General features: G+C 54.7%; 3 protein-coding genes across 6 annotated transcripts; 1 reads left to right on the top strand and 2 right to left on the bottom strand.

Moving 5' to 3' along the window:
- Positions 1-45,534: 45,534 nt before the first annotated feature.
- On the bottom strand, positions 45,535-59,578 carry LOC142923894 (uncharacterized). Its single transcript, XM_076064881.1, has 10 exons — positions 59,539-59,578; positions 57,612-57,944; positions 57,105-57,317; positions 56,167-56,446; positions 54,232-54,491; positions 51,728-51,863; positions 51,081-51,211; positions 50,171-50,292; positions 49,199-49,353; positions 45,535-46,713 (listed from the first exon to the last, which is right to left on the bottom strand). The coding sequence occupies exons 1-10, from the start codon at positions 59,576-59,578 to the stop codon at positions 46,527-46,529; spliced, it is 1,857 nt and encodes a 618-aa protein (XP_075920996.1). The 3' UTR covers positions 45,535-46,526.
- An 18,919-nt stretch (positions 59,579-78,497) lies between these two features.
- LOC142923895 (uncharacterized) lies at positions 78,498-83,797 on the top strand. Its single transcript, XM_076064882.1, has 2 exons — positions 78,498-78,616; positions 81,523-83,797. Exon 2 carries the CDS (start codon positions 82,388-82,390, stop codon positions 83,795-83,797), a length of 1,410 nt encoding a protein of 469 aa, XP_075920997.1. The 5' UTR covers positions 78,498-78,616; positions 81,523-82,387.
- Positions 83,798-84,840: 1,043 nt separating this feature from the next.
- On the bottom strand, positions 84,841-121,276 carry LOC142905257 (LHFPL tetraspan subfamily member 3 protein-like). Of its 4 annotated transcripts, XR_012941000.1 has the most exons (5): positions 103,794-105,327; positions 95,911-96,094; positions 92,430-92,666; positions 92,014-92,028; positions 84,841-90,917 (listed from the first exon to the last, which is right to left on the bottom strand). XR_012941000.1 is itself a non-coding variant. In XM_076064872.1 (4 exons), exons 2-4 carry the CDS (start codon positions 104,218-104,220, stop codon positions 90,883-90,885), a joined length of 699 nt encoding a protein of 232 aa, XP_075920987.1. In that variant the 5' UTR covers positions 104,221-104,553; positions 120,946-121,276; the 3' UTR covers positions 84,841-90,882. The 4 variants fall into 4 exon arrangements, 3 of the variants coding, with proteins under 3 accessions (XP_075920987.1, XP_075920988.1, XP_075920989.1); XM_076064872.1 differs by lacking the exons at positions 92,014-92,028; positions 95,911-96,094 and adding an exon at positions 120,946-121,276 and having other exon boundaries at positions 103,794-104,553; XM_076064873.1 differs by lacking the exons at positions 92,014-92,028; positions 95,911-96,094 and having other exon boundaries at positions 103,794-104,229; positions 104,429-105,322.
- Between the last annotated feature and the right edge of the window lie 6,941 nt (positions 121,277-128,217).

Raw genomic sequence — 128,217 nt, forward strand, 5'->3', positions numbered from 1 at the left:
GGGAGTGTAGATGTGAGGGGTGTAGGTGTGAGGGGAGTGTAAGTGTGAGGGAGTGTAGGTGTGAGGGAGTGTAGGTGTTAGGGAGTGTAGTTGTGAGGGAGTGTAGGTGTGAGGGAGTGTAGGTGTGAGTGTGTGAGGAAGTGTAAGTGTGAGGGAGTGTAGGTGTGAGGAGTTTAAGTGTGAGAGAGTGTAGGTGTGAGGGGTGTGAGTGTGAGGGAGTGTAGGTGAGGGAGTGTAAGTGTGAGGGAGTGTAGGTGTGAGGAGTGTAAGTGTGAGGAGTGTAGGTGTGAGGGCGTGTAGGTGTGAGGGAGTGTAGGTGTGTGTGAGGAAGTGTAAGTGTGAGGGAGTGTAGGTGTGAGGGAGTTTAAGTGTGAGGGAGTGTAGGTGTGAGGGAGTGTAGGTGTGAGGGAGTGTAAGTGTATGGGAGTGTAGGTGTGAGGCAGTGTAGGTGTGAGGGAGTTTAAGTGTGAGGAAGTGTAGGTGTGAGGTAGTGTAAGTGGGAGGGAGTGTAAGTGTGAGGTAGTGTAAGTGGGAGGGAGTGTAAGTGTGAGGGAGTGTAAGTTGTGAAGGAGTGTAGGTGTGCGCAAGTGTAGGTGTGAGGAGTGTAAGTGTGAGGGAGTGTAGATGTGAGGGAGTGTAAGTGTGAGGGGAGTGTACGTCTGAGGGAGTGTGTGAGGGAGTGTAGGTGTGAGGGAGTGTAGGTGTGAGGGAGTTGTTGGTGTGAGGGAGTGTAAGTGGGAGGGAGTGTAGGTGTGAGAGAGTGTAGGTGTGAGGGAGTGTAGGTGTGAGGGAGCGTAAGTGGGAGGGAGTGTAGGTGTGAGGGAGTGTAAGTGGGGGGAGTGTAGGTGTGAGAGAGTGTAGGTGTGAGGGAGTGTAGGTGTGAGGGAGTTTAGGTGTGAGGGAGTGTAGGTGTGAGGGAGTGTAGGTGTGAGGGAGTGTGTGAGGGAGTGTAAGTGTGAGGGAGTGTTGGTGTGAGGGAGGTAGGTGTGAGGGAGTGTAGGTGTGAGGTAGTGTAGGTTTGAGGGATTGTAAGTGTGAGGGAGTGTAGGTGTGAGGGAGTGTAAGTGTGAGGGAGTGTTGGTTTGAGGGAGTGTAGGTGTGAGGGAGTGTAGGTGTGAGAGAGTGTAAGTGTGAGGAGTGTAGGTGTGAGGGAGTGTAAGTGTGAGGAGTGTAAGTGTGAGCGAGTGTAGGTGTGAGGGAGTGTAGGTGTGAGGTAGTGTAGCTGTGAGGGAGTGTAGGTTTGACGTAATGTAGGTGTGAGGGAGTGTAGGTGTGAGGGAGTGTAGGTGTGAGGGAGTGTAGGTGAGGTAGTGTAAGCGTGAGGGAGTGTAGGTGCGAGGGAGTGTTAGTGGAAGGTGTGTAGGTGTGAGGGAGTGTAGGTGTGAGGGAGTGTAGGTGTGAGTGTGTGAGGGAGTGTAAGTGTGAGGGAGTGTAGGTGTGAGGGAGTTTAAGTGTGAGGGAGTGTAGGCTGAGGGAGAGTAAGTGTGAGGGAGTGTAGGTGTGAGGGAGTGTAGGTGTGAGGGAGTGTAGGTGTGAGGGAGTGTAAGTGTGAGGAGTGTAGGTGTGAGGGAGTGTAGATGTGAGGAGTGTAAGTGTGAGGGAGTGTAGGTGTGAGGGAGTGTAGGTGTGACGGAGTGTAGGTGTGAGGGAGTGTGTGAGGGAGTGTAGGTGTGAGGGAGTGTAGGTGTGTGCAAGGTGTAGGCGTGAGGAAGTGTAAGGGAGTGTAGGTGTGAGGGAGTGTAAGTGTGAGGGAGTGTAAGTGTGTTGGAGTGTAGGTGTGTGAGGGAGTGTAAGTGTGAGGGAGTGTAAGTGTGAGGGAGTGTAAGTGTGAGGGCGTGTAGGTGGAGGGAGTGTAAGTGTGAGGGAGTGTAGGTGTGAGGAAGTGTAATTGTGAGGGAGGGTAAGTGTGAGGGCGTGTAGGTGTGAGGAGTGTAGGTGTGAGGGAGTGTAAGTGTGAGGGAGTGTAAGTGTGAGGGAGTGTAAGTGTGGGGGAGTGTAGGTGTGAGGGAGGGTAAGTGTGAGGGCGTGTAGGTGAGGGACTGGAAGTGTGAGGGAGTGTAGGTGTGAGGGAGTGTAGGTGTGAGGAGTGTAGGTGTCAGTGTGTGAGGGAGTGTAAGTGTGAGGGAGTGTAGGTGTGAGGGAGTTTAAGTGTGAGAGAGTGTAGGTGTGAGGGAGTGTAGGTGTGAGGGAGTGTAATTGTGAGGGAGTGTAGGTGTGAGGGGCTGTAGGTGTGAGTGTGTGAGGGAGTGTAAGTGTGAGTGAGTGTAGGTGTGAGGAGTGTAGGTGTGAGTGTGTGAGGGAGTGTAAATGTGAGAGAGTGTAAGTGTGATGGAGTGTAAGTGTGAGGGAGTGTAGGTGTGAGGGAGTGTAAGTGTGAGGGCGTGTAGGTGAGGGAGTGTAAGTGTGAGGGAGTGTAGGTGTGAGGGAGTGTAGGTGTGAGGGAGTGTAGGTGTGAGGGAGTGTAAGTTTGAGGGAGTGTAAGTGTGAGGGACGTGTAGGTGTGAGGGAGTGTAGTGTGAGGAAGTGTAGGTGTGAGGGAGTGTAAGTGTGAGGGAGTGCAGGTGTGAGGGAGTGTAAGTGTGAGGGAGTGTAAGTGTGAGGGAGTGTAGGTGTGAGGGAGTGTAGGGTGAGGTAGTGTAGCTGTGAGGGAGTGTAGGTTTGAGGTAGTGTAGGTGTGAGGGAGTGTAGGTGTGAGGGAGTGTAGGTGTGAGGGAGTGTAGGTGTGAGGGAGTGTAGGTGAGGTAGTGTAAGCGTGAGTGAGTGTAGGTGCGAGGGAGTGTAAGTGTGAAGGTGTGTAGGTGTGAGGGAGTGTAGGTGTTGAGGGAGTGTAGGTGTGAGTGTGTGAGGGAGTGTAAGTGTGAGGGAGTGTAGGTGTGAGGGAGTTTAAGTGTGAGGGAGTGTAGGCGTGAGGGAGTGTAAGTGTGAGGGAGTGTAGGTGTGAGGGAGTGTAGGTGTGAGGGAGTGTAAGTGTGAGGGAGTGTAAGGGAGAGTGTGAGGAGTGTAGGTGTGAGGGAGTGTGGTGTGAGGGAGTGTGTGAGGGAGTGTAAGTGTGAGGGAGTGTGTGTGAGGGAGTGTTGGTGTTGAAGGAGTGTAGGTGTGAGGTAGTGTAGGTTTGAGGGATTGTAAGTGTGAGGGAATGTAGGTGTGAGGGAGTGTGTGGGGAGTGTTGGTTTGAGGGAGTGTAGGTGTGAGGAGTGTAGGTGTGAGAGAGTGTAAGTGTGAGGGAGTGTAGGTGTGAGGGAGTGTAAGTGTGAGGGAGTATAAGTGTGAGCGAGTGTAGGTGTGTGGGAGTGTAGGTGTGAGGTAGTGTAGCTGTGAGGGAGTGTAGGTTTGACGTAATGTAGGTGTGAGGGAGTGTAGGTGTGAGGGAGTGTAGGTGTGAGGGAGTGTAGGTGAGGTAGTGTAAGCGTGAGGAGTGTAAGTGTGAGGGAGTGTAAGTGTGAGGGCGTGTAGGTGAGGGAGTGTAAGTGTGAGGGAGTGTAGGTGTGAGGAAGTGTAATTGTGAGGGAGGGTTAGTGTGAGGGCGTGTAGGTGTGAGGGGAGTGTAGGTGTGAGGGAGTGTAGGTGTGAGGGAGTGTAGGTGTGAGGGAGCGGTAGTGTGGGGAGTGTAAGTGTGAGGGAGTGTAGGTGTGAGGGAGGGTAAGTGTGAGGGCGTGTAGGTGAGGGACTGGAAGTGTGAGGGAGTGTAGGTGTGAGGGAGTGTAGGTGTGAGGGAGTGTAGGTGTCAGTGTGTGAGGGTGTGTAAGTGTGAGGGAGTGTAGGTGTGAGGGAGTTTAAGTGTGAGAGAGTGTAGGTGGTGAGGAGTGTAGGTGTGAGGGAGTGTAATTGTGAGGGAGTGTAGGTGTGAGGGGGTGTAGGTGTGAGTGTGTGGGAGTGTAAGGGTGAGTGAGGTAGGTGTGAGGGAGTGTAGGTGTGAGTGTGAGAGGGAGTGTAGGCTGGTGAGGGAGTGTAAATGTGAGAGAGTGTAAGTGTGATGGAGTGTAAGTGTGAGGGAGTGTAGGTGTGAGGGAGTGTAAGTGTGAGGGCGTGTAGGTGAGGGAGTGTAAGTGTGAGGGAGTGTAGGTGTGAGGGAGTGTAGGTGTGAGGGAGTGTAGGTGTGAGGGAGTGTAAGTTTGAGGGAGTGTAGGTGTGAGGGAGTGTAGGTGTGAGGGAGTGTAGGTGTGAGGGAGTGTAAGTGTGAGGGAGTGCAGGTGTGAGGGGAGTGTAAGTGTGGGAGTGTAAGTGTGAGGGAGTGTAGGTGTGAGGGAGTGTAGGTGTGAGGTAGTGTAGCTGTGAGGGAGTGTAGGTTTGAGGTAGTGTAGGTGTGAGGGGAGTGTAGGTGTGAGGGAGTGTAGGTGTGAGGGAGTGTAGGTGAGGTAGTGTAAGCGTGAGGGAGTGTAGGTGCGAGGGAAGTGTAAGTGTGAAGGTGTGTAGGGTGAGGGAGTGTAAGTGTGAGGGAGTGTAGGTGTGAGTGTGTGAGGGAGTGTAAGTGTGAGGGAGTGTAGGTGTGAGGGAGTTTAAGTGTGAGGGAGTGTAGGCGTGAGGGAGTGTAAGTGTGAGGGAGTGTAGGTGTGAGGGAGTGTAGGTGTGAGGGAGTGTAAGTGTGAGGGAGTGTAGGTGTGAGGGAGTGTAAGTGTGAGGGAGTGTAGGTGTGAGGGAGTGTAGGTGTGAGGGAGAGTGTGTGAGGGAGTGTAAGTGTGAGGGATTGTTGGTGTGAGGGAGTGTAGGTGTGAGGGAGTGTAGGTGTGAGGTAGTGTAGGTTTGAGGGATTGTAAGTGTGAGGGAGTGTAGGTGATGGGAGTGTAAGTGTGAGGGAGTGTTGGGGTTGAGGGAGGTAGGTGTGAGGGAGTGTAGGTGTGAGAGAGTGTAAGTGTGAGGGAGTGTAGGGTGAGGGAGTGTAAGTGTGAGGGAGTGTAAGTGTGAGCGAGTGTAGGTGTGAGGGAGTGTAGGTGTGAGTAGTTGTAGCTGTGAGGGAGTGTAGGTTTGACGTAATGTAGGTGTGAGGGAGTGTAGGTGTGAGGGAGTGTAGGTGAGAGGGAGTGTAGGTGAGGTAGTGTAAGCGTGAGGAGTGTAGGTGCGAGGGAGTGTAAGTGTGAAGGTGATGTAGGTGTGAGGGAGTGTAGGTGTGAGGGAGTGTAGGTGTGAGGGAGTGTAGGTGTGAGGGAGTGTAGGTGTGAGGGGTGTAAGTGTGAGGGAGTGTAAGGGTGAGGGAGTGTAGATGTGAGGGAGTGTAAGTGTGAGGGAGTGTAGGTGTGAGGAGTGTAGGTGTGACGGAGTGTAGGTGTGAGGGAGTGTGTGAGGGAGTGTAGGTGGTGAGTGAGGGGGTAGGTGTGAGGGAGTGTAGGTGTGTGCAAGTGTAGGCGTGAGGAAGTGTAAGGGAGTGTAGGTGTGAGGGAGTGTAAGTGTGAGGGAGTGTAAGTGTGAGGGAGTGTAGGTGTGAGGGAGTGTAAGTGTGAGGGAGTGTAAGTGTGAGGGAGTGTAAGTGAGAGGGCGTGTAGGTGAGGGAGTGTAAGTATGAGGGAGTGTAGGTGTGAGGAAGTGTAATTGTGAGGGAGGGTAAGTGTGAGGGCGTGTAGGTGTGAGGGAGTGTAGGTGTGAGGGAGTGTAGGTGTGAGGGAGTGTAGGTGTGAGGGAGTGTAAGTGTGAGGGAGTGTAAGTGTGAGGGAGTGTAGGTGTGAGGGAGGGTAAGTGTGAGGGCGTGTAGGTGAGGGAGTGTAAGTGTGAGGGAGTGTAGGTGTCAGTGTGTGAGGGAGTGTAAGTGTGAGGGAGTGTAGGTGTGAGGGAGTTTAAGTGTGAGAGAGTGTAGGTGTGAGGGAGTGTAGGTGTGAGGGAGTGTAATTGTGAGGGAGTGTAGGTGTGAGGGGGTGTAGGTGTGAGTGTGTGAGGGAGTGTAAGTGTGAGTGAGTGTAGGTGTGAGGGAGTGTAGGTGTGAGTGTGTGAGGGAGTGTAGGTGTGAGGGAGTGTAAATGTGAGAGAGTGTAAGTGTGATGGAGTGTAAGTGTGAGGGAGTGTAGGTGAGAGGAGTGTAGTGTGAGGGCGTGTAGGTGAGGGAGTGTAACGTGTGAGGGAGTGTAGGTGTGAGGGAGTGTAGGTGTGAGGGAGTGTAGGTGTGAGGGAGTGTAAGTTTGAGGGAGTGTAAGTGTGGGGAGTGTAGGTGTGAGGGAGTGTAGGTGTGAGGGAGTGTAGGTGTGAGGGAGTGTAAGTGTGAGAGAGTGCAGGTGTGAGGGAGTGTAAGTGTGAGGGAGTGTAGGTGTGAGGGAGTGTAGGTGTGGGTAGTGTAGCTGTGAGGGAGTGTAGGTTTGAGGTAGTGTAGGTGTGAGGAGTGTAGGTGTGAGGGACGTGTACGTGTGAGGGAGTGTAGGCTGTGAGGGAGTGTAGGTGAGGTAGTGTAAGCGTGAGGGAGTGTAGGTGCGAGGGAGTGTAAGTGTGAAGGTGTGTAGGTGTGAGGGAGTGTAGGTGTGAGGGAGTGTAGGTGTGAGTGTGTGAGGGAGTGTAAGTGTGAGGGAGTGTAGGTGGTGAGGGAGTTTAAGTGTGAGGGAGTGGTAGGCGTGAGGGAGTGTAAGTGTGAGGGAGTGTAGGTGTGAGGAGTGTAGGTGTGAGGGAGTGTAAGTGTGAGGGAGTGTAGGTGTGAGGGAGTGTAAGTGTGAGGAGTGTAGGTGTGTGGGAGTGTAGGTGTGAGGGAGTGTAAGTGTGAGGGAGTGTAGATGTGAGGGAGTGTGTGAGGGAGTGTAGGTGTGAGGGAGTGTAGGTTTGACGGAGTGTAGGTGTGAGAGTGTGTGAGGGAGTGTAGGTGTGAGGGAGTGTAGGTGTGAGGGAGTGTAAGTGTGAGGAAGTGTAGGCTGTGAGCAAGTGTAGGTGTGAGGAAGTGTAAGTGTGAGGGAGTGTAGGTGTGAGGGAGTGTAAGTTTGAGGGAGTGTAAGTGTGAGGGAGTGTAGGTGTGAGGGAGTGTAAGTGTGAGGAGAGTGTAGGTGTGAGGGAGTGTAAGTGTGAGGGAGTGTAGGTGTGAGGGAGTGTAGGTTCCAGTGTGCAGGTTCCCTGTGTACAGGTTCCAGTGTGGCAGGTTCCAGTGTGCAGGTTCCAGTGTACAAGGTTGAGTTCCGAATGGCAATGTCATGCATCAACATCACGCCGCAATCAGCACACAGAACACGAGGCGAGATGAACACAATATGTAAGTAAATAACTTAAAGTGTTGCAAAGAAGAGCACGTACACTTGAAGGGATTGGAGGTCCAAAAGTGATTTAGAGTAGGACAAGTGTGGTAAAGTGTTGTTCCCAAACGTTGCTCGGCTATTTCAAAGATCATGGGTTGCCCTACGGAACAGGGGGTGGGAGGGGGGGGACTGAGCACGAAGAGCGAGGAGCTGCTACGGAAGCGTGCACGGGGATTGTGGTCCTCGTGCATGGAGATTGTGGTCCTCGTGCATGGGGATTGTGGTCCCCGTGCACGGGGATTGTGGTCCCCGCTGTCAAAGGGACCAGCCACTGGTCTGGACAACAACGGCCATTGCTTAGAAACAGACGCCTAATGTTTACATTCCATTGAAGACGGTGTCATTGACGATTGTGTTGAGTCGTGTTTGTCGTTAGTTGTCCTTCCTCTCCACTGTCAACGCAGCACGTTCAAATAATCTGTTGGAACAGATTTGTGAACAAGAAGGCATCATGTGCAGCTGTACTGCATTGTAACATCAACAGGGTCAGGTGTTGAGCCATGGCACTGCTGCATGGAGTTTTGCACTCAACTCGGACCCATATCTGACAGAGTGGGGCCTTGCTTGTAACATCTGGCAGTTTACAAGCATTGATACAAGCGATGAGACATTGAGGGGTCGAAACCTGTCCAGAGTATTGCTTGTTGTTCAACCAATGCTGCTGATAGAATGCACTCTTAGAAGGTTGTGTGGCTGATGGGATGCGTAAAGCACTTGCATCGTTTATGTGCAGATACAAATATGTAGCGGCTCGTGTCTGCTTCGGTACATCGTTATTTTATTAATGTATCTGTTGTAGCTTTGTATTTGTCCTGAAGTGGGCGTCACGTGACCGTGTACCGTGCAGTACTACACAGGGACTCCAAAGATGTCCCCCAGAGGGCGACTTATAGCCAAACCACTCATCTCTAACCTTCACCTCTAAACCCTTAACCCTAATGACTGTAACTCTTGACCCTAAACCCGAACGATGACCACTAAACGGTGAGTATATAAGAGAGTACTGAATATGTCCACGAGAGGGTGACAGGTAACCACAGCGAACTCCGACCCCTCACCACCGTCATATAAACTTACTCGTTGGTAACTCAACCACAACCACACCACTACCCACCCAGACACCTGACCCTAACACCCCTGATATAAACGTTACTCGTGGGCTTGTGGCCACATCTGCGTCATTACATGGTGTTGCCTGCTGCCGGTCTTGTTTGATTCTCCGCTTTAATTTCCCTAAGTCGACACAAGTATACGGTTGAAGCATCACTCTCCTCTCTAGGCCCTCCTCGTCAATGCACGATAATAATTTACTTATTTATCTATCCAGGAGAGCCACACTGAGAGGGTCCTCCTACATTGGGTTCATATTTTGAAGTTTTATTTTAATAATCCTTACATGAATCATACATTATTATCCCCACTTTTAATTATATTCGTCGGTTTCGCGACTAATATTATTCATCATAAATATTTTTTGACTTAGATCCTATAAATATATCGTTAACCCACCACTACCCGACACACCCATAATTATGGCAAATCACCTGATGAAGCTGGTTATAATCACCAGCGAAACATCGTACTCAAATTGTCAATGTTGTGTGTTTACTCTCCAACACACAACCGGTTAGTGATGTCGTAATAACGAATTGGCACGTTTTGTGGAAGGTTGACAAACCTCAGTAATTGGCTGTGTCGAGTGCTGGTGGGTTAACGACGCATTTATATTTACATTATCTTACCCTGAACAACCTTTTCTCAGAACACGTGTATTAGTTTATTCGTGCCGACACGTGGTACACCATGCTCCGTGTAACCCGGCTGAAGCGACCTCCACCCACTCTCCCAAAGCCGAGTTATTTCTAAGCCATCGCGCCACGATTCCACTCGCGAAGGATGGAGATCGATGTCGAGCAGTGGGGGTGGCCGTGTACGGCGGTCACGCTCAGCGCGAGCCACCAACACAGCACGAGCGGGCGCAGTTGCGATCCGTTACGGTGGTCGCACGAGTTCATGAAGTTTGTGATGCTGGTAGCTTTGGACATTCTGGGTCCGTTGCCAACATCCGCGATGGGGATACAGTAAGTATATCCAAGTAGCAATAGAATCACTTGACGAGGTGGCCCATAACTTGCCTCCTGTCAGATCAAATAGCCAAAACGAATGCAGATGCATCCATCAAGGGCTATGTTTTTTTTTTAATGTAACTGCCGCAGCAGCTTCTAACCGATCGTGGCACAAACCTTCAATGTGCATTACTTAATGAGAGAGACGACCATTGCCCGATGGGGATGGCGAGCCCCCCCACGCCTCTGCTGACAACCCCCTTCTCCTGGTCGAGAAGAAGGGAGCCAGCGAGGAGGAGGAGGAGGCGAAGCGACGAGCTGGAAGTCAGGTAGGGAGGAGGGGACTGCGAGATGCAGCAGCAGCGGTGGTGGTGGTGGTGGACACTGTGGTCTGGTCAGGGAGCACGGGTCGTCTGGACAGGCAGTTAGACAATTACTGTAGGTGTGAGGGAGTGTAAGTGTGAGGGAGTGTAAGTGTGAGGGAGTGTAAGTGTGAGGGAGTGTAGGTGTGAGGGAGTGTAGGTGTGAGAGAGTGTAGGTGTGAGTGAGTGTAAGTGTGAGTGAGTGTAGGTGTGAGGGAGTGTAGATGTGAGGGAGTGTAGGTGTGAGGGACTGTAGGTGTGAGGGAGTGTAGGTGTGAGTGAGTGTAGGTGTGAGGGAGTGTAGGTGTGAGGGAGTGTAGGTGTGAGGCAGTTTAAGTGTGAGGGAGTGTAGGTGTGAGGGAGGGTAAGTGTGAGGGCGTGTAGGTGAGGGACTGGAAGTGTGAGGGAGTGTAGGTGTGAGGGAGTGTAGGTGTGAGGGAGTGTAGGTGTCAGTGTGTGAGGGAGTGTAAGTGTGAGGGAGTGTAGGTGTGAGGGAGTTTAAGTGTGAGAGAGTGTAGGTGTGAGGGAGTGTAGGTGTGAGGGAGTGTAATTGTGAGGGAGTGTAGGTGTGAGGGGGTGTAGGTGTGAGTGTGTGAGGGAGTGTAAGTGTGAGTGAGTGTAGGTGTGAGGGAGTGTAGGTGTGAGTGTGTGAGGGAGTGTAGGTGTGAGGGAGTGTAAATGTGAGAGAGTGTAAGTGTGATGGAGTGTAAGTGTGAGGGAGTGTAGGTGTGAGGGAGTGTAAGTGTGAGGGCGTGTAGGTGAGGGAGTGTAAGTGTGAGGGAGTGTAGGTGTGAGGGAGTGTAGGTGTGAGGGAGTGTAGGTGTGAGGGAGTGTAAGTTTTGAGGGAGTGTAGGTGTGAGGGAGTGTAGGTGTGAGGGAGTGTAGGTGTGAGGGAGTGTAAGTGTGAGGGAGTGCAGGTGTGAGGGAGTGTAAGTGTGAGGGAGTGTAAGTGTGAGGGAGTGTAGGTGTGAGGGAGTGTAGGTGTGAGGTAGTGTAGCTGTGAGGGAGTGTAGGTTTGAGGTAGTGTAGGTGTGAGGGAGTGTAGGTGTGAGGGAGTGTAGGTGTGAGGGAGTGTAGGTGAGGTAGTGTAAGCGTGAGGGAGTGTAGGTGCGAGGGAGTGTAAGTGTGAAGGTGTGTAGGTGTGAGGGAGTGTAAGTGTGAGGGAGTGTAGGTGTGAGTGTGTGAGGGAGTGTAAGTGTGAGGGAGTGTAGGTGTGAGGGAGTTTAAGTGTGAGGGAGTGTAGGCGTGAGGGAGTGTAAGTGTGAGGGAGTGTAGGTGTGAGGGAGTGTAGGTGTGAGGGAGTGTAAGTGTGAGGGAGTGTAGGTGTGAGGGAGTGTAAGTGTGAGGGAGTGTAGGTGTGAGGGAGTGTAGGTGTGAGGGAGTGTGTGAGGGAGTGTAAGTGTGAGGGAGTGTTGGTGTGAGGGAGTGTAGGTGTGAGGGAGTGTAGGTGTGAGGTAGTGTAGGTTTGAGGGATTGTAAGTGTGAGGGAGTGTAGGTGTGAGGGAGTGTAAGTGTGAGGGAGTGTTGGGTTGAGGGAGTGTAGGTGTGAGGGAGTGTAGGTGTGAGAGAGTGTAAGTGTGAGGGAGTGTAGGTGTGAGGGAGTGTAAGTGTGAGGGAGTGTAAGTGTGAGCGAGTGTAGGTGTGAGGGAGTGTAGGTGTGAGGTAGTGTAGCTGTGAGGGAGTGTAGGTTTGACGTAATGTAGGTGTGAGGGAGTGTAGGTGTGAGGGAGTGTAGGTGTGAGGGAGTGTAGGTGAGGTAGTGTAAGCGTGAGGGAGTGTAGGTGCGAGGGAGTGTAAGTGTGAAGGTGTGTAGGTGTGAGGGAGTGTAGGTGTGAGGGAGTGTAGGTGTGAGGGAGTGTAGGTGTGAGGGAGTGTAGGTGTGAGGGAGTGTAAGTGTGAGGGAGTGTAGGTGTGAGGGAGTGTAGATGTGAGGGAGTGTAAGTGTGAGGGAGTGTAGGTGTGAGGGAGTGTAGGTGTGACGGAGTGTAGGTGTGAGGGAGTGTGTGAGGGAGTGTAGGTGTGAGGGAGTGTAGGTGTGAGGGAGTGTAGGTGTGTGCAAGTGTAGGCGTGAGGAAGTGTAAGGGAGTGTAGGTGTGAGGGAGTGTAAGTGTGAGGGAGTGTAAGTGTGAGGGAGTGTAGGTGTGAGGGAGTGTAAGTGTGAGGGAGTGTAAGTGTGAGGGAGTGTAAGTGTGAGGGCGTGTAGGTGAGGGAGTGTAAGTGTGAGGGAGTGTAGGTGTGAGGAAGTGTAATTGTGAGGGAGGGTAAGTGTGAGGGCGTGTAGGTGTGAGGGAGTGTAGGTGTGAGGGAGTGTAGGTGTGAGGGAGTGTAGGTGTGAGGGAGTGTAAGTGTGAGGGAGTGTAAGTGTGAGGGAGTGTAGGTGTGAGGGAGGGTAAGTGTGAGGGCGTGTAGGTGAGGGAGTGTAAGTGTGAGGGAGTGTAGGTGTCAGTGTGTGAGGGAGTGTAAGTGTGAGGGAGTGTAGGTGTGAGGGAGTTTAAGTGTGAGAGAGTGTAGGTGTGAGGGAGTGTAGGTGTGAGGGAGTGTAATTGTGAGGGAGTGTAGGTGTGAGGGGGTGTAGGTGTGAGTGTGTGAGGGAGTGTAAGTGTGAGTGAGTGTAGGTGTGAGGGAGTGTAGGTGTGAGTGTGTGAGGGAGTGTAGGTGTGAGGGAGTGTAAATGTGAGAGAGTGTAAGTGTGATGGAGTGTAAGTGTGAGGGAGTGTAGGTGTGAGGGAGTGTAAGTGTGAGGGCGTGTAGGTGAGGGAGTGTAAGTGTGAGGGAGTGTAGGTGTGAGGGAGTGTAGGTGTGAGGGAGTGTAGGTGTGAGGGAGTGTAAGTTTGAGGGAGTGTAAGTGTGAGGGAGTGTAGGTGTGAGGGAGTGTAGGTGTGAGGGAGTGTAGGTGTGAGGGAGTGTAAGTGTGAGAGAGTGCAGGTGTGAGGGAGTGTAAGTGTGAGGGAGTGTAGGTGTGAGGGAGTGTAGGTGTGAGGTAGTGTAGCTGTGAGGGAGTGTAGGTTTGAGGTAGTGTAGGTGTGAGGGAGTGTAGGTGTGAGGGAGTGTAGGTGTGAGGGAGTGTAGGTGTGAGGGAGTGTAGGTGAGGTAGTGTAAGCGTGAGGGAGTGTAGGTGCGAGGGAGTGTAAGTGTGAAGGTGTGTAGGTGTGAGGGAGTGTAGGTGTGAGGGAGTGTAGGTGTGAGTGTGTGAGGGAGTGTAAGTGTGAGGGAGTGTAGGTGTGAGGGAGTTTAAGTGTGAGGGAGTGTAGGCGTGAGGGAGTGTAAGTGTGAGGGAGTGTAGGTGTGAGGGAGTGTAGGTGTGAGGGAGTGTAAGTGTGAGGGAGTGTAGGTGTGAGGGAGTGTAAGTGTGAGGGAGTGTAGGTGTGAGGGAGTGTAGGTGTGAGGGAGTGTAAGTGTGAGGGAGTGTAGATGTGAGGGAGTGTGTGAGGGAGTGTAGGTGTGAGGGAGTGTAGGTTTGACGGAGTGTAGGTGTGAGGGAGTGTGTGAGGGAGTGTAGGTGTGAGGGAGTGTAGGTGTGAGGGAGTGTAAGTGTGAGGAAGTGTAGGTGTGCGCAAGTGTAGGTGTGAGGAAGTGTAAGTGTGAGGGAGTGTAGGTGTGAGGGAGTGTAAGTTTGAGGGAGTGTAAGTGTGAGGGAGTGTAGGTGTGAGGGAGTGTAAGTGTGAGGGAGTGTAGGTGTGAGGGAGTGTAAGTGTGAGGGAGTGTAGGTGTGAGGGAGTGTAGGTTCCAGTGTGCAGGTTCCAGTGTACAGGTTCCAGTGTGCAGGTTCCAGTGTGCAGGTTCCAGTGTACAAGGTTGAGTTCCGAATGGCAATGTCATGCATCAACATCACGCGCAATCAGCACACAGAACACGAGGCGAGATGAACACAATATGTAAGTAAATAACTTAAAGTGTGCAAAGAAGAGCACGTACACTTGAAGGGATTGGAGGTCCAAAAGTGATTTAGAGTAGGACAAGTGTGGTAAAGTGTTGTTCCCAAACGTTGCTCGGCTATTTCAAAGATCATGGGTTGCCCTACGGAACAGGGGGTGGGAGGGGGGGGACTGAGCACGAAGAGCGAGGAGCTGCTACGGAAGCGTGCACGGGGATTGTGGTCCTCGTGCATGGAGATTGTGGTCCTCGTGCATGGGGATTGTGGTCCCCGTGCACGGGGATTGTGGTCCCCGCTGTCAAAGGGACCAGCCACTGGTCTGGACAACAACGGCCATTGCTTAGAAACAGACGCCTAATGTTTACATTCCATTGAAGACGGTGTCATTGACGATTGTGTTGAGTCGTGTTTGTCGTTAGTTGTCCTTCCTCTCCACTGTCAACGCAGCACGTTCAAATAATCTGTTGGAACAGATTTGTGAACAAGAAGGCATCATGTGCAGCTGTACTGCATTGTAACATCAACAGGGTCAGGTGTTGAGCCATGGCACTGCTGCATGGAGTTTTGCACTCAACTCGGACCCATATCTGACAGAGTGGGGCCTTGCTTGTAACATCTGGCAGTTTACAAGCATTGATACAAGCGATGAGACATTGAGGGTCGAAACCTGTCCAGAGTATTGCTTGTTGTTCAACCAATGCTGCTGATAGAATGCACTCTTAGAAGGTTGTGTGGCTGATGGGATGCGTAAAGCACTTGCATCGTTTATGTGCAGATACAAATATGTAGCGGCTCGTGTCTGCTTCGGTACATCGTTATTTTATTAATGTATCTGTTGTAGCTTTGTATTTGTCCTGAAGTGGGCGTCACGTGACCGTGTACCGTGCAGTACTACACAGGGACTCCAAAGATGTCCCCCAGAGGGCGACTTATAGCCAAACCACTCATCTCTAACCTTCACCTCTAAACCCTTAACCCTAATGACTGTAACTCTTGACCCTAAACCCGAACGATGACCACTAAACGGTGAGTATATAAGAGAGTACTGAATATGTCCACGAGAGGGTGACAGGTAACCACAGCGAACTCCGACCCCTCACCACCGTCATATAAACTTACTCGTTGGTAACTCAACCACAACCACACCACTACCCACCCAGACACCTGACCCTAACACCCCTGATATAAACGTTACTCGTGGGCTTGTGGCCACATCTGCGTCATTACATGGTGTTGCCTGCTGCCGGTCTTGTTTGATTCTCCGCTTTAATTTCCCTAAGTCGACACAAGTATACGGTTGAAGCATCACTCTCCTCTCTAGGCCCCTCCTCGTCAATGCACGATAATAATTTACTTATTTATCTATCCAGGAGAGCCACACTGAGAGGGTCCTCCTACATTGGGTTCATATTTTGAAGTTTTATTTTAATAATCCTTACATGAATCATACATTATTATCCCCACTTTTAATTATATTCGTCGGTTTCGCGACTAATATTATTCATCATAAATATTTTTTGACTTAGATCCTATAAATATATCGTTAACCCACCACTACCCGACACACCCATAATTATGGCAAATCACCTGATGAAGCTGGTTATAATCACCAGCGAAACATCGTACTCAAATTGTCAATGTTGTGTGTTTACTCTCCAACACACAACCGGTTAGTGATGTCGTAATAACGAATTGGCACGTTTTGTGGAAGGTTGACAAACCTCAGTAATTGGCTGTGTCGAGTGCTGGTGGGTTAACGACGCATTTATATTTACATTATCTTACCCTGAACAACCTTTTCTCAGAACACGTGTATTAGTTTATTCGTGCCGACACGTGGTACACCATGCTCCGTGTAACCCGGCTGAAGCGACCTCCACCCACTCTCCCAAAGCCGAGTTATTTCTAAGCCATCGCGCCACGATTCCACTCGCGAAGGATGGAGATCGATGTCGAGCAGTGGGGGTGGCCGTGTACGGCGGTCACGCTCAGCGCGAGCCACCAACACAGCACGAGCGGGCGCAGTTGCGATCCGTTACGGTGGTCGCACGAGTTCATGAAGTTTGTGATGCTGGTAGCTTTGGACATTCTGGGTCCGTTGCCAACATCCGCGATGGGGATACAGTAAGTATATCCAAGTAGCAATAGAATCACTTGACGAGGTGGCCCATAACTTGCCTCCTGTCAGATCAAATAGCCAAAACGAATGCAGATGCATCCATCAAGGGCTATGTTTTTTTTTTAATGTAACTGCCGCAGCAGCTTCTAACCGATCGTGGCACAAACCTTCAATGTGCATTACTTAATGAGAGAGACGACCATTGCCCGATGGGGATGGCGAGCCCCCCCACGCCTCTGCTGACAACCCCCTTCTCCTGGTCGAGAAGAAGGGAGCCAGCGAGGAGGAGGAGGAGGCGAAGCGACGAGCTGGAAGTCAGGTAGGGAGGAGGGGACTGCGAGATGCAGCAGCAGCGGTGGTGGTGGTGGTGGACACTGTGGTCTGGTCAGGGAGCACGGGTCGTCTGGACAGGCAGTTAGACAATTACTGTAGGTGTGAGGGAGTGTAAGTGTGAGGGAGTGTAAGTGTGAGGGAGTGTAAGTGTGAGGGAGTGTAGGTGTGAGGGAGTGTAGGTGTGAGAGAGTGTAGGTGTGAGTGAGTGTAAGTGTGAGTGAGTGTAGGTGTGAGGGAGTGTAGATGTGAGGGAGTGTAGGTGTGAGGGACTGTAGGTGTGAGGGAGTGTAGGTGTGAGTGAGTGTAGGTGTGAGGGAGTGTAGGTGTGAGGGAGTGTAGGTGTGAGGCAGTTTAAGTGTGAGGGAGTGTAGTTGTGAGGGAGTGTAGGTGTGAGGGAGTGTAGGTGTGAGTGTGTGAGGGAGTGTAAGTGTGAGTGAGTGTAGGTGTAAGGGAGTGTAAGTGTGAGGGAGTGTAGGTGTGAGGGAGTGTGAGTGAGTGTAAGTGTGAGGGAGTGTAGGTGTGAGGGAGTGTAGGTGTGAGGGAGTGTAGGTGTGAGGGAGTGTAAGTGTGAGGGAGTGTAAGTGTGAGGGAGTGTAGGTGTGAGGGAGTGTAAGTGTGAGGGCGTGTAGGTGAGGGAGTGTAAGTGTGAGGGAGTGTAGGTGTGAGGGAGTGTAGGTGTGAGGGAGTGTAGGTGTGAGGGAGTGTAAGTTTGAGGGAGTGTAGGTGTGAGGGAGTGTAGGTGTGAGTGTGTGAGGGAGTGTAAGTGTGAGGGATTGTAGGTGTGAGGGAGTGTAGGTGTGAGGGAGTGTAGGTGTGAGGGAGTGCAGGTGTGAGGGAGTGTAAGTGTGAGGGAGTGTAGGTGTCAGGGAGTGTAGGTGTGAGGGAGTGTAGGTGTGAGGGAGTGTAAGTTTGAGGGAGTGTAGGTGTGAGGGAGTGTAGGTGTGAGTGTGTGAGGGAGTGTAAGTGTGAGGGATTGTAGGTGTGAGGGAGTGTAGGTGTGAGGGAGTGTAGGTGTGAGGGAGTGCAGGTGTGAGGGAGTGTAAGTGTGAGGGAGTGTAAGTGAGGGCGTGTGAGTGAGTGTAGGTGTGAGGGAGTGTAAGTGTGAGGGAGTGTAGGTGTGAGGGAGTGTAAGTGTGAGGGAGTGTAAGTGTGAGGGAGTGTAGGTGTGAGGGAGTGTAGGTGTGAAGGAGTGTAGGTGTGAGGGAGTGTAGGTGTGAGGGAGTGTAAGTGTGAGGGAGTGTAGGTGTGAAGGAGTGTATGTGTGAGGGAGTGTAGGTGTGAGGGAGTGTGAGTATTAGTGAGTGTAAGTGTGAGGGAGTGTAAGTGTGAGTGAGTGTAGGTGTGAGGAAGTGTAAGTGTGAGGGAGTGTAGGTGTGAGGGAGTGTAAGTGTGAGGGAGTGTAGGTGTGAGGGAGTGTAAGTGTGAGGGCGTGTAGGTGAGGGAGTGTAAGTGTGAGGGAGTGTAGGTGTGAGGGAGTGTAGGTGTGAGTCTGTGAGGAAGTGTAAGTGTGAGGGAGTGTAGGTGTGAGGGAGTGTAGGTGTGAGGGAATGTGAGTGTGAGTGAGTGTAAGTGTGAGGGAGTGTAGGTGTGAGGGAGTGTAGGTGTGAGGGAGTGTAAGTGTGAGTGAGTGTAGGTGTGAGGAAGTGTAAGTGTGAGGGAGCGCAGGTGTGAGGGAGTGTAGGTGTGAGGAAGTGTAAGTGTGAGGGAGTGTAAGTGTGAGGGAGTGTAGGTGTGAGGGAGTGTAAGTGTGAGGGAGTGTAAGTGTGAGGGAGTGTAGGTGTGAGGGAGTGTAAGTGTGAGGGCGTGTGAGTGTAAGTGTGAGGGAGTGTAGTTGTGAGGGAGTGTAAGTGTGAGGGAGTTTAGGTGTGAGGGAGTGTAAGTGTGAGGGAGTGTAAGTGTGAGGGAGTGTAGGTGTGAGGGAGTGTATGTGTGAGGGCGTGTAGGTCAGGGAGTGTAAGTGTGAGGGAGTGTAGGTGTGAAGGAGTGTAGGTGTGAGGGAGTGTAGGTGTGAGGGAGTGTGAGTGAGTGTAAGTGTGAGGGAGTGTAGGTGTGAGGGAGTGTAGGTGTGAGGGAGTGTATGTGTGAGTGAGTGTAGGTGTGAGGAAGTGTAAGTGTGAGGGAGTGTAGGTGTGAGGGAGTGTAAGTGTGAGGGAGTGTAAGTGTGAGGGAGTGTAGGTGTGAGGGAGTGTAAATGTGAGAGAGTGTAAGTGCGAGGAAGTGTAGGTGTGAGGGAGTGTAGGTGTGAGGGAGTGTAGGTGTGAGGGAGTGCAAGTGTTAGGGATTGTAGGTGTGAGGGAGTGTAAGTGTGAGGGAGTGTAAGTGTGAGGGAGTGTAGGTGTGAGGGAGTGTAAGTGTGAGGGCATGTATGTGAGGGAGTGTAAGTGTGAGGGAGTGTAGGTGTGAGGGAGTGTAAGTTTGAGGGAGTGTAGGTGTGAGAGAGCGTAAGGGTGAGGGCGTGTAGGTGAGGGAGTGTGAGTGTGAGGGAGTGTAGGTGTGAGGGAGTGTAAGTTTGAGGGAGTGTAAGTGTGAGGGAGTGTAGGTGTGAGGGAGTGTAGGTGTGAGGGAGTGTAAGTTTGAGGAAGTGTAGGTGTGAGGGAGTGTAGGTGTGAGTGTGTGAGGGAGTGTAAGTGTGAGGGAGTGTAGGTGTGAGGGAGTGTAGGTGTGCGGGAGTGTAGGTGTGAGGGAGTGCAGGTGTGAGGGAGTGTAAGTGTGAGGGAGTGTAAGTGTGAGGAAGTATAGGTGTGAGGAAGTGTAAGTGTGAGGGAGTGCAGGTGTGAGGGAGTGTAAGTGTGAGGGAGTGTAAGTGTGAGGGTGTGTGAGTGAGTGTAGGTGTGAGGGAGTGTAAGTGTGAGGGAGTGTAGGTGTGAGGGAGTGTAAGTGTGAGGGAGTGTAAGTGTGAGGGAGTGTAGGTGTGAGGGAGTGTAGGTGTGAAGGAGTGTAGGTGTGAGGGAATGTAGGTGTGAGGGAGTGTAAGTGTGAGGGAGTGTAAGTGTGAGGGAGTGTAGGTGTGAGGGAGTGTAAGTGTGAGGGCGTGTAGGTCAGGAGTGTAAGTGTGAGGGAGTGTAGGTGTGAAGGAGTGTATGTGTGAGGGAGTGTAGGTGTGAGGGATTGTGAGTATGAGTGAGTGTAAGTGTGAGGGAGTGTAAGTGTGAGTGAGTGTAGGTGTGAGGAAGTGTAAGTGTGAGGGAGTGTAGGTGTGAGGGAGTGTAAGTGTGAGAGCGTGTAGGTGTGAGGGAGTGTAAGTGTGAGTGAGTGTAGGTGTGAGGAAGTGTAAGTGTGAGGGAGTGTAGGTGTGAGGGAGTGTAAGTTTGAGGGAGTGTAAGTGTGAGGGAGTGTAGGTGTGAGGGAGTGTAAGTGTGAGGGAGTGTAGGTGTGAGGGAGTGTAAGTGTGAGGGAGTGTAGGTGTGAGGGAGTGTAAGTGTGAGGGAGTGTAGGTGTGAGGGAGTGTAGGTTCCAGTGTGCAGGTTCCAGTGTACAGGTTCCAGTGTGCAGGTTCCAGTGTGCAGGTTCCAGTGTACAAGGTTGAGTTCCGAATGGCAATGTCATGCATCAACATCACGCGCAATCAGCACACAGAACACGAGGCGAGATGAACACAATATGTAAGTAAATAACTTAAAGTGTGCAAAGAAGAGCACGTACACTTGAAGGGATTGGAGGTCCAAAAGTGATTTAGAGTAGGACAAGTGTGGTAAAGTGTTGTTCCCAAACGTTGCTCGGCTATTTCAAAGATCATGGGTTGCCCTACGGAACAGGGGGTGGGAGGGGGGGGGGGGGGGGACTGAGCACGAAGAGCGAGGAGCTGCTACGGAAGCGTGCACGGGGATTATGGTCCTCGTGCATGGAGATTGTGGTCCTCGTGCATGGGGATTGTGGTCCCCGTGCACGGGGATTGTGGTCCCCGCTGTCAAAGGGACCAGCCACTGGTCTGGACAACAACGGCCATTGCTTAGAAACAGACGCCTAATGTTTACATTCCATTGAAGACGGTGTCATTGACGATTGTGTTGAGTCGTGTTTGTCGTTAGTTGTCCTTCCTCTCCACTGTCAACGCAGCACGTTCAAATAATCTGTTGGAACAGATTTGTGAACAAGAAGGCATCATGTGCAGGTGTACTGCATTGTAACATCAACAGGGTCAGGTGTTGAGCCATGGCACTGCTGCATGGAGTTTTGCACTCAACTCGGACCCATATCTGACAGAGTGGGGCCTTGCTTGTAACATCTGGCAGTTTACAAGCATTGATACAAGCGATGAGACATTGAGGGTCGAAACCTGTCCAGAGTATTGCTTGTTGTTCAACCAATGCTGCTGATAGAATGCACTCTTAGAAGGTTGTGTGGCTGATGGGATGCGTAAAGCACTTGCATCGTTTATGTGCAGATACAAATATGTAGCGGCTCGTGTCTGCTTCGGTACATCGTTATTTTATTAATGTATCTGTTGTAGCTTTGTATTTGTCCTGAAGTGGGCGTCACGTGACCGTGTACCGTGCAGTACTGCACAGGGACTCCAAAGATGTCCCCCAGAGGGCGACTTATAGCCAAACCACTCATCTCTAACCTTCACCTCTAAACACTTAACCCTAATGACTGTAACTCTTGACCCTAAACCCGAACGATGACCACTAAACGGTGAGTATATAAGAGAGTACTGAATATGTCCACGAGAGGGTGACAGGTAACCACAGCGAACTCCGACCCCTCACCACCGTCATATAAACTTACTCGTTGGTAACTCAACCACAACCACACCACTACCCACCCAGACACCTGACCCTAACACCCCTGATATAAACGTTACTCGTGGGCTTGTGGCCACATCTGCGTCATTACATGGTGTTGCCTGCTGCCGGTCTTGTTTGATTCTCCGCTTTAATTTCCCTAAGTCGACACAAGTATACGGTTGAAGCATCACTCTCCTCTCTAGGCCCCTCCTCGTCAATGCACGATAATAATTTACTTATTTATCTATCCAGGAGAGCCACACTGAGAGGGTCCTCCTACATTGGGTTCATATTTTGAAGTTTTATTTTAATAATCCTTACATGAATCATACATTATTATCCCCACTTTTAATTATATTCGTCGGTTTCGCGACTAATATTATTCATCATAAATATTTTTTGACTTAGATCCTATAAATATATCGTTAACCCACCACTACCCGACACACCCATAATTATGGCAAATCACCTGATGAAGCTGGTTATAATCACCAGCGAAACATCGTACTCAAATTGTCAATGTTGTGTGTTTACTCTCCAACACACAACCGGTTAGTGATGTCGTAATAACGAATTGGCACGTTTTGTGGAAGGTTGACAAACCTCAGTAATTGGCTGTGTCGAGTGCTGGTGGGTTAACGACGCATTTATATTTACATTATCTTACCCCGAACAACCTTTTCTCAGAACACGTGTATTAGTTTATTCGTGCCGACACGTGGTACACCATGCTCCGTGTAACCCGGCTGAAGCGACCTCCACCCACTCTCCCAAAGCCGAGTTATTTCTAAGCCATCGCGCCACGATTCCACTCGCGAAGGATGGAGATCGATGTCGAGCAGTGGGGGTGGCCGTGTACGGCGGTCACGCTCAGCGCGAGCCACCAACACAGCACGAGCGGGCGCAGTTGCGATCCGTTACGGTGGTCGCACGAGTTCATGAAGTTTGTGATGCTGGTAGCTTTGGACATTCTGGGTCCGTTGCCAACATCCGCGATGGGGATACAGTAAGTACATCCAAGTAACAGTGGAATCACTTGACGAGGTGGCCCATAACTTGCCTCCTGTCAGATCAAATAGCCAAAACGAATGCAGATGCATCCATCAAGCGCTATGTTTTTTTTATGTAAATGCCGCAGCAGCTTCTAACCGATCGTGGCACAAACCTTAAATGTGCATTACTTAATGAGAGAGACGACCATTGCCCGATGGGGATGGCGAGCCCCCCCACGCCTCTGCTGACAACCCCCTTCTCCTGGTCGAGAAGAAGGGAGCCAGCGAGGAGGAGGAGGCGAAGCGACGAGCTGGAAGTCAGGTAGGGAGGAGGGGACTGCGAGATGCAGCAGCAGCGGTGGTGGTGGTGGACACTGTGGTCTGGTCAGGGAGCACCGGTCGTCTGGACGGGCAGTTAGACAATTACTGTAGGTGTGAGGGAGTGTAAGGGTGAGGGAGTGTAAGGGTGAGGGAGTGTAGGTGTGAGGGAGTGTAAGTGTGAGGGAGTGTAGGTGTGAGGGAGTGTAGGTGTGAGGGAGTGTAGGTGTGAGTGAGTGTAGGTGTGAGGGAGTGTAGGTGTGAGGGAGTGTAGGTGTGAGGGACTGTAGGTGTGAGTGAGTGTAGGTGTGAGGGAGTGTAGGTGTGAGGGAGTGTAGGTGTGAGGCAGTTTAAGTGTGAGGGAGTGTAGTTGTGAGGGAGTGTAGGTGTGAGGGAGTGTAGGTGTGAGTGTGTGAGGGAGTGTAAGTGTGAGTGAGTGTAGGTGTAAGGGAGTGTAAGTGTGAGGGAGTGTAGGTGTGAGGGAGTGTGAGTGAGTGTAAGTGTGAGGGAGTGTAGGTGTGAGGGAGTGTAGGTGTGAGGGAGTGTAGGTGTGAGGGAGTGTAAGTGTGAGGGAGTGTAAGTGTGAGGGAGTGTAGGTGTGAGGGAGTGTAAGTGTGAGGGCGTGTAGGTGAGGGAGTGTAAGTGTGAGGGAGTGTAGGTGTGAGGGAGTGTAGGTGTGAGGGAGTGTAGGTGTGAGGGAGTGTAGGTGTGAGGGAGTGTAAGTTTGAGGGAGTGTAGGTGTGAGGGAGTGTAGGTGTGAGTGTGTGAGGGAGTGTAAGTGTGAGGGATTGTAGGTGTGAGGGAGTGTAGGTGTGAGGGAGTGTAGGTGTGAGGGAGTGCAGGTGTGAGGGAGTGTAAGTGTGAGGGAGTGTAGGTGTGAGGGAGTGTAGGTGTGAGGGAGTGTAAGTTTGAGGGAGTGTAGGTGTGAGGGAGTGTAGGTGTGAGGGAGTGTAGGTGTGAGGGAGTGTAAGTTTGAGGGAGTGTAGGTGTGAGGGAGTGTAGGTGTGAGTGTGTGAGGGAGTGTAAGTGTGAGGGATTGTAGGTGTGAGGGAGTGTAGGTGTGAGGGAGTGTAGGTGTGAGGGAGTGCAGGTGTGATTGAGTGTAAGTGTGAGGGAGTGTAAGTGAGGGCGTGTGAGTGAGTGTAGGTGAGGGAGTGTAAGTGTGAGGGAGTGTAGGTGTGAGGGAGTGTAAGTGTGAGGGAGTGTAAGTGTGAGGGAGTGTAGGTGTGAGGGAGTGTAGGTGTGAAGGAGTGTAGGTGTGAGGGAGTGTAGGTGTGAGGGAGTGTAAGTGTGAGGGAGTGTAGGTGTGAAGGAGTGTATGTGTGAGGGAGTGTAGGTGTGAGGGAGTGTGAGTATTAGTGAGTGTAAGTGTGAGGGAGTGTAAGTGTGAGTGAGTGTAGGTGTGAGGAAGTGTAAGTGTGAGGGAGTGTAGGTGTGAGGGAGTGTAAGTGTGAGGGAGTGTAGGTGTGAGGGAGTGTAAGTGTGAGGGCGTGTAGGTGAGGGAGTGTAAGTGTGAGGGAGTGTAGGTGTGAGGGAGTGTAGGTGTGAGTCTGTGAGGAAGTGTAAGTGTGAGGGAGTGTAGGTGTGAGGGAGTGTAGGTGTGAGGGAATGTGAGTGTGAGTGAGTGTAAGTGTGAGGGAGTGTAGGTGTGAGGGAGTGTAGGTGTGAGGGAGTGTAAGTGTGAGTGAGTGTAGGTGTGAGGAAGTGTAAGTGTGAGGGAGCGCAGGTGTGAGGGAGTGTAGGTGTGAGGAAGTGTAAGTGTGAGGGAGTGTAAGTGTGAGGGAGTGTAGGTGTGAGGGAGTGTAAGTGTGAGGGAGTGTAAGTGTGAGGGAGTGTAGGTGTGAGGGAGTGTAAGTGTGAGGGCGTGTGAGTGTGAGTGTAAGTGTGAGGGAGTGTAGTTGTGAGGGAGTGTAAGTGTGAGGGAGTTTAGGTGTGAGGGAGTGTAAGTGTGAGGGAGTGTAAGTGTGAGGGAGTGTAGGTGTGAGGGAGTGTATGTGTGAGGGCGTGTAGATCAGGGAGTGTAAGTGTGAGGGAGTGTAGGTGTGAAGGAGTGTAGGTGTGAGGGAGTGTAGGTGTGAGGGAGTGTGAGTGAGTGTAAGTGTGAGGGAGTGTAGGTGTGAGGGAGTGTAGGTGTGAGGGAGTGTATGTGTGAGTGAGTGTAGGTGTGAGGAAGTGTAAGTGTGAGGGAGTGTAGGTGTGAGGGAGTGTAAAGGTGAGGGAGTGTAAGTGTGAGGGAGTGTAGGTGTGAGGGAGTGTAAATGTGAGAGAGTGTAAGTGCGAGGAAGTGTAGGTGTGAGGGAGTGTAGGTGTGAGGGAGTGTAGGTGTGAGGGAGTGTAAGTGTTAGGGATTGTAGGTGTGAGGGAGTGTAAGTGTGAGGGAGTGTAAGTGTGAGGGAGTGTAGGTGTGAGGGAGTGTAAGTGTGAGGGCATGTATGTGAGGGAGTGTAAGTGTGAGGGAGTGTAGGTGTGAGGGAGTGTAGGTGTGAGGGAGTGTAAGTTTGAGGGAGTGTAGGTGTGAGAGAGCGTAAGTGTGAGGGCGTGTAGGTGAGGGAGTGTGAGTGTGAGGGAGTGTAGGTGTGAGGGAGTGTAAGTTTGAGGGAGTGTAAGTGTGAGGGAGTGTAGGTGTGAGGGAGTGTAGGTGTGAGGGAGTGTAAGTTTGAGGGAGTGTAGGTGTGAGGGAGTGTAGGTGTGAGTGTGTGAGGGAGTGTAAGTGTGAGGGAGTGTAGGTTTGAGGGAGTGTAGGTGTGCGGGAGTGTAGGTGTGAGGGAGTGCAGGTGTGAGGGAGTGTAAGTGTGAGGGAGTGTAAGTGTGAGGAAGTATAGGTGTGAGGAAGTGTAAGTGTGAGGGAGTGCAGGTGTGAGGGAGTGTAAGTGTGAGGGATTGTAAGTGTGAGGGTGTGTGAGTGAGTGTAGGTGTGAGGGAGTGTAAGTGTGAGGGAGTGTAGGTGTGAGGGAGTGTAAGTGTGAGGGAGTGTAAGTGTGAGGGAGTGTAGGTGTGAGGGAGTGTAGGTGTGAAGGAGTGTAGGTGTGAGGGAGTGTAGGTGTGAGGGAGTGTAAGTGTGAGGGAGTGTAAGTGTGAGGGAGTGTAGGTGTGAGGGAGTGTAAGTGTGAGGGCGTGTAGGTCAGGAGTGTAAGTGTGAGGGAGTGTAGGTGTGAAGGAGTGTATGTGTGAGGGAGTGTAGGTGTGAGGGATTGTGAGTATGAGTGAGTGTAAGTGTGAGGGAGTGTAAGTGTGAGTGAGTGTAGGTGTGAGGAAGTGTAAGTGTGAGGGAGTGTAGGTGTGAGGGAGTGTAAGTGTGAGAGCGTGTAGGTGTGAGAGAGTGTAAGTGTGAGTGAGTGTAGGTGTGAGGAAGTGTAAGTGTGAGGGAGTGTAGGTGTGAGGGAGTGTAAGTTTGAGGGAGTGTAAGTGTGAGGGAGTGTAGGTGTGAGGGAGTGTAAGTGTGAGGGAGTGTAGGTGTGAGGGAGTGTAAGTGTGAGGGAGTGTAGGTGTAAGGGAGTGTAGGTTCCAGTGTGCAGGTTCCAGTGTACAGGTTCCAGTGTGCAGGTTCCAGTGTGCAGGTTCCAGTGTACAAGGTTGAGTTCCGAATGGCAATGTCATGCATCAACATCACGCGCAATCAGCACACAGAACACGAGGCGAGATGAACACAATATGTAAGTAAATAACTTAAAGTGTGCAAAGAAGAGCACGTACACTTGAAGGGATTGGAGGTCCAAAAGTGATTTAGAGTAGGACAAGTGTGGTAAAGTGTTGTTCCCAAACGTTGCTCGGCTATTTCAAAGATCATGGGTTGCCCTACGGAACAGGGGGTGGGAGGGGGGGGGACTGAGCACGAAGAGCGAGGAGCTGCTACGGAAGCGTGCACGGGGATTATGGTCCTCGTGCATGGAGATTGTGGTCCTCGTGCATGGGGATTGTGGTCCCCGTGCACGGGGATTGTGGTCCCCGCTGTCAAAGGGACCAGCCACTGGTCTGGACAACAACGGCCATTGCTTAGAAACAGACGCCTAATGTTTACATTCCATTGAAGACGGTGTCATTGACGATTGTGTTGAGTCGTGTTTGTCGTTAGTTGTCCTTCCTCTCCACTGTCAACGCAGCACGTTCAAATAATCTGTTGGAACAGATTTGTGAACAAGAAGGCATCATGTGCAGGTGTACTGCATTGTAACATCAACAGGGTCAGGTGTTGAGCCATGGCACTGCTGCATGGAGTTTTGCACTCAACTCGGACCCATATCTGACAGAGTGGGGCCTTGCTTGTAACATCTGGCAGTTTACAAGCATTGATACAAGCGATGAGACATTGAGGGTCGAAACCTGTCCAGAGTATTGCTTGTTGTTCAACCAATGCTGCTGATAGAATGCACTCTTAGAAGGTTGTGTGGCTGATGGGATGCGTAAAGCACTTGCATCGTTTATGTGCAGATACAAATATGTAGCGGCTCGTGTCTGCTTCGGTACATCGTTATTTTATTAATGTATCTGTTGTAGCTTTGTATTTGTCCTGAAGTGGGCGTCACGTGACCGTGTACCGTGCAGTACTGCACAGGGACTCCAAAGATGTCCCCCAGAGGGCGACTTATAGCCAAACCACTCATCTCTAACCTTCACCTCTAAACACTTAACCCTAATGACTGTAACTCTTGACCCTAAACCCGAACGATGACCACTAAACGGTGAGTATATAAGAGAGTACTGAATATGTCCACGAGAGGGTGACAGGTAACCACAGCGAACTCCGACCCCTCACCACCGTCATATAAACTTACTCGTTGGTAACTCAACCACAACCACACCACTACCCACCCAGACACCTGACCCTAACACCCCTGATATAAACGTTACTCGTGGGCTTGTGGCCACATCTGCGTCATTACATGGTGTTGCCTGCTGCCGGTCTTGTTTGATTCTCCGCTTTAATTTCCCTAAGTCGACACAAGTATACGGTTGAAGCATCACTCTCCTCTCTAGGCCCCTCCTCGTCAATGCACGATAATAATTTACTTATTTATCTATCCAGGAGAGCCACACTGAGAGGGTCCTCCTACATTGGGTTCATATTTTGAAGTTTTATTTTAATAATCCTTACATGAATCATACATTATTATCCCCACTTTTAATTATATTCGTCGGTTTCGCGACTAATATTATTCATCATAAATATTTTTTGACTTAGATCCTATAAATATATCGTTAACCCACCACTACCCGACACACCCATAATTATGGCAAATCACCTGATGAAGCTGGTTATAATCACCAGCGAAACATCGTACTCAAATTGTCAATGTTGTGTGTTTACTCTCCAACACACAACCGGTTAGTGATGTCGTAATAACGAATTGGCACGTTTTGTGGAAGGTTGACAAACCTCAGTAATTGGCTGTGTCGAGTGCTGGTGGGTTAACGACGCATTTATATTTACATTATCTTACCCCGAACAACCTTTTCTCAGAACACGTGTATTAGTTTATTCGTGCCGACACGTGGTACACCATGCTCCGTGTAACCCGGCTGAAGCGACCTCCACCCACTCTCCCAAAGCCGAGTTATTTCTAAGCCATCGCGCCACGATTCCACTCGCGAAGGATGGAGATCGATGTCGAGCAGTGGGGGTGGCCGTGTACGGCGGTCACGCTCAGCGCGAGCCACCAACACAGCACGAGCGGGCGCAGTTGCGATCCGTTACGGTGGTCGCACGAGTTCATGAAGTTTGTGATGCTGGTAGCTTTGGACATTCTGGGTCCGTTGCCAACATCCGCGATGGGGATACAGTAAGTACATCCAAGTAACAGTGGAATCACTTGACGAGGTGGCCCATAACTTGCCTCCTGTCAGATCAAATAGCCAAAACGAATGCAGATGCATCCATCAAGCGCTATGTTTTTTTTATGTAAATGCCGCAGCAGCTTCTAACCGATCGTGGCACAAACCTTAAATGTGCATTACTTAATGAGAGAGACGACCATTGCCCGATGGGGATGGCGAGCCCCCCCACGCCTCTGCTGACAACCCCCTTCTCCTGGTCGAGAAGAAGGGAGCCAGCGAGGAGGAGGAGGCGAAGCGACGAGCTGGAAGTCAGGTAGGGAGGAGGGGACTGCGAGATGCAGCAGCAGCGGTGGTGGTGGTGGACACTGTGGTCTGGTCAGGGAGCACCGGTCGTCTGGACGGGCAGTTAGACAATTACTGTAGGTGTGAGGGAGTGTAAGGGTGAGGGAGTGTAGGTGTGAGGGAGTGTAAAGGTGAGGGAGTGTAAGTGTGAGGGAGTGTAGGTGTGAGGGAGTGTAAATGTGAGAGAGTGTAAGTGCGAGGAAGTGTAGGTGTGAGGGAGTGTAGGTGTGAGGGAGTGTAGGTGTGAGGGAGTGTAAGTGTTAGGGATTGTAGGTGTGAGGGAGTGTAAGTGTGAGGGAGTGTAAGTGTGAGGGAGTGTAGGTGTGAGGGAGTGTAAGTGTGAGGGCATGTATGTGAGGGAGTGTAAGTGTGAGGGAGTGTAGGTGTGAGGGAGTGTAGGTGTGAGGGAGTGTAAGTTTGAGGGAGTGTAGGTGTGAGAGAGCGTAAGTGTGAGGGCGTGTAGGTGAGGGAGTGTGAGTGTGAGGGAGTGTAGGTGTGAGGGAGTGTAAGTTTGAGGGAGTGTAAGTGTGAGGGAGTGTAGGTGTGAGGGAGTGTAGGTGTGAGGGAGTGTAAGTTTGAGGGAGTGTAGGTGTGAGGGAGTGTAGGTGTGAGTGTGTGAGGGAGTGTAAGTGTGAGGGAGTGTAGGTTTGAGGGAGTGTAGGTGTGCGGGAGTGTAGGTGTGAGGGAGTGCAGGTGTGAGGGAGTGTAAGTGTGAGGGAGTGTAAGTGTGAGGAAGTATAGGTGTGAGGAAGTGTAAGTGTGAGGGAGTGCAGGTGTGAGGGAGTGTAAGTGTGAGGGATTGTAAGTGTGAGGGTGTGTGAGTGAGTGTAGGTGTGAGGGAGTGTAAGTGTGAGGGAGTGTAGGTGTGAGGGAGTGTAAGTGTGAGGGAGTGTAAGTGTGAGGGAGTGTAGGTGTGAGGGAGTGTAGGTGTGAAGGAGTGTAGGTGTGAGGGAGTGTAGGTGTGAGGGAGTGTAAGTGTGAGGGAGTGTAAGTGTGAGGGAGTGTAGGTGTGAGGGAGTGTAAGTGTGAGGGCGTGTAGGTCAGGAGTGTAAGTGTGAGGGAGTGTAGGTGTGAAGGAGTGTATGTGTGAGGGAGTGTAGGTGTGAGGGATTGTGAGTATGAGTGAGTGTAAGTGTGAGGGAGTGTAAGTGTGAGTGAGTGTAGGTGTGAGGAAGTGTAAGTGTGAGGGAGTGTAGGTGTGAGGGAGTGTAAGTGTGAGAGCGTGTAGGTGTGAGAGAGTGTAAGTGTGAGTGAGTGTAGGTGTGAGGAAGTGTAAGTGTGAGGGAGTGTAGGTGTGAGGGAGTGTAAGTTTGAGGGAGTGTAAGTGTGAGGGAGTGTAGGTGTGAGGGAGTGTAAGTGTGAGGGAGTGTAGGTGTGAGGGAGTGTAAGTGTGAGGGAGTGTAGGTGTAAGGGAGTGTAGGTTCCAGTGTGCAGGTTCCAGTGTACAGGTTCCAGTGTGCAGGTTCCAGTGTGCAGGTTCCAGTGTACAAGGTTGAGTTCCGAATGGCAATGTCATGCATCAACATCACGCGCAATCAGCACACAGAACACGAGGCGAGATGAACACAATATGTAAGTAAATAACTTAAAGTGTGCAAAGAAGAGCACGTACACTTGAAGGGATTGGAGGTCCAAAAGTGATTTAGAGTAGGACAAGTGTGGTAAAGTGTTGTTCCCAAACGTTGCTCGGCTATTTCAAAGATCATGGGTTGCCCTACGGAACAGGGGGTGGGAGGGGGGGGGACTGAGCACGAAGAGCGAGGAGCTGCTACGGAAGCGTGCACGGGGATTATGGTCCTCGTGCATGGAGATTGTGGTCCTCGTGCATGGGGATTGTGGTCCCCGTGCACGGGGATTGTGGTCCCCGCTGTCAAAGGGACCAGCCACTGGTCTGGACAACAACGGCCATTGCTTAGAAACAGACGCCTAATGTTTACATTCCATTGAAGACGGTGTCATTGACGATTGTGTTGAGTCGTGTTTGTCGTTAGTTGTCCTTCCTCTCCACTGTCAACGCAGCACGTTCAAATAATCTGTTGGAACAGATTTGTGAACAAGAAGGCATCATGTGCAGGTGTACTGCATTGTAACATCAACAGGGTCAGGTGTTGAGCCATGGCACTGCTGCATGGAGTTTTGCACTCAACTCGGACCCATATCTGACAGAGTGGGGCCTTGCTTGTAACATCTGGCAGTTTACAAGCATTGATACAAGCGATGAGACATTGAGGGTCGAAACCTGTCCAGAGTATTGCTTGTTGTTCAACCAATGCTGCTGATAGAATGCACTCTTAGAAGGTTGTGTGGCTGATGGGATGCGTAAAGCACTTGCATCGTTTATGTGCAGATACAAATATGTAGCGGCTCGTGTCTGCTTCGGTACATCGTTATTTTATTAATGTATCTGTTGTAGCTTTGTATTTGTCCTGAAGTGGGCGTCACGTGACCGTGTACCGTGCAGTACTGCACAGGGACTCCAAAGATGTCCCCCAGAGGGCGACTTATAGCCAAACCACTCATCTCTAACCTTCACCTCTAAACCCTTAACCCTAATGACTGTAACTCTTGACCCTAAACCCGAACGATGACCACTAAACGGTGAGTATATAAGAGAGTACTGAATATGTCCACGAGAGGGTGACAGGTAACCACAGCGAACTCCGACCCCTCACCACCGTCATATAAACTTACTCGTTGGTAACTTAACCACAACCACACCACTACCCACCCAGACACCTGACCCTAACACCCCTGATATAAACGTTACTCGTGGGCTTGTGGCCACATCTGCGTCATTACATGGTGTTGCCTGCTGCCGGTCTTGTTTGATTCTCCGCTTTAATTTCCCTAAGTCGACACAAGTATACGGTTGAAGCATCACTCTCCTCTCTAGGCCCCTCCTCGTCAATGCACGATAATAATTTACTTATTTATCTATCCAGGAGAGCCACACTGAGAGGGTCCTCCTACATTGGGTTCATATTTTGAAGTTTTATTTTAATAATCCTTACATGAATCATACATTATTATCCCCACTTTTAATTATATTCGTCGGTTTCGCGACTAATATTATTCATCATAAATATTTTTTGACTTAGATCCTATAAATATATCGTTAACCCACCACTACCCGACACACCCATAATTATGGCAAATCACCTGATGAAGCTGGTTATAATCACCAGCGAAACATCGTACTCAAATTGTCAATGTTGTGTGTTTACTCTCCAACACACAACCGGTTAGTGATGTCGTAATAACGAATTGGCACGTTTTGTGGAAGGTTGACAAACCTCAGTAATTGGCTGTGTCGAGTGCTGGTGGGTTAACGACGCATTTATATTTACATTATCTTACCCCGAACAACCTTTTCTCAGAACACGTGTATTAGTTTATTCGTGCCGACACGTGGTACACCATGCTCCGTGTAACCCGGCTGAAGCGACCTCCACCCACTCTCCCAAAGCCGAGTTATTTCTAAGCCATCGCGCCACGATTCCACTCGCGAAGGATGGAGATCGATGTCGAGCAGTGGGGGTGGCCGTGTACGGCGGTCACGCTCAGCGCGAGCCACCAACACAGCACGAGCGGGCGCAGTTGATCCGTTACGGTGGTCGCACGAGTTCATGAAGTTTGTGATGCTGGTAGCTTTGGACATTCTGGGTCCGTTGCCAACATCCGCGATGGGGATACAGTAAGTACATCCAAGTAGCAATGAAATCACTTGACGAGGTGGCCCGTAACTTATGTCCTGTCAGATCAAATAGCCAAAACGATTGCAGATGCATCCATCAAGGGCCATGTTTTTTTTTGTTTTAACCGATCGTGGCACAAACCTTCAATGTGCATTACTCAATGAGAGAGACGACCATTGCCCGATGGGGATGGCGAGCCCCCCCCCACGCCTCTACTGACAACCCCCTTCTCCTGGTCGAGAAGAAGGGAGCCAGCGAGGAGGAGGAGGAGGCGAAGCGACGAGCTGGAAGTCAGGTAGGGAGGAGGGGACTGCGAGATGCAGCAGCAGCGGTGGTGGTGGTGGACACTGTGGTCTGGTCAGGGAGCACCGGTCGTCTGGACGGGCAGTTAGACAATTACTGTAGGTGTGAGGGAGTGTAAGTGTGAGGGAGTGTAAGTGTGAGGGAGTGTAGGTGTGAGGGAGTGTAAGTGTGAGGGAGTGTAGGTGTGAGCGAGTGTAGGTGTGAGGGAGTGTAGGTGTGAGGGAGTGTAGGTGTGAGTGTGTGAGGGAGTGTAGGTGTGAGTGAGTGTAAGTGTGAGGGAGTGTACGTGCGAGGGAGTGTAGGTGTGAGGGAGTGTAAGTGTGAGGGAGTGTAGGTGTGAGGGAGTGTAAGTGTGAGGGAGTGTAGGTGTGAGGGAGTGTAGGTGTGAGGGAGTGTAAGTGTGAGGAAGTGTAGGTGTGAGGGAGTTGTAGGTGTGAGGGAGTGTAAGTGTGAGGGAGTGTAAGTGTGAGGGAGTGTAAGTGTGAGGGAGTGTAAGTGTGAGGGAGTGTAGGTGTGAGGGGTGTAAGTTTGAGGGAGTGTAAGTGTGAGGGAGTGTAGGTGTGAGGGAGTGTAGGTGTGAGGGAGTGTAGGGTGTGAGGGAGTGTAGGTGAGGGAGTGTAAGTGTGAGGGAGTGTAAGTGTGAGGGCGTGTAGGTGAGGGAGTGTAAGTGTGAGGGAGTGTAGGTGTGAGGGAGTGTAGGTGTGAGGGAGTGTAGGTGTGAGTGTGTGAGGAAGTGTAAGTGTGAGGGAGTGTAGGTGTGAGGGAGTTTAAGTGTGAGGGAGTGTAGGTGTGAGGGCGTGTAGGTGTGAGTGTGTGAGGGAGTGTAAGTGTGAGGGAGTGTAGGTGTGAGGGAGTGTAGGTGTGAGGTAGTGTAAGTGGGAGAGAGTGTAAGTGTGAGGTAGTGTACGTGGGAGGGAGTATAAGTGTGAGGGAGTGTAAGTGTGAGGGAGTGTAGGTGTGCACAAGTGTAGGTGTGAGGGAGTGTAAGTGTGAGGGAGTGTAAGTGTGAGGGAGTGTAGGTGTGAGGGAGTGTGTGAGGGAGTGTAGGTGTGAGGGAGTGTAGGTGTGAGGGAGTGTAGGTGTGAGGGAGTGTAGGGTGTGAGTGTGTGAGGGAGTGTAGGTGTGAGTGAGTGTAAGTGTGAGGGAGTGTAGGTGCGAGGGAGTGTAGGTGTGAGGGAGTGTAAGTGTGAGGGAGTGTAGGTGTGAGGGAGTGTTAAGTGTGAGGGAGTGTAGGTGTGAGGGAGTGTAATTGTGAGGGAGTGTAAGTGTGAGGGAGTGTAAATGTGAGGGAGTGTAGGTGTGAGGGAGTGGAAGTTTGAGGGAGTGTAAATGTGAGGGAGTGTAGGTGTGAGGGAGTGTAGGTGTGAGGGAGTGTAAGTGTGAGGGAGTGTAGGTGAGGGAGGTGTAAGTGTGAGGGAGTGTAAGTGTGAGGGCGTGTAGGTGAGGGAGTGTAAGTGTGAGGGAGTGTAGGTGTGAGGGAGTGTAGGTGTGAGGGAGTGTAGGTGTGAGTGTGTGAGGAAGTGTAAGTTTGAGGGAGTGTAGGTGTGAGGGAGTTTAAGTGTGAGGGAGTGTAGGTGTGAGGTAGGGTAAGTGGGAGAGAGTGTAAGTGTGAGGTAGTGTAAGTGGGAGGGAGTATAAGTGTGAGGAGTGTAAGTGTGAGGGAGTGTAGGTGTGCACAAGTGTAGGTGTGAGGGAGTGTAAGTGTGAGAGAGTGTAGATGTGAGGGAGTGTAAGTGTGAGGGAGTGTAGGTGTGAGGGAGTGTGTGAGGGAGGTGTAGGTGTGAGGGAGTGTAGGTGTGAGGGAGTGTAGGTGTGAGGGAGTGTAAGTGGGAGGGAGTGTAGGTGTGAGAGAGTGTAGGTGTGAGCGAGTGTAGGTGTGAGGGAGTGTAAGTGTGAGGGAGTGTAAGTGTGAGGGGAGTGTAGGTGTGAGGGAGTGTAAGTGTGAGGGAGTGTAGGTGTGAGGGAGTGTAGGTGTGAGGGAGTGTAAGTTTGAGGGAGTGTAGGTGTGAGGGAGTGTAGGTGTGAGTGTGTGAGGGGAGTGTAAGTGTGAGGGAGCGTAAGTGTGAGGGCGTGTAGGTGAGGGAGTGTAAGTGTGAGGGAGTGTAGGTGTAAGGGAGTGTAGGTGTGAGGGAGTGTAGGTGTGAGGGAGTGTAAGTGTGAGGGAGTGTAGGTGTGAGGGAGTGTAGGTGTGAGGGAGTGTAAGTGTGAGGGCGTGTAGGTGAGGGAGTGTAAGTCTGAGGGAGTGTAGGTGTGAGGGAGTGTAGGTGTGAGGGAGTGTAGTTGTGAGGGAGTGTAGGTGTGAGTGTGTGAGGGAGTGTAAATGTGAGGGAGTGTAGGTGTGAGGGAGTGTAAGTGTGAGGGAGTGTAGGTGTGAGGGAGTGAAAATGTGTGAGGGAGTGTAGGTGTGAGGGAGTGTAGGTGTGAGTGAGTGTAAGAGTGAGTGTAGTGTGAGGGAGTGTAGGTGTGAGGGAGTGTAAGTGTGTGTGAGGAAGTGTGAGGGAGTGTAGGTGTGAGGGAGCGTAGGTGTGTGTGAGGGAGTGTAAGTGTGAGGGAGTGTAGGTGTGAGGGAGTGTAAGTGTGAGGGAGTGTAGGTGTGAGAGATTGGAGGTGTGAGGGAGTGTAAGTGTGAGGGAGTGTAGTGTGTGAGGGAGTGTAAGTGTGAGGGAGTGTAGGTGTGAGGGAGTGTAGGTGTGAGGTAGTGTAAGTGGGAGGGAGTGTAAGTGTGAGGGAGTGTAAGTGTGAAGGAGTGTAGGTGTGCGCAATTGTAGGTGTGAGGGAGTTTAAGTGTGAGGGAGTGTAGATGTGAGGGAGTGTATGTGTGAGGGAGTGTGTGAGGGAGTGTAGGTGTGAGGGAGTGTAGGTGTGAGGGAGTGTAAGTGTGAGGGAGTGTAAGTGTGAGGGAGTGTAGGTGAGGGAGTGTAAGTGTGAGGGAGTGTAAGTGTGAGGGCGTGTAGGTGAGGGAGTGTAAAGTGTGAGGGAGTGTAGGTGTGAGTGTGTGAGGGAGTGTAAGTGTGAGGGAGTGTAGGTGTGAGGGAGTGTAAGTGTGAGGGAGTGTAGGTGTGAGGTGTAAGTGTGAGAGAGTGTAAGTGTGAGGTAGTGTAAGTGGGAGGGAGTATAAGTGTGAGGGAGTGTAAGTGTGAGGGAGTGTAGGTGTGCACAAGTGTAGGTGTGAGGGAGTGTAAGTGTGAGGGAGTGTAGATGTGAGGGAGTGTAAGTGTGAGGGAGTGTAGGTGTGAGGGAGTGTGTGAGGGAGTGTAGGTGTGAGGGAGTGTAGGTGTGAGGGAGTGTAGGTGTGAGGGAGTGTAGGTGTGAGTGTGTGAGGGAGTGTAGGTGTGAGTGAGTGTAAGTGTGAGGGAGTGTAGGTGTGAGGGAGTGTAAGTGTGAGGGAGTGTAGGTGTGAGGGAGTGTAGGTGTGAGGGAGTGTAAGTGTGAGGAAGTGTAGGTGTGAGGGAGTGTAGGTGGAGGGAGTGTAAGTGTGAGGGAGTGTAAGTGTGAGGGAGTGTAAGTTTGAGGGAGTGTAAGTGAGTGTAGGTGTGAGGGAGTGTAGGAGTGAGGGAGTGTAGGTGTGAGTGTGTGAGGAAGTGTAAGTTTGAGGGAGTGTAGGTGTGAGGGAGTTTAAGTGTGAGGGAGTGTAGGTGTGAGGAAGTGTAAGTTTGAGGGAGTGTAGGTGTGAGGGAGTTTAAGTGTGAGGGAGTGTAGGTGTGAGGTAGTGTAAGTGGGAGAGAGTGTAAGTGTGAGGTAGTGTAAGTGGGAGGGAGTATAAGTGTGAGGGAGTGTAAGTCTGAGGGAGTGTAGGTGTGCACAAGTGTAGGTGTGAGGGAGTGTAAGTGTGAGGGAGTGTAGATGTGAGGGAGTGTAAGTGTGAGGGAGTGTAGGTGTGAGGGAGTGTAAATGTGAGGGAGTGTAGGTGTGAGGGAGTGTAGGTGTGAGGGGAGTGTAAGTGGGAGGGAGTGTAGGTGTGAGAGAGTGTAGGTGTGAGGGAGTGTAGGTGTGAGGGAGTGTAAGTGTGAGGGAGTGTAGGTGTGAGGGAGTGTAAGTGTGAGGGAGTGTAGGTGTGAGGGAGTGTAGGTGTGAGGGAGTGTAAGTTTGAGGGAGTGTAGGTGTGAGGGAGTGTAGGTGTGAGTGTGTGAGGGAGTGTAAGTGTGAGGGAGCGTAAGTGTGAGGGCGTGTAGGTCAGGGAGTGTAAGTGTGAGGGAGTGTAGGTGTAAGGGAGTGTAGGTGTGAGGGAGTGTAGGTGTGAGGGAGTGTAAGTGTGAGGGAGTGTAGGTGTGAGGGAGTGTAGGTGTGAGGGAGTGTAAGTGTGAGGGCGTGTAGGTGAGCGAGTGTAAGTCTGAGGGAGTGTAGGTGTGAGGGAGTGTAGGTGTGAGGGAGTGTAGTTGTGAGGGAGTGTAGGTGTGAGTGTGTGAGGGAGTGTAAGTGTGAGGGAGTGTAGGTGTGAGGGAGTGTAAGTGTGAGGGAGTGTAGGTGTGAGGGAGTGTAAGTGTGAGGGAGTGTAGGTGTGAGGGAGTGTAGGTGTGAGTGAGTGTAAGTGTGAGTGAGTGTAGTGTGAGGGAGTGTAGGTGTGAGGGAGTGTAAGTGTGTGTGAGGAAGTGTGAGGGAGTGTAGGTGTGAGGGAGTTTAAGTGTGAGGGAGTGTAGGTGTGAGGGAGCGTAGGTGTGTGTGAGGGAGTGTAAGTGTGAGGGAGTGTAGGTGTGAGGGAGTGTAAGTGTGAGGGAGTGTAGGTGTGAGAGATTGGAGGTGTGAGGGAGTGTAAGTGTGAGGGAGTGTAGGTGTGAGGGAGTGTAAGTGTGAGGGAGTGTAGGTGTGAGGGAGTGTAGGTGTGACGGAGTGTAGGTGTGAGGTAGTGTAAGTGGGAGGGAGTGTAAGTGTGAGTGAGTGTAAGTGTGAAGGAGTGTAGGTGTGCGCAATTGTAGGTGTGAGGGATTTTAAGTGTGAGGGAGTGTAGATGTGAGGGAGTGTAAGTGTGAGGGAGTGTAGGTGTGAGGGAGTGTGTGAGGGAGTGTAGGTGTGAGGGAGTGTAGGTGTGAGGGAGTGTAAGTGTGAGGGAGTGTAGTGTGAGGGAGTGTAGGTGAGGGAGTGTAAGTGTGAGGGAGTGTAAGTGTGAGGGCGTGTAGGTGAGGGAGTGTAAGTGTGAGGGAGTGTAGGTGTGAGGGAGTGTAGGTGTGAGTGTGTGAGGAAGTGTAAGTGTGAGGGAGTGTAGGTGTGAGGGAGTTTAAGTGTGAGGGAGTGTAGGTGTGAGGGCGTGGTAGGTGTGAGTGTGTGAGGGAGTGTAAGTGTGAGGGAGTGTAGGTGTGAGGGAGTGTAAGTGTTAGGGAGTGTAGGTGTGAGGTAGTGTAAGTGGGAGAGAGTGTAAGTGTGAGGTAGTGTAAGTGGGAGGGAGTATAAGTGTGAGGGAGTGTAAGTGTGAGGGAGTGTAGGTGTGCACAAGTGTAGGTGTGAGGGAGTGTAAGTGTGAGGGAGTGTAGATGGGAGGGAGTGTAAGTGTGAGGGAGTGTAGGTGTGAGGGAGTGTGTGAGGGAGTGTAGGTGTGAGGGAGTGTAGGTGTGAGGGAGTGTAGGTGTGAGTGTGTGAGGGAGTGTAGGTGTGAGTGAGTGTAAGTGTGAGGGAGTGTAGGTGCGAGGGAGTGTAGGTGTGAGGGAGTGTAAGTGTGACGGAGTGTAGGTGTGAGGAAGTGTAGGTGTGAAGGAGTGTAGGTGTGAGGGAGTGTAGGTGTGAGGGAGTGTAAGTGTGAGGGAGTGTAAGTGTGAGGGAGTGTAAATGTGAGGAAGTGTAGGTGTGAGGGAGTGTAAGTTTGAGGGAGTGTAAATGTGAGGGAGTGTAGGTGTGAGGGAGTGTAGGTGTGAGGGAGTGTAAGTGTGAGGGAGTGTAGGTGAGGGAGTGTAAGTGTGAGGGAGTGTAAGTGTGAGGGCGTGTAGGTGAGGGAGTGTAAGTGTGAGGGAGTGTAGGTGTGAGGGAGTGTAGGTGTGAGGGAGTGTAGGTGTGAGTGTGTGAGGAAGTGTAAGTTTGAGGGAGTGTAGGTGTGAGGGAGTTTAAGTGTGAGGGCGTGTAGGTGAGGGAGTGTAAATGTGAGGGAGTGTAGGTGTGAGGGAGTGTAGGTGTGAAGGAGTGTAAGTTTGAGGGAGTGTAAGTGTGAGGGAGTGTAAGCGTGAGGGAGTGTAGGTGTGAGGGAGTGTAAGTGTGAGGTAGTGTAAGTGTGAGGGAGTGTAGGTGTGAGGGAGTGTAAGTGTGAGAGAGTGTAGGTGTGAGGGAGTGTAGGTGTGAGGGAGTGTAAGTGTGAGGGAGTGTAGGTGTGAGGGAGTGTAAGTGTGAGGGAGTGTAGGTGTGAGGGAGTGTAGGTGTGAGGGAGTGTAAGTTTGAGGGAGTGTAGGTGTGAGGGAGTGTAGGTGTGAGTGTGTGAGGGAGTGTAAGTGTGAGGGAGCGTAAGTGTGAGGGCGTGTAGGTCAGGGAGTGTAAGTGTGAGGGAGTGTAGGTGTAAGGGAGTGTAGGTGTGAGGGAGTGTAGGTGTGAGGGAGTGTAAGTGTGAGGGAGTGTAGGTGTGAGGGAGTGTAGGTGTGAGGGAGTGTAAGTGTGAGGGCGTGTAGGTGAGCGAGTGTAAGTCTGAGGGAGTGTAGGTGTGAGGGAGTGTAGGTGTGAGGGAGTGTAGTTGTGAGGGAGTGTAGGTGTGAGTGTGTGAGGGAGTGTAAGTGTGAGGGAGTGTAGGTGTGAGGGAGTGTAAGTGTGAGGGAGTGTAGGTGTGAGGGAGTGTAAGTGTGAGGGAGTGTAGGTGTGAGGGAGTGTAGGTGTGAGTGAGTGTAAGTGTGAGTGAGTGTAGTGTGAGGGAGTGTAGGTGTGAGGGAGTGTAAGTGTGTGTGAGGAAGTGTGAGGGAGTGTAGGTGTGAGGGAGTTTAAGTGTGAGGGAGTGTAGGTGTGAGGGAGCGTAGGTGTGTGTGAGGGAGTGTAAGTGTGAGGGAGTGTAGGTGTGAGGGAGTGTAAGTGTGAGGGAGTGTAGGTGTGAGAGATTGGAGGTGTGAGGGAGTGTAAGTGTGAGGGAGTGTAGGTGTGAGGGAGTGTAAGTGTGAGGGAGTGTAGGTGTGAGGGAGTGTAGGTGTGAGGGAGTGTAGGTGTGACGGAGTGTAGGTGTGAGGTAGTGTAAGTGGGAGGGAGTGTAAGTGTGAAGGAGTGTAGGTGTGCGCAATTGTAGGTGTGAGGGATTTTAAGTGTGAGGGAGTGTAGATGTGAGGGAGTGTAAGTGTGAGGGAGTGTAGGTGTGAGGGAGTGTGTGAGGGAGTGTAGGTGTGAGGGAGTGTAGGTGTGAGGGAGTGTAAGTGTGAGGGAGTGTAAGTGTGAGGGAGTGTAGGTGAGGGAGTGTAAGTGTGAGGGAGTGTAAGTGTGAGGGCGTGTAGGTGAGGGAGTGTAAGTGTGAGGGAGTGTAGGTGTGAGGGAGTGTAGGTGTGAGTGTGTGAGGAAGTGTAAGTGTGAGGGAGTGTAGGTGTGAGGGAGTTTAAGTGTGAGGGAGTGTAGGTGTGAGGGCGTGTAGGTGTGAGTGTGTGAGGGAGTGTAAGTGTGAGGGAGTGTAGGTGTGAGGGAGTGTAAGTGTTAGGGAGTGTAGGTGTGAGGTAGTGTAAGTGGGAGAGAGTGTAAGTGTGAGGTAGTGTAAGTGTGAGGGAGTGTAGGTGTGCACAAGTGTAGGTGTGAGGGAGTGTAAGTGTGAGGGAGTGTAGATGTGAGGGAGTGTAAGTGTGAGGGAGTGTAGGTGTGAGGGAGTGTGTGAGGGAGTGTAGGTGTGAGGGAGTGTAGGTGTGAGGGAGTGTAGGTGTGAGTGTGTGAGGGAGTGTAGGTGTGAGTGAGTGTAAGTGTGAGGGAGTGTAGGTGCGAGGGAGTGTAGGTGTGAGGGAGTGTAAGTGTGACGGAGTGTAGGTGTGAGGAAGTGTAGGTGTGAAGGAGTGTAGGTGTGAGGGAGTGTAGGTGTGAGGGAGTGTAAGTGTGAGGGAGTGTAAGTGTGAGGGAGTGTAAATGTGAGGAAGTGTAGGTGTGAGGGAGTGTAAGTTTGAGGGAGTGTAAATGTGAGGGAGTGTAGGTGTGAGGGAGTGTAGGTGTGAGGGAGTGTAAGTGTGAGGGAGTGTAGGTGAGGGAGTGTAAGTGTGAGGGAGTGTAAGTGTGAGGGCGTGTAGGTGAGGGAGTGTAAGTGTGAGGGAGTGTAGGTGTGAGGGAGTGTAGGTGTGAGGGAGTGTAGGTGTGAGTGTGTGAGGAAGTGTAAGTTTGAGGGAGTGTAGGTGTGAGGGAGTTTAAGTGTGAGGGCGTGTAGGTGAGGGAGTGTAAATGTGAGGGAGTGTAGGTGTGAAGGAGTGTAAGTTTGAGGGAGTGTAAGTGTGAGGGAGTGTAAGCGTGAGGGAGTGTAGGTGTGAGGGAGTGTAAGTGTGAGGTAGTGTAAGTGTGAGGGAGTGTAGGTGTGAGGGAGTGTAAGTGTGAGGGAGTGTAAGTGAGCCATTGGCTCTGTCTAGCACTCTAGCACAAGCACGAGTCGGATGTTTTCATTTATTCTCACGGTTCATTCATCGATGCTTCTTATACCAGAAAGCCACAATGCGTCTCATCAAGGAATTTTTCAGCAGGGCTCCTCTTGCAATGTTTGTGAAGTTCCTAATTGAATGTTTAATTGGGAAAGCTTAATGAGACAGATTATTTATCACAAACTAAATAAGTACAGCAAATGGGTTCTTGGGACCCATTTGTTCTTCGGGTGCTCCGGTTTTTTCATCACCCCTCGTACATTCCTCACCTCTCCATTCACCCTCCCCTGTTCTCCTCCTTCTCATCTTCAACTCTATTCTTATTTATTTTGTTATTATTATTTTCTTTATTACTGTTTTAGCGGCTTCCGTGTTTTGGGCAGCGGCAACAACCGCCGCCCACTCACCATCCTACCTGCTGCCCCCGCACGAACTGTGTCCGCTACCAAGTTACACAAGAGCCATAGTCTCTGGTTATTTCGGTAAGGCCACGCAAGTATAAAATAAAATAAATCACGACGTTTCGGGCGCAACACAAGCGTCCGTCATTCGGTCGTGATTTATTTCATTTTCTACCTACGTGACTTTACCGAAAGAACCAGAGAGTATGTAATTCCTGCAGTCGCGAAAGCTTCAAAGCAAGATTGACACAAGGAGCTGTCGAAATCCGTCTGTGCCGCCTCTCCAGTTCGTCTTCCCCTGCCGCTCAGTGTGATCGAGCTGCACACCCAACTGCAAGAGCACGGCTCACAAAATCCGTCTGCGCCGTCTCTGTCGTGAGGCTCCCCCGCCACCTCGGCGATGGAGGCGAGCGGCTCCCCCATGGAGCAGCGCTACCGGCTGGGCATGGCCGCTCCGGCGTTGCCAGCGGCCCCAACTACGTCTGCACAGCCGGTGAATTAAAGGGGCCGTCCACAAATGACGTCACGCACCTAGGGGGGAGGGGGGTCAGACATTTGTGACGATGTGTGACGAGGGGGAGGGTTGGAGAAATTTGACGTCCCATCAACATGCGCAACTTTAAATATAAACAATACGTTCTACTTAATTAAATATAATTTTTATAACAACACTAATTTTGATTAATTTTCATTAACGATTTTATGATTTAACTTTGCTAAGGTCACCTTTTATTTATTCCATGAAGGAGCATTTTGCTTCTGCATGGGAGAATGGAGAAGCATAAATTTTGAAAATTTTCTGAATTATTGTTATTAAACATTTAGATTTTAATTATTCTACAGGGCTTTTCATTCTGTGGAATGTGATTGTTATAATTTTACTCTCCAATTTGCTTTGTTCTACTGCAAAGTTGCAAGTATTTTTATGCTTATAATTACTTTTAATCTATATATAAAAGGGAAATTTGTGAATGTGTCTGTTCGAAATGTTTAGCATACTTCCTGACATGCAACAAACTTGAAATGTAGCATGTGGGTAGCTTCCAGACTGTACACAATACAAAAAGTATAAAAATAGACTTTTGTATATATATATTTTTTGGGGGGGGGACGCAATAATGAATATATTTAGCACGGCAGGTGACGTCACATGTGATGTCACCCGCTTGCGGTAGCGTCACGCCGTGTGCCTGCTGACGTCACGGATCCCCCCCCCCACCCTCCGCGTAGGCCGTGTATTAATCAAAGAATCCAAGTCTCGGGCGAAGCCGGGTAGTAAAGCTAGTTTTTTAATAGTTATAAGAGAATTTCAATATAATAGTCTGAACATCTACAGTTTTAGTTAGACGTTATTTTCAAGTGAATTTTATGGTAAATTTCAGCTTTCCAACGCCTTCTTTTTAATACGTGTTTTCTCCTACAACATCAGAGTGCAGCGCCACATTAAAGACGCACTACAATGACAATAGTTTAAAGTGATTTGAAGCGTGTTTTATTTTAAAGGTGACGGACGGGAAAAGGAAATAGCGCTTGCCCACCGCGGGACTTACGGCGTGCTAACCTGGCGAATTTGTTTTTAATGTAAACCCCACCGTTCGAGAGCCGAATTTCTCGCAAGCGCGCTTGCGCAGACAGACAGACAAAACATGACTTTAATAGGTTAGATTTTTTATTCTTCGTTTACGTTCGAATGGGGGTAAAGCAGCTGCCGAATCGAAGTTCAACTTCTGATGGGAGAGACTCCGTCTGACTGCGGCTCACTCGAGGGGGCAACAGCGACATGTGGGTTCGGACTCTTTCAAGAGGACCACCATGCTGGTTGTGTTCTTACGGTGCGGTGCCTACCGCCAAGACGTACAAAATAAGGAATCGAGGATGAGCGGGGTGGGGTTTTTTTCGCTGGGTTAGATCGCGTGGACATTGTTGTCGTTGAACCCGCCAAGGCCCGACGCAGCCACATCAATTCGGTTTGTTCCGTAACACAAAACGTGCCAGTTTAGTTGCTGCTTCAGTTGCTGCTTCAGCACCGCGGTTGCGTGTTGGAGAGCTCCGGGCGACCATCGATCATCCGGCGGCTTTCGAGGCGGCGAGGGCGTGCCGGATTTACAAAAAAAAAACGCCAGATAATCACATCATCGTTATTTACAATAGCTTATGTTTGCACATTCTTCTTGTATGACGTTATGGTTTTTAGGTTGGTGTATGTTTTTTTGCGTTTTAATTTTATTAACCGTGTGCAATTTGCAAAAAAAAGACCAGACAATTAAGACAGAAATCAATATCCTGTAAAAAGTGACTATTTACTGTACGGTAACTTACCACTCCAATCTCGAAGACTGCATGACGGAGTGATGTATACAGTGCAGTATTTTTTGTATTGTTAGGTTGTATGTAGTGCATAATGTACCGTATGTAATATTTAACACTGAAATCAAGCATACCAACTTTTTTTTGTCACGCACGCGATGCCGATAGCCGCACTCGTTACGGCAGTCTTTGGACCAGTTTTTCCGGATCGGCCCGCGATCGCCAAATAATGTTGGAAGCCGGATAATCGTGGATCAACTGTAAAATCCACACTTTGTTTCTTTCGGTAAAGTCACGTTGGTATAAAATAAAAGAAATCACGACGTTTCGGGCGCAACACAGGCGTCCATCATCACTTGGGCTTAGCCCAAGTCACGTGATGATGGACGCCTGTGTTGCGTTGTGCCCGTGACTTTACCGAAAGAACCAAAGAGTATGGATTCCTGCAGTCACGAAAGCTTCAAATCAAGATTTTAAAATCCACGTTTACAATTCGGCTACCGTGACGTTTCACTGGTCATTACATTATGAATATGAATTGTTTAAATATCGACAATGTGCAATTAAAAATAAACAACGTAGATAGCGGCCTCCGGACGGAGAGTCAGCTGTCCCGGGTTGTTTTGACCATACTTCACCGCGCTGGTCACTGCGTGTGGAAAGGGAATCGCAATGCTCTTCAATCAATCCCAGAGGAAAGCGTCACGGGGTCCCGAGACGCGTTGCTTCAGAATCATTATTCATGGTGCGGAAGGAATCCGATGAGCTACAAAGCTCTTTTCCACAGATGTCCCGCAGGGTCACGGGGTGGGAACGCCACAACACCGGGGGACGTTTACACTGCGGCAGAGGCGGCGACGGCGAGCCGCCACTATCGTTGAGCTGCTGCCAATTGGTGACGGCCAGGGTTGGCTTCTGAAGGAGGGCGACTCCGTTGCAACTCAATGGTGGGTGAGGCCTTACTTGGTACATTAAAATAAAATAAAAACGTACAGCCTGGCTTTGACATATTCGAGTCATGAGCACCGCACAAGGGATGGATTCAAGAATCCATTCTCATATCCGTCAACCCATACGGTTTACCCGTATTCTTGTACAGGGAAATAACATTTTTCAGCTCCATACTGCTTATAGCCATTTGAATACGGGCAAAAATATACAGTATATATCTATTTTTGTTGTCTATTTGTTTGTCTTTCTCCCTTGTGACGGGACTTTGTAGGATGAACGTTGAGATGTCTAAGGTGTGAATTGGCCTGTAACAAAGTAGTCACCGATAAGGGATTGACAGGTGTGCATCCCTGGATTGAGAATTCCTGGCGACATGGCGGCCACCAAGCCCTTGGCATCGCCACGCAGCCTCCTCCCCCGCCTCAACACTCGCCAGGCTCGACCCTGGCTTAGCCCAAGTCACGTGCTGCAAGCAGTGGATTCCGGTTGCAGCGGAGGCGAGGGACATTGACAGTTCAATGAAGCGCAGGTGAACGCAGCGCAGATAGAGAACTGCCCTGAGAACAGACGTCTCCACACACACTCGTGAGTTCGGACGAAATGTTCAACAGCAGCGTGGGTTGGGCACCGAAACCTCCCGCTGAGCCTCCTGCACTCTGCACCGTGCCGGTGGTGTGCCTTCGTGTGGCTCCACGAGCCCCCAGAGAAGCCCGCAGGAGTGAACCGCATGAACCCGCAGGAGTGAACCATATGCACCAGCAGGAGTGAACCACATGAACCAGCAGGAGTGAACCGCATGAACCAGCAGGAGTGAACCACATGAACCAGCAGGAGTGAACCGCATGAACCAGCAGGAGTGAACAGGCAAGAACCAGCAGGAGTGAACCGCTTGAAATCGCAGGAGTGAACCGCATGCACCAACAGGAGTGAACCACATGAACCAGCAGGAGTGAACCGCATGCACCAACAGGAGTGAACCACATGAACCAGCAGGATTAAACCGCTTGAAACCGCAGGAGTGAACCACAAACCAGCAGGAGTGAACCACATGCACCAGCAGGAGTGAACCACATGCACCAGCAGGAGTGAACCACATGCACCAACAGGAGTGAACCACATGAACCCGCAGGAGTGAACCGCTTGAAACCGCAGGAGTGAACCACATGAACCAGCAGGAATCCGCAAGAGTGTACCGCATGAACCCGCAGGATTGAATCACGTGAACCCGCAGTAGTGAACCGCATGAACCCGCAGGAGTGAACCGGCAAGAAACCGCAAGAGGCTGCACCATCGAGGAGCACGATTTATTGAAGTCCGCGTCGTGGGGACGGAACCACGAGGACCGGTCGGTGCGGAGCGGCCACCGCTGGGGGCCCCCTCGCGACGCCACAGCCAGGAAACGAAACGCAACACCAACGGGGCGACGCACGCGACGAGCGTCCCGTCCGAGACGGGGCCAGCGGCCCCCCTGCTCCCGCCTCGCAGGAAGGGGGCCCTGCGGCCACGGCCGCCCGCGTCCACTCCGGCCTCGGGCAAACCGCCCACGCCCGCCGCAGCCCGCTCAGTCCGGCCGCTTCTCTCCCGTCGGCTCCCCGTCCCCCGTCACCGTCCCGACCGCGACGGCCTCCGTCCGCGCCCTCGATCCCCCGGCTACCCTGTTCTCGACTCGCCGCCGCCGCCGCCCCTCCGTCGGAGCGACGTTTGCCCCGCGCCACCGTCGTCGCCGCGACAGCCTACGCAGGCGGCCTCGCTCCACGGCCGCTCGACCGCCGGGCCCCGTTCCACGATTTCACTCGGCTGCACGCCGGGCGCGGCCGCTCCGGCGCCGGCGGCTCTCCACCCCGGCGTCCACCCCGCTCCCCTCCGGGCCTCGCCGGCTCGGGTTTCACCGCCGCTCCGGGGGATGCGGTCGCTTCATCCGCTCTCTCGTTCCTCGCGGGTGCTCACATGCACACACGGTGGCGGGGGCGGGGGGGCACCTCCGCAGCCCCCGAATCCTTTCATCGACGTCGCCCCCCAGCCCCCCCGACCCGGCCCGCCACCTCCACCGCACGTGGAGTTGCGTGCGGGCACTTCCGAGACATTTTGCATATCGGGGTGGAAAAGAAACCCCCAAAGGCTTTCGTCCCGTTACGGTCGCTCGAGCGTCGTCGCCGCTGCCGCCGGCGGAGGAGGAGGTGCAAACGTCGCCGCCGCCGCTTCTCCTCCGTCGCCCCCTCCCCCCCCCTGACGACATCCGCAGAGGGAGACGCGGTGGGTGGGTGGTGGGGGGGGGTCGGGCGTCAGTCGGAGTCGCTGGAGTCGGACGTGGGGTCGCCCCGCGTCACCTTACTGCGGTGCAACATGGCGCGCTCGTACGCCACATGCACCGACTTGCGGATGTTGGATTTGCGTCCCTCCAGCATCTTGGCCTTGTCGATGGCCTGCTCCACGCCCAGGGCCACCAGCTTGGAGCGGGGCAGCCACTGCCTGCGCGCACGCGGTGGGGAGGGGGGGGGGCACACGAGGGCGGCGTCATGGCCGTCAGCGCACGGAGGGGAACGTGAGGAAGGTGGCTCCGTGTCGCGTACCGCCACCGTCACTACCACCATCATCATCACCACCATCATCATCACCACCACCAACATCATCACCACCACCATCATCATTAACGTCATCATCACCACCACCACCACCATCACCACCACCACCACCACCACCATCGTCATTACCACCATCATCACCACCACTGTCACAACCACCACCGTCACCACCACCATCATTGCCACCATCATCATCACCACCACCACCATCGTCATTACCGCCATCATCACCACCACTACCATCATCACTACCAGCATCTCCACCAACATCACAACCACCATCAGCATCACCATCAACATCTCCACCACCAGCAGCAAGGAAAAGGATTCCCCTCTATACCCATACAGACTGTTGGGGCAAGAGCTGTTAGCGAGCAGCACCTACGAAGGCTGGTATGGCACATAAGGGGGTGGGGGCCAGCACCACGCCTGGCTGCCTTTGTCTCTCCAGTGCTGTTGTTCATACACAGGACTGGTCCACATGATCGTCACTGGTGTTGGCCGTGAGCTGGAATCGAACCCGGGTCGCCAGGTTCATAGTGCAGCCGCACGCACACGCCACACACACACGCCACACACCACCCACACACGCCACAAACCACCGCACACACACCACCGCACATACACATGCCACACACACACACGCCACACATCACCGCACACACCACCGCACGTACACGCCACACACAAACGCCACACACCACCGCACACACACACGCCACACACCACCGCACACACACACGCCACACACCACCGCACACACACACGCCACACACCACCGCACACACACACGCCACACACCACCGCACACACACATACTCCACACACACACACCACCGCACACACGCTTCACACAGACGCAAACACAGACACGCACGAGCCGAGACATTTACCAGGTCTATTGTGAACTTGGTAATTTTCAGTTAACACTCTTAACGGAGCCACTGAAGCAATCCATCACACGTCATTTGAAGCCATTTTGTATCTCATTAATCTAAAAAGATTTATAATTAACACGGTTGCTGAAGGACTGGCCCAAAGGGCCAAAACGCCAAGCAGCCAGCAACAAACAGCACTGTTAAAAGCGGAATCCTTGGAGACGTCCAGCAGCGAGCGAGCGAGCGAGCGAGACGGTGCCCGAGGTGGGTCGTGGCGTTTATGTGCACCGTGAGATGGAGTCGCCAAAAATAAATTGATAAATTACGATTTTGACTTCTGTTTATTCGGGACACCGGGGTCCCGCCGTACGGTTCAATTGAGGCAGAATGTTCGCTCTGTAGCAACGTGGTTATTACCGGGAGTTAAAGAACGGCTTCTCCGATACCTCCTGAGCCATGTCGGTAACAGGGCCATTCCACGGTAGGACACAGAGCCTGCTGTGCCACGCAGATTGACGGCTCGACCGTGAATAAGAACAACGTCGTCGTCATCGTGAGGATTGACGCCAGGCGGCGTGGAATTGCCTCAGTCTCACGCCAAGAAACAACCGTGGTGGAAGACTCAACAGGGTTGACGTTCAACTGCCCCCTTGTCGCCCCCCGGCCTGGGGTGGTCTCCCTGTGGCTACTCGTGCGTGCGTACCAGGTGTGTGTACCAGGTGTATGTGCGTACCAGGTGTGTGTGTACCAGGTGTATGTGTGTACCAGGTGTATGTGTGTACCAGGTGCGTGCATGCCAGGTGCGTGCGTACCAGGTGTACGTGTGTACCAGGTGCGTGCGTGCCAGGTGCGTGCGTACCAGGTGTATGTGTGTACCAGGTGTATGTGTGTACCAGGTGTGTGTGTGTACCAAGTGTGTGTGTGTGTACCAGGTGTGTGTGTGTACCAGGTGTGTGTGTACCAGGTGTGTGTGTACCAGGTGCGTGTGTACCAGGTGTATGTGTGTACCAGGTGTATGTGTGTACCAGGTGTATGTGTGTACCAGGTGTGTCTGTGTACCAGGTGTGTGTGTACCAGGTGTGTGTGTGTACCAGGTGTGTGTGTGTACCAGGTGTGTGTGTGTACCAGGTGTGTGTGTGTACCAGGTGTATGTGTGTACCAGGTGTATGTGTGTACCAGGTGCGTGCGTACCAGGTGTGCGTGTACCAGGTGTATGTGTGTACCAGGTGCGTGCGTACCAGGTGTGTGTACCAGGTGTATGTGTGTACCAGGTGCGTGTGTACCAGGTGCGTGCGTACCAGGTGTGTGTGTACCAGGTGTATGTGTGTACCAGGTGTGTGTGCCAGGTGTATGTGTGTACCAGGTGTATGTGTGTACCAGGTGTATGTGCGTACCAGGTGTGTGTGTACCAGGTGTATGTGTGTACCAGGTGCGTGCGTGCCCACGTACCAGGTGCGTGTGTGCGTACCAGAAGCGTGGTGCGTGCGTGCGTACCAGGTGCGCTTGTTGTCAAAGAAGAGGACAAGGAAGAGGGGCTCCGTGGCCTCCATGATGCGCGTCTCGCCCAGCTTGAGCACGTCGAGGGGCGGCACGGGGATGGGCACGCCGTTGTGCAGGAAGCCTTCACGCGGCATCTTGGGGTCGATGATCTACGACGCACACACGGACACACACACGCACGGACACACACACGCACGGACACACACACGCACGCACGGACACACAGACGCACGTACGCCATCACCCCCCACGTGAAGGGAGAGGTCGCTCCATACGAACGGGGGCGGCCTCGTCTCGTTGGCACAGCCAACGGCAACGAATTACGGCCGGGGGCGGAGCGTCGCGACAATATCGTGACGCGTTGCGATGCGGGCTCGAGCGTCGTAAACGCTGGCAAACACCGCAGAATGCAGAGTCCTTCAAAATTCGGACAGAGTAAACACCGCGACAAACGTCCGTCCAAACGCAAACCCATTCACCGAATCAAATAATCTTGACGGCAAACGTCGCGACAGCTGCGGTTTCCGGAACGCAGTCAAATGAAATGCAGATGTCAGCAGGAGAAAGGGAATCTACAAAAATACGATTAACGAGGAACAAAAGGAACAAAACGAGCGAGACGCACGGTCGCGTGTGTAAAAAGACCCCCCCCCCCGCCACGCATGCGAACACGCACGCGCACGCACACGCACGCATACACGCACACACCCGTACACGCACACGCGCGTACACGCACACACGCGTACACGCACACACACGCGTACACGCACACACGCACACACACGCACACACGCACACACGCACACACGCGTACACGCACACACGCGTACACGCACACACGCGTACACGCACACACGCGTACACGCACACACACGCGTACACGCACACATGCACACACGCGTACAGGCAGGCACACACATGCGCGCACGCGATCCCACGCGGTGCCCCCCCCCCCCACCCGCTCACCAGTGCCGGGTACGAGGGATAGCCACGGCACTTGGCCCACACGAGGTCAAGCGCCTCCAGTGGGGTGTCGTCGTCGTCATCATCGTCGTAGTCCCAGCTGGCGCACGGCAGCCCCTTGCCACCTGCGGGGACGGCACGGCAGGAGCGACGCTCGGCACCGCGACACTCAGCGGCGCGTCGTGCGGTGGCGTCGTGTGGCATGGTGAGGTGTCGTGTGGCATGGTGCGGTGTCGTGTGGCATGGTGCGGTGTCGTGTGGCATGGTGCGGTGTCGTGTGGCATGGTGCGGTGTCGTGTGGCATGGTGCGGTGTCGTGTGGCATGGTGCGGTGTCGTGTGGCATTGTGCGGTGTCGTGTGGCATGGTGCGGTGGCGTCGTGCGGTGGCGTGCGACGCGGGAGTCCCCCCCCCTCCAACCCACTGTAAAAAAAGGTAAAGGCGCAGCCCTTTTCTCGCTCGCACCATTCCCGGCGGAAGATTCCTCTTCCACGCTGACCGGACAGACGCTTTGGGAGAGGTGGGTTCATCCAACCTCGCCCTGGAGCCCAGCATTGTTATTATTGTTGTTGTTACAATTATTTGTTGTTGTTACGCTTATTTACCTAGCAAAACCTCGGGAGGCGATGATTGCGCAACGTTTCCTAACCGTGCTACCAGGTGCGCGCGTACCAGAAGTTCAACACACTCAATCTGTGGGTGATTTTTCAAATTCGAGCCACGACACTGACCGGCACACCTTGGCCTCATCGCCTCATCCTCCCTCTCCTCCCCCCACCTCTCCTTCTCCCCCCCTCTACTCCTCCTCCTGCCCTTCTCCTCCCCCTCCTCCTCCTCCTCCCCCTCCTCCTCCCCCTCCTCGTCTTCCCCCTCCTCCTCTCCTCTTCCTGCCCCTACGCGCTGAGCCGCGCATACCAGAGTCGCCGCCGCCGCCGGCGCCCCCGGCTGTCTCGTTGTCGGAGCCCGAGGTCTCGTCGCTGCTGTCCTCGGTGAAGTTCACCCGAGAGAAGCTGGCCTTGCCTCGGCTCTGCTTGTCTGGGGACGCGCTGCAGAAACGGAGAGACAGAGACGCCAGGAAGTGGGCGGGCGTCACGACCCGCCGCTGTTACGTCGCACGGCAAAAGGCGCCAGCGACGCCGGTAACCCAAGAGCTGTGGCGCCACGGGCGGCAAGGCCGGGCCACAGGTCAACAACCGCCGTTGACGCCCCCCGCACGGCGGTACTCCGTTTGATCGACCACCAAACCCGAGAGTTGAACTCGCCACCTTGCGATGGGGCGAGCCGCTCGCTCTCCCGCTGCGCCACCTGGCCGGATGTATAGTCGTCAAACCGTTGCCAGGCGAAGGCCTCCCCCAACGCCACGTTGCTTAGGCGAGTTGACTTTGACCATACTTCGCCACGCCCACGATCGGCGCGGGTCGGTGGAAGTGGCAGGGGGGCCAGGAGCGACCATTGCGGACGTTACCCGCGGCAGGGATTCGAACTCGGGCCAGCTGGCTTCGCGGTGCAACGCGCTAACCGCTCCACCGCCACTCCGCGACGGTCGCGTGCGCCGCACGTGCCTCGTGTTGTCGGTGGCGGCGCTGCTGGAGGAGCTGGTTGTGGACTCCGAGTCGGAGCTGCTCTGCTTGTGCCGGTAGATCAGGAAGCTCTGCGTGTTGGCGTCCTGGGCAATGCACTCGAAGCCCTCGTCTGCGCCTAGACGCATGGACGGCACGGGCGCGGCCTCCCTTACGGACAGCACGGACGTGGACGAGTGCAAAGGAGTACGGCTCTGTCGTGAATGCAGTGTCGCCAGTGGTGATGGAGGTTAAGAGAGCGGTGCATGTGTGTGTGACGGAGGTGGGTGTGTGTGCGTGTGTAACGACGGCGTGTGTGTGTGTGATGGCGGTGTATGACAATGGCGTTTGTGCGCGTGTGTGACGGTGGTGTGTGTGACAACGGCGTGTGTGACAACAGTGTGTGTGTGACAACAGTGTGTGTGTGACAACAGTGTGTGTGTGACAACAGTGTGTGTGTGACAACGGTGTGTGTGACAACGGTGTGTGTGTGACAACGGTGTGTGTGTGACAACAGTGTGTGTGTGACGGTGTGTGTGTGACGACGGTGTGTGTGTGACAACGATGTGTGTGACGACGGTGTGTGTGTGACGACGGTGTGTGTGTGACGACGGCGTGCGTGACGACGGTGTGTGTGTGACAACGGTGTGTGTGTGACGGTGTGTGTGTGACAACAGTGTGTGTGTGACAACAGTGTGTGTGTGACGGTGTGTGTGTGACGGTGTGTGTGTGACGGTGTGTGTGACGACGGTGTGTGTGTGACGGTGTGTGTGTGACGGTGTGTGTGTGTGACAACGGCGTGTGTGTGACGACGGCGTGTGTGACGACGGCGTGTGTGACGACGGCGTGTGTGACGACGGCGTGTGTGACGACGGCGTGTGTGACGACAGCGTGTGTGACGACGGCGTGTGTGACGACGGCGTGTGTGTGACGGTGTGTGTGTGACGGTGTGTGTGTGACGGTGTGTGTGTGACGGTGTGTGTGTGTGACGGTGTGTGTGTGACGGTGCGTGTGTGACGACAGCGTGTGTGACGACGGCGTGTGTGACGACGGCGTGTGTGTGACGGTGTGTGTGTGACGGTGTGTGTGTGACGGTGTGTGTGTGACGGTGTGTGTGTGTGACGGTGTGTGTGTGACGGTGCGTGTGTGACGACAGCGTGTGTGTGTGTGATGGCGGTGTATGACAATGGCGTTTGTGCGCGTGTGTGACGGTGGTGTGTGTGACAACGGCGTGTGTGACAACAGTGTGTGTGTGACAACAGTGTGTGTGTGACAACAGTGTGTGTGTGACAACAGTGTGTGTGTGACAACGGTGTGTGTGACAACGGTGTGTGTGTGACAACGGTGTGTGTGTGACAACAGTGTGTGTGTGACGGTGTGTGTGTGACGACGGTGTGTGTGTGACAACGGTGTGTGTGACGACGGTGTGTGTGTGACGACGGTGTGTGTGTGACGACGGCGTGCGTGACGACGGTGTGTGTGTGACAACGGTGTGTGTGTGACAACGGTGTGTGTGTGACAACAGTGTGTGTGTGACAACAGTGTGTGTGTGACGGTGTGTGTGTGACGGTGTGTGTGTGACGGTGTGTGTGACGACGGTGTGTGTGTGACGGTGTGTGTGTGACGGTGTGTGTGTGTGACAACGGCGTGTGTGTGACGACAGCGTGTGTGACGACGGCGTGTGTGACGACGGCGTGTGTGACGACAGCGTGTGTGTGTGTGATGGCGGTGTATGACAATGGCGTTTGTGCGCGTGTGTGACGGTGGTGTGTGTGACAACGGCGTGTGTGACAACAGTGTGTGTGTGACAACAGTGTGTGTGTGACAACAGTGTGTGTGTGACAACAGTGTGTGTGTGACAACGGTGTGTGTGACAACGGTGTGTGTGTGACAACGGTGTGTGTGTGACAACAGTGTGTGTGTGACGGTGTGTGTGTGACGACGGTGTGTGTGTGACAACGGTGTGTGTGACGACGGTGTGTGTGTGACGACGGTGTGTGTGTGACGACGGCGTGCGTGACGACGGTGTGTGTGTGACAACGGTGTGTGTGTGACGGTGTGTGTGTGACAACAGTGTGTGTGTGACAACAGTGTGTGTGTGACGGTGTGTGTGTGACGGTGTGTGTGTGACGGTGTGTGTGACGACGGTGTGTGTGTGACGGTGTGTGTGTGACGGTGTGTGTGTGTGACAACGGCGTGTGTGTGACGACAGCGTGTGTGACGACGGCGTGTGTGACGACGGCGTGTGTGACGACGGCGTGTGTGACGACGGCGTGTGTGACGACGGCGTGTGCGACGACAGCGTGTGTGACGACGGCGTGTGTGACGACGGCGTGTGTGTGACGGTGTGTGTGTGACGGTGTGTGTGTGACGGTGTGTGTGTGACGGTGTGTGTGTGTGACGGTGTGTGTGTGTGACGGTGTGTGTGTGACGGTGCGTGTGTGACGACAGCGTGTGTGACGACGGCGTGTGTGTGTGTGTGTGATTGTGGCTGGCGAGGGCGGTACCGGCGTGCGAGAGGCGGCACGATGACCCGTCGCTGTCGCTCTCCGAGCTGGAGCTGCTGCGAGGGCGCTTCCGAGGGCCCGGCGGCGCGGAGCCCGGCGGCGCGGAGACCGCGGCCGCGGCGCCCGCGGGAACGCACCCCGGCCCTCCCGGGCCGCCCACGGACGAGGTGGACGACGAGGACGAGGCCTGGCCCGGTCCGGGACCCGCCGGCGGCCCCGCCGCTCCGCTGGACTCACGGTGCTTGGGGGGACGTCCAGGCCTGCGCCACGGGGTCAAGCGGGAATCAACACGGCGTCGTCGACGACTCACCAGTGAAAATTCGTACAGCCGGGGCATTGCGTGCGTGTGTGCTTTACGCAAATGATAGTACGGCTAAATCCACTCGTTTAAATCAGTCGGGCGGCATTATCTTTTCATCGGCTGCGTAACGCTGTGTGGAAGCTACCTGGTCTGTCGCTCTGCACGAAGCTTCGGGTCTTCTCGGCCACAGTCATTCCCTCCCTTCTCTACACTTGCGAAACGTGGACCCCTTTAATGGAACATCTGCGCCGGTTATAAACCTTCACGCTGGCTTGCCTACGATCCATCCTGGATTTAACCAGACCGGATTTTGTGAGGTCACAAATCCTTGAAAGATATGGACACATTCCCATCAGTGCGCTCCTCCGGCAGGCAAGGCTGCGTTGGCTGGGTCATGTAGCCCGCATGCCAAGCAATAGCATGCCCAAGCAGCTTGTGTTTGTCCGCATGGAGGGGGGCTAAACGGCCACGATATGGGCTGGAGAAGAGATGGTCTGATGCAGTACGGGAGGATGTGGAGCTGAGTAGACTTGCTGATGACTGGTACCAGCGGTGGCAGGATCAGCCTCCCTGGAGGAGGCTCGTGAAGGACGCTACTGAGCAATTGGAGGCAGTCGCCCTCCAGCAACAACGGAGGGCGGAGGAGCGACGCTCACAACAACAAGCGGAGCACCAGGCGGCTAACATGCAGCAAGTTGGCACAGTAGGGAGTACAGCTGGTGTGCATCTACTGGTCATCTCAGTCAGCCTACCCATGGCACATGCTGGGTCAGTCCTGTGACTTCCTTCTGCCAGCAGCGAGCCTTCGACACTTCACGTGATAGCCTCAAAGTGCACCTAGCCTGGTACAGGTGCCGTGGTGACGTCACCGTCACTTAGTGGCGAATGGCGGTTGTATTGGTGTGCGTGTACATGTGTGTGTCCGGCGGTAGTATAGCGGTTAGCGCGCTGCGCTACGATACTGCCGACCCGGGTTCGATTCCCGCTCACGGCCAACACCAGTGACGATTATCTGAAACGGTCCTGGGCCTCCCCTAGGTCGACTCAGCCTCAAATGAGTACCTGGTGTGATGTGTAAACATCGCCACTGGGGAGACAAAGGCGGCCGGGCGTGGTGTTGGCCACCCACCCCCTCGTGTGCCGTGCCGGCACTTTCCCCTACAGTCTGTTAAGGCTATACGGGGGATCTTTGTGTGTGCGTGTATGTGTGTGCGCGCTTGCGCTCAAAGACCCACCCCCCCCCCCCCATAGCCTACACAGACTCGTGGGGCTTGTGCTGTTCACATGCAGACGTATAAAGGCCAATACGTGGGGTGTTGTGGCCAGATCCCAGGCTTGGCCGCCTTCGGGCAAATTCAAAATGTGGTGGGTTTACTCTCCAACACACCGGTGTGCTGAACTAGTAACGAATTGGCGCGTTTTGTGTACGTGACAAACCTTACTCATTGGCCGTGTCAGGTGGTGGCGGGTTTAACGACACATTTATATTTAGGCGATCTAACCCAAGAAAACACTGCATGATGGATAATACTGGTCGCGAAAGCCCTGCTGCTCTGTGTTAAACAGACTCACGAGTCCCTAATGGACCGAGGAAGGGAGATTCTTTTCGTCTCTGTCGCTCGCGACCAGCTGACCGGCGCTGCTGCTGCTGCTGGTGCTGCTGCTGCTGCTGCAGGGGGAAGGGCTTGCTCTTCTTGCTGAAGAGCACGAAGGTTCGGCGTCCCACGTCGGACGCGCGGCCTCCACTTCCTCCTCCTCCGCCGCCGGCGCCGCCGCCGCCGCCGCCGCAGCCGCCGCCTCCCGGCGACGCCGAGCCCCCCCCGAGGGACGCCGGCCCCAGCGGGGAGCCCCCCCCATCGTCGTCCCCTAGCAGCAGCCCCCGCGAGGCTCCGCCCACGCGCTCGCCCCCGTCGCCTGCGGGGGTGCGGGAGGTGGGGGGGAACGCAACGACGACGGCCGCCACCGCCGTTCACCGTTAAGTTACGACGACGACGACGTCACTGCGCCGCTTGTGCCAGGCTAGGTGCGCTTCCAGGGGACCCGGAGGCACACACGGGGGCACGTAGAGACACGCGCAGGCCGCGTGCTCGCACACGTACAGGGGCGTAACCATTCCTGAGTGCGCAAAGACACAGGCACATACAGATGCACAAACGCTGAACACACACACACATGTACCGGTGCACACAGGTGAACAAACATACAAAAAGACAAAGATCCCCCGTGTAGCCTTAACAGCACTGCGCACAGCCGCCTTTCTCCAGTGGCGATGTGTACACACCGCACCAGGTACTCATTTGAGGCTGAGTCGACCTAGGGGAGGCCCAGGACCAGGACCAGTTCAGATAATCATCACTGGTGTTGTCCGTGAGCAGGAATCAAACCCTGGTCGCGAAGTTAATAGTACACGTGTATACGCAAACGCATATACACATGTACACATTTTCGGGGACCATTCACCAACCAGTCGCACACACGCAAAACCAACACGTTAAAACACGCTAGAAGGAACACGAGCGCGCGCGGGCGCGTCCTCCCGGGAGTGACGGGGCTTGGTGCGGGAGCCACTCACCCACGGAGGCTGCAGCTGCCGCCGCCGCGGACCCGGCATCGCCGTCGGCGAGCCGCCTCTTGCCACCGTGGCGTCCGGCGCGACCCCGACCCCTCCCGCGACCCCCGCCCCCGGCGCGACCCCGTTCCCCTCCGTGACCCCGCTCCCCGCCGTGACCCCGCGGTCCCTGGCCCCGTGGCCCCGGCGCTGCTGCTCGACCCTTGCCCCCGCTGCCTGCACAAGACCAGCGCGAGTCAAGCGGCGTGGGGAGCGGCCTCCTCGCTCACAGCGGACTCACAGCAGATTCACGCACGGCAGACTCACGCACGGCAGACTCATGGCAGACTCACAGCAGACTCACGCACGGCAGACTCACGCACGGCAGACTCACGGCAGACTCATGGCAGACTCACAGCAGACTCACGCACGGCAGACTCACGCACGGCAGACTCACGCACAGAGACACACGTGGGGCTGTCCACGCTGACAACACGGACGGTGCTCCGCACGCTGTGCCCACGCACCCACCTCTCTCCAGCCCCTCCGCACCGACGCCGCCGCCGCCCTCGTCTTCGGAGGACGAAGACGACGGCGAAGAGGTGGACGACGAGGAGGAGGACGAGGAGGAGGAAGAGGAGGAGGCCGAGCGGGCCGAGCCCCGGCGAGTCCCCCCCGAGAGGGTCGTGGGAGGAGGGGCACCCCCCCCGCACCGGGGAACCCGCGGCCCCTCCGCCCGTCCCGGGCGCCGCTTCAGCGCGGCGCCACCGGCAGCGCCGTGTCGCTCGCTCTGCGCCGGGCCCCCCCGGTGGAGGGAGCGGTCACCGCGGCCGGTCTTGCTTCCCCGCCTCGACGCCACGAGGTCTGTGCCGGGGTGGGGGGTGGAGGGTGGGGATGGGGGGGAGAAACGCTGGTGAGATGAACCACAACGTCACCTCGCCGATGAACCACAACGTAACCTTGGCGATGAACCACGTCACCTTGCCGATGAACCACAACGTAACCTTGGCGATGAACCACGTCACCTTGGCGATGAACCACAACGTCACCTCGCTAATGAACCACGTCACCTTGCCGATGAACCACAACGTCACCTAGCTAATGAATCACGTCACCTTGGCGATGAACCACAACGTCACCTCGCTAATGAATCACGTCACCTTGCCGATGAACCACGTCACCTTGGCGATGAACCACAACGTCACCTCGCTTATGAATCCCAACGTCACATTGCTGATGACATCACCTTGGCGATGAACCACGTCACCTTGCCGATGATCCACAACGTCACCTCGCTAATGAACCACGTCACCTTGGCAATGAACCACGTACGTCACCTCGCTGATGAACCACAGCATCACATTGCTGATGAACGACAATGTAACCTTGCCGATGAACCACAACGTCACCACGCTAATGATCTCGTCGAGGAGCGTACAAAATCATCACACAAACCCCAGTGGTCATCCTCGCAGCAGCAGCAGCTTTTGGCCAGCCTGAAATCGCGCGGCGCTTTCAGATGCGTTTCTGTGGCCGTCTGGAACACATTCGATGTTAGGAAGCCACTGGGAGCTATGATGCGCTTTAAGATCATCATCTAGAATGATAAACTAAGATCTTTAAAACTGCTGGTTGTTGTTGTTGTGTTGAGTTTGTTGTCCTTCCCCCCCAGCTCCTCCGATTAGCACGGTTGGCTACGTACAGCGCGAAAGAAGTTCAACGTACACATGTACATGAGAGCAGTGACGCTCGCTTCACCGGCTCCGAGAAACTCGCAGTTTCCCCGTCCCATTGAGCTGTGTACGATGCGTGTGTGCGTGCAATGTGTGGGGAGCGGTAGCGTAGCGGTTAGCGTGCTGCGCTACGAACCTGGCTACTGGAGTTCGATTCCAGCTCAAGGCCACCAACACTGGAGTACCTGGTGCGGTGTGTAGTAGACATCGCCACTGGGGAGACAAATGCGTCCGGGCGTGGTGCTGGCCGCCGTTCCCCTCGTGTGGCGTGCCGGCCTTCATAGGTGCTACTCGCTAACAGCACTTGCCCCGACAGTATGCTAAGGCTGTACCGGAAATCTTTGTCTTCGTGTGTGTGTGTAAGTACAATTTCTGAGTAGGTGCGTGTGTTTCTGTGCATGTGTGTTTCTGTGCAAGTCTGTGCGTGCGTGTCTGCGTGTGTGCGTCTGTGCGTGTGTGTTTATGCATGTGCGTCTGTCTGTGCGTGTGTGTCTGTGCGTGTGTCTGTCTGTGCGTGTGTGTCTGTCTGTGCGTGTGCGTCTGTGCGCGTGCCTGTGCGTGTGCGTCTGTGTGTCAGTGCGCGTGTGTCTGTGCGTGTGTCTGTGTGTGTGTCAGTGCGCGTGTGTCTGTGCGTGTGTCTGTGTGTGTGCGTCTGTGCACGTACGTCTGTGCGTGTGTGTCTGTGCGTGTGTCTGTGCGTGTGTGTCTGTGCCCGCGTGCCCCACCGTGGGCGAGCGGAGCGGCTGGCGCCGTGGGGAGGTGCATGCCGCTCTCGTAGTTGAAGCCGATCCGCTCCGCTGCCGCTCGCGCTTGCCGCAGGATCACGGCGCCCTGGTCCCTGAGCCGCACGGCCGCGCGGTAAAAAATCGTGTCCTGGGCACACAAAAGACAAAGATCCCCCGTGTAGCCTTAACAGACTGTTGGGGCAAGTGCTATTAGCGAGCAGCACCTGTGAAGACCGGCACGGCACACGATGGGGTGGGTGGCCAGCACCACGCCCGGCCGCCTTTGTCTCCCCAGTGGCGATGTTGACACCACACCAGGTACTCATTTGAGGCTGAGTCATCCTATCGGGTCCCGGGTTGGTAGTGTGGTGCGCCGACCGCTACGTCAACACTCCCCACACACACACCCACACACACCCACACACACACCCACCCACACACACACACCCACACACACACCCACACCCCGCACCCACACACCCACACACCCACACACCCCGCACCCACACCCACACAACAACAACAACCGGCATTCACCACTAAGTGGCGGTGACGTCACCACGACGCTTGTGCCAGGCTATGTGCACGTTGAGGCCACGTGAAGTGTCGAACGCTCGCTGGCAGGTCACGGGGCAGACCCAGGTGCCACGGGTCGACTGACTGAGATGACTACTGTGCCAACTTGCTGTGCTTTAGCCACCCGGCGCTCCGCTTGTTGTTGTGAGCGTCGCTCCTCCACCCTCCGTTGTTGTTGGAGCACGACTGCCTCCAACTGCCCAGTAGCGTCCTTCACGAGCCTCCTCCAAAGTGGCCGATCTTGACACCGCTGGTACCAATCAGGGGCGGAGCCAATTGTAGACAATTGTCACCCCCGAAAAAAAATAATCGAAAATCTGAAACATTCTGCGTGTAAGTGTACGACACTCGGTCTGGCGGACTCCATGCAACTGCATTGTCAGAGTGTGTCGCCAACCGATGGCGCGGGGTATAGCCGATTTCTTAGCGCGTCGTCCTCGGCCTGCTCCCAAAGCGCAAGACGAGCCTGCCCTTCAGCGGAGGCGCGATCGTTCGCCTTCGCCGCCGCCGGATGAAGAACGGATTTCGCCACGGTCCGATGAGCAAGAGCGGCAGCTACGGCCTGTTCGCGCTCCGGATCGAGACCCCGCCACGAGGCCACTGATGGCGGCGATGGCGGAGTCGGATGCCCAAGTATTGCGCTACGCGTATCTGCAAGCGGGACGGTTCGTACCGCCTCCGGCTCCACAACCTGGCCTGACCGGGACGTTGAAATACCCGTCCAAGTTCGTTGGCGGCGCTGCCCGCCGCCCGACGGCGTCTTTCGTTTGTTCAGTTCGACTGGCTCGAGTACTCGTTCATCAGCGAGTCTGTTTACTGCTTCTATTGCTTCCCGCCGTCGTCAAGCGCAGATGACGCTGCGTCGGCATTCATCTACTCCCCCGGCTTCTCAACCTGGAATAAGATCGGTGGCAAGAATTGCGGCCTACTCAAGCATCAGGGTGGGCACAAGTCGGCACACAACATCGCCGTGAAGAAGGCCAGGGACCTTCTCAACGCCCGGCAGCACGTCGTCACGGGCGACGCTGGGCTGGCCCGACAGAATGCCAAAACCATTGACGGCAACCGCAAGCGCCTGGACGCCTCCGTCGACGTCATGCGCGTCTGCGTGAACCGGGGCATTGCGATGCGGGGACACGACGAGTCGCCTGGCTCTCTTAACCGGGGCAATTTTATGGAGATTCTCAACATGTTACGCAAGCGCGACGCACTGCTGCTTGTGGCCATCACCTGGGAGAACGCGCCGCAGAATGCGACCGTGACCAGCCCCGACGTTCAGAAGGACCTGATCCATGCTCACGCTCAACTGGTGCGCCGGCGCCTCGACGCCGAGATTGGCGACGCGTACCATTGCATCGTGGCGGACGAGTCGCGTGACGTCAGCAAGAAGGAGCAGCTGGTCGTCGTCAACCGCTTTGTCGAGCTCAGTACGGGCATCCTGCGCGAGCGACTCGTCGACATTCAGCACGTGTCGGACGCGTGTGCGCCCACCCTCTGCGGCGCCATTGTCTACCCGCTCTCGAGTCGCAGGCGCCCTATTGAGACCTGCCGTGGCCAAGGATACGATGGCGCGTCGAGCACGAGCGGCGAGATCGCTGGCTTGCAGACCTTGATCGAGGCCATGAACGGCGTGGCCTACTGCACGCATTGCTGGGCGCATAAGCTGCAGCTCGCTCTCGTCGCTGCCTGCACAAAATGGCGTCGCCGACATTGCCGCGTTCTTTGACCTCGTCCAGGACATAACCCACGCTGCCAGTGGCTCGTGCAAGCGCAGCGACCAACCGCTCGCCGAGCACAAGAAGCTCGTGGACGACCTGGTCGACGAGCTGGCGGTCTCCACTGGCCGCGGTCAGAATCAGGAGACGGCGTTGTCGGCGGCGGGCAACACAAGGTGGTCGTCGTCTTTCTGGCGCTCGCTGCACCGCCTGATTGAGATGTTCAACGCGACTGCCGTCGTCATCCAGAACGTGGAAGAGGACGGCGCCAAGGCAGAGCAACGGGCCGAAGCTCATCGCCTTCTTCAACGACATGTTCTCGTTCAAGTTCGCGTTCTGCCTGCACCTGACGGAGCGCTTGCTTAAGATCACGAACGATTTGCACGTGGCGCTGCAGAAAGAGGACCAGGACGTTGTCAATGCGATGCGGCTTGTCGATTGCACCACTGAGTCGCTGAAGGAGCTGCGCGAGAACGGCTACGACGATCTGCTCAACGGGGTACCCGTCGTCGACATGAACGCGAACTACACCCGCCCTGGACGTCCTCGGCGCTGCACCTACGTCATCACCGACGACCACGTGTTTCACATAGACCTCTTTAACGCCTTGATCGACAAGATGCTGGTCGAGCTCGATCTGCGTTTCAGCGCGGAGTCGATGAAGATGTTGCGGCTGGCGGTCCATTTATCGCCCCGCAATCGATAAGAGTCGTTCAACGTCAGCAAGATCCTGGAGCTGGCCTGTGATTTTTACAAGCGCGATTTTCCCAATATCGACATGCTTCTCCTCGGGCAGCAGCTGCGACACTTCGAACAGGAAATCCGGCGAGATGAAGAGCTGAAGAATGTGAACACGCTGCCAATGCTGTCCATCAACCTGGCGACAAGCGGCCGCGGAGATTCCGGCTTTCACCTGGTCTACCGCCTGGTGCGCCTCGTGTTGACCCCACCGGTGGCCACCGCCACAGCCGAGCGCATCTTTAGCGCGATGAAGCACATCAAGACCCGAATGCATACCACAATGGGCGCCGAGTACTTACTGACGCGATGCTCCTGTTCGTCGAAAACGACGTCGCAAAAGGCGTCACCAACGACGAAATCATGGAGCAGTTCCAGTCGATGCGCCCGCGCCGCAATCGTATCGTCTGAACTCTAGTTCAACAGCCTGACTCTCTAATCATTCTTGAAATTAAAATTTGTTGAATGTCACCCCGGGCTGAAAATCCTGGCTCCGCCCCTGGTACCAATCATTGGCAAGTCCACTCAGCTCCACATCCTCCTGTACCACATCACTCCATGTCTTCTCTAGCCGGTGCCGCGCCCGTTTAGCCCACTCTATCAGGCCGAACAAAAGCTGTTTAGGCATGCGGTGGCTGGGCATGCGGGCTACATGACCCAGCCAACGCAGCCTTGTCCGCCAGAGAAGCTCACCGATGGGACTTTTGTGAACTCCTCACACCCACACACACCGCGCATCCACCCCCCGCACCCACACACACCCCGGCACTCAGTATTAACCCCGGCACTCTCTGTGGCAGTGACACCTCTCTGTGACCTCTCTGTGGCAGTGACACCTCTCTGTGACCTCTCTGTGACAGTGACACCTCTCTGTGGCAGTGACACCTCTCTGTGACAGTGACACCTCTCTGTGACAGTGACGCCTCTCTGTGACAGTGACACCTCTCTGTGACAGTGACACCTCTCTGCGGCAGTGACGCCTCTCTGTGACAGTGACGCCTCTCTGTGACAGTGACACCTCTCTGTGACAGTGACACCTCTCTGTGACCTCTCTGTGACAGTGACGCCTCTCTGTGACAGTGACACCTCTCTGTGACAGTGACACCTCTCTGTGACAGTGACGCCTCTCTGTGACAGTGACGCCTCTCTGTGGCAGTGACACCACTCTGTGACAGTGACGCCTCTCTGTGACAGTGACACCTCTCTGTGGCAGTGACGTCTCTCTCTGTGACAGTGACACCTCTCTGTGACAGTGACACCTCTCTGTGACAGTGACACCTCTCTGTGACAGTGACACCTCTCTGTGGCAGTGACACCTCTCTGTGGCAGTGACACCTCTCTGTGACAGTGACACCTCTCTGTGACTTCTCTGTGACAGTGACACCTCTCTGTGACAGTGACACCTCTCTGTGACAGTGACACCTCTCTGTGACAGTGACGCCTCTCTGTGGCAGTGACACCTCTCTGTGACCTCTCTGTGACACCTCTCTGTGGCAGTGACACCTCTCTGTGACAGTGACGCCTCTCTGTGACAGTGACACCTCTCTGTGACAGTGACACCTCTCTGTGACAGTGACACCTCTCTGTGACAGTGACACCTCTCTGTGGCAGTGACACCTCTCTGTGGCAGTGACACCTCTCTGTGACTTCTCTGTGACAGTGACACCTCTCTGTGACAGTGACGCCTCTCTGTGACAGTGACACCTCTCTGTGACCTCTCTGTGGCAGTGACACCTCTCTGTGGCAGTGACACCTCTCTGTGACCTCTCTGTGACAGTGACACCTCTCTGTGACAGTGACACCTCTCTGTGACAGTGACGCCTCTCTGTGACAGTGACACCTCTCTGTGACAGTGACACCTCTCTGTGACAGTGACACCTCTCTGTGACAGTGACACCTCTCTGTGACCTCTCTGTGACAGTGACACCTCTCTGTGGCAGTGACACCTCTCTGTGACCTCTCTGTGACAGTGACACCTCTCTGTGGCAGTGACACCTCTCTGTGACCTCTCTGTGACAGTGACACCTCTCTGTGGCAGTGACACCTCTCTGTGACCTCTCTGTGGCAGTGACACCTCTCTGTGACAGTGACACCTCTCTGTGACAGTGACACCTCTCTGTGGCAGTGACACCTCTCTGTGACAGTGACGCCTCTCTGTGACCTCTCTGTGACAGTGACACCTCTCTGTGACCTCTCTGTGACAGTGACACCTCTCTGTGGCAGTGACACCTCTCTGTGGCAGTGACACCTCTCTGTGACAGTGACACCTCTCTGTGGCAGTGACACCTCTCTGTGACAGTGACGCCTCTCTGTGACCTCTCTGTGACAGTGACACCTCTCTGTGACAGTGACGCCTCTGTGACAGTGACACCTCTCTGTGGCAGTGACACCTCTCTGTGGCAGTGACACCTCTCTGTGGCAGTGACACCTCTCTGTGGCAGTGACACCTCTCTGTGACCTCTCTGTGACAGTGACACCTCTCTGTGACAGTGACACCTCTCTGAGCTCTCTGCGGCAGTGACCCCTCTCCGGGTCGCCGCCGGCTCTAGGGGGCCGCACGCACCTTGGCGTTGTACTGCATGCAGTTGTTGACGATGAGTTGGAAGTCGCTGGCGAAGGTGTCCATGCTGCGGTACTCGTGCGAGTCCACGCGCTGCCGCATCGTGGAGAAGTCCATGGGGGTTTTGATGTGGTCCAGGTAGTCCGACACCTACGCAGGGCATAGACAAAGATCCCCACCCCCCCCGTGTAGCTTATTACAGACTGTAGGGGGCAAGTGCTGCTCGTGAGAATCCGTGAAGGCTGGCACAGCACACAAGGGGGGGGTAGCAAACACCACCCCCGGCCGCCTTTGTCTCACCAATGCTGATTCTCGTCACGCCACGCCGGGTACACCTAGGGACCTAGGGGAGGCCCAGGACTGTTTAAGATAACTGCCATGAGCGGTCGTCGGATTCGCAGCGCAGTGCGCCGATCACTACACTACCTGTTCTATCCACTGCTGGATGAAGGCCTCAAACGAGTCGTTGCCATCATGCGGGGAACAGTGCTGCTGACCGTACATCTCACTCCGGTACACGAACTGACATCGTCGCTCCATCTCCAAGGTGGTTGCTGTTCTAGGATGAGTTCTCCCCTGTCGGCCATCGTCCCGGATGGTACGTAAGTTGAACTTCATTCGCACCGTACGTAGCCAACCGCGCTAATCGGAGGTGTGGGGGAAGGACAACAGACTATGGGTCTCTGTATGAGTCTACGGGTCTCTGTGCGAGTCTATGGGTCTCTGTATGAGTCTACGGGTCTCTGTGCGAGTCTATGGGTCTGTGTGAGTCTACGGGTCTCTGTATGAGTCTACGGGTCTCTGTGCGAGTCTATGGGTCTCTGTATGAGTCTACGGGTCTCTGTGCGAGTCTATGGGTCTCTGTATGAGTCTACGGGTCTCTGTATGAGTCTACGGGTCTCTGTGTGAGTCTACGGGTCTCTGTGTGTGTCTATGGGTCTCTGTATGAGTCTACGGGTCTCTGTGCGAGTCTATGGGTCTCTGGATGAGTCTACGGGTCTCTGTATGAGTCTACGGGTCTCTGTGTGAGTCTACGGGTCTCTGTGTGTGTCTATGTATGTACAGTATGTTGAACTTCTTCATAGGTGCGGGGCTAAATTGAGGGGGGGGGGGGGGAAGGACAACAAACAAGCAGTTCTAAATAACTTAGTTCGTCAATCTAGATGGTGATTTAAAAGCGCATCACAGCTCCCAGTGGCTTCCGAATATCGGAAGACCGGCGTTCCAGACGGCCTCTGCGCAGCATGCCGCACAGCGCATCAGAAAGCGCCGCGCAACGCCGTGCTCCTGCCCAAGTCGCAGTCGCTTCTCGTCGAGGCCATGCGACGACGGCGGCCCCCACCACTCCCCGCTCACCTCCTCGAGGCACACGGGCTCCGAGAAGATGCTGCCCGTGTCTCGCTCCTGCAGCAGCTCCAGGGTCCGGCGTAGGAAGATGACGAACGGGATTAGCCGCGCCTCCATCACGGCCTCCTGCGCTCGGATCTGCACCGCGCGAAACACGCGGACGGGCGTCACCGCATACGACCACGCGTCACCACACGGGGACACACACACGGCCACTCGTCACCGCACAGACACACACACGACCACTGTCACCACACAGACACACACACGGCCACTCGTCACCGCACAGACACACACACGGCCACTGTCACCACACAGACACACACACGGCCACTGTCACCACACAGACACACACACGACCACTGTCACCACACAGACACACACACGACCACTGTCACCACACAGACACACACACGGCCACTCGTCACCGCACAGACACACACACGACCACTGTCACCACACAGACACACACACGGCCACTGTCACCACACAGACACACACACGACCACTGTCACCACACAGACACACACACGGCCACTGTCACGACACAGACACACACACGACCACTGTCACCACACAGACACACACACGACCACTGTCACCACACAGACACACACACGGCCACTGTCACCACACAGACACACACACGGCCACTGTCACCACACAGACACACACACGACCACTGTCACCACACACACACACGGCCACTGTCACCACACAGACACACACACGGCCACTGTCACCACACAGACACACACACGGCCACTCGTCACCGCACAGACACACACACGACCACTGTCACCACACAGACACACACACGGCCACTGTCACCACACAGACACACACACGACCACTGTCACCACACAGACACACACACGGCCACTGTCACGACACAGACACACACACGACCACTGTCACCACACAGACACACACACGACCACTGTCACCACACAGACACACACACGGCCACTGTCACCACACAGACACACACACGGCCACTGTCACCACACAGACACACACACGGCCACTCGTCACCGCACAGACACACACACGACCACTGTCACCACACAGACACACACACGGCCACTGTCACCACACAGACACACACACGACCACTGTCACCACACAGACACACACACGGCCACTGTCACGACACAGACACACACACGACCACTGTCACCACACAGACACACACACGACCACTGTCACCACACAGACACACACACGGCCACTGTCACCACACAGACACACACACGGCCACTGTCACCACACAGACACACACACGACCACTGTCACCACACACACACACGGCCACTGTCACCACACAGACACACACACGGCCACTGTCACCACACAGACACACACACGGCCACTCGTCACCGCACAGACACACACACGACCACTGTCACCACACAGACACACACACGGCCACTGTCACCACACAGACACACACACGGCCACTGTCACCACACAGACACACACACGGCCACTGTCACCACACAGACACACACACGGCCACTGTCACCACACAGACACACACACGGCCACTGTCACCACACAGACACACACACGGCCACTGTCACCACACAGACACACACACGACCACTCGTCACCGCACAGACACACACACGGCCACTCGTCACCGCACAGACACACACACGACCACTCGTAACCGCACAGACACACACACGACCACTCGTCACCGCACAGACACACACACAGCCACTCGTCACCGCACAGACACACACACGACCACTGTCACCACACAGACACACACACGACCACTCGTCACCGCACAGACACACGACCACTCGTCACCACACAGACACACACACGACCACTCATCACCGCACAGACACACACACGACCACTGTCACCACACAGACACACACACGGCCACTGTCACCACACAGACACACACACGGCCACTGTCACCACACAGACACACACACGACCACTCGTCACCGCACAGACACACACACGGCCACTCGTCACCGCACAGACACACACACGACCACTCGTAACCGCACAGACACACACACGACCACTCGTCACCGCACAGACACACACACAGCCACTCGTCACCGCACAGACACACACACGACCACTGTCACCACACAGACACACACACGGCCACTGTCACGACACAGACACACACACGACCACTGTCACCACACAGACACACACACGACCACTGTCACCACACAGACACACACACGGCCACTGTCACCACACAGACACACACACGGCCACTGTCACCACACAGACACACACACGACCACTGTCACCACACACACACACGGCCACTGTCACCACACAGACACACACACGACCACTGTCACCACACAGACACACACACGGCCACTGTCACCACACAGACACACACACGGCCACTGTCACCACACAGACACACACACGACCACTCGTCACCGCACAGACACACACACGGCCACTCGTCACCGCACAGACACACACACGACCACTCGTAACCGCACAGACACACACACGACCACTCGTCACCGCACAGACACACACACAGCCACTCGTCACCGCACAGACACACACACGACCACTGTCACCACACAGACACACACACGACCACTCGTCACCGCACAGACACACGACCACTCGTCACCACACAGACACACACACGACCACTCATCACCGCACAGACACACACACGACCACGCATCACCACATGTGGACACACACACGACCACTCGTCACCGCACAGACACACACACGACCACTGTCACCACACAGACACACACACGGCCACTGTCACCACACAGACACACACACGACCACTGTCACCACACAGACACACACACGGCCACTGTCACCACACAGACACACACACGGCCACTCGTCACTGCACAGACACACACACGACCACTCGTCACCACACAGACACACACACGACCACTCGTCACTGCACAGACACACACACGACCACTCATCACCGCACAGACACACACACGACCACGCATCACCACATGTGGACACACACACGACCACTCGTCACCGCACAGACACACACACGACCACTCGTCACCGCACAGACACACACACGGCCACTGTCACCACACACACACACGGCCACTCGTCACCACACAGACACACACACGACCACTCGTCACCGCACAGACACACACACGGCCACTCGTCACCGCACAGACACACACACGACCACTGTCACCACACAGACACGACCACTCGTCACCACACAGACACAAACACGACCACTCGTCACCACACAGACACACACACAACCACTGTCACCACACAGACACACACACGACCACTCGTCACCACAGACACACACACGACCACTCGTCACCACACAGACACACACACAACCACGCGTGACCGTACGGGTACACACACACGACCACTCGTCACCGTACGGACACACACACAACCACTCGTCACTGCACGGGGACACACATAGGTACACGCGTCACCGCACGCAACCACACGTCACCACATGGACACACATTATCACATCTTACAACAAATTACCCATTAATGATTACATATTATTACCCATGAACACATATCAACACAGCAGACACGGTTGAACATTAAAAAAACATTACTGCGTGCTACCACACACAAAGACAAAGATCTCCTGTGTAGTCTTAACCGACTTGTTTGGGCAAGTGCTGCCACAGCACAAGAGGAGGGTGGGTAGCCAACACCACGTCCGGCCGCCTCTGTCTCCGTGCTAGCAATGTTTACACATTGAATCTTGCACTCATGTGAGGCCGAGTCGATCTAGGGGAGGCCCAGGACTAGTTCACAGAATCATCGTAGTTTGCCATGAGCGGGAATACAACTCAAGGTCGTCAGACCCATTACCGTACACACCCCGGAGCACGGGGATTGGCGGCCGAGTGTGCGGCGTCTACACAAGGGTCACGCGCAACTCGACGCGTCGCCGTGCCGACGTGCGCTCGCGTCGCCAAGGCGCTCGCGTCGCCGTGCCGACGGTCACCACCTGCTCGCGCTTGAGCTTCTCGCGCTTGCGGATGAGCTCGACGAGCAGGCGCGCCCGCTCCAGGTCGTGGCGCAGACGCTGCCACGACTTGAGCTGCTCCTTCAGTGCGTGGCTCTTCTCTCCCAGGTGCTCGCGCTGGGGTCACGCCGGGGGGCAACAGGGGTGGGGGGGAGAGGAGAGGGGGCGTGAGAAGGCCGAGCCGCTCCGTGAGGTGTGATTTGGTGAGATGCGGCCGGAGGTTTGTTTTGTTTATCCCAATTGCGGTATCGGTGTCGCGTCGTCGCGAGAGACGCGGAAGCCATTGGACACGCAGGAACATGCGTCACCACACGGGGACTCTCCATACTTGGAGCTGGCCTCATCAATGACGATATTAACACGTAGGTTTCTTTCCTCTGTGTCAGAAAAGGGCCCACAGAGCTACCACTGAGACCCCTTCGGGCGACACTTTTGGTTCGCACAGTAAGAGGGTGCCGCCTTACAAATTGCAGATAGCACGTTCGTCACGTAATAGTCAAACCTATATTTAATTCTCAAAGCCAGAATTTTTGCCAAATAAGTGCAGAAAATATTATTCTACGTGATGCTTTTGTGCGCAGTCGCTGGTGACCAGGCCGAAAACAGCAACTCACCGCACTTGAGAACCCGGTGGGTTTAATCGCAACCCGGCTTTGAACCCAGGACCTTAACGGTGCCCGCACAGCACCATGACTTCTGAGCCAACCCAGCAGCCCTCGCAGGCACAAGGCATTGACTCATTCATTCATCAGTATCCTAATACGTAAAATTGAGCTGTGCGACACGTGATAATTTGACAATTTCTACAAACTACGTGTAACTTATATTTACGTTCTAAAAAAAAAAAAACTCCAATCCTAATCGGGGCGAACATGGGGTTGATACCAAGCAGATATTTTTTTCTTTGTCAGGCTTGACGGACTCTACGGCAATCTACTGCTCTACCGCGCAGAGAAATAAAACCAAAACGTGGGGGGATGGCAGGCTCAGACCAAACTAAAATAAAATAAAAACTACGGCAAAAAAAGTTACAATTTCCAAAACGGACGACCGCGGATTGCGAAAGTTCGCCAAAACGTCTGGGTTACAGGCTCTAACGAATGTTCACTGTGAATCTTGAAGGGCAGCCTCCGTTACCTGCTCCATGGATCGCTGCGACTGCAGGTGGGACTGCAGCCTCCGCAGAAGGGGCACGCCATTGCGGGACTGCCGCTTGAGCGTCCAGTAGCTGTGCATGCGCTGCATGAACTGGCTCTTGCGCTGCATGGACACGCGGCTAATGATCTTGCTCAGCCTGCGAGCCAGCGAGGTGGGGGGAGGGCGGTAAACAAAGGCACGGCAACGCACGGCATCAGGGCACCAGCAAAACTGCCCCGCTGATAGGAGGGGTTTCGAAGCGCCACGCGTCAGAGCTCCGGGTTCGAACTCACACCTCCATTTCTCCAGAGTCCAACCCATACTAGAAGTTGGGATAATCAATTACCGTCTTAAGACGTAGGATTTTGTTTTTGCATCCCAATTGATGAGGTATCATTTACTCTACCGATTACCGGCTCATTACTCAATGAATACAATAACTCTAAAAAATGTGTATATATGTCACTCTTTGGTTCTTTCGGTAAAGTCACATGGGTAGAAAAATAAATAAATCACGACGTTTCGATCGCAACACAAGCAATAATCGTCATCAGGTGGGACAACCACAGCAAGAAAAACTGTTTATTGGGATTCCTGCAGTCAAGAAAGCTTCAAATCAAAATTGTAGATATGTTGTTCTACCGTGAGTACCCATGTGTGTGTCACTGGCCGGGAGGTGATGGCGAGGGCTTGGGGGTGTAAATTGGCGGCGTCACGCTGGGAACGCTCCCCTTGCCGGGGGGGTTTCTCACCTTTGAAAGGCGGGATTTTTGGGGGCATCCACCATTGTTTTTAAATCGGGCCTCAGAATGAGAATGTTTATTTTATCCGAGTAAAACCACCCCCTGAGCTGTTCAGCTCCTTTTTCAACGGCGACTCGGCCAGCCCTGAACTATCGCGCAATAAGGATCGGTTGATGAGAGAGCGGACTTCATCGATTGATCCATATGTACAGGGCCTAACCCACGTCTCCAGCCTCCAGGGTTTATCGCCGGCCCCCAAAATCCCACCCCCCCCGCGCGCCTCTCCCGCCCGTCCCCCCCCCATCATCACACATCTGTCCGAGACGGCCGTGTAACATCGCGCACCTGTGGGGAGGAATGCACGGCACGGACACGATGGGCACAGCGGCGCGCCGCTCCGCCAGGATCTTCCGCGCCTTCTTCATCTTCTGCTTCGACTTGGCCTTGGCTTTCTTGGCCGACCAGCCCGGGGTGCAGCCTCCGGCCGCGCCGCCCTCCCCGTCCTCACCGTCGCTCTCGCTGCCTGTCAGCAGCAGGGGCCTGCGAGACGTGGGGAATGAACGGCGATGCGGAGGATTTCCGTGAAGCGCGGCGGGAATGTGACGAGTGTGTGACGGGAGCGTGACGGGAGCGTGACGGGAGCGTGACGGGAGTGTGACGGAAGCGCGACGGGAGCGTTACGGGAGCATGACAGAAGCGTGACGTGAGCGTGATGGGAGCGTGACAGGAGCGTGACAGGAGCGTGATGGGAGCGTGACAGGAGCGTGACGGGATCGTTACAGGAGCGTGACGGGAGTGTGACGTGAGCGTGACGGGAGCGTGACGGGAGCGTTACGGGATCGTTACGGGAACGTGACGGGAGCGTGACGGGAGCGTGACGGGAGCGTTACAGGAGTGTGACGGGAGCGTGACGGGATCGTTACGGGATCGTTACGGGAACGTGATGGGAGCGTGACGGGAGCGTGACGGGAGCGTGACGGGAACGTGACGGGAGCGTGACGGGAGCGTGACGGAAGCGTGATGGGATCGTTACAGGAGTGTGACGGGAGCGTGATGGGAGCGTGACGGAAGCGTGATGGGATCATTACGGGAGCGTGACGGGAGCGTGACGGGAATGTGATGGGAGCGTGACGGGAGCGTGATGGGAGCGTGACGGGAGCGTGACGGGAGCGTGACGGGATCGTTACGGGAACGTGACGGGAGCGTGACGGGAGCGTGACGGGATCGTTACGGGAACGTGATGGGAGCGTGACGGGAGCGTGACGGGAGCGTGATGGGAGCGTGACGGAAGCGTGACGGGAGTGTGACGGGAGTGTGACGGGATCGTTACGGGAACGTGATGGGAGCGTGATGGGATCGTTACAGGAGTGTGACGGGAGCGTGACGGGAGCGTGACGGGAGCGTGACAGGAGCGTGATGGGAGCATGACGGCAGCGTGACGGGAGCGCGACGGGAGCGTGACGGGAGCGTGCACCGTTGAACAGGAGCGTCCCCACCGGGTCGCCCTGGCATGAGTCGTGCCGAACCATGATACTCCGCGTCGCTTAATCTTATGGCTTGCCATGTCACACCCCGCACCATGTCACACCAAGATACACCACACCATGCCACACCATACCATGCCACACCGCACCGTGTTACATTACACCAAGTCACACCACACCACGCCACACCATACCACGTCACACCGCACCACGCCAACACCGCACCACGCTAACACCGCACCACGCTAACACCGCACCACGCTAACACCACACCACGCCAACACCGCACCGCGCAACACGCCACATCGCACCAGGCCAAACCCGCACCGCACCACACCGAATCATGTCACATTCACCACACACCACGCCGGACCGCACAACGCCGCAACGCCGCGCCACACCAAGCCACACCGCACGATGCCACACCACGTAACGCCACATCCCTCCATCGCGGGCTGAGCTCTGCAACTGGTAGCCTACGGAGCTCGTCTAGGCAGAGAGTGAGCCGCTGAGTGATACGGCTCAGATACGTACAAGGAGGGCCTCAACTGCCTAACCTGTACACAAAAACCACACAGGTGAGAGCCTCGGCTATGCCTCACCTGTACATGAAAACCATTGCAGGTGAGGAGGGTCACCCTATGCCTCACCTGTACATGAAAACCACACAGGTGAGAGCCTCGGCTATGCCTCACCTGCACACGAAGGACACGCAGGCGAGCGAGACGGAGACACGCACAAGGACGAGGGGGACACGTACCGCCGCACACTGCCGGGCGGCGTGTGAATGTCGCAGTACGCCGTCTTGCGGACGCTGAAGGACGTCCCGTTGGCGCCCGTCTCGCGCACGGGCTCCATCTTCATGTAGAGGCCCGCCTGCTGGGCGCACGTCACGTGGAAGGCCGTGTAGCAGTTGGCCTTGTGGCACTGGATGCAGGCGCCCGAGCCGCGCTGCTTGCACACGTAGCAGGTGAGCTTCCAGCGCGCCGGCGGGATGTGCTCGATGCTGTCGATGGGCTCCAGGAAGACGGTGTTGGCGAAGCACACCTCGGGGATCCACAGGGCGCACACCACGTGCGCCCAGCGCCCGTCGTCCGTCTGCTTGAAGGCGCCGCCCTTGTTGGGGCACAGCGCGCAGTCCACGGCCCGCGAGGGCGACTGCAGGCAGCGGCGGCACAGCCACTGGCCCTCGGGGATGTAGGGCACCCCGTAGCACTCCTGGTGCACCGCCAGGTTGCACATGTCGCAGAAGAGGATCACGTTGCTATTCTGGCACTCGCCGTCGTTGCAGATGCAGCAGAGGGCGTCCTCGTCCGGCGGGGGCAGCGGCACCGATGCTGCGCCGGGCGCGGCGGCGGCGGGGACGGCGGCACGCACACAAGGTGAGGGAAACAGGTGAGAGATGCGTACGGGTGAGAGACAGGTGTGAGACAAAGGCTACAGACGCATAGAAGTGAGAAAGGCACCAATCCTGCATCCGTAATCCATTTTACGCTGGGTTTTAATCGCACAGTTTTGGACAATCCTTATGATCAATTTGGCTTGGCTTTCACTTTCGTAAAACAGAGCTAATCTATAAGCATAATGAAAATTAGATTAAATCATTAAGAATTGACACAATCTTGGCTCTTTCTAGCTGATGGCCACCACAATACTGTGTGCAGCAACTAGGAATGCAGCTTGCATTTAGATGCTCGACACACAATCAATGCATGTTGGGTGGGTTTGGGTGGGTTGGGGTGGGTTTAGGTGGGTTTGGGGTGGGTGCATTTGGGTGGGTTTGGGTGGGTTTTGGTGGGTGCATTTGGGTGGGGTGGGTGGGTTGGGTGGGTTTGGGTGGGTTGGGTGGGTTTGGGTGGGTTGGGTGGGTTTGGGTGGATTGAGGTGGGTTTGGGTGGGTTGGGTGGGTTGGGGTGGGTTGGGGTGGGTTTGGGTGGGTTTAGGTGGGTTGGGTGGGTTTGGGTGGGTTGGGTGGGTTTGGGTGGGTTGGGTGGGTTTGGGTGGGTTGGGTGGGTTTGGGTGGGTTGAGGTGGGTTTGGGTGGGTTGGGTGGGTTGGGGTGGGTTGGGGTGGGTTTGGGTGGGTTTAGGTGGGTTGGGTGGGTTTGGGTGGGTTGGGTGGGTTTGGGTGGGTTGGGTGGGTTTGGGTGGGTTGGGTGGGTTTGGGTGGGTTGGGTGGGTTTGGGTGGGTTTTGGGTGGGTTGGGGTGGGTTTTGGGTGGGTTGGGGTGGGTTTTGGGTGGGTTTTGGGTGGGTTGGGTGGGTTTGGGTGGGTGCATTTGGGTGGGTTGGGCAGGTTTCGGTGGGTTTTGGCTCAAACGATGGGCCCTCACCCCCAGAGGGGTCGGTAGAGTTGGCCCCTCCGCCGGCCCCCGCCGTGTCGCCTTGGATGCCGCCCAGGGGCTTGGCGCGGCTCTCGAAGCATGACTCCTTCTCCAGGCGATCCATGAGCAGCTCGAAGGACTCCTGGGTGACGGGTGGCAGGCCCTCGCCGTGCCGCCGCTCGTTCATCATCTCCAGCCACGCGTAGTCCTCCTCGTCCATGTGGTACTCCACCTGAAGGGGGGGAAGCCCCACGGGGGTAACGAGTCACCTGGCCCCCTACCGCTCATCCGCCCCCTCCCCCACGCCCCCCACCATGTTCGCCACGGAGGGGGGGGGGTCATTGGCAGGTGAGAGAAACGTTCAAAACGAGCGCGAGGTGTCGTGCGAACGGGCGAGCTTACGCTGAACGAATCGACGCGAAACGCCATGCCGCGTGTACGCGCACACGCGCACGCAGGCACGCAGGCACGCAGGCACGCACCTCCTCGTCGAGCTCTTCGCTGGACTTCTCGATGTATCTGTAGTAGGCGCTGGGGCGCGCGGGGGCCACCGGCGCGTCGTACTCGATCACGCGGAACATCGCCTCCGGGATCTTGCACGCGGCCGGGCCCCCCGCCGGCGCGCACGCCACACCGGAGGGGGCCGCTCCCCCAGAGCCGGACCCCGAGCCGGACCCCGGCCCCGCGGGAGCCCCGGGAGCGGCCTGGCCGGGGGTGGCCACCGCTCCCTGGTGGGCCGACGTCCACGCGCCTCCTCCGCCGGCGCCCGGACCCCCGTCGCCCCCTCCTCCTCCGTCCCTCCTGCGTTCCTTGTGCTTGTGCCGACCGCTCTTGGGTTGCTGCTGATGCTGCTGCGCCGTTCCGTCGGCGTTCTCTTTGTTGCCGGCGCCAGTCTCCGCGGCTCCCCCATCCTTGTGTCTCGTGCGCTCGTGTTTCACCTCCCTTTGCGCGCCTCCTCCTCCTCCGCCTCCTGCTCCTTCGGTGGCCTCCTCCTCCTCCTTGATGCCGGCGACGCCGTTCTTGCTGTCGCCGTTCTCCTGGCCGCCGGTGCCGTTGTTCTGGTTGCGCTGTCGCCGCTCGTCCCCTCCGGCGGCCGCCACCGCCGCCTCCTTCTCCTCCGGCTGCGGCGCCGTCTCATCCTCGTCCTCGTCCACGATCTCGATGGAGTCGAAGATGCTGATGCGGATGACCCGGCCGTCCAGGTCGACCTCCACCAGGCGCTGCGCCTGCGCGTAGGTGAGGGCGTCGCGCCCCGGAGAGCGAGCGGCGCCGCCGCCGCCGCCGCCCGTGGCCCCCGGGGACGGAGCCCTGGAGGTCCCTCCGCCGCCGCGGCCCTTGCGGCCCCGGGGCTTGCGCGCCGGCGTGGGCGCCCCCGCGCCGTCCCCATGCTCGTAGTGGAAGAGGTGGTACTCGATGCCGCTGTAGGACTTGTAGATCTTGCGGCACGAGGACACGGGGCATTCGTAGGGGGGCTTGGTGGCGCGGAGGTTGCAGCAGTAGGTGCGCACGTCGAAGTCCAACCCCACCATCGCACTGTCTGTGTGTGTCTGTGTGTGTCTGTGTGTGTGTCTGTGTGTGTGTCTGTGTGTGTCTGTCTGTGTCTGTAACGGTTAGCGCGCAACGCTATGAACTCACGGGCACGAGTTCGATTCCCGCTCACGGCCAACACCGGTGACGATTATTGAACCGGTCCTGGGCCTCCCCGAGGTCAACTCAGCCTCAAATGAGTACCCGGTGCGATGTGTAAACATCACCACTGGGGAGACAAAGGCCGCCGGGCGTGGTGTTGGATACCCACCCCCTCGTGTGCCGTGCCGGCCTTCATAGGTGCTCGCTAACAGCACTTGCCCCAAGTCTGTTCAGGCTATATGGGGGATCTTGGTCTTTTTATATGTATTTGTGTGTGAGCACAGCCACACCACACCTTTCGTGGGTCTGTGAAAGTATCTGTGTGAGGTGCAGGCCACAGCACCTCCTGCCCGGCCCCACCACGTCAGTTCTACTAAGAAGACCTACGCGTTTGTATGCAAAATGGGTTGTCGCGGTGGTTAACGCATTTGCGCTACAAACACAGTGGCCCAAGTTCAATCCCCAGCCACGTCTCACGACTCCCTCCTGGGGCCTCACCTAGATCGACTCGGCCTCAAATGGGCTCCTGGTGCGGTATGAAAATTCAGCACCAAAGAGACGAAGGCAGCCGGGCGTGGTGGGTGTAGACACAACCACTGCCTCTTTGTGCGGCGCGGTGGCCTTTATACTTGCTCGCAAAGAGCCTCCGCCAGGGAAAGCCAAGCTGTCGCAGGCGACAGGTTGCACTGTTTTCATCAAGCTTGTGCCGTATTACTCTGCCGGCTGGAGTTGCACGTGCTGTAACATCCAGTCTGCAATGCCAAGTCGCTCGTCCTCCGTGCTGACGACTTGCCGCTGCTGTAGAGGCTTGTTCGTGTTAAACAAAAAAAATATCAGTCAATACCGGTGCGGTTCTTGGGCTCACCGCTATATATTATGACATTGTAAGCTATCTTTACGCGCTGTGTGTGCTGTGTGTTACCTTGAGAGCTATCCGTACGCACTGTGTGTGCTGTGTGTTAACTTGTGAGCTATCTTTACGCGCTGTGTGTGCTGTGTGTTAACTTGTGAGCTATCCTTACGCGCTGTATGTGATGTGTGTTACCTTGTGAGCTATCTTTACATGCTGTGTGTGTTGAACTTGAGTTATCATTACGTGCTGTGTGTTACCTTGTGAGTTATCTTGACGCGCTGTGTGCGCTGTGTTACCTTGTGAGCTATCCTTACATGCTGTGTGTGCTGTGTGTTACCTTGTATGCTATCTTTACGCGCTGTGAGTGCTGTGTGTTAACTTGTGAGCTATCTTTACGTGCTGTGTGCTGTGTGTTACCTTGTATGCTATCTTTACGCGCTGTGTGTGCTGTGTGTTAACTTGTGAGCTATCTTTACGTGCTGTGTGTGCTGTGTGTTACCTTGTGAGCTATCTTTACGCGCTGTGTGTGCTGTGTGTTACCTTGTGAGCTATCTTTACGTGCTGTGTGTGCTGTGTGTTACCTTGTGAGCTATCTTTACGTGCTGTGTGTGCTGTGTGTTACCTTGTGAGCTATCTTTACGCGCTGTGTGTGCTGTGTGTTACCTTGTGAGCTATCCTTACGCGCTATGTGTGCTGCGTGTTACCTTGTGAGAAATCTTTACGCGCTGTGTGTTACCTTGTGAGCTATCCTTACATGCTGTGTGCTCTGTGAACTTGTGAGCTATCTTTACGCGCTGTGTGTGCTGTGTGTTACCTTGTGAGCTATCCTTACGCGCTGTGTGTGCTCTGTTAACTTGTGAGCTATCCTTACGCGCTGTGTGTGTTGTGTGTTAACTTGTGAGCTATCCTTACGCGCTGTGTGTGCTCTGTTAACTTATGAGCTATCCTTACGCGCTGTGTGTGCTGTGTGTTACCTTGTGAGCTATCCTTACGCGCTGTGTGTCCTGTGTGTTACCTTGTGAGCTATCCTTACGCGCTGTGTGTGCTCTGTTAACTTGTGAGCTATCTTTACACGCTATGTGTGCTGTTACCTTGTGAGCTATCTTTACGCGCTGTGTACTGTGAGTTACCTTGTGAGCTATCTTTACATGCTGTGTGTGCTGTGTGCTACCTTGTGAGCTATCCTTACGCGCTGTGTGTGCTGTTTGTTACCTTGTGAGCTATCCTTACGCGCTGTGTGTTACCTTGTGCGCTATCTTTACGCGCTGTGTGTGCTGTGTGCTACCTGTGAGCTATCTTTACACGCTGTGTGTGCTGTGTGTTACCTTGTGAGCTATCCTTACGCGCTGTGTGTGCTGTGTGTTACCTTGTGAGATATCTTTGCGCGCTGTGTGTGCTGTGTGTTAACTTGTGAGCTATCTTTACACGCTGTGTGTGCCGTGTGTTACCTTGTGAGCTATCCTTACATGCTGTGTGTGCTGTGTTACTTTGTGAGCTATCTTTACACACTGTGTGTGCTGTGTGTTTACCTTGTGAGCTATCCTTACACGCTGTGTGTGCTGTCTGCTACCTTGTGAGCTATCATTACACGCTGTGTGTGCTGTGTGTTACCTTGTGAGCTATCCTTACACGCTGTGTGTGCTGTGTGTTACCTTGTGAGCTATCCTTACATGCTGTGTGTGCTGTGTTACTTTGTGAGCTATCTTTACACGCTGTGTGTGCTGTGTGTTTACCTTGTGAGCTATCCTTACACGCTGTGTGTGCTGTGTGCTACCTTGTGAGCTATCATTACACGCTGTGTGTGCTGTGTGTTAACTTGTGAGCTATCTTTACACGCTGTGTGTGCCGTGTGTTACTTTGTGAGCTATCCTTACACGCTGTGTGTGCTGTGCAACTTTGTGAGCTATCTTTACACGCTGTGTGTGCTGTGTGTTTACCTTGTGAGCTATCCTTACACGGTATATACTGTGTGTTACCTTGTAAGCTATCCTTACGCACTGTGTGTGCTGTGTGTTTACCTTGTGAGCTATCCTTACACGCTGTGTGTGCTGTATGCTACCTTGTGAGCTATCATTACACGCTGTGTGTGCTGTGTGTTACCTTGTGAGCTATCCTTACACGCTGTGTGTGCTGTGTGTTAACTTGTGAGCTATCTTTACACGCTGTGTGTTACTTTTTGAGCTATCCTTACACGCTGTGTGTGCTGTGCAACTTTGTGAGCTATCTTTACACGCTGTGTGTGCTGTGTGTTTACCTTGTGAGCTATCCTTACACGCTGTGTGTGCTGTGTGCTACCTTGTGAGCTATCATTACACACTGTGTGTGCTGTGTGTTACCTTGTGAGCTATCCTTACACGCTGTGTGTGCTGTGTGTTAACTTGTGAGCTATCTTTATGCGCTGTGTGTGCTGTGTGTTGCCTTGTGAGCTATCTTTAACCGCTGTGTGCGCTGTGTGTTACCTTGTGAGCTATCTTTACACGCTGTGTGTGCCGTGTGTTACCTCGTGAGCTATCCTTACGCGCTGTGTGTGCTGTGTGTTAACTTGTGAGCTATCCTTACGCGCTGTGTGTGCTGTGTGTTAACTTGTGAGCTATCCTTACGCGCTGTGTGTGCTGTGTGTTACCTTGTGAGCTATCCTTACACGCTGTGTGTGCTGTGTGTTACCTTGTGAGCTATCCTTACACGCTGTGTGTGCTGTGTGTTACATTGTGAGCTATCCTTACGCGCTGTGTGTGCTGTGTGTTACCTTGTGAGCTATCCTTACACGCTGTGTGTGCTGTGTGTTACCTTGTGAGCTATCCTTACGCGCTGTGTGTGCTGTGTGTGTGTCGTGTCACCGTGTAGTAATTACGTTACTCGCCAGGGTCTTGGGGTGCGCTGTTCACCGAGGGCTGAGTCGAGGAGGCTGCTGCTGCTGCTGTTGTTGTTGTGATTATTCCCTTGAAGGAGTCCGCGTGACGACTGCGAGCGAGTTCGGCGTCACGGTCGGACGCCGTTCACTATCGACGCAGTCCAGGCGAGGCGACGTCGAGAAGACCGGGCGATGCAGGGGGGTGTGGGGGGGTTCTTCTCCGGGGTTCTGTCTCATTTGTCTCTCTCTCTTGTCTCTGTGTCTCTATCCGTGTCTCCCTCTACCTACCTTTGTGTATTTCTCTGTCTCTATGGCTCGATGTCGTCTCGATGCGTCTCTTTGTAACTCTGCCTCGTTCGTCTACGTTAGTTGCTGTATGCCCCGACGTCCCCGTGTCTGTCTCTACGTCTCTGTGTCCACGTCTCTGTGTCCTCGTGTCTCCCTCTCTGTCTTTAGATCTGCCTCGATGTCTCCCCGTCTGTTTCTCTCTGTGCTCGGTGTCTCTCTGTGTATGTCTGCTTAACCTATCTGTACACTGTCTAAATAAAGTGTCTTAGGTGTATACAACGCCTCTTCACGTCGCTGTGTCTCTCTTTAAATGTCCATCTCCCTCTGTGTATGCTTTGCACCGCCTCTGTGTGCCACTATATGTCTATATATAAACACTGTCTTTGTATTACTGTGTCTATGCATCTCTATTCAATAACCACGTATATCGCTCTATCTCTACGCGTCTCTAAATGCTCTTTGTGTATTGTTATTAAACACGTGTCGCTACTATCTCTCTGCGTACCGACACTCTACGCATCTCTATGGATATCTCAACGCACCTCTGAATGTTCTCTACGTATCGCTCTACGTATCTGTAAACTGCAGTATGTATCGCTACGTGTCTACGTTGTCTCCCTGTCTCTCTACGTTGTCTCCGTGTCTCTCTCCGTGTCTCTCTACGTGGTCTCTGTCTCCGTGTCTCTCTACGTGTCTCTCTACGGGTGTCTGTCTCCGTGTCTCTCTACGTGGTGTCTCTCTACGTGGTGTCTCTCTACGTGTCTCTCTGTCTCCCTGTCTCTACGTTGTCTCCGTGTCTCTCTACGTGGTGTCTCTCTACGTGGTGTCTCTCTGTCTCCGTGTCTCTCTCCGTCTCTCTCTGTCTGCGTGTCTCTCTACGTGGTGTCTCTGTCTCCGTGTCTCTCTACGTGGTGTCTCTACGTGGTCTGTCTCTCTACTTGTCTCTCTACGTGTCTCTCTGTCTCCGTGTCTCTCTACGTGGTGTCTCTGTCTCCGTGTCTCTCAACGTGGTGTCCCTCTGTCTCTCTCCGTGTCTCTCTACGTGGTATCTCTGTATCCGTGTCTCTCTACGTGGTGTCTCTGTCTCCGTGTCTCTCTACGTGGTCTCTCTGTCTCCGTGTCTCTCTACGTGGTGTCCCTGTCTCCGTGTCTCTCTACGTCTGTCTCTCTACGTGGTGTCTCTCTACGTGGTGTCTCTCTACGTGGTGTCTCTCTACGTGGTGTCTCTCTACGTGGTGTCTCTCTGTCTCCGTGTCTCTCTGTCTCCGTGTCTCTCTACGTGGTCTCTGTCTCCGTGTCTCTCTACGTGGTGTCTCTCTGTCTCTCTCCGTGTCTCTCTACGTGGTCTCTCTGTCTCCGTCTCTCTACGTGGTGTCTCTGTCTCCGTGTCTCTCTACTTGGTGTCTCTGTCTCCGTGTCTCTCTGTCTCCGTGTCTCTCTACGTGGTCTCTCTGTCTCCGTGTCTCTCTACGTGGTGACTCTGTCTCCGTGTCTCTCTGTCTCTGTGTCTCTCTGTCTCCGTGTCTCTCTACGTGGTGTCTCTGTCTCCGTGTCTCTCTGTCTCCGTGTCTCTCTGTCTCCGTGTCTCTCTGTCTCCGTGTCTCTCTGTCTCCGTGTCTCTCTACGTGGTCTCTCTACGTCTCTGTCTCTCTACGTGTCTCTCTACGTGGTGTCTCTCTTTCTCCGTGTCTCTCTATGTGGTCTCTCTGTCTCCGTGTCTCTCTACGTGGTCTCTCTGTCTCCGTGTCTCTGTCTCCGTGTCTCTCTACGTGGTGTCTCTGCGTCTCTGTCTCTCTCTACGTGGTGTCTCCGTGTCTCTCTACGTGGTCTCTCTGTCTCCGTGTCTCTACGGTGTCTCTCTGTCTTCGTGTCTCTCTACGTGGTCTCTCTGCGTCTCTCTCTGTCTCTGCCTCCGGTCGCTGCGCGCCATGGCGCCTCCTGCCCAATCACGTCCGGGTCACGGGGGCGCGCGCGACGTCACCGGCACGTGACCGGATGAAGCGGCCAGCTGGGGGGAGGGCACGTGACTCTCCCTCGGCGACCACGTGATCCCCCCCTTCCCCCGGGGCCATTTAAACTCTGGAGCACGTGGATGTCGAGATTATAGGCAAGCGCCAGGGGCTGATGCGAGTCTTTACAATCGACTCGACATGCTCCTCAATAACACTGTGGCCTTGAAAGGAAATATAAATGTAATAGGCAACGTTTCGGGTGATGACCCGTCTTTAGAGCATATAGGTAAGGAGAGATGGGAGTGGGTAAGATTTGGAGACTGTACTATATACTGCGGGCCTGATAAGAATTAAACATTTTATATTACAGCGAGTGCAAATGTAGAAACATTGATTCTTGCACATGTGATGCAATGCATTTAAATATAATGCCCAGCCCTGTCAATCCACTACTGGACGAATGCCGTTGTCAGTCATTGGGCGTTGCTTGGCCATCCATACTTTACCAAGCTGGTCAGTGAATGTTGGAAGGTAGGGGCAGGACTGGTTGAGATACTCGCCACCAATGTTAGCCATGGGTGGGAATCGAGTTCAGCGCATCGCAGCGCAGTGCGTGAACCACGACATGAACGCCCCCCAAACCTTAACACAAAGATCCCCGTGTTGGACTTCCAGGCTGTTGGGGCAAATTCCGTGAGCAAGGACCTCCGAAGGACAGTACGACGCACGAGGGCATGGTGTGTCCAGGACAGTGCACTAACCACTTCGCCACCGCTCACCTCAATGCATCATGTACCGTGAGATAACAAATCTACATTAACCAAGGCTAGTTGCGTGGCCATTTAAATATCTCAATCGGCAAATAATTATTAATTAATCAGATATCATCTTGAAAGAGGTGAGAGTATGCGCTGCACTTTCTACTCCACCGTAAGTGACTGGCCGATCAGCTGTGGTGTGCCGAATGGACAGAAGCGGAAGAGGTTTAAGAAAAGTGCCCAAATTATCTTTGTTTAACCCATCGAGGTCATCAATGCCCGGGGAAGCGTGAACTCGCAGGCTCGCACAGCGAACGACACGCGGCGTGAAATTCGCTTCAACGCATTTTTATTTCTGTGAAAATCCAGTCACCTTGGCACCCCCACGTGTCATTCCTGATCAACATCGCGTCTTTAAGACCCTGCCCTGGCCAGACCCTCCCTATCTCCCTCCATAATCACCACCCACCATCACCATCGTTTCACATGGCACCTTCCACCAGGTGTCTCAGCGTCGACCCACCCCGTCTCACCACCAACGTGAGCAGCTGAAAGTTTGTGTGGGGGGGGGGGGGGGTGATCACCGCTCATTGTCGCCAGCTCTTGCACTGCCCAAACCAGGGCCCAATTCTCAAGTCAGCCGAAGTCTTATCACAACTGTGCACTTTACCAAAATACAAAGCAATTCCTGCCACCAATTCCCGTGAGGTGCTGGCACATCCCCCACCGACCAACGGGCCACCACCTCTGCTCCTCAGCCCGAGTGTTCCGTGACCACGCCGGCCTAGGGGTCATCCCGGCTGGACTCTTGTCAGGGGGTCAGCGAGCGAGCGAGGCGGGAGGGAGTTTGGTCACCGGGCCAAGGCGCGAGGGCGACGTCGTGGGATGGTCGGCAGCGGAGCCGCAGCTCGGGAGACGAGGCCCACGGAGCGGCAATGTGCGGGAGTTGAGTGCTCAAGGATAAATCGTGTTATAGTAGTCAAGAGTATACAATCTATATCTCCATTAGTCTATATTATATATTTATATATATCTCCTATGTATAAAGGTCCCGCGAAACCATCACTCATCATCATCGTCGTCATAAACAGGAATAAGTTGTTCGGTTTTTTGTTTGTTTGTTTTCTTCTTGGTGTTTCTTACACGGGTGCACGGATTTTAGAAATGAGTTGGAGAGCGTCAGCATCGCCTTCCTAATCTTCACCACCAACAGAGCTTCATTTTTTACGCGGTATTTTCCGGAGCGCAGCCCTCGAACAGCTCCAGCTGAAATTAAGCCCTGATCATCACCATTATCATCACCACCACCATTTATCAATGTAATTATCGCCGCCACCACCACCACCACCGCACCGTCGTCATGTTCACCACCATTATCATCGTCACCATCACTACCATCATTTTTATATCTGACACCAACACCACCACCATCATCATCATCATCGTTACCACGATCATCGGAATCATCATGACTCTCCGTGGTCCCGTGGCCGCAGCTATCAGCTGCCAAGGTTTGTACAAAAATAATCGAGGCCGGTTAGGAGCCGCAGTCAAAGTCTCCGATGGAGACGCGGCTCCCCCCCACCTCGATCAGCTCCGGTTGAGTCGAGGTGGTCACGTTACCCTATAGAGCCCGGCAGCAGCACTCACGCACATACACTGACACACACACCGACACACACACTGACAAATATCCCCCGTATAGCCTTAACAGCCTTTTGGGGCAAGTGCTGTTAACGAGCACCTATGAAGGCCGATATGGCACACGAGGGGGTGGGATGGCCAGCACCACGCCCGGCCGCCTTTGTCTCCCTAGTGGCAATGTTTTACACATCGCACCAGGTACTCATGTGAGGCCGAGTCGACCTAGGGGAGCCCCAGAATTGGTTCAGATAATCGTCACTGGTGGTGGCAGCGAGCAGGAATCGAACTCGGGTGGCCGGGTTCGTAGCGCAGTGCGCTAACCGCTACACTACCGCTCCCCACACACACACTGACACACACTACTGTTCGCCACAAAGTGGCGTTGTCACCACCACACAAACCTCCATACGCACAAAGAGAAACGCGCACACACACACATACAGAGATGCACCGACAGAGACACACACACAAAGGTGCACATATACAGGCACACTTAGGGACACGCTTACATACACAGATGCATATATAGGTGCACCGACAGAGACATACACCTCCCCATAGCCTTAACAGACTATTGGGGCAAGTGCTGTTAACGAGCGCCTATGAAGACCACCACGGCACACGAAGGGGTGGGTGGCCAACACCTCGCCCGGACGCCTTTGTCTCCCCAGTGACGATGTTTACTGTACCAGGTACTCAATTGAGGCTGAGGCGACCCAGGGGATGCCCAGGACCGGGTCGTCGGGTTCATTGCACAGTGCGCGAACCATTTCACTGCCGCTCCCAACACATGTGGAATGCCAATAGAGCCTGCATGCGGTATGTGGGGACTAGTGGCCACAGAAGGTAATGACAGGGAGGTCAACCGACAGTACAAAAGGACTAGTGGCCATGGAAGGTAATGACAGGGGTATCAGTTGAGTCCGAAGGGACTGGTGGCTACGGGAATGTTTGAGCAGGGAGCGTGGTCAGGTGACGGAAGAGGACGGTAGAGTCTGCCGGTAGAACGAGCGTCTAGAGTCGGCGAGAATGTTCGAGAAGGGGGGCGTGGCCTGGTGTTGATATATAAGGGTTATGTACGGGGAGACTCGGGGCTGTTGCAGTGTGATCTCCGCCTGATGTGAAGGGAACGTGTCTTCAATAATGTTCCATCTAAAGAAAAGTGTGTCAAGTCGTCATTACACATGCACACCTATACACACCGACTGAGATGCACATATACAGGCGCACTAAGGCCACGTGAAGTGTCGAAGACCCATTCGCAAGAGGTCATGGAACAGACCAAGGGGCTATATTGACTAAATGAGATGACTGGCAGATTGTAGCAACTTGTGCTCCCGACTGCGCCAACCATTTTAGCCGCCCAGCGCTTCGCTTATTGTTGTGAGCATCGCTCCTCTGCCCTCCATTGCTGCTGGATGGCGATTGCCTCCAACTATCCAGTGGCATCCTTCACGAGCCTCCTTCACGGAGGCTGATCTTGACACTGCTGGCATTGGTCGGCGGCAAGTTCACTCAGCTCCACATCCTCCTGTACCTCATCAGTCCATCTCTTCTCGAGGCCATGCCACACCCGTTTAGCCCCATCTATACAGCCGAACAGAAGCTGCTTGGGCATGCGGTGGCTGGGCATGCAGGCTACATGACCCAGCCAACGCACCCTCACTTGCTGGAGGAGCTCACCAATGGGACCGTGTCCAGGTCTTTCCAAGATTTGTGAGCTACTCACACAATCCATTCTGGTCAACCCCAGGAAGGATTGTAGGCAGCGCCAGCCTGAAGTTTTCAAACCGGCGCAGATGTTTATTTAGAGAATTCCATGTTTTGCAAGCAAAGGGATGTCATAACTGTGTCTGAGAGGACACGGAGCTTTGTATGGAGCGATAGGCCAGGTAGCATCCACACAGCATTACACAGCCGATGAAAAGTTAACGCTGCTCGGCTGATTCGGAGTGAGACATCGGCTGCCAAACGAGAGCTGGACACAACACAAGCACACTGCCCAAGCACGGGAACTTCTCCACTTTCCCCACAACTGCTCTATCACTGTCCCACAACATACTCACGTGCACTAACACACAGACATACGGACACCACACACATGTACACCTATACACATACATACAAAAGATCCCCCGTATCGCCGCCTTTAACAGACTGTTGGGGCAAGTGCTGTTTGAGGGCACCTACGAAACCCGGGTATCGGCACACGAGGGGGTGGGTGGCCAACAGCACACCGGGCCACCTTTGTCTCACCAGTGGTGATGTTTACACACCAGGAACTCAATTGAGGCAGAGTAGACATAAGGAAGACCCAAGACCGGTTCAGATCATGACTGGTGTTGGCCGTTGAGCTAAAATCAAACTCGGGTCGACGGGTCCGTAGTGCAATGCGCCAACCACGACACATACATATACATACACACAGACAATAACTCGTACAGACACACACACATATAGCCTACATAGACTGCTGGGGCAAGTTCTCTTAGCACCGCACACATACAGAATGACGGACAAACACAATCACAAACATCCTCCGTATAGCCTTAAATAGCAAGTGCTATTAGGTAGCACCTATGAAGGCCAGGAACGGCACACGAGGGGGTGTGGGTGGCGAGTTCCATACCCGGCCGCCTTTGTCTCCCTCATTCTGATGGTTACACACCGCACCAGGTACTTGAGTAAGGCTGAGTCGACCTAGGCAGACCCAGGACCTATACAGATATTCCTTACCGATGTTGACTAAGCGGAAATCGAGCTTGGATCGAAGGGTTCGTAGCGCTGTGCACTCACCATTGCACCACCGCTCCTCACACACACCACACACTGACACACCTATACAAATACCACATGCACAGCCGACAATGACTCCTGGGGCACATATACACACACAAACGCACGCAGATACACCATTACACACCCACAAACTTCTCAAACAGACACTAACACTGGTATGCACTCACACACATATACTACAACACTGGTATGCACACAGATTCACACTCACACACACACACGAACAACACTGGTATGCACACACAGACACACACTCGCGCTCTTACACGAGCGAACCCCCCCACACCCCAACACTGCCCCCCCTCCTGACACTGCCCTCCCCCAGTGCGCGTTGCACAGGGGATGCGCCGAGTGCGAGGATGGTTCACGATGGCCTCGCAGCATGCGCATGCGCGTCACACCCCGGGCGTGTGCGCATGCGCGTCACACCCCGGGCGTGTGCGCATGCGCGTCACACCCCGGGCGTGTGCGCATGCGCGTCACACCCCGGGCGTGTGCGCATGCGCGTCACACCCCGGGCGTGTGCGCATGCGCGTCACACCCCGGGCGTGTGCGCATGCGCGTCACACCCCGGGCGTGTGCGCATGCGCGTCACACCCCGGGCGTGTGCGCATGCGCGTCACACCCCGGGCGTGTGCGCATGCGCGTCACACCCCGGGCGTGTGCGCATGCGCGTCACACCCCGGGCGTGTGCGCATGCGCGTCGCACCCCGCGCGTCGCACCCCGCGCGTCGCACCCCGCGCGTCACAACCCGCGCGTCACAACCCGCGCGTCACAACCCGCGCGTCACACCCCGCCTGTGTGCATCACTCCGCGTCGCACTCCGCGAGCGAGCGTCACACGCCGTGCGTACTCGTTGCGCTCAGAGCTCTAGAGGGAGCGACCCCTCTCGTGGTACTTTGGCCTACTCTTCCACGCTGGCCCAGACGTCTTGGAAGAGGTGGGAGTACCCACACTTTGCCGATCGGAGCCGTTCGCGTTCCCTGTCGTCATTTCCTCCCGTACGGAAAGCCGTGACCTCCTGGTCATGAACGCGGGCCCTCCGCAACTTCACATGGCCTAAAAAGTGCACCTAGCCTGGCACGAACGCCGCGGTGGCAAATGGCGGCTGTTGTCGCGGTGTCGTGTACAGCATGAGTACTGCATGCAGCTTGTTGTGTGCGTGGGTAGTGCATTGTAAGGGAGTGTATTTATTACATGCGGCAGCAATAAAAATAACATGAATGACCTTCATTCCCCAGGTAAGCCTCACTGGGTCTCGAGACTCATTTTCAGGAGGGTCCTGCTACATTGGGAAGTTTGGCCAATTCCATCGACGCAGGAGAACGCCGCGGATCCCCGGGGAAAACCCCACTGCACACACGAAGGGCGTGGACACCGAAACGCTCTGCACAGGCGATTCAAGAATCCATTGCTCGACTGCCATCTCCTGCCCACCCATTGTGTTTGTATCATGGCCTGTAATAGTACACGTATATGCGTGTATGCATTGCAGGCTATGCTGTGCGCGCATATGTTTCACACGCCTGTGCGCGTGCACGTGTACACGTGCACGCGCACGGGTGCACGCACGGGTACAAGTGCGTGCGCAAGTGTGTGAGCACAGTACGGCGTGTGTGTGTGAGTGTACACCCGCACAAACGTGTGCGTCCAGATCCATGGTACGGGTGGGGGGGGGTCAAGGGAGGGATACGCCCCCCCCCACCTCCCCCACAATAAAGAGTGGGGGGGGGGGAGGCAGGGAGAGGTGGGACCACCAAGGACGGATCGAGGCCCCCAAAGAGAGAAAAGAGGACCCCCCACCCCCATAAGAGAGTCAACCCCTGCACTCCTCGTGTTCCGAGGGGGTGGGGGTTCGTGGCGTCGAGAGGAGGGCTCGGGGTCGGAGGAAGGGAGGGGGGGGCAGTGGGGTCCTGGCCGGGCCACCAGGTCAGACGGACTTGCAGGTCACCTCTTCGTCGGGCCCTGAAAGAGAAAGGCGTGGGGGGTATGGGGATGATGACGAGCGTGCTCGTTGTACGTGCCCACAAATACACACAAAGGTCCACCCCCGCCCCCCGTGTGGCCTACACAGGATGTTGGGGCGAGTGCCGTTAGTGAGCGCCTATTATTAATATATGGCCAGCACGGCCATATATTAACACAACGCAACACATATACGCTTTTAGGGCTGAGCCAACAGGGGAGGCACAGGACCAGTTCAGATGTTCACCATTGATGGTGGACGTGAGCAGGAATAGAGTTGTGGTGGCTACATTCACAACGCAGGGTGCCAACTGCACTGCCGCTCCCCATACACACAGACAGTACCCTACAAAGACAAAGCAAAGATCCCCGTATAGCCTTAACAGACTATTGTGGCAAGTGTTGTTAGCGAGTAGCACCTATGAAGGTTGGCACGGCACACGAGGGTGTGGGTGGCCAGAACCACATCTGACAGCATTCGTCTCCCCAGTAGCGATGTTCACACACTGCACCAGGTACTCATTTGAGGCTGAGTCGACCTAGGGGAGGGCCTGGACCTGGTTCTGATATTCGTCGTTGGTTCTTGGCCATGAGCGGGATCGAACTCAGGTCACCGGGTTTTGTAGCGCTAACCGCAACACTACCGCTCCCCACACGTAAACATGCACACACGTATGCATGCATACCCTCACCGCCACACCAATGAGGACTTCATAACACCTCACACCTCTCAGAACTCTCACTCGCAAAATCTATTTATTTTAGCAGCTATATATTAGCTCTTTATCAGAAGCGACCAGACCACAAATGATAACTCATCAACAAAGTGGCTTATCAGAAATGTATAGCAGCCAAATACTCTAAATGCATAATGTTGATTCTAAATGTGGAGGGAAAAACCGGAGGACCCGGAGAAAAGACCACGCGACCACGGAAGAGAGACACCGCAAATTCCAAATATACAGCAGCAGGTGTCAGGGTTGGGATCGAATCCACGACCTCCTGTGTACCAGGCGAGGTAGTTAACATCTGTCCAACTTGAGAACCTCTAAGTCTCAGACCGCGCAAGCCCCAGGGGCTGGGTTGGCACCCTCACCTCAGGCCATGTTGTCTGAGCGCACGGCGATGCGGGGAGGAGCGGAGAAGGAGGGGCAGAGAAAGAGACACAGAGAAGGAGGCCAAGAGAAGGAGGCACAGAGAGGGAGGTGGATACAGGGAGAAGAGCACGGTCAGTAGGGCACAGGCTGTAGGTTAGCGAGGGCAAGGGTTCGGTTTAGCGTTACAGCGAGGGGGTAGGGCTGGGTTGGGGTTTATGGGGAGGGTTTCGGGTTCAGGTTTGATGGTTAGGGACCATAGTTAGCGAGTTTTGGCCTAGGGGTTGGACTCAGGGTTGAAGTTCGACTCAACGTTAGGCCGAGTGAAGTCAACTTAAACGAGAATTGTGGATAAATAGCATAACGGCCGTTATCAAACACCATCACAACCACCGTCGCCACCACCGCGGGGGCTCACCCTTGGAGTCGGAGCGGAGGTCCGGGGGCAGCGCCGCGTTGCCACGGTTGCCCAGCACGAAGGCGAGGAAGGCGAGGATCATGGCGTCGAGGATGGCGATGATGGCGAGGATGTAGGCCCAGCGCACCGAGCACTCGCCCAGCGTGTACTTGCTGGCGTGCTCACCGCACAGGGCGCGCACCTCCGCCGCGTCCCAGCCATCGGGGAACACCAGGCAGCCCAGCACCAGGCACCCAGCTACATGCGCCGTTGACACGGGGGCGGTGGGGTAGGTGTGGGTGGTGTAGCAGTTTAGCGAGTGCTGCGCTACGAACCCGGCTAGGACACCGGGTTCGATTCCCGCTCACGGCCAACGTCGGCGACGATTATCTGGACCGGTCCTGGGCCTCCCCTAGGCGGCCTGGCATGGTACTGGCCACCCACCCCCTCGTGTGCTGTGCCAGCCTTCATAGGTGCTATTCGCTAAGAGAACTTGCCCCAACAGTCTGTTAAGGCTATACGGGGGTTCTTCAACGTCCGCACCACCTGGACAGCGCCTGAGGACAGAGAACTCCGGGCGCTGAGGGCACTGAGGTTTTAGCTGTGAGCCCCAAAGTCCTGAACTTGGCGGTTCGAAGCGCTGAGAATGTGATCCAAGCTCTCCGAGTACTGACAAGTATCTCCGAGTGCCGGGAATCCTCGCTAAATGTGCCGGCGTTCATGCTGCAACGCGTTTTGGCCACAACGCGTTTCTCTTCCGTCCGGTAACAGTTTTTGGACGAACTACTTTCTCGAGTTGCGCGGCCGAGCGGTATGGGAATTCTGGGTACAGGCGTGGAGCGATACGGCTGGTCCAGAATGCGGGCTGCCCACATGCTTAGACGTATTAGCCAGGATCTGTAGGAGTTATCCCATACAATTAAAGTTAGCTGTAATGACCTATAACGCTCAAATCGGCCTTGGTCCCCATTTGTGTGCAGTTCCGTTTGGTCCCCCCAGACTACGTCGATTAGACACATACCTTGCACCCCTCAGGCCAGGCCCTGCTAAATCAACCGAGAATGTTTCATTTTACGGTGAGCAGTAGCAGGGGCCATCTTGAGTGGTGCCTAAGATGTGGAACTCTCCTCCGCCGGCCTTCAGATTTGGTTCCGAGCACCGAACAGTTCAGGAAACTCTGCAAGACTACCATTAGCTTTTCCTTGAATAGGTCCTCTCATTTTTATATTTTAATATGAGGCGTGATAGTATAGGTTGGACTACCTTCGTTTACTTTACGCTGTACAATATTGCGATGCCGTCTTTAGTAGGGGCGAGTTTTTATTCAATTTGAATGACGATGGTGCACGGGGTGAGATGGTGCGCGGGGTGAGACGGTGCGCGGGTCGGGACGGCGCGCGGGGTGAGACGGTGCGAGGGGGCTTAAGCGTACCCTGTTCTCGCTTCTCTGTCCCACCATGGGAATACCGTGGGGCTGACTTTTAAGTGTAAATCTGCTTCAAAACTTGGATCACATTGTTCATTTATGCCCCTTAATGCACATACAGCAACTTATCGCTTAGTGCATTTTTCCGTAATGCAGCACTTGTCAGGAATGCATCTACCGCGTCGCGCAAGAATTCGCTGTCCCGAGCAATGAAGTCCAAGCGCTATTTGGTTCTTCCGGTAAAGTCACGTAGGTAAAAATATAAAATAAAGTTAATCAAATCACGACGTTTCGGAGGCAACACGAGCTTCCGTCATCAGGTGTAAAACTAGCGCAGCAAAATTACTGTGTAAAACTAGCACAGCAAAATGACTGTGTAAAACTAGCACAGCAAAATGACTGTAAAAAAGTAATTTTGCTGCGCCAGTTACACAACTGATGACGGAAGATCGTGCTGCCTCCGAAACGTCGTGATTTGATTAACTTTATTTTTTATTTTTACCTACGTGACTTTACCGAAAGAACCAAAGAGTATGGATCATTGCAGTCAGGAAAACTTCAAATCTAGAAGTCCAAGTGTTAAACTCTTAAGACGTTGAGCACTGAGGCACTGAGGTTCGAGGAATGAACCTCTGAATACCAAGCAATGAACTCTTAAGCACGGAGCACCTAGAACCTCGGGTGAGAGCTGTGTGCAGCAAGGAGGCCCACAGCACGAAGGTTTAGCATTGAACGCTCGAGTCCGAGATTCGAGCTTTGAACAGCGAGATTCGAGCACTGACATGGGTTGCTCTTAGCTCTGAGCCCGGGGTATTGATGGGGGGGGGGCGGGGGGGGGGCAGTACTCGCGGCTCGGCTCAGAAGACAACTCGGAATTCCAGCTCAGGCCCTCTGAGCGCCTACACAGGACACAGATGCGCGTGATGTACAGGGTGAGTGGGGTGAGGAGTGGGGTGAGGAGTGGAGTGGGGTGAGGAGTGGGGTGAGGAGTGGTGGGAAGGGGGGGGGGGGGGGTGTGAGGCCCTGGACAGGGTGAGAGAGCAGGAGAGACGACGGAACACCGGGGGAGGGGGGGGGGACAGGGAGGGAAGAAGGATTGGGAGAGATATGGCGAGAGAATGCTGGAGAGAGCGAGAGCGAGAAAGAGCGAGAGAGCGAGAGAGAGGGCGAGAGAGCGAGAGACAGGGAGAGAGAGAGCGAGAGAGAGAGAGAGCGAGAGAGAGCGAGAGAGAGGGAGAGCGAGAGAGAGGGAGAGGGAGAGAGAGAGAGAGAGCGAGAGAGAGGGAGCGAGCGAGAGAGAGTGAGAGAGAGGGAGAGAGAGCGAGAGAGAGAGCGAGAGAGAGGGAGCGAGCGAGCGAGCGAGAGAGTGAAAGAGAGAGCGAGAGAGAGAGCGAGAGAGAGAGCGAGCGAGAGAGAGCGAGCGAGAGGAAGCGAGTGAGCGAGAGAGAGAGCGAGAGCAAGAGAGAGAGAGAGCGAGAGAGAGCGAGAGAGAGCGAGAGAGAGGGCGAGAAAGATTGAGAGGGAGAGAGCGAGAGGGAGAGAGAGAGCGAGAGAGAGCGAGAGAGAGCGAGAGAGAGGGAGAGAGAGAGCGAGAGAGAGTGTGAGAGAGTGCTGGCGAGAGCGAGCGAGAGTGAAAGGGAGAGAGAGCGAGCGAGAGACAGAGAGCGAGAGAGGGAGAAGGCGCGCGTGAGGCGAAGATTAATGAGGCTCCACAGTGAGGAACGAGGCCAGGGATGGACGGGGGCAGGGAGCGAGGTGGCGAGCAGTGTGGGGAGGGGGGTTAGGAGGAGTTGGAGGTGAGGGGCTGGGGAGGTGGGGGACTGGGGCGGTGGGGGGCTGGGGCGGTGGGGGGCTGGGGCGGTGGGAGGCTGGGGAGGTGGGGGGCAGGGGAGGTGGGGGGCGAGGGAGGTGGGGGGCTGGGGCGGTGGGGGGAAGGGGAGGAGGGGGGCAGGGGAGGTGGGGGGCAGGGGAGGTGGGGGCCTAGGGCGGTGGGGGGCTGGGGAGGTGGGGGGCTGGGGAGGTGGGGGGCAGGGGAGGTGGGGGGGCTGTGTGAGTGTGATGGAGATGGCTGCTCACGGAGGGGGAGGCGTCCGGCGGGACGAGGGCCCCGTGGAGGAGCGGGGGTGGGATGGAGACACGGTGGGGGTGGACGCCACGTATGGTGGTGGAGCGTGTGGTTGAGCGGTCGCTGGGCACGCGGGGGGTGAGGGGTGGGCGGCGTGGGGGTGGGGGGAAGGCTTGTTCCCCCCGTCCACGGTGTCTGCGGGGTTTAGAATGGAGCAGGAATCACCACAGAAGTAATAACTAGAACAGGTGCTAACCAGAGGTAACCACGCCACACGTGGGGTTACGCAAAAGACCCTGATCCGGGAATACCACCTGCACAACAAGATCCTATAACACCATCTCCACCGCCATCACCACCATCATCACCAATCACCACCAGAACAAGTACCATCATCTATAGAACAATTAACACCACTACTCACCTCACTACCAACACCACTATCACCACCACTCACCTTACAACCAACAGTACCATCACAACCACTCACGTTACTACCAACACCACCACTCACCTTACTACCAACACCACCACTCACCTTACTACCAACACAACCACTCACCTTACTACCAACAGTACCATCACTCCACTCACCTTACTACCAACAGTACCATCACAACCACTCACCTTACTACCAACACTACCACCACCACTACTCACCTTATTACCAACACTACCATCACCTTACTACCAACACCACCATCACCTTACTACAAACACCACCAATTACCTTACTACCATCACCACCATTCACCTTACTACCAACACTACCACCAACACCACCACCACTCACCTTACTACCAACAGTACCACCATCACCACCACTCACCTTACTACCAACACTATCATCACAACCACTCACCTTACTACCAACACTACCATCACCACTACTCAACTTACTACCAATACTACCACCATCAACCCCACTCACCTTACTACCGACACTACCACCATCACCACTACTCACCTTACTACCAACACTACCACCATCACCACCACTCACCTTACTACCAACACTACCATCACCACCACTCACCTTACTACCAACAATACCATCACCTTACTACCAACACTACCATCACCACCACTAACCTTACTACCAACACTACTATCACAACCACTCACCTCACTACCATCACCGCCACTCACCTTACTACCAACACCACCATCACCACCACTAACCTTACTACCAACACTACCATCACCTTACTACCAACACTACCATCACCACCACTAACCTTACTTCCAACACCACCATCACCTTACTACCAAAACTACCATCACCACCACTCACCTCACTACCATCACCGCCACTCACCTCACTACCATCACCGCCACTCACCTTACTACCAACACTACCATCACCACCACTAACCTTACTACCAACACTACCACCACCATCACCTTACTACCAACACTACCATCACCACCACTCACCTCACTACCATCACTACCATCACTACCACCACTACCACTCACCTTACCACCAACATCATCAACACTACTCACCTTACTACCAAGACTACTATCACCACCACTCACCTTACTACCAACACTACCATCACTCCACTCACCTTACTACCAACACTACCATCACTCCACTCACCTTACTACCAACACCACCATCACCACCACTAACCTTACTACCAACACCACCATCACCTTACAACCAATACTACCATTACCACCACTCACCTTACTACCAACACTACCATCATCACTACTCACCTCACTACCATCACGGCCATCACTGCCACTCACCTTACTACCATCACTACCATCACCACCACTCACCTTGCTACCAACACTCCCATCACCACCACTCACCTTGCTACCAACACTCCCATCACCACCACTCACCTTACTACCAACACTCCCATCACCACCACTCACCTTACTACCAACACTACCATCACCACTGCACACCTTACAACCAAAACTCCCATTACCACCAGTCACCTTACTACCAATACCACCATCACCACTACTCACCTTATTACCAACACCACCATCACCTTACTACCATCACCACCACTCACCTTACTACCAACACTACCATCACTCCACTCACCTTAATACCAACACTACCATCACCACCACTGATCTTTCTACCAACAGCACCATCACCACCACTCACCTTACTACCAACACTACCATCACCACTACTCACCTTACTACCAACACCACCATCACCACCACTCATCTCACTACCATCACTACCACCACTACCACTCACCTTACTACCAACATAATCAACACTACTCACCTTACTACCAACACTACCATCACTCCACTCACCTCACTACCATCACTACCACCACTACCACTCACCTTACTACCAACATCATCAACACTACTCACCTTACTACCAACACTACCATCACTCCACTCACCTTACTACCAACACTACCATCATGACCACTCACCTTACTACCAACACTCCCATCACCACCACTCACCTTACTACCAACACTACCATCACCACCACTGATCTTACTACCAACAGCACCATCACCACCACTCACCTTACTACCAACAGTACCATCACCACCACTCACCTTACTACCAACACTACCATCACCACCACTCACCTCACTACCATCACTACCATCACTGCCACTCATCTTACTACCAAGACTACCATCACTCCACTCACCTTACTACGAACACTACCATCACCACCACTAACCTTACTACCATCACCACTGCACACCTTACAACCAAAACTCCCATTACCACCAGTCACCTTACTACCAACACCACCATCACCACCACTCACCTTAGTACCAACACCACCAATTACCTTACTACCATCACCACCACTCACCTTACTACCAACACAACCATCACCACCACTCACCTTACTACCAACAATACCATCACCTTACTACCAACACTACCATCACCACCACTCACCTTACTACCAACACCACCATCACCACCACTCACCTTACTACCATCACTACCATCACCACCACTCACCTTACTACCAACACTACCATCACCTTACTACCATCACCACCACTCACCTTACTACCATCACTACCACTCACCTTACTACCATCACTACCATCACTCCACTCACCTTACTACCAACACTACCATCACCACCACTGATCTTACTACCAACAGCACCATCACCACCACTCACCTTACTACCAACACTACCATCACCACTACTCACCTTACTACCAACACCACCATCACCACCACTCATCTCACTACCATCACTACCACCACTACCACTCACCTTACTACCAACATCATCAACACTACTCACCTTACTACCAACACTACCATCACTCCACTCACCTTACTACCAACACTACCATCACGACCACTCACCTTACTACCAACACTCCCATCACCACCACTCACCTTACTACCAACACTACCATCACCACCACTGATCTTACTACCAACAGCACCATCACCACCACTCACCTTACTACCAACAGTACCATCACCACCACTGACCTTACTACCAACACTACCATCACCACCACTCACCTCACTACCATCACTACCATCACTGCCACTCATCTTACTACCAATACTACCATCACTCCACTCACCTTACTACGAACACTACCATCACCACTGCACACCTTACAACCAAAACTCCCATTACCACCAGTCACCTTACTACCAACACCACCATCACCACCACTCACCTTAGTACCAACACCACCAATTACCTTACTACCATCACCACCACTCACCTTACTACCAACACAACCATCACCACCACTCACCTTACTACCAACAATACCATCACCTTACTACCAACACTACCATCACCACCACTCACCTTACTACCAACACCACCATCACCACCACTCACCTTACTACCATCACTACCATCACCACCACTCACCTTACTACCAACACTACCATCACCTTACTACCATCACCACCACTCACCTTACTACCATCACTACCATCACTCCACTCACCTTACTACCAACACTACCATCACCACCACTGATCTTACTACCAACAGCACCATCACCACCACTCACCTTACTACCAACACTACCATCACCACTACTCACCTTACTACCAACACCACCATCACCACCACTCATCTCACTACCATCACTACCACCACTACCACTCACCTTACTACCAACATCATCAACACTACTCACCTTACTACCAACACCACCATCACTCCACTCACCTTACTACCAACACTACCATCACTACCACTCACGTTACTACCAACACTACTATCACCACTACTCACCTTACAACCAACACCACCACCACTCACCTTACTACCAACACTACCAACACCACCACTCACCTTACTACCAACACTAACATCACCTTACTACCAACACTACCATCACCACCACTCACGTTACTACCAACACTACCATCACTACCACTCACCTTACTACCAACATCATCAACACCACGCACCTTACTACCAACACTACCATCACTACCACTGATCTTACTACCAACACCACTATCACAACCACTAACCTTACTACCAACACTACCATCACCACAACTCGCCTCACTACCATCACTACCATCACCTTACTACCAACACCACCATCACCTTACTACCAACACCACCATCACCTTACTACCATCACCAAACACTCACCTTACTACCAACACTACCATCACCACCACTCACCTTACTACCAACACTACCATCACCACCACTCACCTTACTACCAACACTATCATCACCACCACTGATCTTACTACCAACAGCACCATCACCACCACTCACCTTACTACCAACAGTACCATCACCACCACTCACCTTACTACCAACACTACCATTACCACCACTCACCTCACTACCATCACTACCATCACTACCACCACTACCACTCACCTTACTACCAACATCATCAACACTACTCACCTTACAACCAACACTCCCATCACTCCACTCACATTACTACCAACACCACCATCACCACCACTAACCTTACTACCAACACCACTATCACCACCACTCATCTTACTACCAACACTACCATCACCACTACTCACCTTACTACCAACACCACCATCACCACCACTCACGTTACTACCAACACCACCATCACCACCACTCACCTCACTACCATCACTCCCATCACCACCACTCACCTTACTACCAACACCACCATCACGTTACTACCAACACTACCATCACCACCACTCACATTACTACCAACACCACCATCACCACCACTCACCTTACTACCAACAACACCAACACCACTACTCACCTCACGACCAACATTGCCATCACCACAACAATTCCACCCACAGTACCATCATTGTACACCACCACCACCTTCACTGCCACTTTCAGCACTGACACTTCCACCACCACCACGAACACCACCACCACCACCACCAAATATGCCACCACAACTACTACCTATCACACGTAACCCCATTGCCGACACTACCATCAATTCCACCACCATCACGCACACCTGGTATTAACTAAAAGCCGAGTCGATTTAGGGGAGGCTTAGGGCAGGTGCAGAAGCCACCCCAATGGTTGCACTTGGATGGCCTGGTTCAGACCTCCCAGCAAAACATGCACACACACGGCAAATACCCCCCCTGTATCGCCACCACCACCACTACCAACCACCTGCAGTGCCACCACCACCACTTCCAACCACCTGCAGTGCCACCACTACCAACCACCTGCACTGCCACCAACACCACCACCACTACCAACCACCTGCAGTGCCATCACCACCACTTCCAACCACCTGCAGTGCCACTACTACCACTACCAACCACCTGCACTGCCACCAACACCACCACCACCACTACCAACCACCTGCAGTGCCACCACCACCACCACTTCCAACCACCTGCAGTGCCACTACTACCACTACCAACCACCTGCACTGCCACCAACACCACCACTTCTAGATTTAAAGCTTTCGTGACTGCTAGGATCCATACTCTTTGGTTCTATTGGGTAAAGTCACGTAGGTGAAAATAAAATAACAAAAAATCACGACGTTTCGGCCACAACACAAGCGGCCTTCATCAGGTGAAGGGACGAGCCTGTCTGGAGGACAGCGCTGGAGTGGAAGAAGCCACGCTTAGATCACGACATTTAAGCTTAAATGCCACCTGCAGTGCCACCACTACCACTACCAACCACCTGCACTGCCACCAACACCACCACCAATGCCAACCACTTGCAGTGCCACCACCACCACTACCACTACCAACCACCTGCACTGCCACCAACACTACCACCAATACCACTACCAACCACCTTCATTGCCAACACCACCACCAACCACCTGCAGTGCCACCAACACCACCACCACTACCAACCACTTCAAGTGCCACTACCACTACCACCAATACCAACCACCTGCATTGCCAACACCACCACCACTACCACCACCTGCACTGCCACCAACACCACCACCAATACCAACCACTTGCAGTGCCACCATCACTACCACTACCACCACCTGCATTGCCAACACCACCACCACTACCAACCACCTGCATTGCCACCAAAAATGTTGGCTTGGGCTCCGAGGTGGCCAGGAGATGGACATGCTGCACGGCAGTGGATTAAAAAATCCATCTGTGCGGAGTTGCGAGCGTGCTATGCCCTCGTTCTCCACGCTCTTCGGTTGCCTCCTCCCACGTGGAGGCAGAATCCACGGTCAAACATCGCACTTGTGCCACCACCACTACCACCAAGCACAGTCCTCCTGCTCCTGGGGAGGAGGAGTCGACTTGAGACTCGTCAAGGGAAGCTGTCGTGGGCGGTTAAAAGGCACTGCCACTCACTCACTACCCAATCACTCTCGCTAGTATCGTCAACATCGCCACCAGGGGAACCACTCACAGATCCACTCCCATGGCCATCAGAAGCAGCAGCATCATCACCGGTACTGTAGGTGCACCGTCAGTAATTACCCCCACCACCATCACCCAATCACCACCTTCACCCACTCACCACCACCGTCAACAAATTACCACCACCACGCAATCACCACCATCACACAATCACCACTACCACCATCAACAAATCACCGCCACAACAACTATATGGCACGTCACAAAATCAGTACCACCACCAGATTAGGACTTCCAAAAATACCCATATTCTCCCCACCGCCGCCACCCTACACCTCCTTCATCTTCAATCATCATCCTCCATCATCTTCAATCATCATCCTCCATCATCCTTCTCATCATCCTCATCATCCTCCTCCTCCATCCTCAATCATCATCTTCAATCATCACCCTCCATCATCCTCCATCATCATCATCCATCATCACCCTCCATCATCACCCTCCTCCATCATCACCCTCCTCCATCATCATCCTCCATCATCACCCTCCATCATCACCCTCCATCATCACCCTCCATCATTACCCTCCATCATCACCCTCCATCATCACCCTCCATCATCACCCTCCATCATCATCCTCCATCATCATCCTCCATCATCACCCTCCTCCATCATCACCCTCCATCATCACCCTCCATCATCACCCTCCATCATCACCCTCCATCATCACCCTCCTCCATCCTCACCCTCCTCCATCCTCACCCTCCATCCTCACCCTCCATCCTCACCCTCCATCCTCACCCTCCATCCTCACCCTCCATCATCACCCTCCATCATCACCCTCCATCATCACCCTCCATCATCACCCTCCTCCATCACCCTCCATCATCACCCTCCATCATCACCCTCCATCATCACCCTCCATCATCACCCTCCATCATCACCCTCCATCATCCTCCTCCATCCTCCTCCATCATCACCCTCCATCATCACCCTCCTCCATCCTCCTCCATCATCACCCTCCATCATCACCCTCCTACTCCATCCTCCTCCCTCTATCCATCCCTCTGCACCCGCCACCGTCGCACCGGACGTGAGCTGCATCCAGGCGCAGATCTTGTAGACGGTGGCCGTGTTGCAGAAGAAGAAGAGGGCGAAGCAGACGACGCAGGCGGACGCGAGCACCATGGAGGTGGCGACGAAGAACGAGGCGGCCTTGAAGGCGCCCGAGGGCACCGACGAGAAGTCCATGAAGCTCCCCTCGCAGCGGAGGTCGCTCTTGGCGGGCCCCGTGCCCACGCAGCGATGGACGAGGCCGAAGAAGCCCGCCTGGGGCGTCTCGGGCCCGTCGCCCACCCAGTAGGGCTGCACGAACACCACCACGGTGATGATGGCGAAGCAGATGGTGAAGATGGACCACAGCACGCCAATGGCGCGCGAGTTACGCACGTAATTGGTGCGGTACATCTGCGCCGCCTCCTGCGCCGAGAAGATGGCGAACGGAGTCTGCAGCATCTTGGAACGCTGAGATGGTGGGGGGGGGGGGTGAGAAGGTGGTGGTGAGGAAGAGGTGGTGAGGAAGAGGTGGCGAGGAGGAGGATGTGGTGGTGGTGGTGGTGCTGCTGGAGGAGGAGGAGACACGGACCCGGCGCCTTTTCTCCTCCCTTCTCTTCCTGCCAGCGCTCAGACAGTTGCCATGGCGTTACTCGCCTCACCTCCTCACCTCGCCTCCTCACCCCTCCCTGTCCTCTTTCCCGCTCTCCGCTTCTTGTATCTGCTCCTCCTCCTCCTCCTCGTCGTCGTCGTTTCCCTTCGCTGTCGCTCCCCCCCGCTCTCACCACGCCGCTCCTCTCAGGGCGGCGGCGATGGAGGAGGGAGAGGGGAGGGAGAGAGTGGGAGGGGAGCAGGCGGGAAGGGAGGGAGGGGGGATGATGACTATTTACTCCTTCTCACTCAATTCAGTGCGAGATTTCAACACAAATAAAACCGCCCTCCCTCGTGTATCCTTCCGCGTGGTGATGCCGATGGCTCGGTCACTCGCACTCCTCCTCCTCCTCGCAGAGTCTCTCGTTTTGTGCAGCGTCGCTTCGCCCAGCACTCATCCAGGATCTCCATTCATCAGCATCTCACCCATCATCATCATATTTCCATTAATCATGAACATCGTAACCTTAATCATTATTCATCATATATCATCATTAATAATTAGCATCAGAATCATCAATTCTCATCCACCGTGATCATCTCTCCTCCATCATCATCTTTCATTCATCATCATCTCTCTATCATCATCATCATCATCTCTCATCCATCATCATCCATCATCATCTCTCCATCATCATAATCTCTCCTCCATCATCATCTTTCATCCATTATCATCTCTCCATCATCATCATCATCTCTCATCCATCATCATCATCTCTCCATCATCATCATCTCTCCATCATCATCATCTCTCCATCATCATCATCTCTCCATCATCATCTCTCCATCATCATCTCTCCATCATCATCATCATCTCGCCATCATCATCATCCATCATGATCATCATCATCTCTCCATCATCATCATCTCTCCATCATCATCATCTCTCCATCATCATCATCATCATCTCTCCATCATCATCGTCTCCCCACGTTCCATCTCGAACGCGGGAGGTCCCTTGGACTCCACAAATAATCCCTCTCGCCCCGCCCCATCTCGCCCCTCCCTCTCGCCCCTCCCCCCTCTCGCCCCTCCTCCCTCTCGCCCCTCCTCCCTCTCGCCCCTCCTCCCTCTCGCCCCTCCCCTTGCCCCACCCTCCCTCTGCCCCCCTCCCTCCCCCCTCCCTCTAGTACCCCCTCACCGCCTCCTCACCCCTCCCCGCGTCACTAGAATCCCGGCAGCCCCCCAGCCCCGCCTCTCGCACTCATCAATCACCGGGTCCCCCCCTCCTCTGTTATCCCCCGCGATTACTTTCGGTGGAAATAAAAGCTGCGATTTAAAATTCCCCGCGAGGATTAGGGGGCTCAACTGGGGATGCGTCTCCCATCTCCCACCACCCATCTACGGTTATCACCCATCACCAAGTCTCCCACCACCCATCACCCATCACCAAGTCTCCCACCACCCATCACCAAGTCTCCCACCACCCATCACCAAGTCTCCCACCACCCATCACCCATCACCAAGTCTCCCACCACCCATCACCAAGTCTCACACCACCCATCACCCATCACCAAGTCTCCCACCACCCATCACCACGTCTCCCACCACCCATCACCAAGTCTCCCACCACCCATCACCACGTGTCCCACCACCCATCACCACGTGTCCCACCACCAATCACCAAGTCTCCCACCACCCATCACCACGTCTCCCACCACCCATCACCACGTCTCCCACCACCCATCACCACGTCTCCCACCACCCATCACCACGTCTCCCACCACCCATCACCACGTCACCCATCTCCCATCACCACGTCTCCCACCACCCATCACCAAGTCTCCCACCACCCATCACCAAGTCTCCCACCACCCATCACCCATCACCACGTCTCCCACCACCCATCACCACGTCTCCCACCACCCATCACGTCTCCCACCACCCATCACCAAGTCTCCCACCACCCATCACCCATCACCAAGTCTCCCATCACCCATCACCAAGTCTCCCACCACCCATCACCATGTCTCCCACCACCCATCACCAAGTCTCCCACCACCCATCACCACGTCTCCCACCACCCATCACCCATCACCACGTGTCTCACCACCCATCACCAAGTCTCCCACCACCCATCACCAAGTCTCCCACCACCCATCACCACGTCTCCCACCACCCATCACCACGTCTCCCACCACCCATCACCAAGTCTCCCACCACCCATCACCACGTCTCTCATCTCCCATCACCACGTCTCCCACCACCCATCACCCATCACCACGTCTCCCACCACCCATCACCACGTCTCCCACCACCCATCACCACGTCTCCCACCACCCATCACCACGTCTCCCACCACCCATCACCACGTCTCCCACCACCCATCACCACGTCTCCCACCACCCATCACCCATCACCACGTCTCCCACCACCCATCACCAAGTCTCCCACCACCCATCACCACGTGTCCCACCACCCATCACCACGTGTCCCACCACCAATCACCAAGTCTCCCACCACCCATCACCACGTCTCCCACCACCCATCACCACGTCTCCCACCACCCATCACCAAGTCTCCCACCACCCATCACCACGTCTCCCACCACCCATCACCACGTCACCCATCTCCCATCACCACGTCTCCCACCACCCATCACCAAGTCTCTCACCACCCATCACCAAGTCTCCCACCACCCATCACCCATCACCACGTCTCCCACCACCCATCACCATGTCTCCCACCACCCATCACGTCTCCCACCACCCATCACCAAGTCTCCCACCACCCATCACCAAGTCTCCCACCACCCATCACCAAGTCTCCCACCACCCATCACCATGTCTCCCACCACCCATCACCAAGTCTCCCACCACCCATCACCACGTCTCCCACCACCCATCACCACGTGTCCCACCACCCATCACCAAGTCTCCCACCACCCATCACCAAGTCTCCCACCACCCATCACCCATCACCAAGTCTCCCACCACCCATCACCAAGTCTCCCACCACCCATCACCAAGTCTCCCACCACCCATCACCACGTCTCCCACCACCCATCACCACATCTCCCACCACCCATCACCACGTCTCTCATCTCCCATCACCACGTCTCCCACCACCCATCACCCATCACCACGTCTCCCACCACCCATCACCACGTCTCCCACCACCCATCACCACGTCTCCCACCACCCATCACCCATCACCACGTCTCCCACCACCCATCACCCATCACCACGTCTCCCACCACCCATCACCACGTCTCTCACCACCCATCACCCATCACCACGTCTCCCACTACCCATCACCACGTCTTCCATCTCCCACCACCAATCACAACGTCTCCCACTACCCATCACCCATCACCACGTCACCCATCTCACATCAGACATCACCACGTCTCCCACCACCCATCACCAAGTCTCCCACCACCTATCACCAAGTCACCCACTACCCATCACCAAGTCTCCCACCACCCATCACCACGTCTCCCACTACCCATCACCAAGTCTCCCACTACCCATCACCAAGTCTCCCACCACCAATCACCACGTCTCCCACCACCCATCACCCATCACCACGTCTCCCACTACCCATCACCACGTCACCCATCTCACATCAGACATCACCACGTCTCCCATCACCCATCTACAATCATCACCCATCACTGCATCTTCCATGGCCCATCACCAGTATATAATCAGCCATCTCGCATCTCTACCTCTTATATCTCCCGTCACTCCGTCTCCCATCACCACTTCTCCCGTTCTTCATCACCCCTAACTCTGTTTCTCAGGCTTGGATCGGGGGGAGGGGGTCGACGGGGGTGGGGTCCACTGAGACAGGGATTCTCCCGCATCATGGTGGGGGGGGGGGTGTAGCCCAGTTGCTATGTCAACGAGAGAGCGAGTTGCCCTGGAAACGGAACGTTGACGTCACGATTCGCGTGAGGATGGAGACGAGCCATAGCCGTCACACAGAGACACAGAGACACGCAAAGACACAGAGAGGTACACGGAGACACACAGAGACACAGAGAGACACAGAGAGGCACGCAGAGACACACAGAGACACAGAGAGAGAGACACACACACGGAGAGATAGAGAGACAGAGAGAGAGGCACACACATAGAGACACACAGAGAGACACACACAGGAACACAGAGAGATACACAGAGAAACACAGAGACACAGCGAGACACACATAGACACACAGAGACACACATAGACACACAGAGACACAGAGAGACACAGAGAGACACACATAGACACACAGAGACACAGAGGGAGAGATACAGAGAGAGACACACACACACAGAGATAGAGAGACACAGAGAGAGACACGCACACAGAGACACAGAGAGAGACACACACAGGAACACAGAGAGATACACACAGAGAAACAGAGAGAGACACACAGGGACACAGAGAGAGATACACACAGAGACACGGAGAGAGACACGCACACAGAGAGACAGAGAGAGATACATGCACAGAGAGACACACAGAGAGATACACACACAGAGACAAACGGAGATACACAGAGAGAAACACACAGACACACACGGAGACAGAGAAACGGAGAGAGATACACATAGAGACAGAGAGAGACACAGAGAGAGACACACACAGAGACAGAGAGACACACACAGAGACACACAGAGAGAGAGACACACAGAGACAGAGAGACACACAGAGACACACACAGAAAGAGACACAGAGACAGAGAGAGACACACAGAGACACACACAAAGAGATACACAGAGAGAGACACACAGACACACACAGAGACAGAGAGAGAAACGGAGAGAGATACACATAGAGACAGAGAGAGAGACACAGAGAGAGACACACGCAGAGACAGAGAGACACACACAGAGACACATACAGAGAGAGACACAGAGACAGAGAGACACACAGAGACACACAGAGAGAGAGACACACACAGAGACAGAGAGACACACACAGAGACACACACAAAGAGATATACAGAGAGATACACACAGAGACACAGAGAGAGAGACACATAAACATAGACCTGTCCTCAGAGACACATACAGCCCTTTCCTCACAGAGACACACACAGCCCTCCCCTCAGAGACACACACAGCCCTGCATAGAGACACACACAGCCCTGCCCTCAGAGACACATACAGCCCTGCCCTCAGAGCGACACACACACACCCCTGCCCTTAAGTCGTAGGCAGGCATGTCCCAGGTGTAGTGTTTATAATGACGAATAAACTGCTTATGAGGCACACTCTGTTTATTGTAATTCTTCTCTTACACAGTCCCTAACACACAGAGGGGTATACGGTCCCCTCACCCGATACCCTAACAAGGTACAGCCTCCGGACTTAGCGTGACCTACACACAGGTCTCTTGCTAACCTAAGAAGGTCCAGCCTCCTGTCCTGGCGGGACTTACTCATACGTCTACCGCTATCCTAGAGTCCTCCGGCTTGGACCTAGGGGAGGCTATCCGACCCACCGCTGGCCCGGCGGGTCTTGACCACTGGATACGCTGAGCCTTAGCCCTCAGAAGGGCTGGAAGGCTGGGTCCAGGGTCCTGGCTATCTTCAGCCCGGGCTTCGGTCTTCGTGTAGGGAGAGAACTCCCCGTACTCTGCGCGCTCACCCTTCTTATACCCGTTTGTGGCCAGGTGTAACCAATCCCACATTCACACGTGGAACTGTCTGATTGGTTCTTACCAAACCGTGGCTACGATCCACTTCACCTCGTCTGACCCCAACCGTTATGTACACAGAGGTAGCGCTGCACTGCCCCTTTGATACCTAGTGGCAATGCAGGTTACCAAACAGTGAGTAGTTAGCACCTCTACATCACCGCTTCCTTCGGAAGCTCCAGCCGTCCCGGCTGCAACAATGTGAAACCCCGAAAACCCCAACAACGCAAGAAATGTGAGTGTGCCTCGCAAACAAAACAGAACAAGAGAAACCCATATAAATACCCCCCCTAATAACACAATGTATGTACAAGGCAAAATAGGCATGACACAGAACACACTAACAATGCGACAGAGCAGGCGGCGTGTGTTGCAAACCGATTTGGAACCGGGAACGTGTTAGCCAACAAGGTGAATATCACAAAAACCGGCGAGATTTAGCACGTGTGTGTTTCGCGGCGCCATCTTAGGGGACGGCCAGCTTCTTCGGTGGCACAGGAGGTTCCGGAAGATTAACAAGAGCGTCAGGTGGGTCCGGAGGCATCTCCGTGGGGACTCCTGACGACCCATGGTCCATCGAGGCCGAACGTGGCCTGCAAGGCTCTGTCACTCCCATGTCATCTGCAGGAGGAACGACACATCTGCGCTGTGGGTTAGGCACCAATGGGGCAACATCTGGCTCGTCGGATGCGTCGCACAATCGGCCCCCAGGGGCGCACGATGCGACAAAGGGTTTTAACCGAGAAGGGTGGACGAACCAGCGACGCCGTCCCCAGCGAATTTTAATGCATTGGGGATGTAGGACCTCAACCACCTCCACCGGACCCCGCCATGGCCTGAGAAGTTTTGCCGATGTGGACACCGGCACCTGGAGGCAGTGAAGCCATGCCCTGTCTCCCGGTGCCCACCGATGCGTGGACGTCCGAGGATCATGCAGTCTCAAATTCGCTCGCTGACAGGAAGCAGAATTTTCAATGGCAGCCTCCCGTGCCTCGGCCAACTTACGGAGGTTAAATCGCAAGTGGTCAACGAGTTTGGATTTCTGCGGTGGCTGTTCTATCTCCAGCCGAACGTTGGCGGGAGGAAAGGCTGTACATTAAAAAGAACAGGGAAAATCCCGTCGCCGCGTGAGGTGCCATGCAGTATGCGGCGAGGACCCCCGGAACTTGCAAGTCCCAGTCGAGGTGGGATTCATCGACATGATGGCATAACATAGAGGTGAGAGTTCTATGCAAGCGCTCCACCATGCCGTTGGTTTGGAGATGGTAGGGCGAAGTGCACACTTTCTTTGTGCCCAACAGGCGGCACACATCGTTCAACAGGACTCCTGAAAAATGTATTTCCTGATCGGTCAGCAACCGTTCTGGTGTGCCCTTGTCCAGGACGTAGCCCTGAACAAAGGTGTTCACGACGGCTGCTGCCAACTGGTTGGGGAGGGCCCAGGCCATAGGCCACCGCGTAAAATATTCTACCCCAACCAGAAGGTACTTATTATCACGTGGCGTAGTAGAAAAAGAGCCCAAAATATCGAGAGCCACCAACTCGTTTATACGAGACACTGAAATGGGTTGCAGGGGCGGACATGCCGGTTTAGCCGGTGGTTTAAGTTGCGTGCATTGAGTGCACCCCAGTAGAATGTCGGTCACATCACGCAGCATGCCAGGCCAGAAAAATTGCAACCGCAACAACCCAATGGTTTTATGAACACCCAGGTGTAACAAGTGCTCGTGCACTGCCCATACGGCTTTACATCGCAAGGCTGAGGGTATGACGATTTATGTTGGCATGAGTCAGCATCCCAATGCATAAGCAAGCCGTGCTTCATAACAAATGAATTGAATTTCCCCTGACGCGGAGCCGCATTAATTGCGTGACGACACAACCGCAACAATGACATGTCGTCGCTCTGGTGCCGACCCAATTCGGCCAAAGTCAGCCCCAGCAAGTCGTCACTGGCCGTTGGATCCGCATGGTCCGACATCGGCGCTGAGGTGTCGGGAAGCGCGGCAGACACCGTTTCGAGAGGCGTGACCTGCTCAGGCAGTGGCGGCTTACAGCGGCCAGAGCCCAAAAAGCATGCACATTTTAGAGCCGGCGGGAGGCGAAACAATGCATCGGCATTCGTGTGTTGTGCACCCTTACGGTAAGTAACATTAAAATCATAGTCCTGAAAGACTTCGAGCCACCGAGAAAGCTGGCCAGACGGTTGGTCAACCCGCATAGCGCACTGTAATGCCGAATGATCAGATCGCATGGTAAAATGCTGACGACATAGGTACGGCCTGTATTGCTGAATGAAAAAGACAATGGCCAGCAGCTCACGTCGGGTAACACAGTATCATTGTTCAGCAGAAGACAAAACTCTGCTACCATAGGCAACGACCCTTTCAATGCCATCAACTCTTTGGGACAAAACACCGCCAATCCCCGTATTTCTAGCGTCAGTGTCCAATACGAATGGTACAGAAAAATCGGGTTATGCTAGGAACGGTGCCATCACGAGTGCGTTCCGCAAAGAGTCGAATGCGGCCCGTTCCGCATCCCCCCAATGAAACATCAACCCTTTGGACGTAGGAGCATGAAGCGGTTTGGCAATCGTCGCGAAGCCAGCAACAAAACGGCGGTAATATGACGCAAAACCAATAAAACTGCGAACATCGCCCGCAGATGTAGGGGTCGGCCATTGGCTAACGCATTTGGTTTTTTCAGAGTCGGTAGAAATTCCCGAGCGGCTGACTATGTGGCCCAAATAGCGCACAGACTCACGCAGAAGGTGACATTTCTGCAGTTTGAATTTTAAGTTAGCAGCCCGCATCTTCAAGAAGATAACACGCAATCGCTCAAGGTGTTCGCCAAACGTGCGGCTAAAGACAATGACGTCGTCAAGATAAATGAGACATGAGTCCCACTAGAGCCCAGCGAGGACCAGCTCCATGAGCATCTGGAATGTCGCTGGGGCCGAGTGGAGACCCATGGGCAATCTATTAAACTCAAAAAGGCCCTGTGGTGTCCGAAAAGCAGTCTTAGGTTTTGATGCCTCGTCGAGGGGAAGTTGCCAAAACCCCGACAGAAGGTCCAAAATGGAAAAATAGTGCGCCCCTGCCAGGGCATCCAATGACTCATCCATACGAGGGAGAGGGTAGGCGTCAGCTACCGAGATTTTATTTAGGCGCCGAAAATCAACACAAAAACTAAATTCTCGCAGAAGAGCGCGCAATTTTATTTGCTGCAAACCGGACAGAAAACCCATGTCTGCACAGAGCGTGTCCAACCATTTCTCATCCGATTTGGAAGGAGGTTGAACCTGTGGCCTGTCAAGCACGTGTCCCACGACGCCGGTGCCCCTGGGCACCGGCGTCGCGTGAGCGAGCACAGTTCCTTGCGGAATGACGGTTGTGGACAACCCGACATTCACCACCTGCAAGAACAGCTCCCTGTCTGTGCAGCCACCAAATCCAACCTTTTAACAACTGTGTTTGAAGGCCCCAGCAAAACGCCATGTGCTGAGGCGTCCGGGGCTAGCGGTTTCTTTAATCGCAAGGGCACGAGCATTTGTGCTCCTGGCGGAATACGTACTGTGCCTGCGACGAACGCCTGCACAGAGGCATTAGCCCTGCGTGGATGTGCGGGCATGGGCAAGAACGTCATCCGACGGCCCGACGGGAGTTTGATACAACCTTGATCCACAAGGATTTTAATAGGCCTTTTCGCGAGAAAGTCAGTGCCTAACAAACATGGCACGGCGAGGGAGGAAGATACCAAAATAGGACCCGCCAATTGAATGCCACCGATCGAAATTTGCGCACGAATTTGCCCAATAATGCCCAGCGAACTTCCATTAGCGGCGAAACAGGGATAGAAACACATTCCCAGGGGCGGCATCGTACGGGCAGTATATTATCAATCAAATCCGAAATGATCGTAGCCGACGCACCAGTATCAACCAACTCACGGAATTCCACACCCTCGATCGAACCGACAACCACGGAGGAACCTGCCGTCGCCGCGACTACCCTATGGGCCAACTCAGACCACTGCCCAGGTCCGAGTGGCCGCGGAGAATTGCCGGAACACTGCGCATCACACGTCGGATCCCGAGCATTTCTTATGGTGTGTTGCGGTGGGTATGGTGTGAATGAGGGACGAGCGTGAGAGGCATCGCAACTTGCCCGATTGTGCCGCGATGCCATGGGCGTCCTGTAGTCCTGGCCTGAGGATCCGGAGGAGCGTCGTCGAGGCGCACGGCAGTCAGAGAAGATGTGGCCTCGTCGGCCACAGTTGAAGCACGTCACGTCGCTGCGTGGAGGAGGCCGTCCACGCTGCTGGTAATTGCGGCGACCGGCATGGTCGGACGATCGCCGGCCCGTTGCCCTGGTTGCCATGAAGGCCCGGTCGCGGGAGAAGCCGTCGTCCCTGCTGGCAGGCTCCGACGTCGAAGCCGAGGCGGCGATGGTCGAATCCGTGTGGAGCAATAAATGCGCGTGGATGCTGCGAGCGGCTCGTAGCGAGCACATATTCTCCTTGTCCACCGCTTGAATGACGATGCACAGCTTGCACGCCAGTTCCAGCATCTTCTGGAGGACAGACTCGAGTAGGAAATCGGCAATCGCCTGGCCGATAGCGTCTACTGTACTCTGTCGGTACTGTGTTGACGCGGCGTCGTCTGAGTAGCGTGAGTTGACAGTGTCGCGCGCCGATGACGCTGCGAGGTGCGATTGGCCCCCAACATTCCCAGAATGCCCTTGGCTTCCGCTTCCGGCGGAACCACGTGATGCCTCGGCGGGAAATTCAAAATGTCCGTCTTGGCCGATGGCGGGAACATCCGCCGGCGGCTGATCTGATCCGCCCGCAGCCTCCAAGTTGATCTCGTCAAGAATGGAGGCTGAAGCATGTAGAAGTTGGACGAGACAGCTGTGTGCTGCCCGGAGTCCGTCCCCCATGGCAAGAGGAGCGACCGGCTGCTGAGCCGGTGGTTGGGCGGCTGGCAATGCGCCGGCATTTTCAGTGGAGTTGGCGGTTCCCGCAGGTGAGTCAGGGTTTTCTCCATGCTGACCTCACACGTGGGCTGAACTTTTTGTTTCCATTTTTCAACCACTTCTGACTCCAGTTGTAGTGTTTATAATGACGAATAAACTTCTTATGAGGCACACTCTGTTTATTGTAATACTTCTCTTACACAGCCCTAACTCACAAAAGGGTATACGGTCCCCTCACCCGATACCCAAAGAAGGTACAGCCTCCGGACTTAGCGGGACTTGCACACAGGTCTCTTGCTAACCTACGGAGGTACAGCAGGACTTACTCTCGAGTCTACCGCTATCCTAGAGTCCTCCGGCTTGGACATAGGGGAGACTATCTGACCCACCGCTAGCCCGGTGGGTCTTGACCACTGGATACGCCGAGCCTTAGCCCTCAGAAGGGCTGGAAGGCCAGGTTCAGGGTCCTGGCTATCTTCAGCCCGGGCTTCGGTCTTCGTGTAGGGAGAGAACTCCCCGCACTCTGCGCACTCACCCTTCTTATACCCATTTGTGGCCAGGTGTAACCAATCCCACATTCCCACGTGAAACTGTCTGATTGGTTCTTACCAAACTGTGGCTACGATCCACTTCACCTCGTCTGACCCTAACCGTTATGTACACAGAGAGGTAACGCTGCACTGCCCCTTTGATACCTAGTGGCAATGCAGGTTACCGAGCAATGTCCTCAGGTTTGCCGTCCACGTGGGCCGGCGACCACGTGCGGTGGCTGTCGCTCGCCACCGCGGGGCCGAGCGCAGCGCAGTCGCGTGTCCCCCCGGTGGTGGTGGCGGTGTAGGAGATGATGGGGGGGGGGGGCATGTGCCGTGCGCAACTGAGGCCCCCGCTGATGGAGCTGCACAGGTCTGAGACCCCCCTCCACGGTGGAACCTCTCTCAACGGTGGGACCACCTTTCACGGTGGGGCCCAGCTCCGTAGTGAGACCCCCCCCTCTCTACGATGTAACTCCCCTCCACGGTGGGACCCAGCTCCGTGGTGAGACCCCCCCCCTCTACGATGTAATGCCCCCCCCCCTCCACGGTGGGGCCCAGCTCCGTGGTGAGACCCCTTCCACGGTGGGACCCAGCTCCGTGGTGAGACCCCCCCCCCGTCTCCACGATGGAACCCCCTCCATGGTGGGACCCGGACCCAGCTCCGTGGTGAGACCCCCCTCCCCCTTCCACAGAGGGGCCCAGCTCCGTGCTGTGTCCGCGCTGATTTTAATTAAAACCCCGAGCGAGGGCAGCGGTGTCAGGTGTGTGGCGCATTAGGGCCCCTTCATCTGAAGCCCCCCTTCCCCCCGGGTCTCCCCGTGTCCCCTCGTGGCACGAGGATTAGCGGAGCCCTGGTGAAGGAAACCCGAGCTGAGCGGCGAGCCCGCGAGCGTGGTGACCACCATCAGCAACATTACTCACGTATCGTCGTCGTCGTCATCATCATCATCAGTCTATAGATATTTATGTAATGGACTGGTAAGCCCCAAGCGCACTAAACCCACGAGATGAAATGTGGACGATTGAGTGGATGAGTGAGTGGATGGCTGAGTGAGTGAGTGGGTGGCTGAGTGAGTGAGTGGGTGGCTGAGTGAGTGGGTGGGTGGCTGAGTGAGTGGGTGGGTGGCTGAGTGAGTGGGTGGTTAAGTGAGTGAGTGGATGGCTGAGTGGGTGGGTGGATGGCTGAGTGAGTGGGTGGGTGGCTGAGTGAGTGGGTGGTTAAGTCAGTGAGTGGGTGGCTGAGTGAGTGGGCGATTGAATGAAGTAGTTACATGGTGAGTTAGTGAGTGAGTGGGTGGCTGACTGAGTGGGTGGGTGGCTGAGTGAGTGGGTGGGTGGCTGAGTGAGTGGGTGGGCGGCTGAGTGAGTGGGCGATTTAATTAAGTAGTTACGTGGTGAGTTAGTGAGCGAGGGAGTGGGTGGCTGAGTGAGTGGACAATTGAATTAAGTAGTTACGTGGTGAGTTAGTGAGTGAGGGAGTGGGTGGCTGAGTGAGTGGGTGGGTGGCTGAGTGAGTGGTGGGCGGCTGAGTGGATGGCTGAGTGACTGGGTGGTTAACTGAGTGAGTGGGTGGGTGGCTGAGTGAGTGGGTGGGCGGCTGAGTGGATGGCTGAGTGACTGGGTGGATAACTGAGTGACGTGGGTGGCTGAGTGAGTGGGCGATTGAATTAAGAAGTTACGTGGGTGAGTTAGTGAGGGAGTGGGTGGCTGAGTGAGTAGGTGGATGAGCGAGTAAGTGGGGGGAGTGATTTAAGTGGTTGCATGCGTGAGTGATTGTTGTGCTGAGTGAGTGAGCTGGTGAGTGAGTTAGTAAGCGAGTGAATGCGGTGAGTGAGTGGTTGGTGAGTGAGTGAGCTGGTGGGCGGGTGATTGAGTTGGTCAGCAAGTGCGTTCGACACTTCGCGTAGCCTTAAAGTGCACTTAGCCTGGCACGAGCGCCGTTGTGACGTCACCGCTACTTAGTGTATGTATGTGTCTGCATGTTTGTGAGTGTGTGTTGAGTTTGAGGAGCGGTGGTGTAGCGGTTAGCGCGCTGCGCTACGAACCAGGTGACCTGGGTTCGATTCCCGCTCACGGCCAACACCAGTGACGATTATCTGAACCGGTCCTGGGCCTCCCCTAGGTCGACTCAGCCTCAAATGCGTACCTGGTGTGATGTGTGAGCATCGCCACTAGGGAGACAAAGGCGGCCGGGCGTGGTGTTGGCCACTGACCCCCTCTTTGCCGTGCCAGCCAGCATAGGCGCTGGCTAACAGCACTTGCCCCAACAGTCTGTGAAGGCTACACGGGGGATCTTTGTCTTTGTTGAGTTTAAGTACGTGTTGTCTGCTCCGGTTTGAAACATCCAGGCTGGCCTGCCTCCGACCCGTCCTGACTACACGGGGGGCCTTTGTCTTTGCCTTGTGTGTGTGTGTGGATGTGTGTGTGTGGATGTGTGTGTGTGGATGTGTGTGTGTGGATGTGTGTGTGTGGATGTGCGTGTGTGGATGTGTGTGTGGGTGGGTGTGTGGGTGGGTGTGGGTGGGTGTGGGTGGGTGTGTGTGTGGGTGGGTGTGGGTGGGTGTGGGTGGGTGTGGGTGGGTGTGTGGGTGAGTGTGTGTGTGGATGTGTGTGTGGGTGTGTGTGTGTGTGGATGTGTGTGTGGGTGTGTGTGGGTGTGTGTGAGTGTTTGTGTGTGTGGGTGTTTGTGTGTGTGGATGTGTGTGTGGGTGGGTGTGGGTGGGTGTGGGTGGGTGTGGGTGGGTGTGGGTGGGTGGGTGTGTGTGAGTGTGTGTGTGAGTGGATGTGGGTGTGTGTGTGTGGATGTGTGTGTGGGTGTGTGTGTGTGGATGTGTGTGTGTGGGTGTGTGTGGATGTGTGTGTGTGTGTGTGGATGTGTGTGGGTGTGTGTGTGGGTGGGTGTGTGGATGTGTGTGGGTGTGTGTGTGTGAGTGTTTGTGTGTGTGGATGTGTGTGTGGGTGGGTGTGGGTGGTTGTGTGTGTAGGTGTGTGTGGGGATGTGTGGGTGGGTGGGTGTGTGTGGGTGGGGTGTGTGTGGGGATGTGTGGGTGGGTGGGTGTGTGTGGGTGGGTGGGGGGTAGCGCCTCGTCTCTCTGGGTCTGCTCTGGGGTCTCCGGCATCCTTGCGTTTCCGCAGGACCACACCAGCGCATCTCGAAACTCGCCTCTCCGTGAGACTCCGCGATTGCGAGTAAGGGACTTCGTGCCGGCTCACCAACCAGCTCACTCACTCACTAACCCACTCACTCACCCACTCACCCACTCACTCACCCACTTACTCACTAACCCACTCACTCACCCACTCACTCACCCACTTACTCACTCACTAGCCCACTCACTCACTAACCCACTCACTCACTCACAGACTCACCAACCAGCTCACTCACTCACTCACTAACCCATTCACTCACTAACCCACTCACTCACTCACCCACTCACTAACCCACTCACTCACCCACTCACTCACTCACAGACTCACCAACCAGCTCACTCACTCGCTCACTCACTCACTAACCCACTCACTCACTAACCCACTCACTCACAGACTCACCAACCAGCTCACTCACTCACCCACTCACCCACTCACTCACTCACAGACTCACCAACCAGCTCACTCACTCGCCCACTCACTCACTCGCCCATTCACTCACCCACTCACTCACCCACTTACTCACCCACCCACTTACTCACCCACTCACCCACTCACTCACTCACCCACAGACTCACCAACCAGCTCACTCACTCGCCCACTCACTCACTCGCCCACTCACTCACTCGCCCACTCACTCACCCACTCACTCACTCACCCACTCACTCACCCACTCACTCACCCACTCACTCACTCACAGACTCACCAACCAGCTCACTCACTCGCCCATTCACTCACTAACCCACTCACTCACCCACTCACTCGCTCACAGACTCACCAACCAGCTCACTCACTCACCCACTCACTCACCCACTCACTCACGCACTCACTCATTCACAGACTCACCAACCAGCTCACTCACTCGCCCACTCACTCACTCACCCACTCACCCACTCACTCACCCACTCACTCACCCACTCACTCACTCACAGACTAACCAACCAGCTCACTCACTCGCTCACTCACTCACTCACCCACTCACTCACCCACTTACTCACCCACTCACTCACAGACTCACCAACCAGCTCACTCACTCGCCCACTCACTCACTAACCCAGTCACTCATCCACTCACTCACCCACTTACTCACCCACTCACTCACTCACAGACTCACCAACCAGCTCACTCACTTGCCCACTCACTCACTAACCCACTCACTCACCCACTCACTCACCCACTTACTCACCCACCCACTCACTCACAGACTCACCAACCAGCTCACTCACTCACTAACCAAGCCAGCCATTCGCTCACAAACTCGCCAGCTCACTCACTCAACCACTCACCCGCTCACCGCTCACCCACTCACCCCTCACCCACTCACCCACTCACTCACCCCCTCACTCACCCCCTCACTCACTCACCCACTTACTCACCCACTCACTCACCCCTCACCCACCCACCCACTTACTTACCCACTCACTCACTCAACCCCTCACCCACCCACTCACTCACCCACTCACTCATTCACCCACTCACTCACCCACTCACTCACCCCTCACTCACCCACCCACTCACTCACCCTCCCACTCACTCATTCACCCCTCACCCACTCACCTCACGCACTCGCTCACCCATTCACCCACTCACTCACCACTCACTCACCCACCCACTCACTCACCCCTCACTCACTCACCCACCCACTCACCCCTCACTCACCCACTCACCCCTCAAACACTCACTCATCCCTCATCCACTCACTCACCCACTCACTCACCCACTCACTCACCCACTTACTCACCCACTCACTCACCCCTCACCCACCCACTCACCCACTCACTCATCCCTCACTCACTCACCACTCACAGACTCACCCACTCACTCACTCACCCACTCACTCACCCACTTACTCACCCACTCACTCACCCCTCACCCACCCACTCACCCACTCACTCACCCCTCACTCACCCACCCACTCACCCCTCACTCACCCACTTACCCACTCACTCACTCACTCACCCCTCACACACTCACTCACCGACTCACTCACCCCTCACTCACCCACTCACTCACCCACTCACTCACCCACTCACTCACTCACTCCTCACCCACTCACTCACTCACTCACCCCTCACTCACTCACCCCTCACTCATCCACCCCTCACACACTCACCTACCCACTCACCCACTCACTCACCTACCCACTCACTCACCCACTCACTCACCTACCCACCCACTCACTCACCCATTCACCCACGCGCGTGCAATTACGGCACATGGCTCGTGAGTCGAGTGCCCCGACTCACGTGGAGGTGTCCACCCCCCGGGTGGATCCTCATCCTCGTCTGCTCCTCCTCCTCGTCCAGCAGGACACTCCATGTCGGGCCACCTCGGCAACCATCTTCGTGCTCCGACGCAGGGGACCGCCGCGGAAAGGGGGCCACAAGGACCCCCGCGGCGCGCGTGGCTCTCTCGCTACTTCAGGTGAGGACCCAGATCTCTGCGCAGGCGTCCCTCGGGCCCTCAGGCACCCACGGGTCGAGCGAGCCTCGCGACCCTCCTGGGCCTCATGGGCCCTCGGGACCCCTCGGGACCCCCTAAGCGGCACACAGGACCCCGTGATCCCTCAAGGATCCCGCGACCCCCCGGCAGAGCACGGCCATTCCCCTCGCCACCCCCTGCGCCCACCACCTCCTCCATACCCCCCTAGCCCCCCCCCCCACTATCCCCTCCAGCCCCCCAATCTAACTACCCCCTCCACGTTTCCTGCTGCCCACACGCTGCCCCCCCCCCCTATACTAACACTCGCCTGCCTGTCGCCCCCACCCCTTAACCCACTACTGCCCACCTGCCCCCACTCCTGCCCCCCCCCCACTCATGCCCCCCCCCCCCCATCTCCTGCCCCCCCCCCCTCCAGGTGTTCCCGCGCGCGGGCACGCGCCACGCTGCTGCGGCGCGTGCCCGCGCTGCGCTGGGTGCCGCGGTACCGCGCGCGCGCGCTGCTCCCGGGTGACGTCATCTCGGGCATCAGCACGGGGGTCATGGCCGTGCCGCAGGGTACACACAGATACACACACAGATACATACAGATACATACACACAGATACATACACACAGATACATACACACAGATACATACAGATACATACACACAGATACATACACACATATACATACAGATACATACAGATACATACACACAGATACACACACACAGATACATACACACAGATACATACACACATTGATACATACACACATATACATACACACAGATACATACACACAGATACACACACACACAGATACACACACACAGATACACACACAGATACATACACACAGATACACACACAGATACACACACACAGATACACACACAGATACACACACAGATACACACACACAGATACATACACACAGATACACACACACAGATACATACACACAGATACATACATACAGATACATACACACAGATACATACACACAGATACATACACACAGATACACACACACAGATACATACAGATACATACATACAGATACATACACACAGATACATACACACACAGATACATACACACACAGATACATACACGCACAGATACATACACGCAGATACATACACACAGATACATACACACAGATACATACACACAGATACACACACAGATACATACACACACTGATACATACACACAGATACATACACACAGATACACACAGATACAGATATACAGATACACACACAGATACACACACAGATACATACATACAGATACACACACACAGATACACACACACAGAGACATACACACAGATACATACATACAGATACATACACACAGATACACACACATATACATACACACAGATACATACACACAGATACATACACACACTGATACATACACACATATACATACACACATACACACAGATACATACACACAGATACATACACACAGATACATACACACAGATACATACACACAGATACACACAGATACACACTGATACACACACAGATACATACACACAGACACACACACACAGATACACAACAACAACAACAACCGCCATTCGCCACTAAGTGGCGGTGACGTCACCACGACGCTTGTGCCAGGCTATGTGCACCCTGAGGCCACGTGAAGTGTCGAACGCCCGCTGGCAGGAGGTCACGGGGCAGACCCAGGTGCCACGGGTCGACTGACTGAGTTGACTGGCTGATGCACCACCTGTGCCCCTACTGTGCCAACCTGCTGTGCTTTAGCCACCCGGCGTTCCGCTCGTTGTTCTGAGCGTCGCTCCTCTGCCCTCCGTTGTTGTTGGAGGGCGACTGCCTCCAACTGCCCAGTAGCATCCTTCACGAGCCTCCTCCACAGAGGCCGATCTTGACACCGCTGGTACCAGTCATCGGCAAGTCCACTCAGCTCCACGTCCTCCTGTACCACATCACTCCATCTCCTCTCTAGCCCGTGCCGCGCCCGCTTAGCCCCCTCAATCCGGCCAAACAAAAGCTGTTTCGGCATGCGGTGGCTGGGCATGCGGGCTACATGACCCAGCCATCGCAGCCTTGCCTGCCGGAGGAGCTCACCGATGGGACCCTGCCCAGATCTTTTAAGGATTTGTGAGCTCCTCACACAATCCAGTCTGGTTAAACCCAGGATGGATCGTAGGCAGGCCAGCCTAAATGTTTCTAACCGGCGAAGATGTTCCATTAGGGGGGTCCACGTTTCGCAAGCGTAGAGAAGGGAGGGAATGACCGTGGCCGAGAAGACCTGACGCTTAGTGTGGAGTGACAGACCAGGTAGCTTCCACACAGCGTTACGCAACCGATGAAAAGATATTGCCGCTCGACTGATTCGGAGTAAGACCTCTGCTGTTAAACTGGAGCCGGTCATAAGCACACTGCCAAGGTATGGGAAACTCTCCACTCGCTCCACAACTGCCCCATCGCCGATTGGGAGTTGTGGGGGTGGAGTGTCCGATGGTACAAAATACGCAGGCAGGTGCTTAGTTTTGGTGGGGCTGATGGTAAGGCCCCACCTCTTAGTGGCACGCTCCAGTCTCAGCAGCAGCGGCTCCAACTCCTCCTCTGAATGAGCAGCTATTACCAAATCATCAGCATATATAACGTGGTTGAGCAATTGGGAGCCATCCCTTGACCGCACCCGGGCATCGATCAGCCTCCCATTATATCTGTACCATATGGAGATTCCCCCGGTACAGCTATTGAAGGCTTCACGAACTACGTGGTCAAAATAGATGTTAAATAATGTGGGAGCCAGAGGACATCCCTGTCGCACCCCAAGGTGTACAGGGAATGGCTCTGACTCCCGGCCACGTAGTTTTACCCGGGCCCGCTCACCATCATGAAGGTCCTTAATGATCGTGAGCAGAGGGTCAGGGACTCCAAAAGCACGAAGAACAACTAAGAGCCCAGGCCTACTGATGGTATCATAGGCCTTGACCAGGTCAATAACGCAGAGATGTAGGTCTTGTTGGAAATCCCTACACCTCTGCTGTAGCAGACGGACAGAAAATATGGCATCTGTGCAGGACCGCCCTTTCCTGAAACCGCATTGGGGCTCCGCAAGCCTCTCCTCAGCGTGAAGGGCAAGGCGATGTTGAATAATCCTTGCCAGGACCTTTCCCGACACACTGAGGAGTGAGATGCCCCTGTAGTTGTTACAGTCTGTGCGGTCCCCCTTCTTAAAGAGAGAGACCACCAGGGCATCCTTCCAATCCTGCAGAACCCGTCCAGTGGTCCAGACTGTTGTTATGATGTCATATAGGGCAGTCTGTGCACCAACGCCACCCTCCCTCAGCATTTCGCTTAGGAGATCATCTCTGCCCGCTGCCTTTCCTGGTCTCAGACTCCGGATCGCCTTCAGTACTTCCTCAAACAGATGACACCTCAGCCAGCCACTCACAGGGGTGACTTCTTCCAATATTTGAGGCAGATGACACCTCAGCCAGCCACTCACAGGGGGTGACTTCTTCCAATATTTGAGGCACTGCAGCCTCAGCAGAGTCATCCTCACTTTGTGCCACGATGTTTTCCTGGCTGAGGGATTTCCCCTCCCCCAGGACCTCACAGATATGCTCACACCTGTACACACCCCTGTACACACACCTGTACACACACCTGTACACACACACCTGTACACACACCCCTGTACACACACCCCTGTACACACACCTGTACACACACACCTGTACACACACCTGTACACACACACCTGTACACCCCTGTGCACACACCTGTACACACCCCTGTACACACACCTGTACACACCTGTACACACACACCTGTACACACCCCTGTACACACACCTGTACACACCTGTACACACACACCTGTACACACACCTGTACACACACACCTGTGCACACACACACACACCTGTACACACACACACCTGTACACACACACCTGTACACACACCTGTACACACCCCTGTACACACACCTGTACACACACACACCTGTACACACCCCTGTACACACACACCTGTACACACACACCTGTACACACACACACCTGTACACACACACGCCTGTACACACACCTGTACACACACACACACCTGTATACACACCTGTACACACACCCCTGTACACACCCCTGTACACACACATCTGTACACACCTGTACACACACCTGTACACACACCTTTACACACCTGTACACACCCCTGTACACACACACCTGTACACACCTGTACACACACACACCTGTACACACACAGGAATGGCGTACGCGCTGCTGGCCGCGCTGCCGCCCGTGCTGGGCCTCTACTCCTCCTTCTACCCTCCACTCGTCTACTTCTTCTTCGGCACCTCCAGGCACATCTCGGTCGGTGCGTACCTCCATTGTCTCACTCTGTGTCTCCCTGTGTCTCCCTGTGTCTCCTTGTGTCTCCATGTCTCACCCTGTGTCTCCATGTCTCACCCTGTGTCTCCCTGTGTCTCCCTGTGTCTCCATGTCTCTCCCTGTGTCTCCGTGTGTCTCCATGTATCACTCTGTCTCCCTGTGTCTCCATGTGTCTCCATGTGTCTCCATGTCTCGCCCTGTGTCTCTTTGTGTCTCCATGTGTCTCCATGTCTCGCCCTGTGTCTTCCTGTGTCTCCATGTGTCTCCATGTCTCACCCTGTCTCCATGTGTCTCCATGTCTCACCCTGTGTCTCCCTGTGTCTCCATGTCTCACCCTGTGTCTCCTTGTGTCTCCATGTGTCTCCATGTCTCGCCCTGTGGCTTCTTGTGTCTCCATGTGTCTCCATGTCTCACCCTGTGTCTCCATGTGTCTCCATGTCTCACCATGTGTCTCCATGTGTCTCCATGTGTCTCCATGTCTCACCCTGTGTCTCCCTGTCTCACCCTGTGTCTCACCCTGTGTCTACATGTCTCACCCTGTGTCTCCATGTCTCACCCTGTGTCTCATGTCTCACTCTGTCTCATGTCTCTGTGTCCTCCTGTCTCACTCTGTGTCTCAATGTCTCACCCTGTGTCTCCATGTCTCACTCTGTATCTTCCTGTCTCACCCTGTGTCTCATGTCTCACTCTGTGTCTCAGTGTCTCACCCTGTGTCTCCATGTCTCACCCTGTGTCCTCCTGTCTCACCTTGTATCTCCCTGTGTCCCCATGTGTCTCCATGTCTCACCCTGTGTCTCCATGTCTCACCCTGTATCTCTCTGTCTCCCGTGTCTCCCTGTCTCTCTATTCCCCCGGTGCCTCCCTGCCTCCGTGTTCCCCGCGTACCCGTGTCTCCCTCTCTCTTCACTCCGCGTGTCCCCGTCATCGCGTGTCTCTCTCCACGCCCCCGCATCTCAGTGCGCCCGTGGTCCTGTCCCCGTGACACCCGTGTCTCCGTAACACCCGTGTCTCCGTGCCTCTGTGCCCGCAATGCCAAGTGTGTCTATACCCGTTTCCGCACACCCGCGTGTCCGTGTCCCTGTGCCTCCGTCTCCCCGTGTCCCGTGCCGCTCAACGAGGACCACCTGCGCAGGGGTGGGTCAGGTGAGCAGTTGGTCACCTCACCTTGGTGGATCCCGACCCCGCTCACCTGAAGTCCGTGTCTCCCTCACCCCAGGCCCGTTCGCCGTGGTCAGCAGAGGGGGGATGGCCGGGGAGGTGAACGGAGCGCCTCGCGCCCGACCACATGTTCACGGCGCCCAACTCCTCAGCCGTGCACGCCGACCCCGGGTCCAACGCACGCCACGCGCACGGCCTGGCGGACGCTGTGGCCAGGGACCTCCCGCCCACCTCCCCCCTCCCCCCCCACTCAACCCACCTCTCTACTCCCCTCCCCCCACCTACTCCCTCCCTCCCCCCCACCACCAACCCCCCCCCCCACCTACTCCCTCCCCCCCCCACCTACTCCCTCTCCCCCCCCCCACCTACTCCCTCTCCCCCCCACCACCTACTCCCTCTCCCCCCCCCACCTACCCTCCTCCCCCCCCACCTACTCCCTCCCCACTCCTCCCCCCCCCTCCCCACCTACTCCCTCTCCTCCCCCCCACCTACTCCCTTCCCCCACTTCCACCCACCTACTCCCTCTCCCCCCCCACCTACTCCCTCTCCCCCCCCCACCTACTCCTCTCCCCCCCCCCACCTACTCCCTCTCCCCCCCCCCACCTACTCCCTCTCCCCCCCCCACCTACTCCCTCTCCCCCCCACCTATACTCTCCCCCCCACCTACTCCCTCTCCTTCCCCCCCACCTACTCCCTCTCCCCCCCACCACCTACTTTCCCTCTCCCCCCCCACCACCTACTCCCTCTCCCCCCCCCACCTACTCCCTCTCCCCCCCCCACCTACTCCCTCTCCCCCCCCACCTACTCCCTCTCCCCCCCACCCCTACTCCTCCCCCCCCCACCTACTCCCTCTCCCCCCCCACCTACTCCCTCTCCCCCCACCACCTACTCCCTCTCCCCCCCCCACCTACTCCCTTCCCCCCCACCTACTCCCTCTCCCCCCCACCTACTCCCTCTCCCCCCCCCACCACCTACTCTCCCCTCCCCCCACCTACTCCCTCTCCCCCCCCCACCTACTCCCTCTCCCCCCCCCCACCTACTCCCTCCCCCCCCCACCTACTCCCTCTCCCCCCCCCACTCTCCTCTCCCCCCCCCAACCTACTCCCTCTCCCCCCCCCCACCTACTCCCTCTCCCCCCCCCACCTACTCCCTCTCCCCCCCCCCCACCTACTCCCTCTCCCCCCCCCCACCTACTCCCTCTCCCCCCCCCCACCTACTCCCTCTCCCCCCCCCACCTACTCCCTCTCCCCAACTCCCCCCACCTACTCCCTCTCCCCCCCCACCTACTCCCTCTCCCCCCCCACCTACTCCCTCTCCCCCCCCAACCTACTCCCTCTCCCCCCCCCACCTACTCCCTCTCCCCCCCCCACCTACTCCCTCTCCCCCCCCACATACTCCCTCCCCCCCCCCCCACCTACTCCCTCCCCCCCCCCCACCTACTCCCTCCCCCCCCACCTACTCCCTCTCCCACCCCCACCTACCCCCTCCCCCCCCCCACCTACTCCCTCTCCCCCCCCCACCTACTCCCTCCCCCCCC

This window comes from Petromyzon marinus, unplaced genomic scaffold (genome assembly GCF_048934315.1).
Source record: "Petromyzon marinus isolate PM22_M1 ecotype Great Lakes invasive population unplaced genomic scaffold, UKy_Petmar_22M1.pri1.0 PM_Scaffold_86, whole genome shotgun sequence".
NCBI classification, from domain to species: domain Eukaryota; kingdom Metazoa; phylum Chordata; class Hyperoartia; order Petromyzontiformes; family Petromyzontidae; genus Petromyzon; species Petromyzon marinus.

Coding starts and splice junctions, on each gene's coding strand:
- LOC142923895 (XM_076064882.1), top strand. CDS start 82,388: ATGTATCGCTACGTGTCTACGTTGTCTCCCTGTCTCTCTACGTTGTCT.
- LOC142923894 (XM_076064881.1), bottom strand. CDS start 59,578: ATGCACCTCCCCACGGCGCCAGCCGCTCCGCTCGCCCACG. Junction 54,492..56,166: donor CAGCAGCAGCAGCAGCGCCG/GTCAGCTGGTCG, acceptor CCCGTGGCGCAG/GCCTGGACGTCCCCCCAAGC. Junction 46,714..49,198: donor TTTGACAACAAGCGCACCTG/GTACGCACGCAC, acceptor GCGTGCGCGCAG/GCAGTGGCTGCCCCGCTCCA.
- LOC142905257 (XM_076064872.1), bottom strand. CDS start 104,220: ATGCTGCAGACTCCGTTCGCCATCTTCTCGGCGCAGGAGGCGGCGCAG. Junction 92,667..103,793: donor CTGGATGCAGCTCACGTCCG/GTGCGACGGTGG, acceptor CGGCGCATGTAG/CTGGGTGCCTGGTGCTGGGC. Junction 90,918..92,429: donor CCTCCGCTCCGACTCCAAGG/GTGAGCCCCCGC, acceptor TTTCTCTTTCAG/GGCCCGACGAAGAGGTGACC.